Raw genomic sequence first — 144179 nt, forward strand, 5'->3', positions numbered from 1 at the left:
CAGTGTGGTGTTTAGATGCTGCACCTAGCTAAAGGGGCAATTCTTTTTCTAGCAGACAGTTCACAAAGGAGTCAGTGTCCAATGTTCTGGTCTAGCATCTGTACATGGGGTCAAAGCTCTCCTAAGTCCATGCTTTCATAGCACTTTTGCACTAATGGCTTTCCTTAGAGCAGGCATCCAATTTCTTTTAAATCCTTTTAGGTCCAGTTGACCCAGGAGAAGGAATTTTTAGCAGGAATTTTCCATTCTGCCTGCATCCAACTATTGTACAAACAAAAGTGAAGAACTCGGCCCCTATGAGTAAATTACTGTGTTTGGTATAAAAGTCTTCAGACTTCAGCAACTGCAAGATGTACAGCCAGACTTGTTTTAATTCTTCCCTCCCCTCTCCCAGGAAGTTGCTCAGAAAAGAGTTTCTGGGATGAGTTTTGACTAGCTGTTATTAGAGTTTTCCATCTTTACATATACTCTTTTTCATATGTGCTTGCTGGCATATTTGTCATATTCACTGGGTGACTGTTGTTCTGTACCGCACGGAGACCAGGATCTGCCACTGAAGCAACTGCAGTTCCTGTACTGAATGTAGAAGCTCCTTTTTGAAGGCTGCCAGAAATCTCCTGTTCTTGCAAAAGGTAATGGATTTCGAAGCCGTAAGGAAATATGTCAGTGGCATCAGGCTGAATATTGCCCTAAGGCACATAGATAATTTCTAATGTCTTTTTTTTTATTTTAAGTAGTTTAATATAGAATAAAGCTTCTCAAGATTTGGAACGTTAGGAATATCCTCAAAGTGGATTTGCTGGCAGAGGCTGGTGCACAGGATCAAAAATGCATAATAGGTTCATTACCGCATGGACCAGCCTCAAAGAACTGAAAGTCATATCATGATGCAGAAGGCAATGGTGATTTTTTGATTTGTTGTGTAATCTGTTTTGAATGCCTGTCAGAGCTCTGCTGTGACTGATTTTGTTGAGCAGTGCTTGATGCATAGTTGTCTGGTGTATCGTAAAGTTGAAAGTATATATTCTACGTCTGGGTTATTTTGAATCGAAAGTCCATTTCAGCATGTAGTTAGCTTCCTACACTTTCTTGGTTGCAGTAGAGGACAGAATTTGAAAATATGTGCTTTTTAGGTGGAAAAAGAGAATTTGTGTGTGTTTGACAGGAATTCTTTTTACTTCTTTGAAGAGTGTACTGAGTATGATAGTGTTATTGGACTGAAACTAAGCATGAAGAAGGAATTAGGGTTTTGCGGTGACCTGTTGTAAAGCTGACAGCTGACTTGTTTTGGGACTTCGCTTCCTTTCACTGTTTCTGATGTTGGGGAAACAGACCTCAGTTCCCCCAGGTTTGTGTTTGGCGTGCAAGCACACAGCAACATGTTGAAAGGCAGCTGCAATCCAAGCACTTGACAGGGTAAACCAGAACAGAGACTGTACAACCTGAAGAGCTGACACAGAGAAATGGGGGTGTGCGTGTGAGAAAATGGATGGGATAGAGGAATTGGAGGGAAATGACTCCTATGTGGTCCTCATTACCACGCACTTCTGCCTTTTTTATGTTTTTAATGGGTTTCTCTTGCTCCTGGTTGAGCCTGCTGTATTGGCTTCTGTGCTTTTGCTTTTCTGGCATGCTCAGATACTTGCTGAAACAAGGTTAAGAACATGAGAGATGGGGAAAATGTGTTCATATTGTTTGGTAGTGGGTGAATACCTGAACCAACTCCAGGTGAACCACCTTCTAGACTCATCAGCTTGCTGCCACACCTGAGCCTCATGGTTTTTTAATTAGCCTCATGGAGATATTTTTATTTACTGTGAGGAAGTCCCTAGAAGTTGTGCTCTCTGTGTAAGAAGAAGAGTTTAAGTCATTTGAGTAAGTCCTTTCTCATACCCTTTTGCTGTCAGAATTATGGTCATCTTTCTTCTCTGTGTAATATTGAGAGCAAACTGATAATTGTAGCTTTTGTAAACTGTTGGTACAATCACTTTTTCTAGGTTAAATGATTTATGATGTTTTGCCACAGCCTTATAAACAGGAAAAGCCAGCCTAAAGACAGAAGAGAGATACTAATTAGAGAATGATAGAAATACAAATTTAAAGCAGCCACAGTAGGGCAGAGAATTTAAACAAAACAGCATCCCTTTTATTACAACCTAAGCCTTAATTATATATCCTAAGTCTTCTATTGCATCCTAAGTTTAATTGCAGAAAACAGGGGATGGGAAAACTAAGCCTTCGCAGCCGTATTTGGCAGAAGCTCCAGAGTGAGACTGCCATTAGAGGAGAAAGTCGGAAGCGAGCCCTCCTCAGGACCACCTGCGAGAGATCAGGATGCTCTAACTTGGCCAAGGGGAGACGAGGAGAACATGGAGCTTCTGCCACCAAGGAACGGGACAGAAGTAAGTTGGTGAGTGCAGGCCAGAGCTGGATGCCCCCTGAAGTAGCCAAAGGGGGAAGCTGGTGGTGAAGTATGTTCTGGTGATATGTTATGCTGTTTTATCATTTAAAAAAATGTTTAACTCTACGTTGGTGGTGTGTATTTGTAACAGGATGGCTTAACAGGCTCCCACATCATCTGTAAGCCACCATGAGCAGTGTTTTCTTCAGTGTATGTTCAAAGAAATATCTTTTCAGGAGATTGGTAGCATCAGGTGCTGATCTTTGAGAAGGAACATTTTTAGTAGATGACGAAAGGTTACAGAATACAACTCCTTGATGCCTCTCAGTATTCTTAAATAATAGTGAGATTTCTCTCATATGTGTGAGGACTCCCTCTGGCACACTGCTCCCCCCTGCAAGCTGTCTCCTCCAGACAGCAGCTTTTTTTGCTTTGTTTTTGTTTCTCCCCAAGCTGGTCACTGAGGAGGGCCATGTCCTGCCTCAGCTAGTGTACAGGGCTGTGATCAGTCCTGTAAGTTGGTTTTAATTCCAGGGCATCCTGGATTTCATCTGTTGTCCTAGTTTATTTTTCTTTGTCTCCAAATACACTGGATTGCCTAGCTAGTCTGTTCTTCTGAATATGTTTATTAAGTCTGAATATTGAAAGCGTCCCTTTTCTGTCTCAGCTTAGTACAAACAATAAAAAGAAAAACATAACCTAGATAATCATGAGGGCTTAAGCCCCCACAGTTCATTAACTGAAAGATTCCTCAAAGTTTCAAGGGTTAGGGTGTTTTTTTCTGGGTTTGCATTTGTGTGTGTGTGTGTGGTGCGTGGATTTTTTTCCTCACAAAGAAAAAGACACTTATCTAACCATCTTTGGTTTATATTTTTAATTCTTACTTCAAATCATGGAAATCTATAGAATTTCTGATTAAAATCATGAAGTATTTTTGCATAACAATATCTGCTAATTACATTCTTTAAAAGCCTTGGCTGTTTTACCTGAAGCTAAACACCCCCCAAAAAATGGATTCTAATGGGCACTCTATGTTAAATTTTTAATATGTCTTTATAGTATCTTAATATTTCAATGCTTAATATTATCCCCCCGTATTATCTCTATAGGTAGAAAATTGTCCCCTATTTTCCCTTTTCTACAGATGAAGTGACACACTGAGACAATTAGACTTACCTCTTCAAACCTCTTCTAAAAAGCATCAGGGCCCAAGGTCATGTGGGAATGATATCGTGGTGCCAGGAGCTAAACTGCACTTATAGTGATAGACAGAACCACATTCCCCTTCCCTCAGCTGAAGTGCCTCCAAAGGGGATTTGGAAAACTTCATTCCACAAGCAAAGGCTTCCTGTGGATGCTTTCCCTCTGCTGATTCCGATGCAATTTTGGTAAAGGTTGTTTACGGTCTCCTTTGGTAGCAGCTTGTATGAAGCCTGGAAGCTCTCAAGGAGAGAGCAGGTAGTGAAAGGGTCGCAAAGCCAGTGCATGTGGAAATGGGAGAAGATGGATACCTCCATTGTAAGTGCTGTGGATTGTCATGGGCTCCATTCCCAGCTGACAGGCACTAGATGAGTCTCCACACAACTCCATTCCCAACTAAGCTAATGGGGCTGAAGGTTTGCTATCTTTATTCCCAGCTGCCGACCAAGAAAACAGTTTGTCTCCATTGCTGCCGTCTACTCGGGGACATTCAGAGAGCACAGCTGGATTCTTTACCCATACAGCACTAAAGCTAGAACTTTGGTTTATTGTAAAGAAAATGATAAATTCTTCTGTGTTTATATTATACAATTTTCACATCTGTAGTATAAAATGTATCTGCAGCTGTGGCACTGCAAAACCTGGGCTATTGTCTTGTATTCAGAGGCTTCTGTGTGTTGTTTTGGTTTTTGTTTGTTTTTTTTTAATCCATAATTTTGCCCTCAGTACTGAATCTCTTTGCCAAAAATACTGGGGGGAAGAGCCACCCAGCCCTCACCTTGTGGAAGAGGTTTAGAGTGAGCTGCTGCTGTGTCCCCCAGTCCAGGGGGACACAAAGCAGAGTCTGGCTGACACCTTTGAGAAACAGGAGTGTGTTTCCACATCTCTATCTCCTCTGCATAATCTGTGATATCTGAATTAAGTTTCATGACATATTAACACTTTGAAGCTGAGTTAACATACTGTGTTGTATAATACATTATGTATGACTTGAGCATCAATTGTGCTGGAGCATCAGCAGCCACAGACTTGGAAATGTCTCTTTCAGTGACAGAAATCCTAAATAATGCTGAAACCAAATTCTGCTGGCATAATTTCATTTTGTATTCCTTGTCCCATTACAACATCTCTTACTCACAAAACCACTCATGTTCAAGCCATCTAGCTTCCTCTTCTCTCCTCCACGTACTTGTCACAAAGTCCCCGTTCCACATCTTTCGTATTACAGATATTCCCATGGTGCTGCATGGTAATTTTAGTTTGTAACATCAGAAGTGTTAGGATTATGTTAGCTTTGCTGAGCCCAGGCACTACGATGTGAAAAAGAACAATGATGAGCATTAACATTTATAATAAGTATGTGCTACAAAGAAGAGTAAGAAACAAAAAGAAAACAAACCTCACTGTGTTTTTTTTCTTCTGGTACATTTATATTTCATGCTTCCAAACACAGCTAAGATATAGCTTGTTGTATCAGAAGTTGTCTTGTCAATTATACATTGGTCTGACATTGGATACAGTGTGTGTATATATATGCGTGTGTATATATATAGGCAAATATGCAGTCAGAGGTTTATTGGTCTTAATATAACTCATCTTAAGCCTGATTACTTTGTTTCAAAATTAGACTCTTAGAACATATTAATTATGGACATATCCCCAGACAACATGGCTCTCCATGGGGGATTTCTGCCCTTAACTCTGATTAGTGTTAATAGGAGCTATCCATGTAAACTCCTAGAGGACCAAAAAGAGAAATAATTTTCTGCTGGCTATATTTTTCTTTTAGGGTATAAAACAATACTGAGGTGTTCTGGGACCGAATTGTAGAGTGCTTGATAGTGCTAGTCTGAAACCTTTCCTCTCTCTGGTGGATTCTGGATCTGATGAAAGCACACTACAATAGTATGCACAACATTGCATATGTTTAAGTTTTATATATAAAGTGGTATGTCTTTTTGGTTTTTTTTTATTATTATTATTTTATTTTATTTTCTAAGCTAAATTAGACTTTAAGGAGTATTATTTTCTTCTTTTTTTTGCTGGAAGTACTGGACTAAGGAATGTTAGAATTATATAAATATGTCTACGTGACCTGTTGTTGAATGCACTAATTATCCATTTGTCATGATTCTCCCACCCTGGATTACTCAGGGAAAAATATCATCTAATTTGGAATTAGCAACAGGAACAATTTTCAGACAGAGGAGGTGGCTTGTGCTAGAAGCTAGATAAAGATTATTGGGCCTGTGTTGACTGTAAACTAAGCACACAATAATTAAAATAGTTTCTTAGTGATGGAGAATTTACTGCATCTTTTGACGATTCATCTCAGTAGCTAATTATACTTAAAATGTGCTTTTTATCTCCAGATTGAACTTGCAAATATTGGATTCTGTTGTGTGTCTGCCCACTAATTTAGAATCCTCTGAAAAATCTTCTTCTTGTCTAGTCCCTTAAAGATTATAATCTTCTCTTTGAAGGAAAACACATTTAGTTCAGTGTCTCTTTGGAAGTGGCCTTTTTTTTTTTCCTTTTTTTTTTTCTCCCAGACCTAAATCATTCTTGTTGCTCTTCTCTGCACTCTTTCCAAGTTTATTCATTTTTATTTATTTATTTAAATTAAAGGTATTGTCATTTCCCAGGGGCTTGCCTGCCTTTTTCACAGAGTTGTTATGGTTTGCTTGGCTTCATTCCTGTTCACATCTGTCCCTAGCTAAGGAATGGTACAGATCTTCATGCCTGCCCTCACGGAGAGGGGTCTGATGCCCTTGATGAACTGATAGCAAGACCAGGCAGGTGTTATCCAGAATCCAGCCTAAAGGTTTTATTGTCTAACACCATTCAGAAACTGTACCCAGAAATAAAGTGCGATCTATTCCAAATGATCGTGTCTATTCTTAGCAACAGCTAAACCTTGTGATCATCATGGTAGACCCCATGTGACAGGAGGGCTGTGTTCCAGGGGTGAGGTGATAAGGCATGCATAATGCATGCCTTATCATGGGGGGGCACCTCAAGGAGGAGAAATCGTGGCTTTCTGGATATAGAAAGTAATAAGGTGTAACATTCTTACAGTTGGGCCAGCTGCTTTGCAGTTGTAGGAGGGCAACAGTGCTGTTGCCCAAAATAGTATCAACACAAGAAAAGTAATGTCATTTTCTGTCAGGCTGCTCTCTGCAAAGAATGCAAATCAAACTCTAGGATTAGATGAATGATGATGCTTTCAAAGGAGTGCCCTGAAGGTGGTGGGCAAAAAAATACATCCAAATAAAAAAAATCATGGGCTTCTCACAAGGAAGCTCAGGAGCTGGCCATCCTCACCCAATCGCTTCTGAGTCCTGCCAACCCAGCTCCACACAAGGGGGTGGTTTGAAATCACTTGACTTGATTTATTTTTTTCCCTCCTGTCTTTCTAGACTGGTTTAAAATTTCCTTTTTTGTATCCTTCTGTTAACAAAGAGGAAGGAAAGCTGGGTGTGGTGGAGGTGGGGGTGTCTCCCCCATCATATAGAAGAAAAAAAAAGGAAGAGAAAAAAGCTGACCACAGAGGCATGAAGAGAAGTTCATGTTGAAAAGATGGTAGTGATGGAAAATAGGAAGAGTGTAGCTGTGATCCCTCTGTGGATGATTTCTTTCAACAGACTGTGACAAATACTTGCAGTATCTGAAGACAAAGAAAATACACTTCCAAGTATTTGTTTTGTTTTAGTTGCACATGAAGAATCATTCAGGAAATCTTTCCTTTCTTAATCTTCATTGCCACTCCATATCGTTATGACAGCACCGACACAATGGGGCATCACCAGGATCTTCCAGTACCTTTCTGTTACTAGGTTTCATTACAGTAAATGCATATGTGCATCTTCAGCTTTTACTTCTGCTACAGGAATGAATTAAGCATCTTCTTATGTGGCCCCTCTCTTGAGGTTTTCATTTGGTCCTTGTTTAGGTAGGTTTCTGTTCCCAAGCAAAGCTTTATTTTAGTAAAGGCTAACAAAGGGTTGAGCCACAAATGGATCTGGGCCTTGAATATCTTCCCTACAAATTTGCTGTGCTGTCCGTGTTAGCGTACGTTATGGTGAAATAACACAGGAGCCAAGCACTGACACTGCTCCAAAGGAAAATCAGCAGCAAAAAGCTGCACAATTTTAAGAAAGTGTCATGGGTTTTTTTGGGGTATGGCTTTTCAGTGTGAGTGGGCTGACACTTCCTACTATTTTTTTTTTTTTTTTTTGGTCTGATTTGTTAAATAAGGATGAATGTTTGCTGCAGGCTGAATTACTGTGGGTATCATTTCAAGAAGTGATCTCTGCAAAGACAGGCGCCAGAATAATGCCCGATTTCTGTAATTAGCTCTGGCTATTACAACTGGGTTGCTCAGAAGAGCGCGCACAACAAATACCTGCAGTATTCAGAGGTGTATAATGTCTAACTTTTTTTGGGGTACTTTTTAATAGTTAACATAATCCTATCAAGCTGGGTGGTAGGCTTTATATTTTTGGGAGAAGGTGGTGGCAAAAAAAACCCTTGCACCATGCTTTAAAGCTTCATTAAGAAAGAACTTTACTCAAGGAGGAGATGTTAATAAGTAATGAAACAAAGGCTCTGTTCTGGAGATTAAATGTGCGTGTGTCCAAGTACAAAGTTCGTGTTGCAAAGTGCAGCTGTTTCCCTGCTCAACACCCCGCGGCAGCCCCAGAGCCCCGGGTTCAAAGTCTGTCCGCTTTCCTGCCCGAGCGCCGAGTGGGGCAAGGTCTGCCCCAAGTTCAGAGTTCAGTGTCTGGGGGCTCGCTGGCTCGGTCGTTCGGGATAAGCAATAGTTGGTTTAAGATTATAAGTACAAACAACAAAAACTTCCCGTTCTCTTCTGATGTGTCAGATTTCATTACAGAAGGAATGGTTTTTCGGAAGGAGCTGATGAACTGTTTAGAAAGAACGTGGGGTGTAACAGAGCGACCTAACCAAATCCCACCAAAGGAGCGCAGCAGTAAAGTGATGCAGGAAATAGCGCCTGTTTGCATTCTCCTTCCTCCTGGGATTTATTTAAATGAGGAAAAATGAAGTGAAAGAACTAATTCTCTATATACAAAGGGATTAAATTGAACTCTTTATTAAAAAAACATAAAAGGAGAGGGAAAAAAAAAAGGGGGGGGGGGGGGGGGGAAACCAGTCCATGTGCTTCCTTTGTGTCACGATAAGTGTTCCACACCATGGGGGTGAAGAGAACTTAATACATCTGGATATCCTGCTTTCAAATCTCCCTTTTTCTCCTCCCTCAAAGGCTTTTTATGAAGCTAACCCCAACTTTCTTATTCAGAAGGGCTGCAAAGCCCACCTGTGCAGCTTTTTTGATTAGCTGTGGTCATATCAAAGGCTGCTGTACCCAAGCACGGACCCTGAGTGAGAATAGAGACCGATGGCTGAGAGCAAAGGCTGGTACAAACCCCCTTGGAGGAATTTATATTTCAGGCAAAGCTGTAGCTGTGTTACAGAGAGAGGAAAGTTTCCTATCTGTTGCCACATCCTTTCTGAAGGAAAGGACGGTAAACCATGGGTGGTAAACCAAGTCATCAGTGATCAGTGCCCACAGCACACCGCAGGTCTGAGCAGACTGCCGTCATCTCGCTTCATTGAAAGGAACAAGGATGTTCAGAAAACTTTCTCAGACATCAGAGGTCTGCCCCATTTGTATCACAGCTGCTACTTCCCTGGGTTCAGTACATTTAATCATTGAGAGCCACAATCAAAAACAGGATGCAAGGAAGGACTGTAGTAGCCAAAACCATGAGCTCTGCACCAAAAATATGTGTGTTTAGATATGATAATTTTTTTCCCTTCCTACAAACACTCATGAGTCTATCAAACACCAGAGGAGAGGAGCCTCCCTCTGATGAATTAGTCCTATGCTTTGGTTTTTACCCCAGGTCTAACCTTCCATTTCTGAGCAATATACTCGAAAAGCTAACAGAGACCCTACGGTGAATATTCCAGACCATGGCTTGTAAGGGTTCAGATGGGCACATGGATTTATTGGTGCGCAGAAGAAGGAGGGTGGGGGAAGAAAAAAAAAAAAAAGAGGCAGCCAAGGTCCAAAGATCCAAAATAATGTGCTGTAATGGCTGAGCCCTTCCTGGGAGGATGTGGAGAAGGAGAAATAACAGGAACTGCACCTGTGATATTCCATTCCTGTCTGGGAATGTGGAAACCAGGAGTATTCAGGCTTTTTCCTGTTACTCTTTGCTGTCTCTGTGCAACCGCTGTAGTGAAGAGATCAAGTCACTGAGACTGGTAGTAATTAGTTAACTTGGTCTGCACTGATGCCAATCCCTGACATAGCAGCACCTGTGAGTAACAATTTCTGCTGCTCCCACTGCGGGAGGTCCACACAAGTCTCTGGCATCATTCTGAGAGACTGATCATACCTGGCCATGAAATCTCTCTTTCCTAAGAAACTCTGGCTAGTGCCATTGCTCTCCCTAACACTGTAGGCTACTGAGAACATACAAAAGGTGAGGAGAAGATGATGGAATCAACACGTACATTGCTTACTGCACTGATAAAAGTCCTTCAGACGATCCAGCTCTGCTGAGTAGTAACCACAGATTTGAGCCTTGGCTTGCCTCTTCAAACAAGATGGCACTGTCAGGCTAATACCTACTGTGTGGAATGGGTTTCTTTCATTCTTTTCTCTTAGCATTGACCACATATTAATAGTCATATATTTGTAGAGGAGATATAATGGGAGGAAGGGGAAGAGTCCCTGTAGCCCTGTGGTCACTACGGTTGCATGGGCGAGGATGGTAGGCTGATGTAGTCCAAATCGAGCAAAGCAGGAACTTAGACTAGCTTGCAAAGTAGCAACTATTCTGGTGGTTGACTGCTGAAGCAAATAGGTGAACACTTGTACCTCTCCCTCTTGCCTTTGTCTCCCCCCATTTTCATGACAGTCTTCTGTGTCCATGTCACCTGGCTTTAGTCAAAAATAGAAGAATAACATGAAAATTACTTGCAGGTCAATCTTGTTTTCTTTTTTCTTTTCTCCTTTTTTATTCCTGTCCTTTTTTTCCTTTTTCTGGATGTCTCTGCTTTTATTTAAAATCACTTGTTTTCTTTCTCAGCGGATAGTTTGAGAATCGTGTACCTGAACTAAGAACCAGATTCTGGAGTAGGACTGTGCTGGTACTGGTTGGCTGCAGATCTACTGTGATCCTAGTATTGAGAGAGACCTAACAGGTATGTAAAGATCAGTTTGCTCAAGGGGCTGAGGGTCTTAGAAGAGAAGAGTACTACTGCTATCTGCTCCTCTCTGAAAAAAAATGGCAGGAAAAGGGTGTGTGCATGCACATAACGCAGGATTTTTTTATCTTGGAACCAGTATCTTTCCACTAAGAATCTGTGCCTGTGAATTGTTTTCTTCTTGGTTTACACACTCACCAGCCCCTGTTTTCAAACCCCTTCAGGTAAGGCTATCAAAAAAGCCCTCCTTCCGCCTAGCCTCCATTTTCTCATTCAAGATCAGATGTCTTAGAAAGTAGTGAGGAATTTCCTTTGGCAGGAATACTGGAAGAAAACAAAGAGGAATAGTTCAAAATAGGACTGGCACAGCTGCCCTTGGGCTGGGGATTTTATTGGTTTCTGATTCTTTTTTTTGTTTTGCTCTCCACTTCAGAATTTTTCTTTTCTGCATGTCTTCTGCATTCAGTCTTGTCCACACTGAAGTAGTAGAGTAAGAAGGCTTGTCTGCACCTGAAGTTTTGCAGCTTTACTCTGCTGATGTAATTAAGGCAAACCCCCCGCCACCCCTTGCTTCTTCCTAATGCAGGCTGTGTTATATCAGCAAGAAGTTGCTTGTACAGACAATGTACTTACAGTGCTCTGTAAAGCAAATCGACATCTATTATTTGGTGTCGTATTTATGCAGTAAAACTGTTTATGCACTAAGGCTTTTGGTGATATAATTGCTTCATTTAAAAAATCGTATTTCAAATAAAACAAAAATGTATACTGGTAAATGGTAAAAGCAGAAGAGATCTCTGGGTAGCTCGCTACTTTATACATTGGTAATAATGAAATTAATACACCTTAGACTAGTGGCACATGTTACAAAATTATAAAAGGACAGAATGAATTAAAATGAAAGGTTTTTTATAGGTATACATACATTTGCTATGTAAGGACTTTGACAAACTTCCTCAAAAGAGTTGTTCAAACAGGAATGGTTTTTTCCTTCCATCGAGGTTAAATGTTTCACTGGCAAGAACTTCAGACTTTTGCACTTCAGTCCTGTAGCATGGCCTACCCTATGTAAAATAATGATTTAAAGTCTGCTTTTCTAAGAAAAAAATGAGTAAACTCATCAAATTTGCCTAAAACTATTAATTATGGCATAATATTGATGAAAGGTTTGAGTATTATGGCAGGACCTTGTTCCTTTTGGTCTTTGTCTGACAAGTTTTCATATGAAAACACAGATGTGCATTGCTTCTACGTTAAGTGCAAGGTTCTGCATGATCTCATCTGTTGTCTGGATCTTCTGGGCTCTGCTTTGCTATAGTTAAGGATGGAACTCTGTGGTTTATTGTGGAGATGCTGGTTTTAAATTCAGAATTCAGACTGTGCTAGAAGCTTTTGGTTTACTGGGATTTCAAGTCTCAAAAAACCCTCCGTAAACTGCTACTTAAGGTAGGAGTGATTTAAATACTGAATGATATTTTGTTTGGAAAATGAATGGACATAGAGGGATCTTTAAGAGTTAACACAGAATTTATTTCGTGCCAGTGTTGCTTTTAGTTTATTCTTCCTTGCTGTAAGTCACTCTCGTACTCTGCGGTTGATCCTTTGTTCCTGCTCTTGTTCCCCAAAGTGCTCCCTGCCTGACTATCAGTATGGACATGCAGTTTTCATCTGTGGAGAGTTTTCTAACTTTTTTTTAGTCATAACTGAAAATTTATGTGCTAAGTTCAACTCAGTGAATTACATGACAAATCTGCAGCAATGCAGACGCCATCGGGGAGACAGAGAGACTGGCCGTCTGTCTTGCCAAGTATCTCAGCAATCCTAGCGCAGAACAAGCTTTCTAATGCGCGGCGTATGTGACAATGAGATGTGCTGACTTTTTGATATATACGTGTGCAAAGTCCTTATTAAAGATTTGGTTTCCAAAGGAGGGTTTGACACAGCTGGGTGTATACCGTGCTTTTGGAGAGAGAAGGGAAAACGTTAGGGCATTTCAGTACATTGTCAGCTGTGCTGGTGGGCAGTGTGAGGATGAAAAAGGAGCCAGTGTACTCCTCACAGCTTTTAAGGTGTGTGCCTGCATGTGTAGGGTATGTTCAATAATGCGGCTTAACTGATCACTAATTAGCTTTTGCTTATTTACATGAATTGAACTTAGACCTATATACTATTTTGATATATTTAGTCATAATTTTAAACTTCTGTGCTTTTTGTTATACTGAGTATGTAACATAACTGTGCTTTTATTTCCTGTGTTCATAAGCAAACCCGTTTCCTTGTGAGAAGCTGAATTGTTTAATTTTGAGATGAAATAAGAACTTACTCTTTCAAAATACATTATAGCATGATCTGGTCTGACTGAGAGACTGGTAGGTACACATTACACAAACAAGAGGTGTTCAAATTTATTGCTACAGCTAAAATAGCATTTGCTGCAACATGTAGATAAGAATCTCTGAGAATGCATGAAAAATTTAAAAATGTGTCCAAAATTTTTATTCATATCCCATTTAGATAGCTCATCTTTAACTAACAGTGAAATTGTTTTGGTTTATTTGGTTTCAGTTATTATTGGCTGAAAAAGTGGAGACAAGAAAACATAACTGGTTACCTTCAGTTACATGTTAAGGTGTATTTTTTTCTTTTTCGAGAAAAAGATCCTTGAATTAAATATAAGCCAATTGATTTGTCACGGATTTCATCTGAGGCACAAGCTTTAGGTCAATGAAACTTTGATTTCTCTTTCAAAATACCAAATCAATTTATGTGAAGGATAGAGCGTAAGTTTTACTTTTAGTCTCAGTTTTCTATCCTTAATATTTTTCTGAATGGACTCTTGGAGTCTGGAATATTAGTGTTGAAGTGCTTGCTTAATTTGTCCAGCACCAGTAGTCAGTCACTGGTCGTGCGTGTCTGTCATAGTGAAACGGAGCAGGCTGGGGGGAGGGCACACCCATGGAAGGGACAAAAAAGCCTGGAACAGCAACTTACAAAATTCGCCAGCCATATTCCTTGTAATAAAATGATGCTGGCAAAAATACTTTAATTCCTGTGTTTCTTCATGTCTCTGTCTTCTGTGGAATTCAGCAGGTGCCCCTGGGTATATTCAGCAGTATACTCAGTGGGTGCCACTCCTGGAACGTGGTGTTGATGTTTTCACAAAATTGAGCAGACCCTGAAACACTACCTGTGTGCAAAAGGGATATATGTATTCTATTTCATTCCTTCCCTTTGCGTGTAATAATGGTGGTTTTCACATAAGAAGGGTAAAAAAAGTGTTGCAGTTTAAGCATCTTGTCTCTAATCGTCATTAGATTTTACTTTTCTGTGTTTATGCACCTGTTTTTCCCCCTACTTTGCCACTGACTTTTCTGGACCAAATGTAAAGAAGGTGGTTCTGAAAAACCCATCCTGTATTTCTTTAGCATCAGCTCAGTGAATCTTCCTTTGAGCTGCAAAGCCATCCCAATATTCAGGATTTTAGCCAAGCCAACAGGGCAAAACTCTACTGTTGCGCAAAAAAAAAAAAAAAAAAAAAAGCCAAGGGACTTTTAATGATCAAGCAGAGATGATAGGACCTTGGCATGTGAAAAACCCTGATGTAGTAAATCAAAGCAGGCTGTCTTGAGCGTAGTAATATTTTTATGCTAATAAATTAGTGTCATAAGCGATTTGTCAATAAGATGTAGAATACGCTATGAAGGAAGTCAGACAGTATTTTTCTTTCACGTAGAAAAAGAGGGTGAGTTCATAGCAAAATTCTCAACATAATTTTTTCTAAGAAAGGTGTTGATGGTCTGACCCACTGCACAATTATTTGCATATTTAAATTCTTATGTGCCTAAGACATTTTACATACCTAAGCTGGATTTAACCATTTAGAAGATTTTGATGAGAACTGTTATGGTAAGGAGCTGGCTGTACTGCTCTACTGGAGAACACTGCAGTCTGGAGATGTGCAGCACTTCTGAAGCAGTGGCTCCAAAACTTGCTTGAGCAGAGCTGTACATGTGGGTGGTGAGAAGCTCGTGGCCCATTCCACCTTTCTTCTCATAGAGATGTACCTCACAGCTGCTGTTTTCAAGAAGTAACTGCAAGCCCAGGTAGCAGAGACAGTAACTTCTGTCCATCACCATTCCTTCACACACATACCAAACCATGCCTGTGTATCTCACCAACACAAACTCTCCAAACTCTCATGCTGTTGTAGTGCAGACAAGAACTCTTGGCCCACAGCCATGCACAAACCAGACGTGCTGCACCAGTCCCCAGGAACCAGAGCAGGAAGGAGCCTGAACCCATGCCTATGGCTGTATCAGGACCAGTATGGTTAAATATCTTCATTGGTAACAGAGACAGTGGGATTGAGTGTCCCCTCAGCACGTTAGCAGATGACACCAAGCTCAGTGGTGTAGTTGACACGCCTAAGAAATGGGATGCCATCTGGATGGACCTGGAAAAGCTCGAGAAGTGGGCCCTTGTGAACCTCATGAGGTTCAACAAGGCCAAGTGCAAGGTCCTGCAGGTGGGTCAGAGCAAACCCCAGTACTAACAGGCTGTGATGTGACTGGGAGCAGCCCTGCTGAGGAGGACTTCAGGGTACTGGTGGATGAAAAAATGGACGTGACCCAGCAATGTGCAGTCACAGCCCAGAAAGCCAGCAGTATCCTGGGCTGCATCAAAAGATACGTGGCCAGCAGGTTGAAGGAGGTGATTCTGTCCCTCTGCTCTGGTGAGACCCCACCTGGAGTACTGCACCCAAACCCAGAGCCCCTGGCACAGGAAAGACATGGACCTGTTGGAGCAGGCCAGAGGAAGGCCACAGAAACTATCAGAGGGATGTAACACTTTCGTGAAGACACACTGAGAGTGTTGGGGTTGTTCAACCTTGAGAAGAAAAGGCTCCCAGGACAACTTATTGCAGCCTTTCAGTACTTTAAAGGAACTCATAAGAAAGATGGGGGAAAACTTTTTAGTAGGGCCTGTTGCGATAGGACAAGGGGTAATAGTTTTAAAATGAAAGAGGGTAATTTTAGACTAGATATAAGGAAGACATTTTTTACAATGAGGGTGGTTAAACACTAGAAGAGGTTGCCCAGAGAGGTGAGAGATGCCCCATCCCTGGAAACATTCAAGGTCAGGTTGGACGGGGCTCTGAGCAACCTGATCTAGTTGAACACATCCCTGCTTGTTGTGGGGTGGAGGGGTGTTGGCGATGGACTAGAAGACCTTTAAAAGTCCCTTCCAACCCAAATTATTCTGTGATGGTGCACTAAAGGGCTCAGGCCAGTCCTGTGTGACTCTGCTGCTAGGCTGGTTGCTCCTGGCAGTGAAGGGCTACTGCACCCCTCAGCCTCATTTGTGTACCCAGGCAGTAGTCACAGTCCTTCATGCTGGTCACTATGCCAGCCCTCAAAAAAGCCAGCCTTCAGGGTACAGAGTCACCTATTCTCCTGCAGACCAACCCCTCCAACTCCAGTTGCAGCCTTAGATTTACTTTTTCATCTGCAGTCGGTTTACTTGCATTCTTCAACTGTCTGAATCTAGAAAACAGATGAAGCAGCTGTCCTTCCCCTGGACCTGGTGCAGTCCAAAGCACCAAATACACATTTCTTTTTCAGACTGCTCTTACATTCCAAATCCATTTTGTTCCACAAAGAATCTGCTGCTTTCCCTGAGACAACTGCACTCATAAGGACCGGTGGGAGTTACTGTGTCCCTGAGCGTGCAGGGCCTTCATTTCTCCTAGCCCTTGCACAAACTGCAGGGATGGAGAGCTGCCCTCTCTTGCGTGCTAGCAGTCCAGCAGAGTAAAGGCCTCTGACTTTGCAGTCTGAAGGTATCCGTCCAAGGTAAAGAAAAGTTTTTTAGGGGAAAATCAGGGAAATCCAAGGGGCCAGGATTTATTCATTATCTTTTGATTTGATTTTTCATGCCAGGTCCTATTGCATACAACCTCCCTCCAACTGCTGCCTCATGCATACAAAATCACAGTTGGAAGTCCAGTCTGACCATTTGGCACTGCTTTTTTCAGTGATACTAAGAAAAAGCCTTTGGAAGGTCAAAGGCTTATCAAAACTCTAAAGATTCATACTAGTGCAACTTCGATCTGTTTGTTTTAATTCATTCTTGCTTTTAACAGATTTGGACGTTGCATGTTAGTACCCAATTTAAAAGTGGTATGTAGAGGTAATGCCTCTGGAACTTGCTGGGGCAGCAGCAGCAGCAATGGTAGCCTTCTATTAACCTAGCTAACAGGTATGATATCGAGAAAAGAGTTTCCATGTCTCTCAACACCCGGTTTGGAAGGGTAGAAGGCTGGCTTATGTATAGATATGTAGGTATGTGAATATTAATATTAATCTTTCTTATGCCAAGACGTCTTTAAGCATTTCCCCCTCACTTTCAGGTCCTCATACCTCTTCTCCAAATCACAAGTGTCAAAGAACAACACGTTTAACCCAGAATCTGTTGTAAGACTAATTGCAGTCATAATGCAGAAATTGAGGTTTTTTATACGCACTCACCCTCCACAAAAATATGCCTGCTATAGCTGGCTGCTGGCTTTCTGAGAAACGAGGGGGAATTCTCTCTGCTAGTAAGCATGCCTCTTGCTGGTGCAGACCATGTTTCTGCCAGCACTGGCCTCGTAGATGGCTGTCCCAATTGCAGCATGATGAAAGCAAATACATACTGCATGTACCATTCACACAGATAGACCAACTGCCTTATCTTCACATTATCCTCTGTATTGCTAATCTGGGAGAAGACCTTCTTCTGTAGCAGTAAATGGTGTTCCCTGCAGTTTGGACCCGTTTTTAAGGGGTTAGCCAGAGCACATCAGCCAGTGACTCAGAAGCAGGTCTCTGAGGTGGAACCCCAGAGCATCCCTTCACATGCTGCACTGTACGCTTCCAGGGGCACTCCTGCACTGTGCCCTGCGATTGTAATTTCTTCTTGTGGGTTTCTGGTTTCAGCTCGTGATTCCTGGGCAGATGCTTATTCCTATCTCTGGCTGCTGACCCTTGGTTTGACTTTCTGGTTCCTGATTTTTGGCCATGAATATTTGGCTCCTTTCCCAGTTCTGGATGCGGGCCCTAACCTTTGGGCTGAATAGCCCGTGCTCTAGTCTGTAATCCTAGAAGGCCACCAGGTCATCAGTAGTAGACTGTACTCTAATTTATTCAATAACAAATGAAATCTAGAAGATAAGTTATTTTTTTATGACAACTGCAGCTATTTATTTGTAACCTGGTCTTCTATTAGTATTTTGCTAGGCTGCTAGATGCAAACTTCTCCTTTCTGTTAGTCATCATATTGTGATGGCCATTAATGGCCATTCTTCCTTTGGGGAAAATATAATCATACCTCAGCCAGTGCAGCAGGTAAACAGACCTGTTAGCATATATACAAATTTTAAATTGGTGACTACAAGTCCAATAAATTACACCAGAAAAGGCAATAGTGTCAGATAAAAATGAAATGGAAGTTCATAATAATATGAAACATTATAAACATTATTGATATACTGCATACATGGTCTGCTTTTTCTTTTGGGAGTTCGTAATGCCATTCCATCACACATGACAGAAGAGTGTAAACATACGCTCAAATGTAGTCACTCAGACCTTTTACAATCTCGTGACTGAAACTCGATGAAAATATGTGTTATAAAGTTGACAAAGTATGAATGAAAAATTCCAAATGAAAGAGGAAGGACTGAAGTCTGTAATGTGTGTTAATGATCAGGTGGAAGAAGGGTCAGGTTGCTTTGGCAGGAGAATTAATGGAGAGTGAATATAAAGCTGAGTTGTAAAACTGAACTTAAAACTGAAGTTAATACTTAATCAGCTACAAGTAATACAAAATCAGCAGCAATGTGGATTTGAGTGAAAATAAAACTGCTTTAATATATACTATGTATGTCACATTGTTTATACACAATTGTGTAACAGACACACATATACATGGTCAAGAGAAAATAAAAAACACAAGATCTGGATGGATTGTATTTAATTTTGTTCATCAGTAATTTGGAAATAAAAAGCTCCATGTTGATGCAATGTTTTTGCTTTGTAATATTTTGATGGAGTTAGGTATCTAGACTCAAAGAAACGTATGATCCATCTGTCCTCCTATGTTGAAATGTGACAGTTGTCAGTCTAGGAAAAGTGCACTTGTTAGTTTGCTTTAGCCTAAAAGCAGGTTACATTATAGTCTGCTGTTCATTGATGCTTCATAGAAATGTGACAATTCCTTAATTTTAGAGCTTAAATCGAGACCTATCAATATGGAGACACTTAGATTACATTTTTAAAATTATACGAACGTTTGCTAAACCCACCTCCTTCTCCCTTTCACCAAGAAGGGATGTCCTTTACTGGAGTAATTTTCATGGAAACACACATTTATTTATTTTTCCTGAAGCAGGCTAACTCAAAGAAGGGATAGCGGGATGTTTGTGGAGTTCAGCTAAGGGTGAATTGAGACTCTCCTTTGCTTAGTATAAGTGAAGAGGATGATGGAAGAAGCAAGTTTGGTGTATTGCTTTGGGGTGTTTCTTCCAAATCGGTCATGTACATATTAGTATGATTTTACATACTTTTGTTAAACTGTCAGATCAGAGGAAGAAATCTGGTGAAATAAGACAAGTGACTTCTTCAATTTGTTGGTCAGTTAAAATCTGTTAGTATAAAAAGCTAGAGCAGAACAGCAGGGCATAGCTTTTATCTAAACTGAGAATTTTTGCTTGGTGTAAAGCTCTTTAATGGAACTGCCCGTGAACTCATGTGACATTCACCATGTGTAATGACATCTTTTTTTTTTCCTTTTTCCCCCAAAATGAATTAAAAATGGAAAATATTTCCGGTAGTACTTGGTAAGTACCAAGAAGTCAGATCCCTTGGTACCACTGAGGTCCTTTCGTCATTAGAGGCAGGTAGTTTCCATTATTCATATTGGATCGCATTTCATTTAAAGTCTCACCATTACTTAAGAAGCAAGATATTAATGAGAGGTGTTAACTGAAGTGCTGTCTTTTAATTTGATATTGTTCGATCCAGCTGTTTTAAAATTTCAAAGAATAAAGCTTCCATTACCTTACATCAGAGAAGAATTTTATGGGCAAGAACACCTAATTCTTGCCTAGTTTCTCTTGTCAGCCAATTACCTTTCTTAACTCTCCACCATTTAGTTCTAGGTTAATCCTCTTGCTTCACTTTAAATAGTTTCTCTGATTCCTTGATATTCATACACTGCAGTTAGTTATATAGAGATATTTTTCATACTACCCCCATCCACTTAGCTGGTGAGTAGCCAAGTAATACATACTTAGCACTTTTAATTTTATCTCATAAATCAATCACTGTAGCTCTAAAATCAGTTAGATTTTTTTTTCTTAAACGATCGTTCAATACAAAAAGTCCATTATGCATTCCTGTGAATAATATATTAATTGTGTGGTTTAATTTCATAAACAATATTACACAATTAACTTCATAAAATTGCTCACTTTGAAAATTGTACAACTACAATTTCTATAAAAGTAGTTACAAGATGACATAATTAATCCAAGCACTGTCGCTCCGAATTGCCACTGGTAAAGCAGAGGCCTCTTAAATGTGCGATTATGATAGAGAGAAAGTGTATTCCTTTTTACAGATTTATTCCTTTTTGCCATGCACTAATGATGTAAGGCAAGATTACTTCAGTGAATGGCTTTATTAATATAAAGAAATACTACTAAAGGTATTTTTTTAAAAAAAACAGATTTTTTTAAAAATCTCTTTTTCACTATGCTGTATTCTCTATCAGGTTGTTAAAAAAAAAAAGAAAAAAGATAAAAATTACTTCCTTACTGATTTTACTCTTTTGCTTTTGGCAAACACCATTTTTTTTCTCTTGGGATGGAGACAGAGACGGTATGAATAACAGAATCTACAAAAGAGAATACAAATCAAAACTGAAAGGAAACATGTTTATATGTTGATAATTATTTGTTCCCAGTTAGAAGAGTGAACTGAGATCCAGATTCCACAGGCTAGACAGAGTGCTGATGCCTCTAATGGAATATTCCTGCTGTATTACAGGGTGCTTAGATAAGGCAGGGAAGGAGTTGGAAAAGGCGCTACCCCGTGTCCCAATCTGCAAACCTGAGGTGCAAAGAGACGAAGCAATTTGTTCAGTATTACAGAAATCCATAGGAGAATCGGGAGTGTAAGCTCCCGCCTCCCAGATGAACTGATCTACAACACTGTATTTATACTATAATCTGTTTTTATGCTCTTATCTATTTAATCTTCCCCTCATACCAATTTTTATAAGTATGTCTCCACAGAGAACTCCAGCATAAGAGATGTTTCTGCAGATGAACCCTGAGGTTTTATAGTAACGCTGTATAATCATTACGTGGGAGGTACTCGGAGTTAAAATGGTACAAATTACCATTAGAAGTGAATCACTTCAGCACAGCCAAGTAAGGTTAGCGATCTGCTGGCTGCCGCCTTACCGTCATTCACCAGCGACAGCAGCCGCTTCTACGGCCTTACGTAAGGTTACATATGTGTCGCCAGATTGCCCACAGAATTCTGGTGGGGGTGGGGGGACACCCCCAACCAACTCACACCCCCTCCTGCTGTGACGGGGAGGAGAATCCCGAGGAATCCCGCCTGGGATTTTCCTGTATCTTTTTCTGGGCATGGGAAACTTCGGCCCTGTGCCCCCGTGCGTGTACCTATGCACTGGTGGGCAAACCTGGGGAGGGAGGAGATGCTGGTACCCGCCACCTCCCTTCCCACGGCCGCGCAGGGGACCGCTGCCTGTGCCTCCCTTTCCTCTCAGTGATGCTGCTAAGGAAAGGCTGTAGAACAGCTCCTTCCTTAGCTTGCTCCGTGCTTCTCCTGTCCGTTTCTCCCTGTTATTCCTCGCCGAATAAAGGGGGTGGGTCAGCACTGCCCTCCCGTCACCTGGATATCCACACACGAGGGCTGTGTGGTCAAAGCCAGCGCCATACAGCCATCCTTAACCTTTGCTGTGTAAAAATAACCCGGGGGGACGTTATCCCATAGCTTAGAGCTACGGTATAGAAATACACTAAAATGAAAGCATGGAATTAATGGATTTGGTACCCTGCTACTCAAAAGTAAAGCACAGCCACTAATAGCACAGTGTGCCAGTTATTTCACAGGTTATTTGTTTAAACTGAAGATTCCACCACTGCTTAATTGTACTGTATGTGAAACTCCAAATCTGCTACGGTTCCAGATTTAAAAAAGAGCATTATATAGAATATAGGCCTATTAATTTTACAGTCTAATTTCTGATTAGATTTTACAGCACCTCTGACGATCCACATAGATTTTACCCATTAAAAATGATGACAATTCAGTTCTGTCATTTTAAGTGGAATTAAACCCAGTATTGCCAAGTATGATAATATCCTATGAAAAAAATGAACCAACACTTAAATAAAAAAAAATAAATAATCAGTCTCAGCATCATGTTATTTCTGTATAGGAAAAGTTAACTACAGTGGGATTGTTACCTGTTAGTGCAGCCAAAATCCTGTGGGTCTGACACCAACAGAAATTCTCCATTCAGGCTGAGCAGGTTAAGTACTGTTTCCTAGCACAGCTGTGTAACGTGTCCGTTGGTAATTAAAAGAACCTGCTAGAGCTGGTTAAGGAAAAGTTTACTTTCAACTGTTTTCTATCAGAAAATAATTTTGTTCAAAATTAAAATCCCTACCATGTCTGTGCCTTGTTTGAAAGGAAACTAAAAAAGGTGGGGTTTTTAAGAGGAAAAAAAAATCTAACACTGAAACAGTCTGTTCTTGACTTATTTTAGATGTATACTTAAATAAACACCCCCAAAACCAAAAATGGAAATGTTGTTAATATGAAAATAAAATTTCCATTTTCTTTAGTGTCGATTTTAAATTTGGGGAAGGGGCTTATTCTGACTTGAAACCAAGCCAGATTCTGAAAACAGATATAAAATGACATTCCTACTTGTGACGTGACTTTCCATTTGCATTTGTAGACACAAGGTATATTTTTTAGCTCTTATTTGCTACACTAATCCTGTTGACTTCACTTGAAAAGAATGGCATGCTTCCCACTAACTTTATTAGTGACAGGATTGGGCCTTGATGCAATACCTCATGTCACAGCAGCAAAACTTGTTGCCAATAGACTGTCTCAAGGGAGGAGATTTCCAGTAACTGCTCCCTGAGAACTATTCTAAAAATGCATCTTTTTTTCTGTCCAGCCATCGGGATAATGATATACTCGATCCCTAAAGAGAGGGGCACTGCCTGAGCTGCATTGATGGCACCAGAGGTCCCTGCTGGCTTGTTCACTAAACAGAACTGGCAACTGACTCTGAAGATAAAAGTTCTTGACATTTTTCCAAGCTGGTGGAATGGAGCTGAGTGACACTTAGAAATAAATAGAGGAGGGAATAGTATGATATTGCATGGCAGACAAGCTTTCATGAAAGACTTTCATGGGGGAGATGTGGGATGTAGTGTTCCAGGCTTGAGTCTAGGGGATTTGTTGACAGTTGGATAATGTGCGTGTTTGCTACCACTAGTACGAAATGTAGAGGAAAACAAAGGGAAAAATTCCAAATTAATTCTTTGCTCCCATTTAAATGGTTAAAACCAAAATACAATGATGTATCTCTTTCTTCCCTATAATTGACTCTCTACAAATTGCCAATCTCTTTGGAAATCTGTTAGAAGAATGTTCTCTCCTGACAAGGAAATGTACTTCATGCAAAACATTTGTCATTTGTCTGTTATTATAATTCACGATCTTATCCTTCATTCTCTCACTTGTTTAAGCAAACAGTAATAGTACTTTTAACCTGAGTCTTCAAAGGTAAAAATATTGTGAAGAGGTCCCCATTCTTTTTCTTCTTGTCTCTGATCTCAGACAAAGCCTTTGAACATCAAAGTGGCTCAAAATTTGGGGCGAGTTCTTAAGGATCAGGTTACTAGAAAGAAATTCATTGAATGTCCATGTTCATATTCAACATAGACCAGAACAAATATTAATATTCAAGAAGAGTTTAATTTAATCACAACAATTAAAGCAAGTTGCTGCTTAATCTTTTCTGCCCAGTACAACGAAGCTCACTCGTTCCATTGTATTGCCATGAAAAATCCTTGACTTCTGTCAGTCAGAAATTGCTTGAAAAAAATTCTAACCTAGGAACTATAAAGCAATTAGAAATGTAAAATAAATTCCTTAAACAAAGAATGTTGCCATTTTAATTATAGTATCATACTGTCATGTAAAAGGTTAAAACTTAAAAAAATGAATCTTGTACCCTCAATCTATTACCTCTAACCAATTCTTATTTTCACATTAATTTTTGCAGGTTGTCATTTAAATTAAATACTTTTCAACTCTGTCAGTTTATCTCTATGTGTATTCTCACTACAGCAGTCACTAGAGCAGAAGTAGTTTAATCTTTGGTATAATCCCTGTAGGACCATATTCTTAGCTACAACTTTAGGGGTTCTACAGATGATCTTTTTCTTTTAAACAGCGGCACTCCTTTGTGGGGCAACTCTTGCCCTTGTAAGGACTGTCTATAAACAAGATAGTTTTACAGTCTGTTCTGAAATCTCCTTCATTGTCAGTGGCTAGGTAGTCATAAATCCTCCCTTTCTCTGTTACCTTCTAATTTCTGTGTTCTCAGGAAAGGTTCTAATAACATTATTCTGATAGGTTTAATTTCTAGTTGTTTAAAAGCCAGATCCTGGGGACAAAACTCTTATAATTTTCTTTTTTTTTTTTTTTTTTCCTTTTTCTTGTCACTGATAAGAATGTATCTAACATAAATGATAAAACATGTTGCTCCTAAAGCTAGATCCCTCCTCAGATCATCGCAAGCATGCATGATACATTCTGAGTGTGCAAACAAACCTGAGTGACCACAAGAATCAGTAATAAACTGTCCAGCAGAAACACATGCCATCAGTAAGGCCAATAAGGTGGGCTAATGACTCTGCCACATGACTACTTCTGACTTAGGTTATGGTTATGTTTGGTTATGGAGAATTTTCACTGACTTCAGTAGTATCAGAGAATTGCAGAATCATTTAGGTTGGAGAAGACCTTTAAGATCATCGACTCCAACCACAGAATCATAGAATTATTTAGGTTGGAAAAGACCTTTAAGATCATCAAGTCCAATGATAGAATCATTAGCACCACTCAAGAAGTAAGGTACTTGTATGAGTAAGGTTGCCTGAAAAAAAACAGGCTGCTGCTGTTTGTTTGCCAGAGTGGGCTTTGGGTTTTTTATTTACTTATTTATTAGCTAATAGTAAAGAGTGCTTAGTCCAAGTTCTTAAAAATGACTACAAGAACCATGATAAAATTAAACAGTTCCTTAATCCATGGAGCTGACAGACAAAACACCTTCACTAGCCAGAACTCCTCAGAAAACAATGCAAATCTGGTGCAGCTTGTGGCATACTCAGACCATGGCCAGGAACAGCAGCCCAGGCTGCCTGGCCAGCCCCAGTCCTCTGACCAACCTGATGGAAGGGTGATCCTGCATGAGGATTTCCTTCAGAAGAAAATCAGAGCTGGCAAAGAAATAGTGCCTATACCTAGGTTTCATTTCAATACGTAGGATACAACCATAGTGCACAAGCACCTGGATTCAGGAGCTGAAAAGCACTTCTGAATCTGCCGGTCGAGATACACCAACTCTATCTGAAAAAAAATACAGGGTATGAGCAGAAAGCCATTACCCAGTGTCCACGCAATAGCTTTAAGAACACCAGTAGAGGCTACATGGGTTTACAGCTTATTTTTTTTGAAGTCAGTGATAAAGCCTCCATTAACTTAACTTGGTAGGATCAGCCCCCTGGCAAATATCTCTCAATAATAAGTCAAAGTTCATCAAAAAACTTCGTAGGGCAAGAGCAGCAATAGCTTAAACAGATTTTGTGGTGTATTAGTACCCACTGTGAAAGAACAGCAGGTATGAAACATGCATTAGTCTGTACAATATCTTCCCCTGGAAACAGAACTTGCTATACAAGATGAAATTTGATAATTGGTCTCATTGGCGGATCAACAAGCTGGGCATTAAAATAATCTAGTCTAGGGAACATAAAAGCATGAATGAGCAATAAGCAAAGCACATTTATTTCAGCTAATAATAGGAAGCCTTAATCTTTTGACTGCAATTCTGAAAGAAGAGCTTGCAATCAAAAACCACATAAGGTTTTTAACCAATGAACCTGGGTTGAATTTTAAAGATGGGTTAGAAGTTCAAGTGGGTTTGGGTTGATGGCAAGAGCCATCCATGAACAGCTCCATTTTGTCTGATTTTAACTGAAGAAAATTGATGCTCGTAGAGGCTTTTATAGTCACCAGCTCGTCAATATGGTAATAGCATAGTTTGAAATTGCTGGTTTGGTTGACAAATAGATCTGTGCTTGTCGGCATAGAAATGAAACCCAGCATCATGCCAATGAACAACCCTGTGCACAGGCAGCTACGGACTGCTGAGTAAGAGCGGGGCCAAAATGGAACCCTACAGAGCACAAGAAATAAATGCTTAGGAGAAGGACACAAATTACCCTTGAAAATATAATGCAGGTAACTATTGGATAAATACGATTTAAGCCAATTTAGAACTGTGCCAAACAGGAAGATAAAGTTCCTCAGGCGTTCAAGAAGAACATTAAGATCTAGCAAAATGAGAGTAGCTGGGAATGAGAACCTGTCTTTAGGAGAAGGTTATGTCTCATTGCTGTCTTGGTGAAAATTTTAAATAGTAAAAACCCCACTCAAAATACAGAATTTGATTCCGTACTCACTGAAGCCAGTGTCAAATTTTTATGTATTTTGGAGATGCTGGATTATGGGGGTGTAAAATAAGACAGTAATTCACAGAGGGGTTTTATGCTTTGTGTTGTGTATCAACATGGCTCTCTTGTCAATATAATAAACAGAATTTATGCATGGTGTTGCACTTCTTGCTTTCTTCTGGATTCCAGCGACTAAATAATGTTTATTGTTACTTTTTTTTATTTAACCCCAGAAGAGACAAGAAAAAGACAATTCATCATAATAATTGGGTGAAGCATTCTGAAAATCTGATTTTTATCCATTTTTAAGAATTTGAGAAAACATCAACAGGTTACTTTTTATCTTCTGGTTTATGGATTTTCTTTCTACCAGAAGCATTCTAGCAGGATCAGAAAATGTTGATGAAAACATTCACTGATATTTCAACTCTCAGTAAAGACACAGGGGAAAGAAGGAATGAAACCCTGTAAGCAAGAGAGCAGCTGTATAATAGGAGGAAAGGTTCAATGTCCTCCTCTTTCGCATGCTCCAGACCATGCAATTTACCCCCCATTTTTTAAAACAAGGAAATTTACTTTTTTTTTTTTTTTATGTGAAGGTGGGAACTGAGAAAAAGCTGATGAGTCATAGAAAGCAGAATTACATGTCTTGATGTCATGATTTACACTGTGTTTTACTCAGAAATCCAAGTACAGCTTATGACTGGAATTGCAGTAGATCTCTGATACTGGGAAAGAGAATTTCAGTAGACAATGGTTATTCATAACACAGTAAATTGTTTCTGCCTTTTTTTTTTTTATTTATAGAAAGGAAATGAACAAAGTCTATTTACAATTAAAGAAATCTCTCTGGAAAACACATGGAACTATTTTTTTCAAAAAGCCAAGAGTTCATCTGAACTGTTGCTTCATTTATTGGCTTTCCTTAAGCATCCATATGAGGAACATCAATCAGATATCATGAGTAGAAAATAACAAGTAACTAGTACATACAGTGGCTTGGGAGAGGTGAAGAAATGTTTATGGATTTAACTAATTTATATTGTGTTGACCTGGGAAATTTAACTGCTTATTAATTATTTGTTAATTAATTGTGAATAGTGATCACCTTTTCAAGAGCTTAAATCTGCTCTAGACAAACACACAGACAATTTTTTTTCAAATACATTTTTTCAAGTAACATTTTTTGTACATTTCTGTAGGTAGACAATACTCCTGGCCAGTAAAATATTTAAGTCATTAGGGATAGTTGTGTGAGTCCTTACCCTTCTATTAAGAGAGTTGGTAATAGTGAGGAAGAACTGACGTAGCAACAGTTTTAGCATCATTTACATTAAAGAAGGGATTTTAGGGAATGGAACAGTTTTAAATAGAGTTTGTCAGAAAAACATGGATCCATTTATATTTTGTATGAGATGAGAGCATTCTGCTTAACCAAAATAACAAAACTCGACAAAAAAGTAGGCACAGCATCAGGTTAGACACAATTCAATATGAAAACATTTGAAATATTTATTTTCCCTGCTGCTTGACCATCTGATTCCTCAGATGGGGGAGGAAGCGAGAAGCAGGAATCCCTAGGAGTACAAACTTCTCCGCCCTCTGTAAGAGGGGCTTCCAAGTTCAGGCTTCTTGAAGTATTTTATTAATACAACAACATTAAGGTCCTGGCTTTCCAAATGAATTAATACAATGAGCAATAATGATAATAATATTGGAGGGCTTAAAATGTTGCTTCTCAGCCCAAATAAACATGAAACAAAACTTTCAAGCTATTCACAAAATGTAATTATTTTTCTCCACTCAAGCATTTACTTTAAAAAAGTTGTTTCAGGCATTGTAATGCAGAAAAATGGATACTGTTCAAGTGATGTAAGCCAGAGATTCTCCGTGCTAAGTCATCAAAACGCAGAATGAATTTTCTTCTCCACAGAAAACACTTTCATTCTTTTTTTATTATACTAGACAAGAAAAAAAGGACACAATTATTTTAAAGAAACAGATTATACTATCTGCTGTTTGGATATGGAAGTATCTCCACATTCTTAATCCTTGCTTTTCAAAGCAAGAGTAATCTTGGCTAGGCAGTTCTCTAAAATTCATGTAAAAAGTGGCAAGAAATTTCCCAGCTCTACGAGAGGATGTAGCTGATGTGAACTTAACCGTTGCTATCTGGTTTATGGTGAGCTGAATCGCTCCTATGCCTCTGCCAGCTTTATGTCACGGGTAAAATACTGGCATGGTGATCAACAGCATCAGAGCTGGATCTGTTGTATATCTAACATTTAGCGAAGCTAATGTCTCCTAATAAACCCTAGATATTTCTATGCTAATAAAAATATGCAAAGATATATAGGTGGATCCGTTATAAAAGCACAGCTAGTACGATTCTGGTTAACTAAATACAATCAAGCAGAAACTTATCTAAGCTTACATGGCCAAGTGATTTGAGTTGCTTAAGTTTTTTTGATACACAGTTTAAGTGGAATTTGCCATTAGGCATCTGTAGGTAAACAGAAGCAGTAATCACTTGTGACTAGATCTGTGATGTTAGGTAAGTAAGCACCGATTTTTTTTGAGAATATTAAATCCTCAGAACTGGGACCAAGTTTTCCAGTCACCTTTTAGGCACCCAGCCATAGCTGCCAGATTTTTTTTCAGAATTTCTCAGTTGATACTTTTCTGAGGGCTTTCATGAGTGGTGTTAGGGAATGGTGAATAGTAGTTCATGTCCTTTCTCTTTCCATCATGTTTTTGTGCATTTTTGAAAATTGTTAAGTGTAGTATTTTTCAAAATAGTATTTTTTCTTTTCATTATAAAACAAGAAAATCATAAAGATCTTCAGTACTTTTGAATTGCAGTAATCTTCAGAGGTTGACCTCTTTCCTTCACCTCTCCTTTCAACTCTCACAATGAAAAAAATAAAGAAAACAATCAGCAACTTAGACAAAAAAACCCACATTATAGACAAATAGAAAATATGTTACTCTGGCTTTTAAAATACTGATATTGTATTATTTCATCAACAAAACATTCATTCTTCTGAGGCATGAGGTATGAGGACTGAGTTGGCTAAAGTAAGGTACCTCCATGCCATATTAGAGATTTGATATTTACACTCTGGTGTAACTGAAATCAGATAAAATAAATCGGGACTTGTTTTTTTTTCCTTTTATTTGTTGTTAAATAAAATATTGTATTATTTATTAATTTTCTTATAAAAGGAGAAAAAGAATAAAGACATGAAAACTTTGACTTAATGTAACTCAAGTAACTGTTCCAAGTTAGTGGATGGATAGAACCATAGCTTAAGTGTATTAAAATAACTTGTATTTTATATTACTGGTTTTCCATCAAAGGTTGTCTTCATAAGCTGGTATGTGGGGAGGTAAATATATTTAACAAAAATACGTGAGATACACAGTTCAGCTTAACGCAGCAGTTTCATTTACTTGAGTAAGAGCACTTAAAAGCATTTGTACTGATGAATATTATTGCAATTTTCATATGTAATTAAAGTGTTTGAATATTTTAAAACATTTGCCCAGTACCTCTATTATTTTGAAGGGCAAACACCAGTTGCTTTAGCTTTGTTTTTTTAGCCGCTTCCCATCGGTCCTTTCCAGAACTTAATTCATTTGCAGTTTGGTATGGGCTGCCAGATCACCATATGCATAATTTGTACATACTGTTCATTTTATTTTAGAGCATACCATTTCAACAACATGGCTTGTGTCTTCATGAGATCCACGACAAAGGGTTATCCAGTTTCCATGTTAGCCAGCCAGAAAAACGGGGCTGTGAAACAATAGTTACTGAGAGTAACTTCTGAACTCAAGAGTGTGAGAGAGGGCACAATTCTTCAGTCCTTGTTCAATCTGTTATTGCTTATACAGGAAACATCTTTGTCAAAGAAAAGAGGAAAATACAAAGTCTGAAAGGAATATGCATGTTCTGAACAGTTTCAACTACGTGCGTACAACCTTCTCAAATGCTGTCTTTTCATCGCTGTTGACCCACAAGTGGCAACAGTGTTTTCACAGTGTTTTACCTGCTCTACCAGTACTTTCTCATGTCAATTTGCAAGTAGTGACTCCAGGCTCATTATTTTCTGGACATGCCTTCACACTACCAGGAACGTGACTCATCAGAGCAATGTTTGCAGAAGTACATTTTTCATGTTTGTTTGTGTGAGTGGGATGAAACTGCACAAAATTCACAAGTACAGGATGTGTTCTTGTGACTGAAAACACCAGTATTTTATTCTGGTAAAATAATTAATGTGTTCCTATTGACTTAGCATACACCCCTTTGATTCTTCCATGAAAGGTGTTACAGGGGCTGAAAGTAATGTTCATTTCCTGCCACCAAATGTAAGACTCAAAGTGTTACTTCCTGTCGATGGTCAAAAAATGCGCACCCCCACCCCAGAGATGCATATGGGAAAGTGAGCCTCACCCTAGCTCATGCCTCAGAACAGATACAGTGTGCTAGAGGCATGGGCAAAACTCACCAGATGCTGCAAGCATATGATTCCTCCATGAGAGTTTATATGGTACAGCTGTCTTTAAATGTTTTTGTAATTGAAAAGACTGTAGCATCTGGTCCTTCGCTTATTACTCTTAGATCAAATACTCACAATCTGAAGCCTACTTTTAAATAATGCAGGAAAAAAAAAAACCAAAAACCAAAACAAAAACTTGAGGCGCTAAGGGTACATTTCTTTCCGATGACCTGCTTCAAAATGCTTGTACAAATATAAGTAAACTGTGTAATACAAAAAAAAAAAAAAAAAAAAAAAAAAAAAAAGGCAGCAGAAATCAGCTCCGGTGGGGAATGTGTTATGTAAGCATAAAAATACCTTTATCATTTTATATGTAGGTGGATAAAGTAACAAGCGGTATGTACTCTTGATACCTTTCAGTTATATAAAAAGTATATTAACCTTCCCTTTACATGTGACTGAGTAATTCAGCTCCACCTCCAACAGTTGCAGACTTGCTACTGTCATGAACAAACCAGGATACGCTCTATGGCACACCCCGCAGAAACGCTTGCCCTGGACCTGTTTTCCCTCTGATAACACTTGCAGTGTTCCCATTGATTTCAGTTAGTCCTAGATGCTGCTCCTGAAGAAAGGCAGACTTTTCCACTTTCCTACTTCAGATTTATGGAAGAACACCGTTACATGATTATCATTTATTTAGGCAAACCTCCTTTGAAGTCAATTATTGAATAAATAATATCGATTCTTTTTTTAATGTTATTATTTATTTTGTGTGCCTACATAAATTTTGGGATACTAGGTGATTTAATCCTCTGTGAGGGCACCTTCGAAATAGTAGGTAATCTGACATATTACATGAATTGAACTAGGCTGAGTCAAGGATGGAATTTCATTAGTTGTCTATGTAAGGCTGACAAACTCTTTTAGCAGAAGATTTAGTCTGGAAATGAATTTCTGTAAAGCTAGCTAGCTTCTTGACCACATCCTAAGCCTTTCATACCATGACTGGATGCCATAAAGCAAGGCCTTAATTATTTTGATTGAAAAAGGTGGTTTCAGAGCTGTTAGTTTTTTGAGAGGCTGAGACAGCCTTAAAGGAAAATCAAAACATGAGCAACTGTTGTTCTCCCAAGCTCTTCAAAGCACTTTATGTGTAGCATTAAAAAGGGGAATCGTGTAATATAATTTTCATTATCTTTTTGAAAATAATACGTGTCTTGTTACCACATGGCACAGACCTACATGTTTTTACTTCAGCAAGACAAAGACAGAGTTTGTCACTGGAACTGTAGCTTTGTTCATAATTTTTAAATGCATTATTGTAATCATCACAGTGGTCAAAGAAAAAGCTGGGGTACATCAACCATTATTTAACCTTTTTTGGAATGGTCACACAGATTAATTCTGTACTTCAAGAATGTCAGAACCACAATTATATTTTGATTTTGATAGAATTCCTACTAGGTCAAACCCATACTTTTCTGTTGAGATTTCCAGTCAGCAGTTTAGAAGAACATGCGCATGTGTATTAATATGTTTTTTTATGAGTACAAAAACAAATGGTTCATCGATATTACCAAAGTACGGTACCAACAGCTCTCCACTAAACGCTTGCAATTCTGGGAATGACTTCTCTACAAATGTGGTTTTTCTCTTCCAAGACTGATCCAAAGGCAGATTATGTTTTCCTGTCATAACTGGCCTTCCATTTACAGGCACCTTATAGCGATGAACTCCCCTTGACGAAAAAAAAATGAAAAAAGCTCCCCTTTTGCAACGTCTATAACTAAGTGCAGGTACGGGTACCACCCACAGCTGGTCGGTTGACAGGTACATTGGTAGAGGCTCATCTTTTATGTTTGGAGAGTGAGAGCATGTTCAGGTTTGGTTGCAGACTGCATGGGAAGAACCAGCAAATACACATCAATACTTTCATGGTTCTTGAGAGACTGATTTCACTGTATGCTGGATTTTTTCCTTTACTTGTACAAAGCATTTTGAATATTGTTTGAATTCTTATAGTTTAAGTACATATGAGCAAATGGCACAATTCAGTGAGTATTAAGCATTGGAAATGACCTGCTAAATCCATACATTATATTATTTAATACAGTCTCAGTTGATTGTATCATACTGAAACTTGTGTCCTCAGGCAACTATGTGTTACCTAACAACAATCGTTTCAACAAATATTCCAAACATGCATTTCTTCTGTTGCTTGTCCAAGACTCCTCATTTTGTAGGTCTCTCATCTACACAATATACTCCCTAAGGTTAAGCATGAAAGAGGTCTCTACTACAGACACCCTTGATTGAAATAGCAGCTAAATTGCTGCAGTAATGAGAAAATTTCCTTTTCCCTAGATAATTCATCTGCGTGGCATTGAGAAATTTTTGAGATAAAGATTCTTCATGAAATAAAAAATTTAAAGATAATTTCTTTACAATCAGAATTTGCTAATGAGCCTACTAAGGAAATGAAAAGCAAGACTTGCTGTTTTAATGGATATATGATCATGCTATATTATGAGATTTACGCTTTCAAAAGAAGAGACGGTTGCCTAAACACTGTGACACGCAGTAGCTTTAGAGAATGCTGCTGTGTTTCTGGAAGAAAGTGGTTAAAAACACACGATGATGAAGTTAACCTACATCTTTCATTGGCTTAAAAAAATAGGTCAAGTAATACATTACTAGCGCTGCTGTAAGCCTGTACACAATCTGTACATTCCAAAGTGAAAGCGGTTTTGCTTAACATTCCTACATCTACTTTCATTCATGGTATCTCCAGGTTAAAATATCTGGCTTTTCACAAATGTGACTCCCTTTTGGTTTTTTTTAAGTGGAAATGCCTGCATTCTTTAATGCTATTAGTCTTTTACCAAAAAAAGGTGCTTGAATACACCATTCATAATTATTTTACCTGAATTTTAGAACTAAAATGTTGGCCTATATTAATACAGATACTATCACGCCATTTAGAAGGGCCTTGGAAACACATTTGCTTCGCTTTTCTCAGTCTTTTAACTTCTGGAAGTCTCACGAAGCGTTCCGTGTGGCATTTGGCAAACACCAAATGCCGAGATAATTTGTTGGCACAGGGGCACACAGAAGATGTGACCAAGGTCACACAGGGCCCGGGCAGCCTGGCCTGCGCGGCCGCGCTCGGGCCTGGCCGCGGGTGCTCTGCCTCGGCGGGATGAGGGCTGAGCGACGGCTGGGCGCGTCAGGCGGCTCCTGCGAGCAGGGGCGCCACCGACCAAAAATGGAGGGCTGGCTCTTCTTGGGAGCCCTACCCAAGGCTGGGGTTTCTCCCAAATAGGATTTATTACCCCGTGGGCAAGCAGCATGGCTTTGGGGAGCTGTTTTGCCCTCACTCTCGAACTGCTTCCGCGGAAAGGGGGGGGGGCAGATCGTGATCCTGGGGTCTCTCCCCCCCACAAGGGTCCGTCCCCTCCCCGCGCCGCCCGACCGGGGGGCTGAGGCCGCGGGGTGGCGAGATGCCGGCAGCCGTGAGGACAGGGCCGGGGGGGGGGGTGTTGGCAGGGGCCGCCCGGCCCCCCGGGAGCAGCCGCAGGTGCCGGGGCGGCCGCTACCCTCCCCCGGCGGCGCCGCCGTACGCTGTCGGCCGCCGCTGCTCGGCTCTTCCAAAAAATACCAACAACAAAAAAAAAGTTTCCAGCGCGTGTTTTGCGGGGAAAAGGCTGAAAATACAAGCTCTGAAGCGACGAGAAATGGTAACCACTGGAGGAGCCCCCCCCCGCTATTCTGAGAGCGAACAGAAGGAAGAAGGGAGAAAAAAAAAAGGTGTTATTTTTAAGCCACCGCTGTTTTCATTAAATACGGGTCCTCCGGTGCTATCGCTCGTAAGTTTGTTTCCCGGGGGCTCTGCGCCTTCAGTTAGATTAATTAGAGAGGGCAGGAGGCGACGCGAGTTGCGTACGTGCGACGCGTTTAGCGGCAGCCCGGCCCGCAGGCTGCTCCCCCGGGCGGGGTGCGGGGGGTGCGGGGCTGCCCTCCCCCCGCCCGCCCCTCCGCCCGCCCGGGGTTAGAAAAGGGTTAAGAAACTTGGCTGGAGAGATGAATGGCGCGGTGCGGGGAGGGGCCGGGCTGCGCCGCGGCGGGCGAGGTGGAAGGCGGGGAGGATCGCGGCTGCGGGTTAGGCTTTGAAAGTCAGCCTCACAGGCATTGCAGCAGAGCCCCGAGCCGCGGAGGGGCGCGGAGAGGAGCGCAGCGGAGCTCGCCGTGTATGTGCGCGGGGACGGGCGGATGGGCGCGGGGATGGGAGGGGGGCGGGGGCGGCGCGTCCTGCCCTCCAGCCGGGGCACCCGCCCGCCCAGCTCGGCGTGAGGAGCCGCCGCTGCCCGGACCTGCGCGTCGGGACCGGCCGCCGGAGCCCTCGCCGCTGGGCCGGGGCGGCACGCGTGGCCGCCCGCTGCCTGCGCGGGGGCCGCCGCCGGAGCCTCTCCCGGAGGCGAGGCCGGCCGGCGGGCACCAGGCAGCCCGCCCGGGAGGAGCCGCCGCCGCGGCGGGGGGGGGTGCGCGGGCCCGCTGCGGGGTGAGTGCGGCGCTCGCCCGCCGGCGGCCGCGCTGGCTGGCGGGGGAAATGGCCGAGCGGGGCGGGCCGGGGCCGCGCTGCCGGGCGGGGAGGCGGCGGCGGGGAACAATGCCGGGGTGAGCCCGGCGCGAGGGTGGCCGCGGCGGCGGGGGCCGTTTCCGGTGGCGGCCGCCCCTCCGGCACCCCCCGCCCCCGGTGCCAGCCGAAAGTTTGTCTGGCCGGGGTGGGTTTGGGGGAGCTGGAGGGACGGAAAAGTTACTCGTCGCTACCCCCAAGACCCGCCACTGTTCTCCCCAGCGCTGGCCGCGAGCCTCGGAGCCCGTTTCGGAGGGACACCCTCCTCCTCCTCCCGGTGTGTGCGCCCGTGAATTATTTAAAGCGCCGCAAGCTCGGTGCGCAGCGGCTGCGGCGGCCGGGGAGGCGCCGGGGGTGCGGGGAGACCCGGCCCCGCCGGCCGCGGCCTCGCTCGCCTCCCGCCGCCCGGCCGCCTCCACAGCAGCTGCGGGCAAGGCCACGCTTCCCTCGCCTCCCCCCCCGCCGCCCGCCGCGCCCGCCCCACCTCCACCTGCCCGCCGGCAGCCGCCTGCCTCCCCGTTGCCTCTCGGCGGTAGCGCGCCGCTCGGCTCCCTGCTTCCCCCAAAGATGCCTTCTCATCGCTTCGGGTTCCTCAGGGACGTCGCTGTTGCCTTTCTAGACTAAAGGTTACTTTTCCAGACGTGTTTTTGTGTCCCTGAAGCCCGTTAAAGGTGATCCCCCACCCTTTCTCCCTGCGGAGCGTGCTGATGGTGGCTGTGCTTTGTAAGGGGCAGCTGGCGATGAAGTTGGAAGGCAGCGAGACCCAAAGAAACGGCGTGTGGGCAAAATGAGGGGCAGCCTGGTGTAACATGCGAGCAGCCTTGCGCCACCGCTGCCCCCTTCTCTTCCCTCCGTGTTGTGGATCCTGGCGGTCGGTTAGGTTTTTAATTTCAGGAAGAATTCGGCTGAAATGCTTGACACGTGTTGAAGATGTTGAAAAAAATGGTGGGATTTCTGGCTCTGGGATTCTGGTGGTGTTAGGAAAGCTGAAGTGGAAGTTGTCCCCTTCTGCCTCATCTCTCTGGAATCTGGAGACTGTATTATTCCTTGTTTTATTTTGAGGGGACCTGCCTGCAGTGTCTAACAGCTCACAGGCTGATTAGAATTTAACTGAGTCATGGCACTATAAATGTTCAGAGATACTGTAAAGCTTTATTTAACAAAGAGTGCGAATCCAGCCTACGAAGACCCGTGGGGAAGAAGCAGTCGCTTGTGGAAAGGGGGTGGTGTATCCCTGAGCGAGCGGTAGAAAACATCTTTCTTTCATATCGAAACGCGATTTACTGCTTCTAGGGCTGACTGAACACACTAAAAAGTGACATGGCAAGATGCCGTGTGACAAAAGCTTTCTGAGCTGAGCATATCTTGTGGTTAAAAGTCTGATTTAATGGCATCTGCGTAATTGTCGCTATACGGGCAGCAAAAGTTGACATCTCGGAGGGCAAAAGTTATCGTCTGGAGTGATGTTCAGGCAGTTTTGGGGCTTCTGCTGTCTGGGACAACTGTCCTCACAAACTTGTGGTCGAGAAGTTGGACTTATGTTATCGATGGTCTCTCAAGATAGCGTTGACGTTGACTCCAAAGCAAGACAGTGAGTTTGTCATGAGTGAAATGAGTACGTAAGGGCATGCGTTTCCCGTGGAGTGGGATGGGAGAGGTAAGGAGTAGTGATTGCGTGTTTCAGGTAGGGGTGAAATCTGACCTCCTGTTGGACCTGCCTACGGTTCTGAGCTACCCAGTGAGCAAGAGCTGTCAGTCGTTTTCAGGTTTCCATAGACCGTGCATGCACAGAATACAGGATGCTGTGAAATGCCAAACTGGACTGGATGGATTTTTATTTTTTTTCTCCCCTCTGTTAGTCTTGTGGTAGAAAATTGCCAGATGAAAACTTGCCCTTCCTCTCTGCTGCCTGTGCTTGTTTCTTTTTCGAAAGTGAAAGACATGCTAACCAAAATTTATTATACCCATAAAAACTATGTTGATGAAGAAGTAAAAGTGAACTAATATTTTTATATTGTAAACTTAAATGGGTGACTTCAGCACTGGCTGTATCACCAGCAGTGTTTGATAGCTGTGTTTGGGGCGAATCTGTTCTGTAAAAGGCGTCAAGGAGAATTTTTTTTCTCTTTTTTTCTTTTTTTCTGAAGTGATTCACTAAAGGTTATAAAACTCAAACATGAATTAACTTTACGGTGATCATATTTGCCTGTAGGTTTTACTTAATGTGGGATTGGTTTAAAAGAATTGACAAAGGTTTGCTTGCTTAAAGCTTATTTTGTCTTTTCAGGGCTAACTTTATTTTTCTGGCTTTGAACATTGGCAGAAGGTTTCTGTAATACCAACTGTATTATTGTTAGCAGTAAGAGCACTGTTAATTTTACCAGTGACAGTGTGGGACATAACTATATTAAAAGATCAACTATGTTTTGCGTTGTGCCGAGCACATGTATAAACTTGCCCAAGGCAAAGCCAGGGAGTTGCATTTCCCACAGTCAGCTGTCTTGCTCAAGGGTTGTGCTTGAAACCTCCTTGCAGGGCTATCGGAGAAGGCACAAGGGCTGTAAAATTTTGTTAATTTTTAGAACAGCTTTTCAGGATTTGCCTGAACCTCAAAACCCAGATGGTTTGCGTTTTTTTTCCTGTATGTGAAGGTATGGGGAGTGGAGGGGGTCCAGAAGGGGGACTGGGGAGAGCGTGGGGTTTCCAGAAGGGGGACTGGGGAGAGCGTGGGGTTTCCAGCTGGGCACCTGGCAGGGGGGGCACAAGCCCCTTTGCTAGTGGGGCTTTGGTGGCCGAGCTGCCACGTGTGGGGGGTCCTTGAGGCAGGGGGGCCTGAGCTCAGCCTGGCTGATCTTCCACCTGCTGGGTGACACGTGCTGAGCGATGGGCTGGGTGACAGAGCAATAGGTGGGATAAATAGGATACCTATCCTACGGATTAAAAAAGGATAAATACCCTTTTGGGACAAGAAGTGCAAATCTTGAAGTATAAATCATTACTGCTCAGCGGGGGTTTAATGACAAGCAAGTGGAAAGATAATGTAGGTAGGGAATGAAGCCTGAGCAGAAGGAAAAGGTATGAAAGAGTATGCGCAAATGTACAAAAAAGATTTAAAAAAAAGCCTGTAAACTTGAAAGTCTGCCTAAGCAGCCTGAAACTAAAGACAAAAAGGTTAATGGTAACAGCACTTGTGGTTTGCTCTTTCTTCCTGCCAGCAGGCCAAAACGATAAGAACAGTCACCGTCTGCGCTGTGCTGGCCGGCCTGTGGCAGGCCTGGGGAAAGTTACGGGGAGAGTATTTAAAAGGCTTTTGGCATTGCTTTTGGATATTGCGGCCTTAGGGATTTACTAGTTGCATTTGAAAATACCGGATCAGTAAATAGCGCGCTGTGGTGGGCAGGCAGGACTTCGGGTGGACAGCTGTGATCGCGTAAAAACTTCCTGGGAGTTCTCCGTTGGGAAGATCTGCCTCAGAAGAAGCAGGCAGAGGGATTCTTTCAGTAAAGATGAATGCCTGTGCTTTAGTGTTTCTGGATTATTTATTTCAAATACTTAGAAGTGTTAACGGACCTATTTAGCACTTGAAAGAATTAATTTGGTAATTTATTTGGCTGTCTGTTGCAGGTCACTTGGCTTGATGGTTGAAGAAGGAGAATAGGAACTAAGACTCATGTAAATAAATATTCATGTGCAGAAAGGGGAAGGAGCAGTTGCTAGCCATCTTACGTTGGGTCAGACCCCTCCTGGCACAGTCTTCTCTTACTGAAATTGTTACTGGAGCTCACTGCTCCTGTTTAATTGCCTGTCTTGAGAGAAACTCTCTTTTCATACCACTTATTTCTAAATAGCAGGTCTTTAGCAGAGGAAAACCGATTTTGCTTATAGACAAAATCAGATTAAAAGCAGACGCTACAGACCTTCTATTAGTCACTGGTTTAAGAGGTTGAATTTGGTGTAGGAAAGAATCTCAGTGTTGGGGAAGACTTCTGATGGACTGCTCTTCCCCCTTGCGAAAAAGTAAGTTGAGGGAGTCATCATGAGAGGTCAGGCACTAGATGTAACATGTTCCAGTCTTGACCTAAACTATTACTTGAAAACAAACAAGGGAGTATTTGATTTGCCCCAAGAAGCACTTTAATGAATTTCTGTGTAGAAACGTGCCTAAGCAGTACGTCTCGCTCGCAGAACAGTATTTTTGTTCTTCGTGGTGCTAGGCTGATTATGCTGCTCCAGTGCTGACTTTTTCACAGCAAACTAAAAGTCGTGGCTACGAGTTTTCTCCTTCTCTGTGCCGCACCCCACTATGAAAATGGAGTGGGGAAGGAAATTGGAAAGGCTTTTTCAGTGATACAGAAGGCAGGGCTTACCTCAGAGGTAGAAAGAAATGATCGTTCTTGGCCCAGGAGATTGGTCTGTTGGTATTGTTCATGGCATCACCTATCCCACTTTCAGCAATTTATAATACGAAACAAATCAACATTTAGAAAAAAATCTATAAGGTGTGCAAAACAAGTGATCCAGATCTGATGTTTCTGGGAATAAAGTAGTATTCTGGAAAAGCTTTTAAAAATTCTTCTATTATTTTTGAAACATCATTGAAGAAATACGGCATTTCCCCCAAAAATAACAAATTCTTTTGTTCTCTTTTCTCTGAACTGTTACAAGCCTTTTGTAGTCACTTGGAACAATGCAAAAAAGACTGTTTAATGGTGACCTAAAGGAAATCTTGCCTATACAGTGAACCTTGATAGGAATACAATGTGGGGTGGTGGTGTTTGGTGTGTCCATTCCCTCTCCTTGTGCCCCCCCACCCCCCTGGTAGAAAGTGTTTTGTCTGCATCTATTATATAGAACAGAAATACTGAAATCAATTTTTTCTCAAATTAGGGTGGATTGAAAAGGTGTATATATATATATTTTTTTTTTTTTTTCCTGAGTGCTACTTCCTTCTGCAGGAAGGGGGGTCCTCTTGTCCCATTTCTCCTTTGGTCACAAAAGATTCCACATCCAGCTTATTTGCCCTTTCAGTGAAACAGGGTTGGGAAGGCTTTGAACTATGTTTATTACCACCTTTGTCACTGTACCCATCATTTCTCATTATTTTGACCGCAGTGATAGCTTTGGATTTATCCCCAGCCTGGAATCCAAATGTTGAGGATTGGCTACTGTTCTGTGATGCAAACTGATTATTTTTTTTTTTTCTTCCTTCCCCGACGAATGTAGGGGAAGGATTTGAAATTGTATATGCAGGTAGTATTTCAGGGTATTTACTTACTTTTCAACTTAATTGGATACATTACTTTTGTTGGGGTTTTATGCTGGCAGTAGTCCAGCATGATTCTGTTATTTCATGTACCTGACAGCTTTGAATAGGTCTTTTTTTGGATGATGACCTGTCTGTTGACACCTGTATTGGTTTTTTTCTTTTCTTTTTTTTCTTCTTTTTTTCCCCAGGGAGCACACTGCAGAGTTAGATGTTTTCTCTAAGCTGGCTTTAACCCAAGTGGTTTTGCAGAAGGGGGAACTGCTGAGAGCCCCCACTGCCCCTCTCCCCTTTGCATACTCTCTTTGGGGTCCTCTCTGCTAGAGAAATTCTGTGTTTAAAAAGCTTTTGTATGTCGTGGGTTTTGTGAGAACAAGCTTAAAGGTGTGGAAAAGAAAGGAGCTCTTCCTCTGCCAGGTAAGGGGAGGGGAAAGTTCAGCCAGACAGGGGAGAAAGTCTGTGTTGTGAGTGTGTGTTTTGTTTGTTTGTTTTTTAGTATTTTATTGTTATGTTTGACTCTTTATGCGTGATAAACTTGCTGCTTGGGTGGTAACTGACTGACAGAAAATTTAATATAATCTTTAATAATGACGCTAGTCACAAGAACAAGGCTGAAATAATACAAATCATGGTGATCTAGGCTAGCTGTAAGTTTGCATCTTTTAGCAAAAGTTGATTTAGGAATAACAGAGAAGTGCTGAGTAGAATTTTTATGGTGATGCTTGTGGTGGGTAACGTACTCTAACTATAGTATTATATACTATTTAATCCCTAAATATCTTAAGAGCAAATATTATAATTTCTACTGGTTTAGTTTTTTCTAACTAATTTTGTGGTGTTCAGCATTACATTCACCAGTTATACTATGCTCTCTTACTTGTGTGTTTATATATTTAAATTAATAGGGGCTCTTTACAAAATAAGATTTTGACATTCATTAAGTGGAAGTATCAGTAATTTCTAAATAGGAAGGAAGGCTTTTGTATGACAGCTGTTTTTTGAATGATAGGAAGCAAAAGAAGACTATGGCTTTGAATCAGTTGAACATGGATTTTGTTCTTGCAGAAATACTGTCCACTTAGTACAAGTCTAGACAACACAATTTGCTTTCTGCTTGTTTTACTGATGGTTCTGTTCAGAAGCTTTTGATTTCTGAAGTTGAGAGTTAGATCTTTCATCTGAAATAAAAATGTTGTTTGCAGATCTTGCTAGCTAAAACAAAGTCTTGCTTTACAACAGCAATTAAGAGAGTAGGTAGAGAGACAATGGATAGGAAAAATTGGTACGTGGACTTTCATAGGGCGATTTCTGCTGTTCTTTTCAGATCAAACATGGAATTGTTGAGGAAGAAAATTAATGCATCCTTGGACTCCTGAAGGAAGAGCTTTCCTGATGGGACCACTTTCAAGGTAAATAATTTGTTGGGGTTATTTACCTTGTCTGTTTGGTTTGGGGTTTCTTCTTCATATTGCCAAATCTGTCAGACAACTGTCTGCTATGTGTAAGTCTTCTAGGATTGTAATATGGTTTAAGTGATAAATTTTCAAGTTAATCCCTCTATTTTGCTGTAAGACTTTTCTTTATTTATTTAGTGTATGCTGATTAAAGAGAAATAATTATTTCAGTAGCGTTTGAACTTTTTGTATGGAATTCACTGGTAAGTCATGAAGATTTAGCCTACTTGTTTGGGAGGTGGCTGCTAAATAGAGAAGAACTTGATTTACATGTAATTTCAGAGTGAAAGAGAAGATTAAATAAAACTTACTGTTACCATTTCTCTCTTTTTTTTTTTTTTTTTTTTTTTTTTTTTAAATAAAACAGATCCAAATTGAGCTTCTGTGGCAAGGGACTGTCACAGTGAAATCATTACTAGATATTACATTACAATGGCTTGTAGACATTTAGCACCGCTGTCATTTTGTTTGGATCTGCTCCCTTGGTTCCCATTTCCTAAATCCTATTTTTCTTTGATACTGGGGAATAATTCCCTGAGTGTTGTCCAGTGATTGCTTATGTATATGCACTTTGCTTTGTGAGTAATTTCATTCACTTGAGTAGCCCCACTGTACTCGGTGGGCCTAGATGCATGCCTAAGAACTTGAGAATGCTGATGAGCATAAAGAATACAATTTGGGCGTGTAATGGTTGACAAGCAGTTGTTGTTTTGTTTCTGGTCTCTCTTAGGACTCATTTGCATTGCCTCCAGTGGCAACGTTTGAGCATTAGTAGGGAAGGTCCAGAAGCTGTAAGCAGTCATACCAAATCCCAGCCTGCAAAACTTCTCACATATTAGTTCTAATGACACAGATTGCAGATGCAAGGATGTATTTTTCTTTTTTTTTATTAATCCATGTGTTGCTTGACTGCATGTGGCTGTAGCATTGGTCTGTGTACTGCTGTTTGAGCATCTCTGGTACAGTAGAATATGGCAAAGTAAAATCATTAGGAAATACATGCACTTTTTAAATTGAGGAGCTTTGCATTTATCCAATCAGTGTTTTGGAAGCAAAGGGAAATCAAGATGAGGGATTCATTCCTCGGGTCCCTCCTAATGTTTCCTATTTGAGTCCTCAGAAAAAGATGGCATTGCTGTAGTGCTGCTTAGTTGTCTGAGCAATTGTATTTACAGGAAGATTAATTGTATTACTTGCTGGTCTCAGAATCAGTAAGATATACACTTTGGAATTAAAACATTATTAATTAATCAGCTATTTAAAACTTGAGAATTGTGCTCAGGAGCAGATGGTCACTTATACAGCCTTAACTGAACTTCATAGGCATTTGCTTTTGTGGCAGTCAGGGTTTTTTAAGTCCTTCACATCTTCAAAAATAAAGTGATTCAAAGCTTTGTTTTAAGATTGTCACCTCTGTTTAAAAGCAGTTCTACTTAGAGTTGCGGAAGTGTAAACTGTAAATAAGGGTCTTACACCAGACATTGAGCTGGTCAGTTAGGTGGTTAAGCTAAAGATTTGAGAAAATTTGTTTGTCTATACGTGGTTGGCAACCCTGACACAGTTTGCATAGGTTTTTCCGTTGCTAACCAACATTATAGAGCAGTTACGTGCTATGTCTTGATTTTTTTTGTCGGGGAGGGAACAGATTTGTTTATTGGTTGTAAGAACTAATTGTAAATACCTGTGTTGGTATACACATTTGCTTTGCATACCACTGTGAATAGCTTTAGGGTGAAGTGCAGTAGAGTTCTGTCTTGATCAGAGGTTTGGTTTTGTCACTGGAATTAGATTTCTTGTTTTAAGTCGCACTTCTGGACCATTAAGATGGTCTTTATCTAAAAGAGTACTGCTTTGCAAATAACTGTTGATCTTGATCATACTGTGTAACCTTTGTAAAGTAAGAGACACAAGAGGGGAAGGCAGTCATGCCAAGTTGAGCTTCCATCAAGGGAAAAGTCTGTAGCAGTAAGATAAAATTGATAAATTATGCTCTCTTCACTGTTCAGGTCTGAGAAACTTCAAAAGATGCAACTCATGAGAAGATACACTTACTATTAGTTTTTAATTCTCAGCTGCGATTGTCTTGTCAAAGAACAAGGTTGTGACTCAGCGTGAGCCAGGTTGGCTGAGGCAGCCTTTAATTGAGGAGGAATTGGACACTGTAAACCAATTATGCCTTATTTTTAATGATAGGTTTGAGAGAACAGCAAATGACTGTTGTATGATCTTGGCTGATAATACGTGCTTTTCTTGTTGGATAAAAACCTGAAAGCCTGAGGATATGAAGTTGCAAACTGAAGTTTCACTCCCTTCTCCCCCCTTCCCCATCCCTTCTTTTCTCCTCTGAAGAGGGAAAAGTAGGCTATGCAAGTGGAAGAAACCCCACTTTTTTTTTTTTTTTTTTTTTCCCCCTGTGAAACTGCTTGGCTTTTGGATGTATTTTGTCTTTGGGGACCAACTTAGTGCTTCCATTTTGTTAGCCTAAGAAGCTTGGTAAAGAGATTGCAGTGTAGAGAAATGTCCCTCATTCTTTCTGTAGCTTGGCATTTAATATTTTACAGCAAACTTAAGTTTAACATATTTGAACTTGTACTAGATAGGGTTAATAGGCTAGAACAAAAGGTCAAAGCATAAGGCATTAGGCTTAATTAAGGGAGAGCAGGAGTGGCGGGAGTATGTGACAGTTAAATGGGTTTCCCACAGACTAATGTCTGTTACAGTGCAACCATGCCTCAACTTAAGTGGGTTATTTTGTGCAAAGGGCAGCAGTGATTAGCAGTTTGACATGCCAGACATTTCTGGCCAATCCCATCTGTTTTGGAGGTTAAAAAGCATACCTTTATGAGCTGATAGATTGATTTGTGTGCCCGTCTTGTACAGATTAGAAGTCCAAGGCCGATGCTGTAAATGCCAGTTACAGAATATTGTACTTTCTTAGTTGCTCTTTGTTTAAACTGTCAGCTGTGTTGTAATGGGGCTAACAGCTATAAAAGTGACCGTGCAACATGAAGAACGTGGCAGGGCTGCTGCGGCAAGTGTTTTGAACCAGAAAGGTCTGGGAGGAACACTTCCTCCTTCATCAGGTTTGTTTTGAACTTGAGCCTGTAGGCTTTGGTCATTTTGCAGTGCTTTGCTTGGAAAGGGAATCTAGCTTAATGTGCTCCTGCGTAAGGCTCTTGCCTCTTCTTTACAGCAGTTGCTGTTCATGTGCTTGTCTGGAGGTTACCTGCCTTGGCACGAGCAGTTTTCCAGTTTGGGGCATGGTTGGCTAAAGGAGAATGTCAGTATTTCAAAGGTTTCCGTATTTATCTTGACTTCATTACGCTCTCTGCGTTGTTCCCGCTCCGCTGCTGAACTGAGATGATACCTATGCGTTTTGTTGGTTTTTTCCTTGGTAGCTGTTACTCTCTGGATAGTTTTTCTGATTGTATCATGAGGTTGCCTTATAAGTCTAAAATAAAATAGGTAGCACAATTAAGTCTTGACTGTGTTTCTCGTCATCTTTATGACTTTGTAAAGTCAAAGCTACATTACTATTAATATAAGACTATTAATAAATCGTTGATGCAATAAAACTGTTTTTGATAATGTTCAAGGTTCATACATAGTTGAAGGTGATTATCCTATTTTAAAATCAAGTAGAGGTCAGACTGTATTGTAAGATAACTGACTGTGGCCCAAATGATATGTGATAGCTTCAAGACCAATGAAGGTCTTCCTTGCTTTTTAAATACATACATGATTTTGAGTTAAATTGTTAACTATAAATGTACTTTGTGGTAACATACAGATTACTTCCTTTTGTATTTCCTGAAAAGCAGTGAGATATGTGCTCACTTAAAAGTAACGCTTAAAGCTCTCATTTTTGAAAGACATTAAGTTTTCCCTGTGTTCCCTCTCTCCTCCATTCAAGCAGTGACACTTGTAGCTAAATATAACTGAGAAATAAAATGGCATGAAATTAACATTCGGCGCCTTGCATTTAACATTCCTACCTTAACTTTTTAAATTACTTATGTCTAAAATTTCTTGGTTTTTCTCCTTGCAAACATGATTATCTTTTCCTTGCTCTGTTTAAAAGAAAATAAAAATAAAAACTGAAGATAGTAATGAATTGATATTCATACTATAAAGTCTGTTCCATGTACCTTAGCTGTACTTCTGCTCTAACGGCTGTGGCCTGTTCCTGAAGAGATTTACTAATTTGTGATTTGAGTAAATTCTCTTCACCTTATCTAGCTCTGTAAGAGCCACCTTAGTTTTTTCTTTTGTTCTTGTGAAAGTCTCTTCCTTTTACTTCTGTTTGAAATGCTTAGAAATATTTTCGGTGTCCTTTAGGATGAGCAAGGCAACATCATTATCTTGCAGTTTATTTAGTAACATGGAGCTGAAATGGGCATATGCAGCATCATGTTCTCTATGGAATAATATCTATTTAAATGATTTGGATCTAATACATATTTACATGAAAAAACATCTTGCCCTTCTCTGTGGGGAGAGAAGGTGAACAAGCATAAATTTTATAATACTCATTGCTTCTGTTGCACTAAATCATACTTAAATTGCAGGAGGCTGTTGGCTTGAGAGTTGTGGAAAAAGTGCTTGGCTAGTAAAGTGAGGGTGCGGGGAGATTTATCTAGTTTAATACTAAGAAAATGTTGTCAGCTGTAGTGCATTGATGTGGGATTGCCTAAGTCCAAAAGCTGTACTTTAGATTTTTGTATATGCATATCTGTAATATTTTTGTGGTTATAATACACAAAATATAATCCTGAAACGATCCATTAGTGCAGTGTGCATGCATGCTTTATTTTGGCTAATTTGATTACTATTGATCATACCTGAGCCATTATCTAATATCTTGGGAATGGGATGGACACTGCGTCTGCTTTTCTGCTGTTTCAGGGCAGAACGTACTTAATGAAGCCTCTTGCAACAGTCATTGTCAACATCTTTGTAATTGCTGCTTGAGCGTAACTAGCATTTCCTGCTCCGAGCATGGCACAGACAATGGCATAATGAAGGTTTTCAGGTAGCATGATGAAGATTGTACTTGGGACTAAACGCAGGATGTTTTCTCCTCTTATCTTAAGGATATAGTCTAGTCTTGTTGATGACAGTGGAAGTCTGGGCAGTGACTTTTTTATTAGGCTTGGGCTTCTCTCCTAGTCTGCGCAATTCATGAAGTACAGCGCTGTAGAGTCAGTATGGTGGTTTCTCTTCTACTGTTCCACTTTCCTCATTGGATAAATCTTAGCAAAACTCTGCAGTTCAGTATTACTGAATGTAACAGCACTGTACCAAATATTCTGTAGTTGTCAGTGTTATCGGCTGCATTTTTAAAACGTATCTCTCCTTTTGTATTGTGCCTTTCAGTCAGAATATAAAATGTTTGCATAGGATATTCATACAGCTTGATTGGCCATTAGGCATTAAAACCCATTCTAAAGTGTCCAATGTTTTCAACTTTGAGTAGCCTTCAGAAAAAGAAAGGATGCAGTTGGTCTTCGGTGTTCCATGTAAATGATGAAAAGGTGAGCAGTGGGCTGGTGTACCTGACCCTTTGTAAACTGGGTAGAAAGGATGCCTCATCATGCTTCTGTGAACGGGCCGACTATGGATTTCTCCTTATTTTAGATTTCCATACTCTCTGACCTTGTAGTTGTTGACTTTGGTCTGGAACAATTTCAAAGTCATGTAAATGAATGTAATTAAGGTATTGCTTATCATCTTGGAGAGTTCACAGAGATGCTTATTGGCTAGAAAGGTTTGTTTACTTAATATGGAAGGTTAATATAAGGTTAAATTTTACTGTGTAAAATGGCTTCATAATGTTTTTATTTAGCAGCTGAAGAAAATAGTGTTTGAAAAGGCAAATAATAGTTTTATTTGACCTCCATGTGTTTCCTGTAGCTTGCATTATTGGGAAACTGTATCTTCATTGCATAGTCTTATTACAGTTTTCCTTTCTCTCCTTTCTAGGAAGGGAACCTCTCAGAACTATTTGTAGGCCTTTGTGAAGGAAAGGAGCTACATTAAGGAAGGAAGTGCAGAAATAATTAACAGTAATTGCTATAAGTAGTCCATCCACTTCCACTTAAGTCTTTTGTTCTCTCTCCCTCTTTTTGCCAGAATGGGATTCATGCTTTGTTCTTTGGTGTTTCTTTTGTCTTTATGCCCACTGCTGCCGAAATAAGGTGAAAAAGCAGCCTGAAACAGGGAAGAGCATCAAGCTACTGGCTTCTGCCTTCATTTCTCAGGCAGTAGAAAGAACAGGGCCAAGCCTACCATTTTCTAGTCTGTAGCCCTCAGCTTTGTTGGAATATAGTTACTTATGGAAAAAATTGCTTGCCTGAGTGTTGGGTTTTTTTCCGTTCACTCTGGAGATTTTGTAGTCATCAAAAAGGTGAGTACATGAGAAGCATCATGCAAAAAATGAAAGCAAACCAACCAACTTATTTCTTACACCTTTTTCATCTCCTGCTTGTGGCCATTTTTCTAGAAATGCAGCTCCCAGCCGGAGAAGCAGACATCCCCGGTGGGTGATGGTGTCCAATTCTGCCAGTCTTGTACTGGGCTGAGTTTGGTGGGGAAGAACAAAGCTATGTGAAAATTGGAAACAACTCCTAATGCACAGCACTTTCTGGAATCATTTGGGCAACAAGAGCTGCTGGCTGTGTTGGCGTTGGTTTGCAGAGTACTTGCTTCTGCCATTTTTCTTCATGTAACAAGTGGTACATGGATGGGCTCCTCACTGTTCGAGGTAGCTAACTTCTTTCTGCTTACTATAATTTTATGTGCTAAATTAAGCAACAATGAGAATATCCTTTAAAGGCTGAGTAATTGAATGAATAGCCTTATCTGAATATTTCTAGCTTGTGGAGATACCCAAGAGCAGGGGTCCTCAAACTTTTTAACCAGGGGGCCAGCGCGCGGGTGAAGTGGCAGGCAGTCATCTGCGGCTGCTTGGTTTCCCCCCCAGCCCCTGGCGGCGGGGGGGCGGGGGGGGGTTTCTGTAAATACCGGCGGCTGGATTGAGGACCCTGGGGGGCTGTATCCAGCCCGCGGGGCGTAGTTTGAGGACCCCTGCCCAAGAGCATCATTCCCTCCCATTTTTGGAAGAACTGAAGGCTTCAGGTTCTAGTCTCTGCTTCCTAAATGTGCAGCTAGGGCAATAGCTTGATATTTTTTTTTTTTTTTTCCTTGAATTCATAACAATCATTACTTGAAGTAATCTAAAGGTGCTTCTAGATGAGAGATAAACAAAATCTCTCATGGATGAGATATGAGAAGGAATGTAAGAAGCTAAACTTCAAAACTAGAATGTAATGATCTAAAAGTGGTGGGGAGGAGGAATGCCACAGCTAAGTGTGAAATCTTTCACCTTTGAAATTGGAAGAAATGGTGCTGTTGACTTCAGTAAAGCCAATAATTTCATCTGAACTCCAAGATGCTATGTTGAAGTCTGTGAAATTCACTCCCTGATAATGGAGATGTTGTGTATGGTTATGGGGTGGAAAGGCAAAACGAGCTGAACAGTGTTCTTTATCTGTTACTTCAGGCTGTAATTATGGGAAAAAAGGGAAGAATCTATGCACTTCTGCCATTTACTTTTTCTTTGCTAACATACTAAGAGCAAGTCTGCTTCAGACTGCTCAACAGTGGCCCCATAAAAGTGCAAAATTTCTTGAAGAAAAATTTCCTCTTGCTGCTGGAGGTCAAGATGATATCTCAAGAATCAGTCCTGATCCTCTCAACTTACTGGTGTTTAATTCTCTGCTACCTTAAGTTTTATCCCATTTCAAAACAAATGCAAAAGGAACATTTAATAAACCGTGCTGATAGCATTTTGTAACCTCTTTGCACTCCTCCACGTTGGTTTAACTGTCAAGATGAAAAGATAACAAGGTTGTGCAGAACCGCATATACTGTTTACTGAACTCTGGCTTGTCTTTGGAGTGCAGCACCAAACATGAAAGTTTGATCGTTCCTTTTGGATACAGCTCTTCAACAGAGCGGTCTTGAGTGCTTGCTCACAAGTGTGGTTTTTTTTTTTTTTGTTAAAGCTAGTTTTTCATATGCCTATGGCTATCTCAGCACGAATATAGCCAAACTGGTTTTTGATCTGAAATGCATAAAAGGCCGTTTTCCCAAACTTTATCTTTTGGACCTCAAATATTATCATTAGTCATTTTCTAGTATGAATCCCCTAAATGGGAAAAGGGTCTGTTCAGTGTGTCCTTCAGGCTTTCCAGGCAATTTGACTTTTGCATTATCCTGCTTTGGTTTTGTTTTCAAAGTATTCTAATGCGCAGTAGGAGAGATGAACAGTATTTGGACACAACTTTTGGGGTAATGCTGGGTATTTTGGGTTACAGTGCTCTACGGTTCCTCTAGCTCTGGTCTTCAGAGCCTCATCTATGCAAATGCCAGTTGTGTTTTGTTTCTGCAAAACTGAACTTTAGCAATAAAGCAAGTCTTAAAATATTTGTGCTGATGATCACGCTATTTCTGTGTCTCTTACCTTCTGACTTTGTTGTTATTTTTTGAGGAAAACTGCACATGCTTCACAAGATACCAGGAGCACAGGAAACAATCAAATTTCCACTCTTGCAGCCTTTTGGGGATAACGTAGGCCATTGCTGTTCTGCTACTTAAGTACATTTGGAGTCTTCAGAGATCAGTTACTCTTTTGGATAACAGATTGTATGAATTTAACATATAAACATGCTCGTCTCCTTTTCCTGTCCTCCTTAAAGGTCACTGTACAGGAGGGAAAGTTGAGTCATGGGCTATAAACACATGTAGATCTGCTATCTCGTCTAATTCTTGTTAGCTTATTGCTTGGTGCTGTGGCAGGTGCACTTTGTCAGGTTTGTCCGTGGTGGTGCTACTGTCTCTCGTGACCTGCTCCGTTCCTCTGCAGAAAGTCCCTTCCCTGTAGCGGGATGGCGTAAGTCAGGGTGCGTTGTCTCCTCACCTGCTGCCCTTCCTTGCTGAGTAAAGAAAGTTGCTTGGAAATGCATCTGTTCCATGTGTATCATACAGCTTATTTCTGTGGAAAACCTACTTTATTTAAACTTGCCCATGTCACGTGGAGATCATCTGCAGGATTCAGAGAACACTGACAAGATGCCCTGGACTGTAGAAATAGCAATGATTGTTTAAATAATTCAGAAAAGTAATATAGTATACTGAAATCCTCCTGAATATTGCAGTTACTGTGCTTCAGTATCAAAACTGTATGTAGGAGAAAGACTATTGGAAAGGTGTGTGACAGCGGGTATATTGGAGCTGGTGATACTGGGAACATCAGATACTCTTAAAACTGGGACGGATCTAATGGAGGTGTCCATTTTTCAGTTCCTGAACACATGTCATGCTGTCCTGGGGATTAAACACGTAATGTGGGGGTGGCTTGTTGGGTGTTGGGGGTTTGGGGGTTGTGGGTTTTTCTGGTTGGTTGTTTTTTTTTTTTTTTTTAAATCCTAATTTAGATTATGTATTTTAGACCTCTATCAAAAGACCTCATACATTCTTGTGTGGAAGAATTAGGGCAGAGGGCCACCTTATGACATAATTGAAATTATAGTGATGAAATGCACTTGTAGAAACTAAAAAAAAAAAAAAAAAGAAGGAAAAAAAAAAGGAGTAGTGATAGAAGTCCTGGGGAGGGTAGGCTGTGATTATTTGATGTGCTTTCGTATCTTTCAGATGACCGAGGGCCTTACTCCTGGGTAGTACAGGTCTCACTCACATGGATCAAATGTGAAATTTCTAAATGTGTCACTTCTAAAAACCATTTCTGCAAAAATGATGCTTAGAGGCTTCTCATTGAAGACTACAAATAATGCAATGCTCTTCAGCTATATTAAATAAAAATGAGATGGAGAAACAAACACATGCTTACTTTTCAGCCTGCATAAACAGTCTTGCTAATTAAGATAAGGGCAAATATCCCTATGATTTTCTCTTGATTTAATCAGTAGACTAACTAAAAAAAAAAAAAAGTGTAAATATAAACATAATTCATAAACTCACTTTTCTGAGTTTTTCACTCCCTCATACGTGCACTAGTGACTAATGGTGTGTTCCAGCATTATTTCTGTATTTGTTATTTACAAGTGAGTCGCTTAAGATTGTGGAAATAACTGGTGATTATTAAAATGAGATCACAGAGGAGAAGGAGAAGGTATATTATCTTCTGTATGCTTTTATTAGCTCTCTTTCATTACCTTGAGTGTGCTATTTAAATAGTTTTTGAATATTGTTCATGTGTAATGTGTGCATAAAACATTTCCTTCTGGAAATGCATAAGTTGTTTATGTTTGAGTTGTTTGGTGACCATTGTACAACCAGGAGCCCATGGATTTGACCAGCACTGAATATTTTGATACTCTGTGGGCATAGCTTCCTCTCAGTTTACAAGTACTGTTTGCCATGCCTTGGGACTACATGTGTAAGTGATATAAGTCTGAACTAACGTCAGCTACATTTTTGAAGTTAGTTGAGGACCGTGGTTTAAAATTGACATCTTCTATTTAAATATTTTTGTCTTGGAGGCTCCAAGTATACTGGAAAGCATTTTTTTACTAAAAAACAAGTAATAAAATCAGTATTTCTGTGCCCGAGTGATAATACCCATGCCCCCTGCCCTCCATGTGTGAGATAAATTTGGTAATATATGTTTTAATATATTCCATGGCAATCATTGCATTCAATGGCGTTGTCTGTGGGCATGCTCATGGAACTAACTGGTGAGAAGCAAATCTATGAAGAGAATTTTGGCCTGTAGAGGAGAAGATACCTAAGCTGTCCTAGTCCAAAGGCAGAGCCCAGTATTTTTATCTGAGTGCAAAAGGAGAGTGTGGATGGATACGCTGGAGAATGAATGAGTTTGGTCTAGCAGTGGGCATTCTTTAGAGGTTTGGTTTTTGTTTTTGTGTGTTTGTTGGTTTTTTGTTTGGTTGTTTTTTGTTTTTTGTTTTTTTTTTTTTTAAAGATAGCATCCTTAGTTTCTGGAAAAGCCTGGTAAGGTGATACACGTAAGAATACAATAGAGATGTAAAGACTTACTAGTCCTAAATACTTGGAAATTGGAAGACATTATTACTTGTGTGACTGGAAATACCACTAGTTGAATTGAAGATATTGCCACAATTTGGCAGCTTAAATTCTGTGTGACTTGTTTGATTCTCTGTCTCTGTGGGTGAGAGGGGTAAGTCTTAATGAAAAAAATCTGTTACTTAAGGATGTGCAGATGATGGAAAACTTGAATAATCCCTTTGGGCTAGGTTGAGTATCCTTTAATTTTACTTCTTGTTTAAACAGTGTAGAGGGAAGAGCAACCATGTGGAGGGGAAGAGCGATAGCAGAGGGCAACTTGCTGCATGAAGCACACTATCAGTGGGAGTGTGTGCAAGGCTTCAGGGGCACCTGGAGGCTGATTCGGGGGGAAGAAGAGGAGCAGGCAGGAGCACTGTAGCTTATGAATCCTGTCAGTGCCCTTCTGAACATGGGGTTTGCTCTGATTCCTGAGACTACAGACTGCTAGAAACCAGTGGGAAAGTGTGCCGCTCTGTGCATCTGAGAGCACCGCTGGGAGAAAGTTGTTTAACTCTGGTGTAGTGGAGAAGGTAAAAAATAGGGTGTTCCAGCTTGCTATATGCACTGACATCGTTACGTAGGACTTGCAGAGTCTGTTCTGCACGGACACAACACCCACACTCCCCCGTTCTTGGTACTTTGTTGATAAGATCATTGCCTTAATAGCTTTAAAGCATGTTTTTATAAAATATGTTTTATATTGTGTGGGAACTGCTCTGAGCCTGGCAGCGAGTCTAGGGCATGAATTCTCACAAGTGGAAAAGGAGCAAAATGTGATGTCGAACAAAAATTTATATGTAGTAGTTCTAGGCAGCAAAAGGAAGAAATGGTTCCATGCTCTATCTCCCAGCTCTGGGGAAAGGCTTTAATGTCCATCAGTGGCCTCTTAAGTTTTGGTCCACAGATACTGCTGATGTAAAGTAGCTCGCTAAATCCCCACACACCCACCCTTTAATCACGGTTACAGGTTTGTTGGTGGTGGGTTGTGGGTTTTTTTTTTTTCTGTTTGCAAGTGGAATGTGAAGAGCTGGCCTAGTCTAAAGCAACTTACTCCTTAAATACTTCCCAGTGTCACCACTGGCTGGCTGAAGTCTTTCTTTCCTTTAAAAAGACATGTGTGCTATATAGAGACCCTTCTAAACAGAACTATATAAACAGCTTTGGTTAGAATTGGCACATTTGTGGGCTGTATCAAGGGTAGCTAAAGCTATAGAAGTTGAATTTTATCTAGCTAATAAAAAACTGGCAGAAGGTTTAGTTAGGTATTTATACTATAAAGGCTGTGGTGGGTTTATTCTGTTACAGAGATACTGGCTACTTTATGAATGAAGGCAGGTTTGCTTATTTGTATATATTTTTGTTTTTTTTCTGTAGAAGTTTGGGAACAGTGCTGTTTTTCTTCTTTTAAGCCTTGCAGCATTTAATTACATGGCTTTGGCACCTGCTGTAACAGAAGGTACATACACATACAGCATGCATGCTGTAGGAGGTTATGGGTCTTGGCCTGTAAGTGCTGTGCCTTGTTCCTGGGTGACTCCTTCCCGTTCTGTTTTTTCAGCTCTTAGTGGGGAAAGGGTGGGATGCAAAACTGTGGCGGGCTGACTTCCATGTCCTTGCTGCCTCTGGTGGTGGAACAGACAGGCTCAACAGGGATGTCTGGGCAGAGAGAGGGTAAAAAGTGTCCAGGCTCAAGTTTAAAAATTAATCTAGGAAGGACATTCTAAAAATAGATTAGACCGTGTGAACATATACCTGTGCAAAAGAGAAAGTAAAAGGTTTTGGTCCTAAAAGAGGCTTTTTAAAGGGGTAGCTGTAGGCATCTCTTGCAACACATCACATTGCATATTCGTGATTCTTAAAAATATTTATTACTGTTACGAGGGAAACCTGTCTCTGCTTTCATTGCTTCTTGCTCTTGTAAGCTTTGAGACTGAGTGTAAGAGCATCAGACTGAAGTGGAACACACCCAAATTCAGGGTAAATAGCCCTACTGCCAGCGGAAAGTGAGCTCTATATTTAGAGGTAAAGGCTGAATTTTTGACCAAACACTTGGTTTAATATGCTAACTAACATTTATTTTAGTTGTTCCTGTTAATATCTGTATTGCGGTAAATGTGCCTTTTCCAAGGAGGAGAGTCAGTCCCGTAACCATACTGTGCCCCAATTCCCAGGGGAGCTCAGCATGAAAATGGGTGAAACTGTAAGTTCTCCTGCAAGTTGGTGGTTTGGTTATTGTAGTTTCCTTTTGCTGGAATGTGTAGATTATACATATCAAAGGAAAAAGTGTCTTTTTTTTTTTTTTTCCCGCCCTGCCCCAGTCTGTGCTTTTTGTTTCGTATGCTAATGATTGTTTTGTAATACAGGAACATAGAAATTGTAGGTGGAAGTAGCACTCCACTGTGTTTTGGAGCATAAAAACACGTGCAGGCACTGAAACAGAGTAAGAATGGGGCTGCTAAAATTTTACAGGTGTGGGACTAAAATGTAGGGACTTACATGGGACTGAGCATCCAGAAGTGGCATCTGTGGCAAAAGTATACTCCATCCAGAGCCCTGTAGGCTTATGCCAGCGTTCCCGGCTGGATGTTCGGTCTAGTGCTGACAGAACACCTGGTTGTAGTTGCATGGAAGCATTATTTAACAGTAGAATATAATAGAATATAAGAAAAGACACTTGCATAAAACTAGCAAGAACGGCAGCATCTTGATGGCAGTGCACTCAGTTGAGGACAAAACTAAGACCAGGTAAGACAACAGATAACCCTCTCACCAGACATAGTCTTCATTCAGAAACAAATAGAGTAAGTATCCTGATTTTGTTTTTTCTCTTTTTTTCTGTTCTTTTGCTAAACTTGGAGATTAGAAGGCAACAGGAACCTGCCCAGTGCTTTAGTCTGAGGAATTGAAGTACTCCTCTTGCTTGACCTTGTAATGCAGAGGCAAATACTCTGTTACCTATGTGGCTAATGCAGCTGGGATTCAACATTGTTATCAGTGAGGGTTGTCTAGCCTCTGCTAATCAATTTTCATTTTAAACCTGTGTCAAATAATGTGAGATTTTGCTTGCACAGAAGGATGATGTTGTGTATGTGATGGAAAGCTTGGGCATATTCACTTAATTAGCTATGGAAGTGCCAGCGAATCCTTATCTGTAAAGACCAAGTGCTCAGATGGATGTTACAGCTCAGTTTCACTGAGCAGGGAAGTCCTACCCCTGGCCCATCAGTCCTGCCACTTCACTGGAACAGGCATAGACAGCAGTATTACCCTGGTGGGGGCATTTTAAGGAGGTGCACCTATTTGTCCTGTTACGAATACAAATGTCTGAGCTGTCTTCGTTACCTGAGCCAGCTTACTGTGCGATCAGGAAATAGAGTGCTGTCACTAATCAAAGAGTTGGGGCAGGGGGAGGATATGTAGGGAAAGGCTTGCACCAGGGCACAAGTGAAAGTAAAGGAAAGTGGGGTACTGGAAGTGATGATTTCTTTTATTTTTTTTCTTTTATTGCTTGCCCCACCTCCCCCGCCCCACCCCACCCCCAGTGGGCTCACCTGAGCCTATAGGCAAACAATGAAGAACAGCAGCAAGAGATAGATAAATAAAATGTGAATTACATATATTAGGTGAATCTCTGAACAAGACAAAAGAGTGTTTCCTTCCAAGAGACTATCAGTGTTGGAAGCGTTCTGTTTTTTTGTCATGTTGTTCCCCACCCTCACCTTTATTTTGTCCTTATTTTCCAATTTTATTTATTTTTAACACTTCTCCAAAGTAAAGAAAAAAAAGAGATAAATTCAAGTACAGGTGTTTTTGAGTCAGGCTTATGAGGTGTTAACTTCTAGTTTTGCTAAAGGAAATTTTATTAAATGAGAAGTCTGACTCATATGTGTTAACGTTTTTTCATTACAACATGTAGCTCTGTACTATGGTTAGTAAGTGACTGTTCCAGCCTGGTATTATATGAAATGGCACATATTACCACAGTAACTTTTGAATGCATTGGATAGTCTAAACAACAAGAACAAACACCACAAAAATTACCAAAAAAAAATAAAATTGGATTTATGAAGACCACTCATTTCATGTAAGTTTTGTAACAGCAGGTGAAGAGGCCAGGCCTTAAATTACTTAGACGTTTGTTTACAGGATAAAGTGGAACAAACTTCTGAAATTCCAATTCCAACTAACAAGTCAGTCTGTAATCCAGAAGTACTCTGCAGGCAGAACTAGTAGCCATCCATGAAAACGTTAGTATAATTTAGATAAGAAACATCTAATTCCGTAAGCTCGGGTTCATGAGACATTCCTGACTTGGAAACAAGGAAAAACGTTCTTAGTGAGTAAACAAAATGGAAATACACTTTTTAGTTTACCACTTTATAGGTTTTGTCTTTAAAAGACGGTAACTTTTTTTCTAATATTAGTGTTAAAGTATTAAAATTTATTTAATAGCTTAGAAAACATACACTGTTTTAACTAAAGTAATACTCTTGGGGAGGTGGGGCAAAAGCAAGCAGTGTCTGTTTTTCAGTTAATAAAGTGTTCTATATAGGAATTAATTCTGTACTTCTTACATTTGTCTAGAAATGCTGATGGCACGTTCATTGAAAAGAGCTTTGAAAGACCAGCTTCTCTGCTGCTGAAAAACAAGCATTTTGTTTTTTAATACCCTAACGTTTTATTAACAACTCATTGTAACTCTTCTGAATCAAAATGAGATGAATATCCCTTAAATGCTCTCCTCCTGTTTTGTGTATGTGTACGCTGTAGAATTGTCACTAGCAGCAGTAGGAGAGAGATGAGGGTCGAGGGCTCTAGGGTGCCGTTGCACTGAACTGATAAATCTGTGAGCAGGAATGGGCGCGTCCAGAGAGGTGTGTCGCAAAGGGACGTAGATGTGGGGTTGCGTAGCTGCGGTTTCAGCATCACATTGAAGAGCCCCTTTCCGCCTTTCTCCTTTTTAGCCATCTGAAGGACCCCTGGACAGTCCTGGTGTCAGGGTTCTCTGCTTGATGCAGACGGGCAGTTCCAGGCTGTGCAAAAGCAGAGTGAAACCTTGGCCTGTTCCCCTATAGACAGTTGGAGTGTAGCTGGCAGCAACATGGAACGGGACTGAGCAAAGAACACTGCAAAGATCTGCAGTTCTGCGGGCTTTTTTCCTTTAAGACAGGAATTGGACTTGCTGAGTGGTATTCTTGGTTCCTGCCATCAATCTTTTATCCGTGCAGCTGTTGTCTGCACTAGGAATTTGTGTACGTGCTACCTGTTCGATATGCAGTGTTCCAGAGCTTTGCTCGGGAGGCTGTAGGAGACCTATCACAAAGTATTGATGTCCTTGTACGAATGAAAGAGCAGAAAAGGCACAATTGCTTATTTCCAAATTAAAAAAAGCCTCTTGAAGAACATTAATAGGTTATCAACACTGTTGACTGCAAATGTGGATGTAAAATCGTAGAATATCTTGAGCTGGAAGGGACAAATAAAGCTCATTCAGTCCAACTCTGCTCCTCACAGAACTACCTAAAACTAAACTGTATGACTAACAGTGTTGTCCAGATGCTCCTTGTGACAGGCTCGCTGCTGGGACCGCTTCCCTGGAGAGCCAGTTCCAGTGGCTGACCACCCTCTCAGTGAAGAGCCAAAGTCTGGTGTCAAAGAAAAACCTTTTCTTAATGTCTTGATGGGTAAGGGAAAGATGTGCTCTAGTTCATAAGCCCTGGGGGATTCATCCGGGTTTCTCCCACTGATACAGGCAGATTGTGGTGATTGATTCCTCTTGGCCTATGTTGAGAAATACCATGTACTACTTACTACAAATACTTTCAGGGTTAGTTTTGGCTGTTGCTGTATTTGAACGTTTTATGCCTTACCTGGGTCTGCAACAGTATGCACTGTATAGAACAGAAAAACAAAATTAAGGCATTCTTTTTTAGAGTTTTGTTTGGGCTTTTTTGGATGGATGAGGGGGTCGTGTTTTTGTGGGGTTTGGTTTGGGGTTTTTTCCGGTTTGCACAGCGTTGGTTTTCGGTGTTTCTGGTTATTTTTTTTGTTTGGGTTTTTTTTTTTTTTTTTTTTTTTTAAGGCACTGGCTAGCTTTTTAGAAGATCCTTGACACAATTTTGCATTTGGTCCAGGATTGTTATTCAGAACATTTGGACAAAGTGTTAGGTATCTTTATGGGCTAAAGAGCTTGTGTTTTTTTGGGGGAAAGTCTTTTTGTGTTCTCATTGGGCAAACCAAGCTGTCAGTGGTCCAGAGTACTGCATATGCTGTTAATTGCCAAACAGTTGACCGATAAATTACTTCTTCCAAATATTGTTCCTGCTTTGAAAGTCTATTTGGACACCTGTATTACTAAATTTTTGAATAAAATAATACAAATATTGTTGGAATTGCTATAGACTTTTGGTTTTCCAGCTGTGTTTGGGTCTACATAGCTATCAGTTTGTATGCTAAATACCAGCTTAGGGTCTGTTGCTTGAGCTATTCTATTGCAGCACTGTAAAGAAGTTTTATAACAGTACGAATGGGCACTTAACTTATATTTGGTTTGCAAGGAACTTAAAAAAGTACAGTCAGACTCTAATATAGCTATCTATAATAAAATTATTTTTTCTGGCACTTGGACATTTAAAAAGCATTAAGATTCAGCAGTGCTTAAATGCAAAGGAAAATATTGATTACAATTTGGAAACCTGCTACGAGTTATGGAGTACAACTATATATTTTCATCTTTTACTCTTTAAAAATTAATCTGTTCCTTTTATGTCAGTTGTATAAAAGGCCATGTTATTTAAGTTCTGTGGATAAGTAAGGTGAGCCACTGGTTGTTTTCAGTTTCAGCTGTAGCTTTGGAAATACATGGATTGCAAGCGCTTGTGGAGTTGCCTCTTCTTTACATGAACTCTATGTACCTTAACATTTTCTTCATCTACTGTAAGAAATACTTTGTAAATAATTGGAAAAATATGTAGAAGGAGATACCCTTCACCATGAGCAGTGGTTCCAGAATCTGACCTTTGCATCGGCCATGATGGTAACTCCAGGACTGAAGATGTGTATTTGAATGCTCTCTCTCTCTCGTTTGCATTAGTAAGGTGCATTCTCAAAATTACTACTGATCCTAATCAATCATCTTCCCCTAAAAAAATAAATAAATAAATTGTGGGAGGTTGTTGGTATCAGGTGAATATTTGAGGTTTTGAAATCCTTTAGTCTGGTCTTTGCCTCATCAACAGTCATCGCTTTGACTACTTTGTTACTGTGTGGTGTGTGTCTGTCCATCCCCTCCCAAAAACTCGTAGATGTTTCTTTGTGACTCTTCCTGGAGTGCTGATCCATCTTGCTACCACTTTCGCTGTCTCCAGATTCTTCTTCAGCACCGTTACCTACTTTGCCTTCAAAAAAAAAAAAAATCACTGTTCAGTCACTTTCATTTCATATGGTAGTCCAACAGAATTTTTTTTTAATTTTCTGTCTTTTGTAAACAGAAAATTCAAAAGTGCCATCCTTTTCTTTGGGAGTGTTTTTCTTGTTTGGTAGTCTGTTTCTTGTTTTTTTGGTGGGTGTTTTTTGTGGTGGTGGTGTGGGTTGGTTTTTTTTTTTTTTTTTGGTTTGTTTTTTTTAAATTTTAAATTCTGTTTTCAGCCAACACTTTCACACGTGGTGGTGTACAGCACTTGTTGGCTTCTCTGGATAACTGAGAATCACCCCAGTCTTGTGCTCTCGCCAATAAGAAAACAACTCAGTTTTCCAGATCCTCTTTCCTTTCCTGTTGGACATTGCACATGCTTTGCCTTCAGAGTATGTAGACATAAAAGTGGCAGGAAACAGAGGTAAAGCACTAAAGGCAGGTGGCATGAGTTTGCTAGTAATTGAAGTGTTTCATCTGTCCCTTTATATAAGCGTGTTGTAATTTGCTGGTTTTTCTGAGGTGATGTATAGGGAGCAGCCTCCCAGCCTTCTGCACCAGGACGCAGAAGAGCGTACCTAGGGGGGTTCCGTGTCACGCAGGCAGTCGCTGCCATTGCGACCTCCCCGCGAGGCTGCAGGCTAGCCGGCTCTTGAGGCTGCGCTTGGTCGGTGCTGTGAAGCTGCAGTTTGAGAAGTAGGCAGCTCCCTACGCAGAGAGGGCATGGGTGGTAAGAACATGCTTGGGCAGTTCTTCAACAGCTGTGTTGGCTTCCTTTTGGCTTCTGGGTACGATTCAAGGTTTCTGCCTTGATTGCTTTTCAGTCTAATGTGACTTGAGCTCTGGCTGAGAGGTTGCCTCCTTTTTTTGATCCAACATAGCAATTAATGTCAACGGGGATACTTGACCTAGATCATCCTGGGTTTTAATGTCAAGTAGCCATTGGCAGGAAGTTCTTTGAGAAGGACTTTTGACTGTGGAATGCACTCCCAACCTGGTCTGGTGGGGCTGGCTTGCTGAGTGGGCTTAGTGCCAGGCGTATCCCATTTCTTTGCCTGTGGAGATGAGGAATTGTTTGGTGCTTCTGTTCTCCTTCGCCCCTGAAGAAAGACAGGTTAATGTGGGTTTATAATCACTACACTAAGATTTTCCATTTGAGCCGTATGGGAAGGCAAGTGAAGTGTGTTTCAGAGAAAAAACAGCATACATGCCTTTATACATAAAAGGGCTTTTTCCCTGAGAGAATTTAATTGAACATTTTGCATGAAATGAAAGCAAAAGACGTTTCCTCACACAGACCAGTTTGAAAGTACAGCAAGTTAAATTTAGGTAAGTGCTATTTTCTTTCAGCTTTGTGGAAGACTCTGCAGTTCACTGCCAGACACAGAAGGCTTCCTTCTTGCTGGAAAGGAGATCTGTCAAACCATTAAACCCATCACCAAGTTCTTCAAGCTTAAAGTACCCTCCCCAAGCCTCACAGCTGAATAGACTGTGATAAGGCTTGCTCTAACCCTCCAAAAGGTGTTTGATGCTTTTTTCCTAGCCATGCCATTTGTCATGAGGTTGGTCGGTTCCGTGAAGAAAGATGTTCAGGAGCAAAACGAACTTTTGAGAAGGAAGGCTTTTGTCTGGAGTGCTACGTGACAACTGCCCACTGAAGCTGGAGCGAACTGTCGGAATATAAATACAGTCATAGCTTTGGCCTGGAAAAACTCTGTGCTCTAGCAGCTACTGTGAGATGTCTGAACGCTTACTGGCAAATGCCCAACAGCTAACCAAGACAACTGTGGCTGTAGAAGGATACGAAGGAGGAAGAGGGGGGATAAATTTGATCTAAACCCCAAAACTTTAGTTCAGGGAGATGGGACCCATTTCTAACGATACAGCTACATCATGCCTCTTCTTGCTTAGTTGAGAGACTGCCTGGTCCTACAGCTTGCATGTCTGCTTTGGGCAGGGTAGAGAAAGTCTAACCACCTCCCTTTCCTGAACATGTTTTAGCACTTTTCCAGTCAGTCTGGCTTCTGGAGAGCTTTGGGACCACAGTTTAAGAGACGAAAGGAGAGAAATTAAAGAGGCTAGAAAAAAGGAAAAAAAGTTGCTTGTTTCTGGAAAAGGTTAGGGATAAAACAGAAGTAGAATTAAGGAACTTAAGAATATTCATAATTTTAGTTCTTTACTATCTAATAAAAATAGGGACTCTGTAAGGAAAAATAAGAGGTAACATGATAAACCTGATCAGGTGGCTTGATTCAAAGTCAACTGAAGAGTCCCTGGTTTCAGCGGATTTTGGGTCATGCTTTTTTTTTTTTCTTTAAGTGCAGAACAAAAGAAAAAAGGCTTAAGAAATGAAAACTTAAAGGAAATAAACTAGAAGAAAATATATGGGTCACACCTGAAGGGAAGGATCTTTTGGTAAGTGTTTTTTGAAGACTGGTAGCGAAGAGAGGAAGTTTCTATGCTAATGAGAAAAGTTACTACCTGGAGTGAGGCAATTCTTGTGACATCTGAGGGGAAAAGTACTGAAGGAGTAAGTGGAAGCTGCTGAGCTGAGTATGTTGAAGTAAACATGCTAACTGGTGTTTGTAACTAAAAGCAGTGATGTGGAGCACTGGTGTTACCCACTAGCAGGCATCCACTTTGCTGAGTGGGAAACTCTTGAACTTACATGATTGGTATGAACTTACATGGATGGAGGATGAAGATGGTGCTAGGACAGACATAGCATGGGATCTATCTCATCTGAGGTATTGATGTCTACCTTTTGAAAGTGGGGGGGAAGAGCCTGTATATATTCAGCAAAGAGATATAGGAACCCTGTAGAACTCTTAGCAGGCAGGGTATAGACACAAACGCTTTTAGGGTGTGATTCATTTGACCTCCTTTAGACATGTGCTATAGGATGAGTTCAGTAGAGGAGTGTAGTAGTTCTTACGGGCTCTAAAGGGAGACTAACATGACTTGTTCAGATACAGACACCTATACTGTAAAACATCTTTATTTGATCAAGTGAATTCTGGCTTAGCGTCCCCATCTAAGAATGGAAAGATAAGGGCACTCTGTTACTATGGCTTATGGTTAAGTGTTAGATTCCCCCCATCCTAGTTGAGTAAAGACACAACACCTTTTTGAAATGGAAGGTGGCATTCCAGGGCCTCCTGAGATCTGCCCAGACAGGGCTAACAATTCATGCTGAAGCGTTGCAAAGGCATCGCCCTAGTGCCATCTGTTTATGGGCAGCAGAAGCAAACCTGTTGTGACTCCTTGATCCTCTTATGTCAGTGTACATGGATGCCAATGGTGGAATTTTGTACAAGGCTCCTGGATCCTGCAGCATCACTGGCAAGATGTGAGCACGTGTGTGGTTTACCCAGCTCTGAAGCAGGAAGCACCTTCAAAGAGCTGGAAGTAGTAGCCTGTTGAATTGCCTCTGTCGAGCAGTGATTGATTTACAGGTGAGCGTGCATAGATGTGACAAGTGGTCAGATGGTGAGCTCCACAGGGACACTATTACTGGAGAGCAGAGGGTACGTTCTGGTGACAGGCTTGGTGCTTACCTGTAAATCACCTAGCACGTGTTTGGTGGGCCATGGAAAGTAAATGATTTATTGAAGCTGGTTCCTGGGTGAAACTGGAGTGTGGTGCTGTATTATTAAATAGGGCCACATAAACCATAAGAACTTACGTTTTGTTATTACCAAAAGTCAGTAATCTTAATCTGTTGTTTGGACTATAAGTAATGTGCAGAAGTCACGATTCTTTCACTTGTTTCTATCACATCCATACAAATCTGTTTTTATTACTTCAGGGCTTTGAGATTTTTGTTTATGCTGCAGAACTCCTAAATAAATAAATAAGTATGTGTATCTTTATTTGCAAACTCCATTGAAATTTTTTCCTGCGCTTTATTTGGAATACCAGCATGTTATGTGGTGGCTGCAGTATTCTTTCCTTGGGTATGCAGTATAATTGATATCTCTGGAACTGAAGTTAAAAAAACCCAAACAAACAAAAAAACCAAAACCCGAAGAACTTCAGTATTCTGTTATTGTGAAATGTGTTCAATGTAAATTTTTCAGGAATTTTTGATATGAAAGTCAAAAAAATCCAGTTTTGATTTAAGTTTTATTAAAATTGAAGGCACTGGACTAATCCTTTCTTAAGAAGAGGAGAGGTGACAAATTTAGTGTTATGACTATTACGAAATACTGTATTAAAGGAGTTTTAAAAGGTAGCCTTGTTGAGTGTCTTTATTGCAAAAAAACCCAAAACCCAAGAAACAGATCATTCTCATTATTACACCTATTTTCTTAAAGTACTCATTGTCTCTGTGCAGGCTTATTTTATAATGTATGCATCTGGTAATGAAAATAATAATTAAATTCTTTCACAATGAAACTGTGATTGGGGGGAGGGTGGGGGCGGAGGAAGCTCAAATAATACTAGCAGCTGGATTCATACCCAGTAAAGATAGCTAATTGACTAGTAAGGCTGATTCTTCACGTAACGTATTTTGAAGCGGTGTTCTCTTTTTCTAATTGGCACTCTGTATTTGGAAATGCACCACTTCTTTCTCCCCCAATTATTCTTCCCTTAATTTTCTTTTTCCCCCTTTCCTGCTTTCCCCCCTTGCCCCTGGCCTGTCTTCTCTCCATCCTCATATACGCGCTCTGACCTTCATCCATTGAGGAATTGCTCTTGTACTGGGGCTGTGAGTGACGCAGGCACTGACTTGGAAGTGTTGGAAGAAGATGCTATTGAGGAGGTTGGAGGGGTCTGAGGGAAGGTGCCTTTGTTGGCCCAGAACATGCCTGGAGTGATGAGCCATGCTGTGTGACCAAGCCCAAATAAAGTCTCTCAATCCTGGGAAAGACAAGGATGTAATCTAGAGCTGAGTAGCAAAACCAGACTGATGGACTGATGTGGATTAAAATACAGCTATTTGGGTGTCCGCATGCTGATTGAAATGCAGGCAATGATGCAACAGTTGTGTTGCAACATGGTGACTAAAAGTATTGGGATTAAATCTGATTTACCTTTTTAGTTTTTAATCTCCTTGCTTTTAATTTTGTTATTGCTTATTTTATTTGGGATGTTGTGCTTTCTTCGTGTGTTTTGTCGGATTTTTCTGAAACCTCGTCTTTTCTTTTAAATATTTTTTTTTTTTGGCCTTCGTTTATACTACTTGGCCCAACAGTGTCCCTAAGCGCTGTCTACGCTCCTGCATATCCTCTGCATCTCGTCCAAGGTATATTCAAACAGGTCTACTCTTGAGTAAGGTCTTGAATATTACAGGAACAGCATCAAATGTTTTGAGAGCTTAGGACAAACTTCTGACAGTGCCCAGGCTCAGCACAGCCCTGGAGATCTCTACTCATGTCGCCTTGCAGGCACAGATTAAAGCTGAAATATTCTCACAGCCTTGGACTGTGTAATGATTCCCTGTGTGCAACAGAGGGAAGGAAGATGAGGTGGGAAAGACATCAGACCTGGCTGGGTACACGGGTTTCAGCTTGGGGCAGCTGTAGCATCTTTTCAGGATGCCTTTCAGTCATATCTGAAGCTTGGGGTTCCCTGAGTCCATATAAAAAGTGATTTTCGGGAAGGCTGGTCCAATTCATACATGAGTGCTGCACATTTGGTATGGTGTCAGTTTTCCCTTTTTGAGATTAATCATTGTAGCATTTTAATAAAATGGATGTACAGCCTACTTTTTTAATGAAGGCAAATGGCGTACAATATTAAAGACCTAAAAGATGCACTAAAATGATGGCATGTAATATTACAAGACTTACCTTGCATGAACAAAAGGCAAAGTGACTGTTTTTGAAGTTGCTGTTCCATCATTAACTTGGAAAGCAATTTTGGGCTTTCTGGAACTCATTTAAACTTTCTGCTTCAGTCACCACCTGTAGTAGTTTATGCCACCACCCTTAGCATTAAGTACTTGCTGCAGGACCTATCTATTTACTTGTATTTTCAATCGGTTGCTTTATGTAATGTTGAAAACCTCTGAGTCACCCCAAAATATTTTCTTTCCTGATGAGAAATCAACCTGATCCTTTAACCTCTTCATTACAAATGTCTGAGGCAGTTTATCACTTTCTTCTTTTGTAATCGACATCTCTATCCTTATTTGGATCAAAAATGAGAATCAACAATGTTTCTTTTCTTTGCCTGCAACAGCTGTATCCTTCACATTTTTATTACTTTTTTTTTTTTTTAGTGTAGATTATTTAAAATATACTCCCTCTCATACCTTCTCCCAGAGCAAACTTTTCCAGAAACTGGGGGGGCGACAGGGATGGAGCGGGAGACATGGAACTTGGTGATGAAAAGCCAAGTGTGGTGTGGCAAAATTGGAGTTTCATCAGAGGATTTGCAACTATGTATGCCCATTGCAAAAGCTTTGTTGGGCAAGATAGAATGTGATGGAAAACAAACTCTGGAGTTTGGTTTCTGCTTTTCTCTTTGGCTGTTCCAGGAGAAGAGGGTTACAAAAGCAGAAACCAGGTGCTCAGCTGTGCTGGTAGCTGCTCTGGAGGGGTGGACCAGCAGACCTCATGTCTGACCTCTTGCCTGCCAGCCTCTGTGGGAAGCAGCTTCCATCATCTGGCGTAGCTTCCCTCGCCAGGGAACAACCCCTCCCTTCTCCAGGGAACAGCGGTGTTCAGCCTCCTGCCCTCCCTGGCTCTGTCACAGACATCACACAGGGCAACAGGAGTGCTCTGGCTGAAGGACGTCACTGTTAGAAATAACTAAAAACTTCTGCATCTTTCTCCATGTAAAGCCATCATACATGCATCAAGCTTTGCACTGCTGAGAACTTTTTTTCTTAAAATGAGTCTTATTTTGAGAGTGTGCAGTAGGAGACTGCCTGCTTAGTGGTTTTCTGTACATGCACGAAACTAACGGTTATGATGTGTTACATCTGACTAAAGGAAAAAAATCTCTTATGGGGACATGATCAAGTTCAGTATTGTTAAAACTTCTGAACTGTTTAAAGAGAGCATGGGGATGCTTTGTCCTATCTACTTTTTTTTTTTTGGCAACAAATAGGAGAGCGTAAATGCCATGGGCAGCTTGTAAAAGAGCTCACCCATTTCTGCCATGTGGTGATAGACCCAGAAACCAGAGCTCAAACCCATGTCCAGGTTTGTATTGTGCTTTTAGTGAACTTCTGAAAACTACTACTTAGAAACTGAAGCCTTAACTGCTATGATGGAGAAGCTCAACCCTAAGTACAGAAGGAAACTAGTCAGAGGTTTTGGCCCTTTCCTGCCATTTTTCTTGTATGTGGTCTATATAACGTGTGTAACATAACCGGTGTTTCTGTGTTGGTAAATGACAGTGTGACATGTATAAGTCATGTTAGTGGTTGTAAGAAAGTGTGACTTTAGAAGCCATTTAAATTGAAAGCATTTTATTAGATTTAGTTCCTGTTTCAAACAGCTCAGAAGTGGAAAGTTGTTTTTGGATTAAACAATTTTTTATGTGTTGTTTACCATTATGAAAGACTAGTAAATCCTGTTTCCATGTGGGATGGTAAATTTTTGAGTAATCATTCAAGTTAATTTTAAGTATACCTTTTGGTTGGGTGTTTAGGGGGTTTATTTTTTTGTTTTGTTTTGTTTCCCCTACACCACTGATACTCAGCTTTCTAGAATGAATTATGTTCTTGTGGGATATCTCATACAGTTCATCCCAAAAAAACCCTATTGGAAAGGGGTTGTTTTATTTTTTTAAAATAACAGAATACATTCTAGTAGCTTTGTTGCAAAACCATATACCAGTGTGCCTTCATGGTTCTTGAAACAATGCTTTTTCTCATTCATTTGCATTCCTTGATTTTACTATCTACCTAAGAAATGGGAAGTTCTTTGTATTTCTGAGGATGGTTGGCTGGTGTCTGTGAAATGTATTTTTTTTTTTTTTCACTTTTGTTGGTCGTCATCATTCATCTGCTCTTGAGTTTGTGGACTCAGTTTTGCAAGTTTTGTGTTTGTACTGTCATCCATCTGTCATACACACACATCTCATGACTAATAGTCCTGTGATTAGATTTCTTCTGCTTAGGTTCAATCACTATTGTCCTTGTACTTACCAATCTACGTGCTTGTTTATAAGGTTCAGGAAAATAGAGAGTATGATTCCATAGGCAAAATGATTTTCCTTATATTTATTTTTGGAACCTCCTGCTGATAAATGGAAAAAGCTGTGCCTAGAAGCTTACCTGATTGTTACTAGAAATTCTAACCCTTACATTTCAGAAAAGTTTGTTAATAAGGCACAGAATAACTCAGTCCTGTTACTCGTATTTGATGACAAAGAAACATCTGCTTGAAGAGCTTACAGTGACCCAGTTTAAATAGTCTGGACTGTCTAAAACCAGTTCTATGGTATCAGGGTGGATTTTTTTTTCCTTTCTCGTTTTGAAAGAATCAAAGATAAATGTCTCTCACATTAAGGAGATGAGCTATAATAAAACATGTATGGATAATGTGGCAGCAGTCCAAGAGCATTAGTATGCATGCCCTGATCGAGTTGTGGTGGCAGCTAGCAATCACTCTCAATTTACAGTTAAATGTTACTCGGTGAGCATGGAGAACCTTCCTCAGTGAACTGTGCATGTTTTGGAAGGAAGAAACTCATCCCGGTTTCAAGGCATTTGTTGCCTGGATTGGTGTGAAACCTGTTGATTTGGAGAACTAGTGCCCAACCTCTCCAGGAGAGGGTCTGGGCTGCAGAAGACTGGGGATGCAGCATGTATGTGTTGTAACAGGAACATATGGGTAATATGCAGTCTTGCTGACACAGGACTAGTCATACTACAGACACGGAGCAAAATTTCTGTCTGTTAACACGCGTATGACAGTTATGTGAGCACCATCACTCCTGGATAATTTTGGTTTTTTGATAGAGAGGAGGCTGCAGGTTTTTATGAAACATAGCGATGGGAAATCAGGTGTGAGAGAATTCCCCTGGCCCTTGCCAGCTTCCTTCCTATATCTAATTAGTTATTGGGGAGGACAGCAAGGAGTGGGGGGCTGGGCAGGTAAATCATTACAGTGGATTGGATATGGCCAGCAAGTTGCAGCTGGGGCATTATGGTTTGGATTGCCCAAAAAAAAAAAAAAAAAAAAAAAAGAAGAAAAGTTTTATATGAGTTCCTGACTCTGCTTGCCTTGAAAGACACGTAAATGAGGCGTTGGTGGTTATGTTTAAAGACCAGGTTCTTTTTCTGTTCTTGAGTAGAGGCTTTTGGAGGATCTTAGTAGTTTCTTTTCCATTATTATCTATTTATTCCCTTTGCTTAGGGCGGGAGTAATCTTTACTGCTTCTCTGCATTATTACATGCTGCTTGCAAGTGTTCAGGCTTTTACTTTATTATCCTTCGGAGACTCTTTCACGGAGAAATGAACCTTGATGTTGGGTGGTAGTGAGCATGAATATTCCAGAGCCAAACTGCGCCTGCTGTGGAAAACCTCATACATAAGAAGAGAATTAAGGGAAGGAAATTTTCCACAAGGTTCTTTGCACAGGTATTTCTCATCTGTTCTTTACATTCTGATGGTGAATGCAACAGAGCAGAGAAGGCTGCTTCATGGGCATGGGAGATCCTTTCGATAATGTTGGGATACACGACGTGGAACCATCTGTGTAGGTCAACTCTGCGTACAGTTGTGTGATCTGTCAGTTATCTTACACTTTTGGGTGGGTGCTATAATGTTAATTTTGCTCTTGTGACCAAATAAATTGGGTCCTTTTATTTTTTTCAGTGGTCAATGCTTTGTTGATTGGTGATGCTTTAATTGATGCTTGTTAATGATCATATGCAGAACACTGGGAGGAGGAAGGGTTTAAGGTTTTATGTCATTTCTCTCCCTAATATGGCGGATACATTATGCACTGAAAGTTGAAACACCTGTAGAAGGACATCTGATATTTATGTATACAACTTTTATAAAGGATGTAAATTATATTTAGAGTAGCAACCAAAACATTCCACCTCCTTTATCTTTTTGAAATTGCTACTCGGTTTGCTTTTTCCCAATATTGCATTTCTGCTTATCTGCGCTTTCTCAGTAGTCGTTCACTTGTACAGCAGGGAAGGTGAAATAATGGAATAATGTTATTTTTCATGATTATGGATGTTATATACATTTCTAGTAGCTGAAATCATTTTTTGTGATGTTAATGTAAGTTTGGAAAGCTGAAGAAGTTAATTGTAAGTTGCTTTTTGGTTTTGTTTGAGGAAAATAATGGTTCTCAAGGTATTTTAATTTAGCAAATCTGTGGTTTTATGTAGATTTATGCCTTCTGAAGAATGCATTTCATGTCTGTGTTTGGCGCACACACACATGCTGTTAGTCATCCATAAATGAAAGTAAGTGAAAAGTGCAAAGGTTTTGTAAATGTTTTGAAATCTTAGGATGCATTTATAAAACTTGTGAAAGCTTCATATTTCTGATTCTCTAAATCAATCAACCTGAAGAGTGGTGGTGGGGATATTTGTACTACTGCTAAATCACCAAGAATTAGACAAACTTGAACGGACCGTTTCACACTTTGAGAAACTGGAGTTATGTTTTGTGGTGTGCACTAATTACAAACTTAATGTGTCTTCTGAAAAAGCAGAACAATTTTAGTGTGCTCCATATTTTCCTAACCCAGGAGTTTGGCAAAATCTGCTGTAGCTTAAAAAATGGTTATGGGTATGGAGGTGTTGTACATTCATTTTATAAAAGCAGTGTGTTTGGGCTGAGAGTTTGTTTACTACAAGAGAAATGAGAGGCTTTGTTTCTAAAAGGGTCTATCTAACCTTTCATAGAAAGGGAAGAGAATGGTTCAGGATAATTGCTTAAGAACTTTTATTTCCCTTGAGGTTTTTTTGTTTTTTTTTTTTTTTTTTTTTTTTAATTTAAAAGCATTGCTTCTTCTGATGACTTGGCCCATACCTAGGCTTACGGCCCTGGCTTTGACTAGGAACAGGATAAATCTCATTTGCTCTTACTAAAGTTTCTGTTGACTTTAATGGAGATGTAATACCGCTTCCGAGTTACATGGTAGGAGATATGAGGTCTAAAACTTCCAAAGGTACTAGAGATTCGTAAACATTTGGATTTCTAAGGTTGAAAAAAGAAAGGGGAGCCTAATATGTTGCAAACTAGGATATACAGCAGTAAAGTGGAAATCCCTGGCTTGAGTATAAGGCAAAGCACCTGCAATCCTAAAGAATGCTGTGAAGTGAAATAACAAAACAGTAAGAGAATGCATGTGGTAGGTGGGTTTCTGACACTCTTGCTGGCTGAAGAACAGGAGGGGTTTGAGTCACTGTATGATCTAGCAATTAGTATCACTGAAGATAAACCAAAGCGTGTTTGGGAGGAGGAAATGCAGTTGGCAACTGAGGACCCAAACAGCCTTGATAACCGGGAATCACTGCTGACTACTGTTGGCTGCAGCTATTTTGTTGGACACATGGCAAGGCTATTACAGTGTGATCATTGCTGGAACCGTGCAAATGTAATTCATGCTTCTTTTGGGCATATCTGGTTGTCAGCTTCTTACTCTCTTCTCAAAATGGCCTGGGGTACCAGGATAAGGTATGCATGTCTAACACAAGTGCACACGTGGAAATAAAGTGCATGTATACAAAAGATGCTTGCCTGCTAGACACTTCCAGTTTTTCACTTTCCATAACTAGCTATATTTTCTGTAATCAGTATTGCTGTGTAATGATACCTGAGATTTCCAAAGACAATAGAAAGTACTCTTTTAAGTACTCTAAACAAGAGTATTTGAAGGTGAATATTGGCAAAGTAATATTTCTGTGATGATACAGAGACCAATGTATTTGTTTAAAAAAAACCAAAAAAGTGTTGATTTTTTGTTTTGCCCAGGCTTGTGATATTTCTTCAGCAATCAAATGCTGACAAAATATTATTAATAATTAATACAGCACAATAAAAGGTGTAAAATCAGTGCTTACTTTTGCCTCCTCAATCCCACATCCTTAATTACAAGGATTAAGTGATACAGAAGCCTAAGGAGGTTGGTTGGGGTAATAAAAGAGAGGAATACGGAATCTTCTTTAACTTTACAAAACATAATATAAACCAACTTGTGGATTTTTTTTTAATATTGCAAATTATTGTTGAATGTAATTAGCTCCCCACCACACCCCCCTTTTAAGTACAAATGTGGAAAAGATTGTGTCTGGCAGAGCAGGGGAAGGAGCTCAAGGACCTGACTATGCTGGATGTCTTCAAAGGCTAAGAGTGCGAGCTGTGGCTTAGACTTGGAGATTGCTGGAGTTGAAACTGATTTTTATTTTTGTTACATCATGTTTATACCTTCCAGATATGGGTAGCTGCAGAGATTGAAGGCTAAATTAGAGCCATGGTAATAAAGGTAACCATGTAGAATTATTAAGAGACAACTGATTAAGGCAGCTTTAAAGGATGTTTTTCACCATGTAAAGATGTTTCCAGACATTACTTCGCTCTGAAATGCACTTTAAAAAATTCTCTCTTCTGCAGACAGCCAAAAAGCTGTGCTTGTGAATGTTAAAAATGACCTTGAGCAGAAGAACTCAAAGGTTGTTGGTGGCTTTGTACTGAATAAAATAAACTGGCACAGCAATGAGAAAAACCTGCAGTAAGGTTCAGGGCCCTGATTCAGCAAAACACACTTAATCTTAAACCTGGATACAGCCCTTTTTCTTCTGCGAATGCTCATGTAATTTGTGATCAGGACACAAGTTAAATAGTAGAATAAACTGTACTCATGAGTGTATGTAATATGAAGTGTTGATAATGTCCTTAGATGGGTATCTTAGATGCCTGAAGCAGGAAATGACCCCCTCTCCCCCCAAAAAAAAAGAAGAGTGCTGCTATCTGTGCAAGTAGTCAGCCTTGCTTTTTGGAGGTGCATCTTGTGGAGAGGTGTCCCCAGCTTTGGAAGTTACCCCTTTCGACAAAATATTTGCAGAGGATTGTTGCTGTGAGTGTTCAAGAGTTGTTGGGAGACCTAAATTAAACATCTGGTTTTACTAGCGAAGTGTAGAAGATGCCTGGGTATTAACTGAGATCTCGGTAGAATAAGGTTATTTCCTTTCTAACTGTAAAAACACTGATAATCTGTTAAGCCTTCTTCTTGCCCCTCTCCCCCATGGAGAAGAAACACTGTATTTGATCATTTACCTACATTATTCACTACTTCTTGCCCTTTAACTGTTACTATTAAGCAGCAATTATAATACACTACTTATATTAGTATAAGAAACCAGTATTTCATACTAGTATAAGTAGTATATTACATGCTAGTATAAGACCGCTAGCTATATTAAGTATACTTGCTACTATAATAATAAGGCCTCTCTGCCTTTTCTTTACTTCTAATTTCTGTGACTTTAGTTTAGATGGGTAGAATTCGTACAGACAATTAAGCAGATGCACCTAATGTTTCATAATAGTATTTTCATTTTGGTGTGGTTTTCTGTATAACCATTCTAAGATTTATCTGTGCTAATGCTTTAGCTGTTATTTCAGTACTTAGTTTGTATCTGGTGATGCTTTCTTTTTCATGAAAACACGCTTTTACTATATTAGTGCTAATACATTCGTCTGTTAGCACTATGAAGAGCAATTTATCAAATTTTCTCTTTAGTCAAGTACCCCCCTTACCTAATTTGCACTTAAAAAAATTGTCGTTGCTTTACGCTATAGCTAGCTCATAAATAGTGTAACAGAACTTAATAATAATGAGAAGCATAATTTACAGCTCATCTCTGTAGGAAAGTCCCATGTGTGGTTCTAGACCAAGGGCTGCTTTGGATGCTGCTGGGAAGTAAGGTCAGCAACACTGGGTGATGTGGGCACGGGACAGTTTTTCAGCTGTTCCTCGTTAGTACCAGTACTGATGGGAGTATCCATGTTTACTCCCAAGAGAATGTTTAGTCAATAGTGTTTTTGCTTTAACAGGTACGGTTTTATTTAATAATGGGGTCTAGGTGGGAAGAGAATACATTAAATTCCACCATCTCGCTCCTCTTTTTTTTTTTTTTTATTTCCCTGTGCAGAAGTGCGCTGTGTATGAAATAACTGCTTTATGCTTAAAGAACATTAACATTGTATGGTCAGAATCAGCAGTAAGAAAATGGCAGAAATAAGGTTGTGCAGACAGACAGTCTGTGCTTGTGTTGTAAAATGCTGGTCCTGTCTTACAGGGCTCACACGTGCTTGCGTGAGCACGTCTTTGCAGGGAGCCAAGTGGGAGCACTGCTTCTGTGCGCTTGCTGGCCATGAGAAATGGTAGCTGCAAAGACCGTTTCTATCAGATGGTTAGAAATGAATGACTGGCTGATGTAACAGATGTGACACAGTGGCTGTATTTTGAGCGTATGGGACGCAGGTTGCTGCTCTAGGTTCCAAGTCATGGCTAGGTGCTGCAGAACTGCCCTCCCTGCTTCTGCCTGACATTCTTAGGACAGCCTGATTTGGAAAGTTTTCGCTGGACTGTTGTGACTCTGGAAGAAAGCTGCTAATTTGTGTTTTTGGCTTTTGGCTTCTACTTTTGGCAGGCCCACGCGATGTGTCCCATACTTGGCAGCAATGACTACCTGGCTTGAAAGCTTTTGTTGTGTCTTTAAATCTCCCTGCTCAGCTGCAACATTGCAATATGAGTTCTTTGTTTTTGTTTTTGGAGTTTTCACAACACTTGATGTTTGGAAAACCCACAGTATATTTTTGTCACATTAGATGTTGGATAAACTTAAGAAACCGCGGATGTGGCATCATGGTCAGCTGTGCATACTGTGAAAATACTTCTCAGTATTTTCTGCTAGGCTAACATGTTACAATGTGAACTTCTTAAACTGGTCTCTCCTAATCCCTCTTCCTGGTAACTCTGGGGTGAACTCAGAGTGTTTTCTAGGAAACACAGTGTAGGACCCAGTACTGCAAAATTGTGTAATAGGCTAAATGACCAAACTTTTTTTTATTTAAACCACAGTTGGCGGCCTATGTGGTGTCCTGTCATTCAAAGGCCACAAAAAGGCCACATTTATGCAGAGATCAATGAACTCACATGTGTGGATCTGCTCAATCTCCATTTGCCAGAGGCCCTGAGGTGGTGGTGATGGCACACGAGGTTGTGCCACCTCCAGCCTCCCACTGCCCTACAGCTGCAGAGCAGAGGCCAGCCAGGTCCCTAGGGCAGAGCAAGCCTTGAGACCTCTCTGAGTAACCCCAGGGATTGTTCTGACATCCCGGTGCTGCAGGAATGCTGTGGCCCTCTGTCCAAGCATAACAAATATTTTGTAAACCTTGGTGAGTCTGTGGAAAAGCAGCTCTGTGGTGTGAGTTCCTCCTCTGCTAATACAGAAGGCACCATCAGTATTACTGAAAACTTAACAAAATTGTTAAAGCCTCCTAAGAAGGAGGGTATTTTGGGAGAAGAGCCATGGTTCTTGGGAGTGAGGAGTGAATCTGTTGTAGTCGGAGGTGAAGGGTAGTGTTATAGCAATTGTGACATAACTGCCAAAGCCGTGTCCTTCTCCAGTAAACTTAAATGTGTGCTGTTCGTGTCTAATAGACTATAGTACTTAAAAAAATGACTGCACAAAACCAGACTAAACAAGCCCTCAGTGCTCAACCAGAGAAGAATCACAACACCCTCTGCTGGTATGAGTGGCTGCTTCTTCCCCTTCTCCTCAAGGACTTGCCTGGCGGATATCCTAGAAATAGTAAAGACAGTTCCGAAGTGCAATGCTGGCTGCTGTTGATTAAGCTAAGGTTATTTTAACCCATTTGGTGGTATTTTTTTTTTTTCTGGAATTCTGGTAGTTTAATCGGACCAGTAACATGACCACTAAAACCGATAAGGAGATGGTGGCGATGGTTTTTCTCCACTCTCACGCGTGGGAATCCATGATACTTTCTAACTGAGTGTACCGAAGGCTGCTCCTGGCTGGCAAACTTAGTGGAGCTGGAGGTTCTGTGCACAAATAAGTTTCTGAAGAAAGTGGCCGTCCCTTTGATGCACTGATAGTTGCATTCTATTAATGCTGCCAAATCCATTGGGTAAACTTGTGGTTTCATAGAGTAACCATGTGTTCTAGGGCCTTTCCTAGAGGTTGTCTCTACGTGCTTGCTCAAGTTTTTAGAAAGCCTCTGTGCCACTTGTCAGATGATGAGCAGTCAAAAGCAGCCAGGCTGGGCGATGAATTTATTTATTTGTTTTTCGCCAGTGCGTACAGTCATGCTCTCAAACTCTTTGGTAGGCCTGTTGCATATTAATATCCCTTCCTCTACTTCCTTCTTGGCTCAGGATGACTGAGAAGGAAATCACAGGTTAAGACGAGGAGTGGACACTTTTTAATTTCTTCTCATAAAACGTGCCCGATGCCTGCCAGAGCAGCCCTGTGCATGTTCCTGACCTTCCTCCTCCTCTTACCTGTCTTGGCTTCACACACAACATGCCGTGGTAGGTGCTACCGCTTTCACTCGGAAAAATGATCTTCACCCGGGGTATCTGTGGAGGGTCTGGGAGCATGGGGCGCCGCCAGGCACCCCTCTGTCCCACCGCAGCCCTGCGGGCGCAGGGGTGTCACTGCAGTGCTCACAGCCAGCCGGACACCACCTGGGTGCAGGACAGGGATGGGGATGGCGGCGTGGAGAGCTGGCTGAGTGTTCGGTATTAATAACAGCACCGTTCCTGGTAGATGATCGCTTACATAATTGCGTTATGAAAGAATGAACCGTGCTCCTCTCTGTGGCTTATTAAAGTATCCCCTGAGCGCTGCGATGCACTGCCTCCTGCATGGGAAGGGTTAAGAGGAGACAACATCCTGTCAAAGACCTTGTTTTTAATTTTGCCTCTCACACTGGCACAGATCCGGCTAAGAGCAGCCCAGATTAGTTCGGAAAACCTTTGAAGAGATTTAAGATGTCCTTCAGCCAGTTTGAAGGTTTTTGTCTTGCAAATCCAGTACAAGGGCGCCTGCAGGCATCTCGACCCTTGCTGTGCTGCTGATGCAGCTCAAGGTCACGCTAACCCGCCCTGTGACATTCAACAACACACACACACAAAAATTATGCGGTGAAACTGCTTCAGCATTCAGCCAACCAACAACTTCCTCAGCTCCTCACTAAAGGAAGAAGTGTATTTTTTTCTTTTCGTCGTGGTTTTTTTTTTTTTTTTTTTTTTTTTTTTGGCTTCGTAGATTTTTGCTGCAGGAAATAATCCAGGATTTCTGGTGTGTGTGATGACAAGGTCATTTCTTAATTAGAACACATGTAAAGAACAAAGCTAAATGGCTTCAAAACAGCTTTGTAGTTGATGGAGAGGATTTAAATTATTTAAAGAGATAGTCACCCAAGTATGATGGAAACTGAATTCTAAACACATTAACTCTTTCAGTACTCTACGGTTTCCATATGCTACTCCAAAGAAAATATCAAACTTGATGAGCATTATTGCAACTGCTGTTAAATGAACATTTTAATGTCTGTTTATAGTTAGGGTTGTATTATGCTTTCCCTTATCAGAGTTATGAAACCAAGAGTATTACTATTTCTTTTTTTTTGAACAGTGAAATATTCTGCGCTGGCTAGAGATCAAGACATAGCCACAGGAAATTGCTTCTTGGAGATCAGTGACTGAATTTCCACCACATTTCATATTTTGGTGACTGTATTAGCATAAATATGTGTGTATGTGTGAGTACATGTATGAATTACGGTGCAAGTATAGAGGTACTATTTCAGAACTGCTGCTGGGAGAAATCTGGACAACTGTCCTCAGTACTCAATGTGGTTGCAAGGCATAAATAAGAATATAAAGAAGGTGGATTTCAGATTAGGGAATGGGGAACAAAAGGAGAGAATTGACAAGATAAATGGCAACTTTGCTTAGTTTGAAATGATTGCGAGCTGGCTGGAAAGAGGAGATGGTGTCTTGGAATGTGAATTTATTCCTCAGATTTGTTTGTTTCTTAGACTCAGAGCACCTAAATATTAAAGGCATTGGTGCATCTCTTACCCGTGGTCTGAGGTGGTTGTATGTTAATTATCCATCCTTTTAATCTTATCCTTTTTTTTGGTGTTTGTTTTGGCTTTTTTTTCCTCCTTACTTGGTTTTCTAGACTCCTTGGTCTGTAAATGCCTGGGGGCTGGTGAGGTGCCTCACCCTTGGGCTTTGGTCACTCCTGCTGTGGGGTCCAGCCTGGCCTGCTGGAGAAGCCAGATTTACCGGGATCTGTGGGATGTGCCCTGTGATTCCAGCACACAGTAACTTTCCAGGTTGGATGCTTAAGAAAATAGTGAGGAGCAAAAAAATATTTGGAAATTGTTTACCAAGGGGAAAAAAGGCCAAAAATAGCGCACTGAACAGAAACTTTACTGGCAAACTTAGGGCTCTGTATGCCCGGAGATAGTACTGCATGATGCATCAGAGAACTGAAATGCGGAGAATTAAGCCTTCCCCCTCTAATCAAAAGTCTAGCACTTACATGGGATTTAAGTTTTCAAGTGTAAATGACGTAAAATTTACTGAGAGTTTATCACATTGTTGTTTTTGCTCTTGTTTTGTTCGTTGGTTTTTTGTTTTTTTTTTTTCCTGGGGTAAATCTTGTTCAGCTGGAACATGAGGCCAGCAAATGTCAAATGTCAGGCTGAAATGGAGTATGCTAACTAAGAGGGAGATTGTGCTGGCCCGGAGGACTCCTTCTAAGAAGGAAACTGCATTTGCCAGCATAAAGAGGGAAGATCATGCGCTACAACTTCTTTCTTCTTTGGGTTGCTGCTTTTCCTTTCCCTGCACTATCTGGCTTGGATGAGGCTTGTGAGAAGAAAACGGTGGAGTGAAACAGGCTCCATGCAAGAAAGATGGATAGGATGAAACTGATGTGCTCTGTGAAATCTGTATGTTCCTGCCCTTGCCTGGGGTGTGCTGTGCCCTTAATATTATGGGAGACCTAAGCTCACCTGCTAGTAATTTCTAATTTACTGTCCTAATTCATCGATTTGTTATCACTAATTGTACTTCATTTACTTCTGTGTAGTTTCCAGTACCTAAAGGGTTGAAAGGTTGCTGTAATTGGCACCCGCAGCTGCTCTTTCTTTTGACAGGGGATAATTTTGCAGCCTATGCTTTGTGTGACAGCTGCCTAATTGGGCATTCTCCCCTTGTAGCAAGCCTGCCTCCTCCAGCCTCCCTGCTGACAAATGGTGGTGGATTATAGATGAGGACACGCTGACCCGTTCGACCTTGCTGAGACAGCGGGGAGGGGCCTCCTGCTACTTGAGGGAAGCTTTGGGTCATTTAAAGGACAAGGTCATGAGCCAGGTGGGGAAATGACATGATATCACATGACAATAGCCCGATGACACGGTCAGTATGTCAAGGACAAACTCATCAGTATTGATTAATGCTGCTTTTTCCTGGTGTCTGTGCAAAGCCACTGGTATTTCAAAAATATTTTGCTAATTTATTCTAAGTAAAGTGCCAAACGTTATTTTTGGGGTTATTTTGGGGAGAATTTGTACAGTGTTTTCTTCTCGGTACAGATCACGTGCAAAAGCGGTGGTGTTAAAACCCCACCGATGATAATTTATAGGGTTCATCTCGATGTTTTTGGAAAATGTAAATCTGCATGTACTGTAAGGAAAATGCCATGAAGGTGCATGACAGAGCAGAACTTAAGGAGGAGGAAAAATCCCTGCTTTTCAAATTCAGAATTTCACAATTCATTCCTACTTGAAATGCACGTGTGTGAACCCTTATGAAAACACATGTATCCACATGTGTGCGGCTGCCTGGAATGTGGGAAAAGTGCTTAAATAAAGACAACTGAGAAGAAAAGTTGAATCTAAATTGAATGTTTAAAGAAAAAGTCTTGTATTAGCTCAAGGGCAATACAGTTAAGATAATGCCATGCCTATTTCAAGAACTAATACAGTATCCAGCGATGCCAGGCAATAAAAACCTGCTAAGTGGGTTTTTGAAAATGTTTTGAATACAAGTGACAATATTTTGAGAGCATCTTCATGTTGCATTTCTATGCTAATAAACTTCAAGGTAAATGAACAGCTTGTTTGACATTTGCTATGTTAGACAATAATAAAATGCTTTCTTCTGTAATTAGACTTGATAGATTGATTATGTTAAGAGGTAAAGATAAATGTAATCAAAAAGAAAACTCTTTCAAAGGGAGTTATTGCCTGTTTTTGAACTTTAATGCTGTCGTTCCTGTTTAGTCGATGCCTAATGGTGCATCTTGCACGCGTGCATGTGTGCGTATGTGTGCAGGTACACACATGTGTGTACAGACACATGCACACCCCTACAGACACACGCCGAGTTTCTGAAACAGCCTGTGAAGCCGGGAGAGGAGTGTTCACCTAGGAGCACGGTTCCCATTTCTGTGAGATCTGATTTGTTGTTGGAAGCTGTTGTGTCTGAACATCGTCAGTTCACCAGGATATAATTTTACTCCCCTGAGGTAAAAAACCGTCAGTGGGAAAGTGTGATAAATTAGTTCACTCAAGTAGATGCGCGTGCGTGTGTACGTGTTTAATTCTGACCTTGCTGTGCATGTGTTTAGCTGCTCTCAGTGCCCGAGTCAAGCCTGGTGGAGGTTTAATCCTGTGCCCTTGTACACATATACTTGATTAGTAGTTGTGGTTATCTCAGCAGAAGACATTCTGCCCTCCTCCTTGTATTGGTCGGGACCTGGGCATTGGGGAGTCAAGTCGAAGGAGAAAGAAAAGAGATTTTGCATTAGTATTCTATGAAAGCCTTACTGTCTGCAGAACAAATTGATTGCTACAGTGTACCTGTGCTTGGCACCACTGCTGTGAAAGAAAGGTATGGTTGTAATCTGTTTTATTGTATTACATATTGTGACACTCCAAGAATGTTTTAACATTCGGCTCTTCTATGGCACATGCTAGAAGTCTATAAAGAAAAATGTGTGAATGAATGAAAAGTATGCGAGGCTGCCGTATCGGCAGCTTTGTTTACTACAACGAACTAAGTAGCCCCTGCTAATGAGACAAATTTATGTGCCAATGGCAACGTAAGGAGATGGATAACTGAATTCTCTGTATTGTATTCACTTGCTCCCATCTGTGTCAGTAGTTGTTAAGTACCTACACAGATAAAATTCTAATTAACGTTTTAAAGGGGGGTTTGTTTAGCTTTTAGCAAGATGATAAATGTGAAATATACTTGAACATGGATGTGTTTGCCTTTTTAAATGGAAGTGTGGTTTTTTCCCCTAAATCTGCTGCACTGGGTTCTGCATGAATGGGGAGGGGGGAGGGGGGGGATGTATGAAAATATGAAAATCTTACATGTGGTGCTATGGTAAACAGAACAAGAACAAAGCTGAGGAAAAAGCCTTACAGGATTTGAGCCTTCATCTTTCCCCCCAAATAATGTGTAAATATGCACCCGTATTTTCATGAGGAAGCTGGTGCTCTTCATTTCCTTAACTCAGTTGCAGACTTTACACAGTTGATTCTCTGGTTTTATAGGTGCTCCGCTAATGCGAGCTGTGTGTTTGGGAAGTATGAAGCACTCCATTAATAAAACTCGGGCTGTTTCACAGAGAGCTGTGCTTAGTGCTTCGTTCTTGGCATCACTGAAGTTGTGTTGGTGATTATTTGGATGTTTGCTTGTGGTCAGTCTAAAACATCTGAAGTATCTGCTCTTGTCATGCAGACATTCCTGACTAATTAAGTTTAGGACAGGTGGCAGACTCCTCCTGGGCATTTAAACCTGCATGTAAACCTAATCTAATAACTTGATGAGAAAATGAAAATCCATCTTTCCTGGTGTGTTATCACCATGCGCAAGCCACAGAGGTATTTGTGAAATCCTCTCTCTACTCTTTGTCGTGGCAGGTGACAAGGGAGTGAGTTGCTTTAAGGAAATGGGGGACTTGGAAAATGCTGAGGAGCAGTCATGCACTATAATAGTTACTTCTGTCATATGGCCTTGCCGACTTAAGATTAACACTTTATAGATGTGCAGTATATTTATATGAGTGTACCCTTGAGCTTACATTTTACACCTTGCAAAGAGTGTGAATGCAGCCTTATGCATGCAAGTCGCTGATCTTCGAGATCCTGTGACAGTTAAGAAAATTTCGAAGAACCTTGGATAGGGAAGCTCTGTGATGTGACTACTCAAATATTGATTAATTACAACTAAGGAGTCAAAACTTAATTATTCAAAGGAATTATTTTGTGAGTGAGCTCTTCTTACCCTGGATATATATATTTATTTTTTTTTAAATAGAAACAAGTGTTGTAATGATAAGAGTCGGTAAAAACAGTTGTACAGTTTACACAGCAGATCACAAGATGAAGGGAATTCACAGTGTTTAACAAGATTTTGGAAGTTAACTGCAGTAATATGGCAGAAATGGTTAAATGTTATCTTAGATTCTGTACTGACTTCTTGTAGATTTTAACCGGTTAGTGGCAGGCAGTTAGAGTTCTGAAGAAGGTGTTAGGTAAATACAGGGCAATACTGCATTTCAATGCAATTAACTTTTGTTCATAAATAATTCAACCTATGACTTTAAATAAATGCTTAGAGGAAAAGAAAATGACATGATTAAATCCAAGTCCTTGAAAACATTTTACCAGTCAAGATTGCTGTGACTGCTTTGAGACTTTCTATAATTCCTCTTTTGAGTAGAGCAAGTTCTGGGAGTTGTGGGGGGGTTCGTTTGTTTCTTTGTTTGTTTTTTTTGTCAATTATTAGTGTCTCAGTACAGAAACGAGGTAGACTCTTTAGAGTGTAGTTAAAAGAGGAGTGATGAGTATGTTTTCTTTGATATCTCCATTTTCCTAGTGCCATGGAATATATCAGCTTGGGTAGCATGTGATTTTTCTCTTTGGTTTTGTTTTGTTTTTTAATGAGCAATAGAAGAATGTTTTGCAGAATTGAAACTTTTACTGCCACCTTATTGAATGAGCATGCCTGATAACACTAAAATCTTGATGAGAATTTTGGAATATAACTTGGCCTGAAGTGGACTGATATATTGGAGTGGTGGGTGGGGTGGGGAGGGGAACAAAACCAAAAGCCCAATGAAATCAAATTGATCAGGTTTTAAAAAACATTTTGACTTCACGCTGAAGGTATGCAGTTGATTCCAGCATTGGTTAACTGTATAACATTGCCTTTTCTCTGGAAATAATTAAGTTTTAAGTAAGCATTGGTGCTTGAGCGTATCATAAGTTTGGGCAGATTTTAGAGGCAAATTCCAGCTTAGGTCCGTTTTTGAAAGATAGCTGTGCCCTGCTTGAGACTGTGAAATGCCTGTTCGCCATCGCCACCCCCATTCCTGCTGTTCCCATGCTTTACCATAGTAAAGAAAAGAGGAAGCTGAGGTGTTGCGTAATTTCTTCTAAGTAAATAGATTTTCCGTGCAGATACTGAAGGTAGCCTTAACTCTGCCAGTGCTGTAGCTACCAGATTCCCGCTAATGCTAACGGCACTTTTGTAATTAATGGCCTTGTGTACTGAACTGAGACTGCTTCGAAACCTCTGGAGGGAATTATTTGGCTATTGTGTTGGTAAACTTTCCCTGGAAATTAGAAGTGTTGCTGATAACTCTGTTGGGGTGATGGGGGAGGATTTTACAAGGCCTTGATGAAATAATACTTGGCATCTTTTTCTTGATCACTGGACAAAGCATCTGCAGCAGCAGTGTGGGATTGAATGATTGAAATGAAGCTGTTAGTAAAAATGTGATCAATCTTACTTGAGGGGGTGAGCGTGGTAGGATAAGAAAGTGGAAATCTGCATCTAAGGTTTTGTGTGTTTTTAAGATGTAAAACTGTAGAAAGAATTGGGACCTGGTCTTGGTTCTAGCGTGATTGCCTATTGCCATTGTGGTAAATGACCTAGAGTAGACAAGATGAATACATCTTTGTCTAATCTTTTCTCTGGAAGCCATTTGAAAAACCTGGGGCATGTTAAAAGTTCCAAACACCTTTTTTTCCTTTACGTGGATCTTCGCTTCTGGAACTTCAACAAGAAGTGTCACTGACTATTAGCAGTTGGAAAGTTTGTGATACTTCCCCTCCTCGCAGACTTAGATGTTTTGTAAAGCCAGTGGCAGCCACTTTGATCTGTTTTCTCTCACTTTGACAAAGGGCATGTGGGGCAGGTATCTGCAGGTGCTACAAGTGGACAAGTATAGGGAGTAGATTATTTATTGAGGTTGGTCAATTTGGAAACTTGCAGTTTCTGAAGTTGGAATTTGAGTTTGTGGGAACTGAACAGGGAAAATGCTAATGCTGGTTATTAAGGGATGAATATTCTTCCTATGCTTTTTGGCTCTGTTTAAATGGGAGGCAACCTTGTTTCTGTAGTCTTTAGTTCTAGTTACTGGTGCAACTTGCAGAGGATGCTCAGTCAGGCTTGCTGTAATTTGGCATTCCAGAGCCTGGGCATCATGGAGCAGTTCAGCACATGCAGACGAAGCTGCCCGTCTGAATTCACTTGCTGCTGAAGCTTCAGCCACCTTTCCTTCATCACTCTGCTTCTGGGATGGACCTCTGGAGTGTTTATACATTGGTGTGCGTATGGATGAACACAGCCCCTGTTCTAGCCCACCTGAGTGATCCAGTGCTGTGAATGTATTGCAGCTGAATCGGACTAGTAAAAAGCAGATTTTGACAGCTTTCTAAAGCAAGGAAATAAAAATGGACCTGTTTGAGAAGGAAGTGCTTAGACATGTATACACGCTTATGTGTACTTCACTATGAAAGATCCTTGCTTCAGGATAAAAAGGACTTTATTGTTCTTGGTTAGGAAAGGTGCTGAAAGTGGTCAGTGGATTGGAAGACCTGCTGCTACAAAACTACCTGCTAATGATGTGCAATGGTCCTTCCAGTCACCTACATAGGGCTTGCCTGGCTCGTGAGGACTGTTTTAGCATGTCAGATCTCTGAGAAATAGGAAAAGTTGGTGGAATTACGGTTTTGATCATTCATCTTTTCAGCTCAGTACTGATACGGTGATTTTCTTGGAGAGAAAGTTGTTTGAGCAGGTGTAGGGGAAAACCTACATTGACTGTACTTGACTGACACACATTTCCTCTTAAGCGTGATGGCAGTGCTGGTAATTTTTCTTATTTTGGAAAATAAAGGCATTTACTGTGGTGTCCTATTCCTTCAGTAAGTCCCATTGTTTCCTCAAGTTTGGTGTACTCAACTGTTGCTCTGCTTCACTAGTAGAAACAAACAAACAAGCCACCAAACAACAACAGAACCCCCCCACCCCCAAACTGTAGAGACAGAATGTCTTGTAATTAAAGGGCCAAAATGAGAGTCAGAAAATCTTTCTTCCTTGGCTGTGAAAATGGACTTTATGTGACTGTGGGCAACTTGCTTAATCTTCCCCTGTGCTTGCTGTTCTTCATGTGTAAAGTGGGAGTATTCCAAAGGACTGCTGTGATAACGTTCACTGATGTTTGTAAAGCATTCTGTTTTGTTCAGAGGTGGAATAACTTTTTTTTTTTTGTGGTGCCTGGTAGCCTCCAATGTGGTTTAGATCCGCACAGCGCATGTAATGAGAGGTCCTGGTGAACAACAAAGGAGTGAAATTACTGTGATCAGTCTGTAAAGAGCAGCAACCATCTAACACCAGATATTTAGATGTCAGATTGAAATAGGTCTTTGGTAACTGAAATGCCTTTTACTTGTCATTAGTTTGTGAGTGGGGGCTTTTATGGTATTGAATTCTCTAGTTCACTCAAATCCAAAATAGTTTGGGATTTTCTTTTCTAGATTCCTGTAGAAGATGGATAGTCTATGAAAATCCCTTCTATAGTTAGTAGTGTTGCCTACTGTCTGCTGCTTGGTTGTGGAGTATATCACTTTTTTTTTTAATTACGGAGTTTTTAAATGATGGTTGTATATTGCATTGAAAAAAAATTGGATGCTTGGTCAACATCAGACAATTTCATCTTCTCAGCTTCTCTATCTGTGACTATCACTTTAACAAAGAAAATAATTTCATGGAAGGGTAGTTCAGATACATGTTTGGTGTAATTTGCAAGTGTGGACTCTTGCACATAGTTACAGCTGACAGAGTACAGTCAACGGAGGAAAAAGTCTCTTATCAACAGTTCCCTGCTCCTGAGAGCATTTCTTCTGTTCTCCATGATTTATGAGGTCACAATGTCAAGGGTTTTTTGTAGCATTTAGCTGGTCATGATGGAGTGCAAACCAATCTGAAATTAAAAATGGCTGGATGAGCTTTACTATGCAAAAATTAAACTAGTAATCAAATTTGCCAATCGAACAAAGAGGCTGTTTAACAAGAGGGGTTTTAGTGATAGTACCTAGAGTGGCAAAGGTTTTTGCTTAGGTATCCCTATCAAATAGTCTGGGGTTTTTGGATGTGCATTAGGAAAACTGTCATAAATACTATCACCTTTCTCATGATTGATATCTGTGAGGAACGTGGATCATGCTTGCTCTGGGAAAATACCCATTTGCTTTAAAATAAAGTAATTAAAGGTGAATACAAGAATTTATGGAAAACACGAGAAAGGTGCTTTCAGTAATATGTTCAGATGTATTAGCAAAAAGGAGGCTGTTACTCCATGTGCTTTAGTCAGTCATGTCTTACTGGGTAGCTGACAAAAATAATTTACATTCAGTGCACACTTTGCTTCTTATATGTAGAAGTGAATTACAGGAATAGTTTCATCTACTAATTTTCATTTTGGAATCTTACTCCCATCCCCAATAGAAGTGGAGCTTTTAGTCTGAATGGTGCATAGGGAGTAAGTTAGGATTTTCCTCCCTCCCTCCCTTCCTCCCTCCCTCCCACCCCTTTCTCAACAACAGATTACAGAGTCAAGATGTTTTAGATCTTTCAGTCCTCCCTCTTGTTTCGTTGGTCAAGATCACAGTAAAAATAATGTAACCCTCTGAAGATTCTGACTTGCCATCCATATGCATTGTAACATGATGTTTATTGCAGTTCAGTGGAAATACTTCCTACAGTGGTAGAGAAACACAGCTGATGTTTTAGGAACCATGCTGCCTAGAATTTCATCTCTGGCTTTGTATGTGAACGAAGCAAATTGCTTTTGTATCCTTCTACAGTGTGCAGTATCCTACATCACCTTGTTTGTGCCCTTCTTTTTCTTACTCTTTGGGACTTCACACTTGTGAGACAGTGTCCCAGGCAGCTTGTATAGCTTCACTGTCTTCACCTGCTATTGATGCTTTTCTTCCTTACGCTGACTTTTATCCTACAGCCCTTCCTTTCTGCTTAGTTATCCCTGTATCTTTATTGTAGTTTGTAAGCACTTTGGGGTTGTAGTCTGAATTTACGGGAATATAAAATATTTTACAATACTAATTATGCCATGCAGTGTTTCCCTGCAAATGTCAAGCTCAGACAGACTTTCTGTCATAAACCTGGCAGCATATAAAGAAGACAAGTGGAATTTGCATCCCAGTAGGTTATTCTTGGTAAGCCAAACTGTTCACCTTCAGAAGTGCTACAAGCAAGCTCTGGGTTGCATGATTTACTAGAGAGGTACCAAAGGGGCTGTGGGAGGAAGGGTTAAGTTTGACTTGCAATAAAACTGAAATCAGAGGTAGACACAGTAAATCAAATCCCTCTGATTTGAGGAGTAGGAGGAGAAATTATGTTCAAAAAAAAGTGAAGAACTTGCAGAATTAAGCCTGCTGTTTGGACGCAGAAGGTTATTTTGTTGTGACAGCTGAGGCACAGAAAGCTTCCTTTGTTCCGTTGAAGGAGGTTTGGGTTTATGTTTAACCAGTCCCTCAGACAGGTACTTTCTCTGCCTTCACCTTCCTTCTCAAAAGCTTCCTTGCTCGTGTCATCTTTGGCACTGTTTGCTGTCATGATTATAAATAAATAAATACAATGTTGTCACTGAAAAGAAGTTTCCCTAGGAGCAGTATTTCCTTTCCTTCTCTGGTCTTTCTTCCATCTGTGCCTTCTGAAGTGAAAATGGATTGCATTGGGGTAGGGATGTTGTTATTGTTCCAGCCAGGGAAGGGAAAGAGCCATCACTAGATTTTTAATTGCAGCAGCTCAGGATTCGGGGAGTCCTTTGATGCAGTATTTTAGCCCTTCTACATTATATTTTGGCCCTTCCTGTACCCTTTTTTCCATATAATTAGTCTTTGTGTTCTGCTAATCTTTTAGTCTGTATCACTCTTTCCTTCCCCTCCAGTCATATGTACTAAAAGAAAGGTGTCAGGTGAAAACTATTGTTACAGCAACATGTATCATTACATTGCAAAAACAATAAATGCCTTTTTTTTTTTTTTTTTTTTTTCTTTTGTAAGAGAGGAAAACATACATATTCTGGAGGCCAGTGTTGCTTTGGGGCTTCATTTAGTTGTTGTCCAGTTGAACTTGTATTACGTATGTACTCAGCATCTCACAGGTGCTTTATATAGTTCATATAGACCGTGATGAGGGAAAGGGAACAAACAGTACAGTGTGAATCGGGGAGGAAAGGCAGGCAGCATACATCACTTGTGTTTTGGCTTGTGGTTTTGCAGGAGGTATTTTGGTGGATTTGGATTAATTTTTGCTATGGTGATTTACTGTTGGTGGAGAGGAAGAAATAGCCTCCAGAGTGTAGATGATCTTCGCCTGGGGAGCAGTGCAGGAGCATAATGGAATTTCCTGTGTGTGAGGTGCCCGAGTATTACAATAAAAATGAGTGTTTGTGGAAACAAAAGGGTAAGGAAGAAGGACACAATAAGTGGTTAGGCTATGTGGGTAGAAATGAAAGAGTTATTAATGACTGTAGAACTCAGATGAGAAATTTTAAACTTAATCTAGAGCAAGCAAAAAACAATTGAAAACTTGAAGTAAAGGGTTATATGGTTAGAGTGTCTTGAGGGGAAGGATTACAGCTGTGTTTTGTGTAGTGTGGAAGGGTCGTTGGATGTTGGTAATGTTACAGAAGTGTGGGTTGTAGGCAGGGAACTGAAAGTCTAAGTGAGAGTAACTTAAGGATAAGAGTGGGAAAAGATGAATACGGTTTTAGAAAAGCAGGATGCAGTGTCAAGTGTTTGTTGTTCATTTTGTTTTGCTTAGTTTTTTGAAGTTATCATGGGTAAATGGGTAGCAGGGGTGTCAGAATAAAGATAATCCCCTGATGACAACTTTATCTTTTTTTGTTTGTTTTTTTGTTTGACAAAGCTGATAGTATTAACTGGGCAAGGAGAACTATACCCTCTCTGGTGTCATACCTTTGCCAGCTTGCATAGCTTGGTTTCACTGTAACAAGCTGACCCACAAGTATAACCAATTGAGGGAAAACTCTTCTAGTCTGTTGATACCTTGTTAAAAAGCAAGACGGGCTCCTTTTCATGAGCTATTACTTAATTAACAATGACTTTCCTGTTACAGTAGGAATAAAATTGTTTTCCACCGTAAGTTTCTGCATCCTGATTATAATGTATTTATTTTTGACAGGGTGAAGTGAAAATCAGATTCACAAAGATCCAGCACTGACACTTGAAAGGTACGAGTTTCTGCCCCTGAATTTGGGAAGAAGTTTATTAACCTGTATTTTTTCTAACCCCAGGCATGGAGTGGTAACTTTATCTAATTTACACTAACTTTGGTCCTTATCCTTAAGAATTCTGAGTTGGAGGGTGGCTTGTTTTACATCCCCAGATAGTTTTTGATCTCTTTCTCCTGAGATGGGTAACTAGGGTGCCAAGCTAACAATCTGCTAAAAGTTTCCTGGGAAGCTGGAGACGTGATCACCTGCCCACCAGAGCTTCTGGCCTTTTCTCAACAAATGGATTTTAAACTGTGCTTTAGAGCATAAAGTCGTTTTGAGAGGACTGGATTTTGGTGGTGGGGTTTTTTTTTAGTTTGTTTGTTTGCTTGGTTTTTGTTTTGGTTTGGTTTGATTTTTTCCCTGCCTGGTGTTTCTTTGCTGCCCTTTTTTAGCTTGTACCTCCCTATCAAGTATGATTGGCTTCTGCATTAATTTGGTATTTGTGAGTCATCTTGTGGTTTTGTAAGATTCTACAGGTACGTATGAGCCTGAATTGCTGTTGAATGAAACCACATTAATGTAGTATTCAGTGAACTTCTTTTGGTATCACTCACTGATGAAATTTAGCAACAGGGGTTGAACAAAACCCACCTTCTTCAGCTTTATGACAGGATTCTTACGAAGACATTAAAAAACAAACAAAAATTTATTTTTTTAAAATAGAATACAGGCAGTTGATGAAACTTATCTTCAGGTCGTTGACAATGCCTTACTATATAATGATTCAGAAAATGCTGGAGTAAGTTATTGATGGCATATTGAGCTGGGAAATGACTCTTCCAGATATATCAAGGAAAGAAGGCTTTATATAACACAAAGGACATGAGTTGTGACCTGTCAGCCATGCTGAGATCTCTACCATGGCAGATAGGCTAGGTATTACTTCCAGCTTAATCAGCTGAGTTGATAGAGTTGTGGTTATGGATAAGACCTATTAAATAATAACTTTATAATATGTGATACATGGCTTAAACACATGAAACTTCATGAAGGTAGCTTATTTACTGGATTCATAACTTTTAGGTCTTTTGTTTTATGGCAGTTACCCAACTCTCTCTATATATATACTTTATCAGTAGACATGAAGTGAACAGATTAAAACTGTTATTACAACTTTGAGATACATCCAGGGAGTTTTCACCTCCCTTAAAGCTGAGGCAAGATACACAAAGGCAAATTCACCACCTACCTCCCACTGCCTTTCATTGTTACCACCATCTGATTTTGTTCACTGATGAATTGGTGTCAGACTTCCAGCGCATGAGAAACCAGATCGCCTGCTATGGTTGGTGTGTGTCGGAACAACTTGAGGAATGGGAAAGCTGGAATGACTGATCTTGCACATCTTGTTTGGGAAAGGGAATCCTGTGCTGTGTCCTGAATAGTAGAAAAATATTCAAATTGTAATGTGAACCAGTTTTCATAGTTATGATGCTTAAACTGGTGATGTATTACTGGTTTTCAGTATGGTAGATGCCCATCTATCATGTGCATAATTCTGCAGCCTTAATACATGTTGCATCAATTAGACACCTGTCATGCACGAATTTGCACGTATGCATAATCTTGCCATTATTTTGTTGTCCTGTTGTTGATCCATAGATCTACTTACGTTAGGAAAAATAAGTTAAAGTATAAAGTTAAAGGACTTACTATTAAACTATTCATGCATGTGATATTTTAACACTTTTAAAAACTTTGTTTGCCATTTCACACATGTAAATACAACCACAAAACTATATTTTTTTCCTTTAAAATAAATAAATAGTACCTTTACAGAATTGGGCATTGGCAGCCATCCAGTGCTTCAGGATAATCCATCGTTGTGTGCTACTTGACTACTAAATTGACCAGAAGTGCTCTCTTCTTTGTGTTAGCTGTCATATTCATTTTTGTTGCTACATTGGCAGTTTGTCACTGCTTCCTTTTAAAAGACAGTGCACTTGAAGTGGTGTACGTTAGGGTCTCTGTGAGGAAAGCTTCGGCTCAGCCTGTTTGAGCTCTCCGAAGAGGAACAGAGTACGGTTGGGTTTCAGACATTTCCTCCATGGTGTCACAGTAAGAAAGAGATCAAAACTGCCACTGGCTGCTGATAGCAGCCTGTCATATCCCTGCCACTTGAAAAATGGGGAATTCAGTCCAAAATGTAGAACTAACAGAACCCCCTTGCTTCTGCAGGTTATGTGTGTAAAGAGTGTGAACTTGTATTTAACCAGGAAAAAACAAAAAACAGCCCAGACAAAAAATAAAAAAAACCACTGCTGCTGACTTTTTATTAAAGGTTTGATTGTGATGATTAAATAAAGTTGGGATGTTCTTGGGGTTTTTTTAGCGTAAGCGTGAGAGAAGACCTAACATCACAGTGAATGAACAGTTATTCACTCTAGTATAGCTCAATTAAAGTAAAAGCTGTTTCACACATTTGAATTTTCATATGTTAGTAAACTTAAATAAGCTATATGACTCCAAATACACTTGCTTTAGAGTTTGAAGTGTTGGATAGCTATACTGCTAATAAACTAATGTGTTTCCTAGAATGTTGTTTGTTGTGAAATGTCTTATATACACATTTTAATGTGTTCTTGGCTCTCAAAGCAGATTGCTGATTTGTTTGTGGATGTTGAATGAACCTCTTTGGGTTTTTTTCTTTTTTTTTTTTTTTCCTATTTTGAATCACAGTCATTGTCGCTTTTTTTTTTAAATTTTTATTTTTATTTTATTCCTTCCTAATACTTCAGTGTAGTGAGAAGCTTTGTCACAAAGTAGGGAAGATGGAAATTCCATTGGGGGGTGGGAGAGCAGGGCTACAACATCAGGAAAACACCAAACCTCCCGTTTTCTCCTGTTTTTCTGAAAGGGTTTAGGAAAGGAGGCACTGAGGAAGGGCAGAATTGTATTGCCCTGAGGTCTACAACTTAACTCAATTTGATCTTAAACCAGTGACTGTTTTAAGATCTGATGAATCACTGTCAGGGCTAAAAACACCTATACCTGTTGTGCTAGAAGCTCGCATCACAGGCTTCCAGAGTGATTTGTATCTGGCTGTAGTACCTCAGGCAATCCTATAGCTTAAAAGGGTGACAATCTAATTCTTGTGAAGGATGCTTTCAAAAAGGAGACAACTTTCTAAAACCTCCCTTTGTTGTTTTTTTGGGGTTTTGGTTTTGGTTTTTTTTTTTTTCATTTAAGGCCTTTTCATTAGTAGCTGAGCCAACTCAGTCGCACAGGTAGAGTGCTGGAAATGTAATACCTATTAAAAATTAAGTGGGAAACAGTAAACAAATGTTGAAGTGCAGCTGAAACAAGATGCAGGAGGGTGTGTGATGGCATGAAGGTTTTACTGGCAAAGTCTGAGGTGCCCAGCATACAAGTGGGTTACGCAGGTCACCCCAAATGAGCACCAATAAAAGCTTGCATACTAGCGCTAACGGTCCTATTTATAGACATAACTCTCTATCTAAATATAAACAGCTCCCAGTCATGTCTAGTCTCACATCAGAACTGTGCTGATGTTGAAAGTGGGGATTCAGAAGTAAAAGTACAAAGCACACTATTCATTAAATTACTACTTACTACAATGAGCATCTAAACTTTGTGGCAGTGGTACACCTTTGAACATCATATGACGTTGTATCACCCCAAACACCTTTTCTTCCTCTTATTTAAGTGTCAAAAGGTATGTCTGGTGACCTGTAAGCTAAATATTCCTTAGCATGTGTTTAAAGCTTAGAAAATATATCGGTGGGTGGGTGGGTGGATGGATGGGTAGATCAGTAAATGACTTTCGTTGCTAACTATTTTCAGCAGCTGAGTTTTAATGAGACTTTCAACTGTTGCTACTGTGTTTAATCTGCTCACTTACTCAGCATTCAGCATTAAAGAAGCTTTATAGGAGGTAAATTTTGTCCTCATTACAGAAGAGGCTAGTTTGATTGTGTTCTGTACAGACCTTGTGTTGAGGGGGTTTTTTTGGTTGTGTTTTTGTTTTGTTTTTTTTTTTTTTTTAATTGAGAAATATATGCTGTGTGCACAGATAATTAGGATAGATAAGTGAGTGTTGTGCTTGGAAGTGCACATCCAAATATACAATTGCTATATTAAGATGAGTAACTTGGACTGCATGAAGTTAAAAACTGAAGTCCTGATTCTTTAGCAGTGGTCTTACTGTCATGTCCTGTAGTGAGTGGGTTCTGCTTTCGGGTTTGTGATTTAATAGGTATCAGCACACAGCTGAATAGAGAGAAAAGGATGGTGAAAAGTGTTTTCCATTTCCGTTTAATATAAGGCCTCTTCCTTAGTTTACTTGATATGCTGCCTGACATCTCTTGTCAAATTAAGTACAGGGCAGCTGTTCGTAAAGGTAGGGGATACTTAAAACATGTAAAGTACCAACGTGAAGAAAATGTAGTGTAGTGGTATTTCTGGTAAGTGTACTAAAAAAAAAATAATATCCAGGAGCTTTGATCAAATGCCAGCTCTTACATCAGTCCCCTTTGTAATCTTTCTTGCTGATCTGTGACCTTGACCTTGTGTTTCTGTTTGTATGTCAGATCTATTTTAGGGATGGACAAACTACATTCAGTTTAATAGGATTTATACTGCAGCTTCACAGGATGCTTCAGTAAAATATAAAAATAAAAATACTTGTATCTGTTACTTCCAGTCATCTTTTCAGATTTCAGAGGGCTTGAATACATTGACAGTTTTTCGGTTTTATTTTTAAATTCTGTTTAGGAGATGTTTCTTAAAAAGGCATCTTTATCTCACCGATGAACTCTTCTAAATTCAGCACAGGCGTTCTGCCTGGAGGTGGGGTTCCCTCTTTGAGAATCTCACTGGTGGCACTGCTTTCATTTGGCGTAAGTGTAGTTCGGCACTGAAAGGAGTAGGAGTAGTCCTAGGTCTTTGTCCTTCCTCATTCCACGCCTGTAGTCACATGTTCCCACCTGGAGAACTGAAACAACCACTGGACAGTATCTTTAGGATTTCTTTTGAGGGCAATGAGGTCCTTAGTCTGACTTGCCTTGTAGGAGCTTTCTGAAGGAGTGCTTGTGTCAGTGCCAGGAAGGTGTTTGTGTATGTGTTTGCATGTATGTGCATGTGAGCACCTAGTTTAAAGCTAGTGTTCTGTGTTACGCTTCACCCTCTTTGGCAAAATCAAGAATAGCATAAATGTTAAGGTTTATGTATTTGAAGTGGTGGTACAAGCACAAGCAACTGCATATTCATAGACCAAGACAAGGCTACACATTTTGGCAGCAGATTCACACTTAAATCAGACAAAAAATCATGTGGAACCATGTTTTCGTATACATTTAAATGTGCAGCTTCTGAACTAGTTTATTTATTACAAGCATCGTTCTTCACGGCAACTGAGATGGGCTTTTTTTTTTTTTTTTTTTTCTTCTAGAAATATAGATGGAGCTCACTAGCAGCCCGTTGGGCTCTGATGCGCGGGTGCTGCGGGTGTTCAGCAAGACTCTTCAGCACAGGCTTAATTTTAGACATATGCTAACATGGCAGTGAAGTCGGTCAGTGTAACTGACACTTTGGGCATATGGCTTTATAAAGCCAGCTTAGTGAGGTTGTTGGTTTGACGGGAAAGATGGTCCCAAATTAGCTAATAGTTACGTGTGAGTATGGAGTAATAGATTTATTTTTAATAGCCTTTTTTTGGAGGGGGTAATTTGTTATAGGTGTAAAATCACCCGCTTTCTTCAGAAATCAGTCGTACATCTGTTGTTCTGCTTTAGACAGTTTTTAAATGGGTATGAACACCTGTTGCAACTTTCTTGACATTAATGGAACAAGCAGTAACATGTCTTTTTTTGCTGTTTTGCCATTAATTCCTTCATGCAGCATTCATGAAGGACAGATATAAAACATATTAGTAAGAGCTCTTTTCCACAGCTTTGTGATGGGGTATTATCTTTCTTCTTAAAATGCTTGTTATGTTTTATCAATATAAAATTTGAGAAATTACTTCAAAGCGTATACCCTTATATTGAGGGGTAGTTAAACACTTCCCCTTGCCATCCATCCGCTGTTCTGGATACAGTTTTCATTGGTTTTGAGCTACGTCAGTATTTTAATTGTTCAGATTTGACTTATGGCAGAGGTTGAGTTGCAGCCTGGTTCCTAATGTTTGAAAGTATTATTAACCAACCGATCATCTTGGTATACCTCTGTGTGACTTGAAAGGCTTTTAGTATTTTACTTAGGAATTTGTTATGAATGTTTTCAGGCTAGGTCTGGCATAGTGGTAAGATGAGGACATGGTGACATTCTTTCCACGATGTTGTTAGCTTCTTCTCCCCAGGTTTTGCTGAAGTTTGTTCTTATGTTGATGTTGTACCTTTAATTTCACTTGGGTTTATTGCTGCTTTTGGGAAGCAAAAAAAATATCATTTTTTTTTATTATTATTATCGTAAATGAGCTAGTAGAGACCTTGTTGCTAATGCAGATTTTTACTTTCTCACTTAACTGAAATTATATGGGCCTTTCCTTTGCCCGTAACCTTTAGAAACATCATCTACAATAAGCTGAAATATCCCATCAGAACAGAAACAACATTGTCCTTCCACTCACTTAAAAAACACCACCAAATCATCTGGGCCTTTAACATGGATTTAGGGGTTTTACATATGATTGAATACTGTGCAACTGTGATCTTATACTTCACTTTGCTGTGGAAAAACTGTGTATTTATGTTTGGTTAGCTGAAACCTATTCCGTTAAAAAGTCTAGAAAGTGGCTCTCATTCATAACTAACCATGAGACGCTCGGTCCCAAGCGGAACACAACTACTGCTGTCAGTAAAAGCTGTGCATTACTTTTTAGTGCTAGCAGTTTGGCCTCTGTGAAACCAGTTCTTGGTTAAAATAACGTAAAGTGATTTATTGTCTTGACAAATCACCTAACATGTACAGTTATTCCAACAAATCCTAGAAATACACAATTGTATTTAGTGCTGTAGATACAGGCATTTATCTTTAGATCCCTCCAACAAGCAGAAGGTCAGAGTTGTGTGGAAAAGCATTATCTGCATGCATTGATCATAACTCAAAAGCATGATTGTCCAGAAGGGGACATTGATTTCTTCACTGTATATTAATCAGGTTTCATTCTTGGGGAGTTGATGTAGAGCTAAAATGCACAATCAGTGATTTGGTTTTGTAGGTGTTGGAGGGAATGGGAATGTTTTGTTTTTAATTGCTTATTTATAGGCAGGTGGCTTACAAAGATTGAAAAGATGCATCCTCTGTTCTGTTGTACCTACAGTATATATCTGCTTCTTTATCCTGGAAACAGCTCTTGGTATACATTTTTGAGCCTGTTTGCTCTTGGTGTTTTTGAATAAGAAGACTCAACTACCAAAAGCCTTTCTGCTCACTGTACTTCTGAGCTTTGAACCACACACTACCCAAGTTAGTGGAGATTTAGTGATATGTGCTATTTCTGAATCCCTGTCCTTACTGGAATAGGATAGGACTTTTCTGCTTTATCATTTAGTTTCTGCTCTTTTTTGTTTTCAGTTTTAGGATGTCAAATACTCCATTCCTTCACAGGTGGCACTTGTAGGTTGAATGTCTATTCCTCTTCATGCTGCAGCTAGCAAAGGGTTGGAGGAGAGCGTCTTCAGAGTTCACATCTGAGTGTTAGCAGATCCCGATCAAGAAATTAACTTGGAGATGCCCTTTACATGCCTATTACAGAACAAAATAGAAATACTCCTCCAGTAGTATTTCTAAGAATAAATGTATGTGACAGACATTTTAGTCAATTCCTTAGCAATCACTCAGTTACAGGGGTAAATTGTTAGTTACATGAACAGGGTGGGGTTTTCCGTATCTAAGAGTGCTTACTTTTGTGATGTTCAATTCTTTTACTTGTTAGATGAAAAAATATTAATTTAAGGTAGGCTGGCATTAGCTATTGTTTGAAGAGTGCCAAAAGCATGAAAAATGGCCATGTGTGATTAGTCTCTGAACTTAGTAGAACTTTGTAGCGGTGTATTTTGACATGCAGGCCAGATTTGGATTAAGCGGTGTACAGTGCTTCAGTGTACTTGTAAACCTTGAGAGCTGCTACTAAGGCTTTCATAAACTCAGTGTTCATGGCCCTTGTGTCTATCCCTCATTCCCCCCCGCCCCCCCCCCCCCCCCTTCAGCTGTTTTGGAGGTTTGGTTGGGTTTGGGGTGGTGTTGGGTGAGTGGTTTTTTTGTTTTGTTGTTTGATTGTGGCTTTTTTCCCAGTTTTTCCCCTCCTTCCCGGTAGGTTTGTGAAGTAAGCTTAGAAAACGTGAGTCACGTGTAACTTCAGCAGAAATGTCTGCCTGCAGCCTTGCCTAAGCTGTGCGCTGCCTTCTGGAAGAGGTAGCTGAGGTGGACTGAGCACCAGTGTTGGGCGAGTCATGGCAGACAGCGCTGTTTTGAAATACCCTGCTTCTCAGGGCAGGCTGACCTCCGTGGGCTCCCTTGCTGCTGGGCTGGGCTTACCCTGGCACCCGCGGGCTCTTGGCTCTCACCAATACACGTCAGCCTGCAATGCAGACATAAATCTTTCTGCGAGCATCGCAGCTCTCGGGTTGCTGTCGTTCACGCTCGTGCTGTCCCCTCTCAGGACAGAGGTGTGTGTCAAAGCTAGATGGGTGTTTCTTTGCAGTGTGCTTCCCCAGGGCTGGGTAAAAGCTGTGATGTAGCCAGTCCTGCTCAGGCTTTTGGTCTTTCACGGGAAAATGCTTTGCCACCTAGTTTTAAGGCGTTCAGACTCTCTCCTCGCATGGGCACAAGCGTGCACAGTCTGCCTCGCCGCCTCCCCAGAAGGCTCTCCGCAGAAATATGAAAATCTCTCTGACATTTCCACACCTCATCTAAGCAGACGGTGGAAATACTATATTCCCCGTTGATATATATTACTTATCGCAAAGCTCCTCATTGCTGTGAGGTGGTATTGCATGGTCTGGGTGAGTCACAGATTCCCGGACTGTGGAGAATCCCATGTGAAATCTGAGGAGCAGAGGGACACTGAGATGAGGTGTCTGAATCCCCCTTTCCGCACCCCAGTGGGAATATATAGGAACAGCCTCCCCTTCCTTATGTGCCTCTGGGACCACGATTAACAGTAATTAGCATTTACGTTTTAGCAGTCTTTTTAAAAGCCAGAGCAAATCTAGTTGCTACCACCAGAACATTTGGGTTTTTTCTTCCCCGCTCAGTTGTTGGTTCGCTAACATTTCAGTGCAGTGGTCTGTCAGATCTTTTTTCTCACAGGGAAAACCATTTCTGATGTCTGCTGTGTTGCTGGTTCTGTGTTCGTGACAGTTTTATGTGACTTGGGACTTCTGCATTACTCAGGGTTTGTGTGCTTTCGTAAAATGGGAGATCTTGCATCTCGTTGAGCTGTCGCATCAACTTAAGGAATCTGTTTTCTGCAGCATTTTTCAAAATCCTACCATTTAAGCTGGCAAGATCATCGGAAGGTTTTGGTTGGTCTGGGTTGGGTCTGTTCCCTTCCCACTCACCCCTTTTTCCTCCTGTAATACTAAAAAAACCCAAACCCAAACATCCCTTTCTGTTGTCAAAAACTTCCCTTAAGAAAAGAAAGTAGGGTCAGGATGGTGTTCGGCAGTACACAGCTTAACAAAACACCAGGGGAAAGGCGTTTCCATTTCATATACTTGTGCAGGATTTAGCCATGATGCCGTGGCTGTTGCTAACCCTGCCGTTCTCCAAAGAGGATATTTTGTAGAGTGAGCGATGCTGCCGGGTGCTGCAGGAGGTGCAGCAGGACTGCGCCAGCCCAGAGGGAACACCCCTGCCCGGGATGGGGGATGCCATCTGGGTGGCTGGTGGGCTCGGGACCCCCTCCAGAGATCCTGGCAGCAGCAGGGGTGTCCTGCTGCTGCTGCAACATGATTCCCCGTGTGCCCTCTCCTGACCGAGCTGTTTAAAAGTGATAGGCTATCCTTTCCATGTTTAAAATGTCTTTTGGAGTCAGTCAGTAGGCCTAACGAAGGAGTGAGTAACATGCCAAGCTCCTGGGAAGAAGCCCATTTTTGCTTTCTCAAAGTTATATCCCACGATTGTAGGAAAGGAGCCTGATTTTTTTTAATTATTTAACTTTTTTTTTATTATTATTTTAATAAGGCCATTGTAAAAAAGGCTTATGGATTCCCAACTTCTTTTGAGTGCAGCCGTGGAAGAATTCACCATGTATTGCTGAATTTTGCTTCACCATCTGATCACATTTGCTTTTTTGGGGGTCTTTTTCTAAATTACATTTGCAAAGGGAGCCTTCGAAATGTCTTGACAGCCTGAATCAAAACTGTGAAGAGATCTCAGCTGCTCCATTCATCTCAATAGATTTCTGACATAAAATGGGGATTTAGCAAAGCACTTAAATACTTGAGTCTCTTAAAGCGCATGCTTAAGTGCGGCTGAAGTACCTGCATGTTTGTGCAGCTCCGTGGATTTGATACCATGGGTTGTTGAATCAGGCCTGTTTCACTGCTTATAACCTTAGCAAAGAGAGTCAACTGAAGTGCTTACACTACCACTCTGAATACATCCTTCCTGCCTGCTAAAATCCAAGTAGCACAAATTGAGCTTAATAACAAAGCAATTCTGGGACAGCTAGTCTTATTTTCCCCACTCACGTTTAGTTCACTGCAAGATTCTGCTGGCAGTTTCCAGTGCATCTAGGAATTTTTCTGGATGCCTTAATTTCATTGCGCTCCGCAGCACTTCACTGTAGGCAGCTAGAACACTGAGGAATCACTTAAACTCCTACGTTTTAAGGTACTTAGTGGTATTCCTGGAGCTGTTGAGCAACACGCAGCCTTCAATACCTTTATCCTCAATTATCTTTCTGAAGTTTGCATCTATTATTACTCCATCTGGGAAAACAGGGTACAAAAAAGCAAAAGCAGAAGTCAGACAGGCTGTCTGCAGCACAGTGAATAATTGGAGCCCCGGATCCCAAGCTGCTGCTGTAATCGCTGTACTGCATTCTTCACATCTGAAATAATTAAAATGACTGTGTGAGCCATTGGTTGATGTGGTGGGCTGTAGCCTTTACACTTGGGCATGTGAGAATGGGAAGTCAGTGAGCTGATGAGAGAACGACTTCTGGCTTTTCCCGGTAGTTTCTAACCGTTACAACACTACATTTATTAATAACTAAAGATTTTAATGTCAGAGGCTAGTTTGATTTCAGCTCTATGAATTCATGTTTCTAACTCATCTCAGCTTAAAAGTGGAACATAAAATTACTACAGGAATTCATTAAAGAACTCCAAAGCGCAGTTAATAAAAATATTTTCTCTCTGTGTGTATATATATACATGCACACCCCTCTCGTCTTCTGTTATTCATTCTAACAACGTGCATGAGTTTGGATAATCTCTCTTTTATTAAGTATTCATGTGGGCCATCTGCTAGCCATTGCCGATTTCCTAAATGAATACTTTAGTTGTTTCTATAAGATTTTTTTATAAGATCTTTAATTAAGACTACAGAAGGCGGCACCTTGACAATACCAAGTTTTATGAGTTATCTCCATTAGATTTGTGTAGCCCTTCTTATCAAGTAATACTAGTCTAGTGGCGTTAATTTACTTTGGCACTCTTCATTTAGCAAAGGGGTTTAACTATAAGTACTAGGCTGCAATAGTGGAAAAATGCCTTTTGGATGTTGTTTTGCTAGTTTAGTGAACTGTTCTTTATTTTTTAAATGGCAGCAGCTGGATAACTTGGGTTAACTAGGAGGCTGCTGTTTGTTTAGAGTCTCCAATTAGGTTTTACACTTGAGGTGTTTGTTAACTCAAAGAGTTCTTCAAAAATAAATAAGTATTATTCAGGAGTAAAAAGTCATTGGCTCAGATGTTGTGGTTTAACCTATTAGAAGATGTGTTCTGAAATTTCATTATTTTCTGCAACAGTAATACTTTAGGGTGAGTGAAGGCTCTTGAAGTTTATTATTATCATTCTTTTTAAATCTTTGCGATGGCTATGTATATCTGTAGTTTGCAGACAAAGAACAACTCCCAACTGCAAAAAGTAAAATTAATATTCTGCACATATACAGTTCAGTGTACATTTTAATATTCTCTTACCTTCCCTGTTCTGCCCAGAGTTTCTCCCTGGGCCCGTTTATCAAGGCTGTAGGACTGGTTTCCCATGGTATGCTCCGCTTGGGAAGCGTCTCTCCAGGATACAGCATTTGTCTGTGAACCCTGCTGCTGCTTTAGGCCTGTCTAGGTAAACATGGCTTAATCAGCAGTGATTGGTGTGTGCTCTCAGAGGTTCTGAAAACAGTCGCTGGGAAACAAGTGTTTTATTTGTTTGTTAGCATACAGGAGTCTAAGACAAGGTAGTTGAAGCAACGGAGAAGAGCGTATATACAGTAGTTACATGGTCAAGAAAGCACATCAGCTTTATCAAATTATTTTGTCTCATCAGTTAAATATAATTTTTAGGTCTAGAGATTCATAGATACTAAAGGTCGATGTTAAAGGCTAACTGCGATAATTTTACTTCAGCCTTTACTAGGAAATACAAGATCTATTGCTGTTTGGCTTTTCCTTTCGCCTTATTTCTTCATGTTCTTTTTTTTTTTTTTTTTCTTTCCTCAGTTCTGGTAATATCTGGAAGAGTGTTTTAACAGTGATAAAAATTGCTAACGTTTCAGTGGGTCCAGGAAATTCTTTGGTACAGTCTAATATGTTTTTTAAAAGGTCGCTGAATGGTTGCCTCAGTGTCCAGCTAAACATTAATTTCTGAAGCTGGTTTGGTTGCCACTTGACCACACTTGATTCAGTGGAAGGAAAGCATACTCTGTTCAAAACTCAGTGGAAAAGCTTAGTTACGAGATTGCCTTCAAACCTTCAAAGTTACTACCTGGTTTTCCATCACAAATAAGGCGTAGGTTTAGAGACTTTTTTTTTTAATGTAATTTCAGTTCTTGACAGATGACTTCATCACATTGTGTCTTGTACATTAGGTCATGTAAGGTTTTATAACACTGATACCTGTTGCAGCACTAGGTCAGAACAGGCTCATTACAAGGATTGCTGATGTCCCATTCCTTATGTGTTAAGTACTTTTCAGATTTCATTCTCTTTAATGAAGGTTTCTTTGTATCAACCTGATTGCTATAAAATTATCAATATTTCCTTAGTATTGCCTAATTAAAAAAAAAGGAGGGGGGGGGGAGCAAAATACTTCTTTAGAGTAGTTATTGTATGCAAACTGTACTGGCTACAAGTGTCATTTTCTGCAACGGGCATTTTCAGTACCCAAGGGATTTGCATAAAAGCATTGTCTTTTTTAATTACCCAGAGCTGGAATGAGTAAAGTTCTACTGAAGGTTGGCTTCATGGTACATTTGTTTGGGACTTTATCTTAAAGGTGACCTGCAAGGCTAGTTTTTATCAGATAGTAAGAAATTTTGAGAAAATATCAATTTTATTCTCTTAAACACAAAACATGGGGTATCACATGCTGTTCAGTCTTTTTAAGAACAGCATGCTGTCAGCTTAATTCCCTTATGAACTATGAAGACATGGCTGCAGATAAACAGTTTATTTTTGGAAGCTGGAAAACTGCATTTTCCGGATAAAGTCCATTCCCAAATATTTGAGGAAGTAAGGCTAGCTGTATTGATGTTGCAGTTGCTGGGTACTTGATATTCATTGGAAACCTTGGGTTTTTTCATGGATTTGTTATTTCTGGGTTTAGTCTGTTTTGGATTAAACTCCGTGAAAGCCCGCCCGGCAGTTTCACAGCTTTTTGAAGGAACAGTAAGGTGCTCAGTATGTTTTAATTGTATGAAGCCACATTTAAGTTGTAGTTATATATTTGAACAAACACTGTATCTTCTACAGGTTATCATGTAAATGCTGATAATGTAGACATGTATTTGAGAGAAGTACTGAGGCCCCAGTAATAGCTAGCAACTTTTCATTTGATATTTGGATACAAATTTACACTACAGTACGTTGCTGGTATTGGAATTCTGGTTTGGTGGAATTTTTGGGTTAGCTCAGAGTTTCTCTACAAGGCTTAAATCTAGTAAGGGAGTATTTGCACAGAGGGATATATGGCTGTTAACATTATGGCTATTTAGTTGTTCTTACGATTCTCTGCTCTTTTATGATCAGATATTTTTTTGACTTCTAGTTGCCTGTAGCTTTTGAATTAAAAAATAGCCTCTGGGAAATATAAAATATTCATTTCCTTTAAGGAGGCAGGGATTTCATCTCCGTACAGCTTTTTAAACTTGTAAATACAAGTTTTCAATGGGTCTTTATTCTGTGAAAACAGCTTACAGAGTTAGATGGGTGGAAAGACACTTAGCTTTGCTCACGTTGAATATTTATGCCAGTTTAGAAATGAATGGGTGATGGTATAGCCATGTGAGTTGTAATGATCTCGGTATTGAACTGTGGTGACTGCGCTGTTCATGCTATTCTTGACCAGTAATACAACTAAAACTGAAGGATGCATCTAGCATAAACACCATTGTTGCGCTTTTTAAAGTGGCTTTTTACAGAATAATAACCTCATCCAAGAAAGTACTGAGTAGAAATGTTCTAAACTTTTTGGAAATAAGAAGACTTCCAGGAAGACTAGGGCATTTGTGGGGTTTTTACTGTTACACGTTTAATACATGGGAAGAATGTGAAGGTAAAAATCCTCCAGCGGGGGGAGGATTTTGACATCAGGATTTATGTTGTATGAGGAACATAAGCACCCTTTTCACGACTCCTATCACATGATTCTTCTAATGATTTGTGGTATTTGGGAGTTGTGAGAACAACAGATTTCTGCCCTGTTGAGCGGAAATCTGATTTGCATACTAGATTTTGCATTGCTGGATAGTCCTGGGCAGCAATGACTACTTGGTTTCTACTTCTAATGATATAATCTACCTCCCAAATATATACTCATATATATGATATTACCTGTTCTGTTACTTGAAAACAGATTCAACATGAACCAAAACATTTAATTTAGGTATGCGTGCCTTTTTTCCCCATTAATTCTTTTAGAGTGATAGTCTGCATGTTGTGTGTATTTACATAATAAGAAGAAAGGTTGATGCAACTCTGAAGTAAAATCCAATGTAATTCTTTTAAAAAAATATAGAGTGATTTAAGATTTTCCTTTCATGTTTGCTATTCCTTATTTTGAGCTGTATGATAGAGAAATTAGATGGTAGCTGTGCTTACGATAGTTAAGGTTAATTTTTGTATAAAATTTTCTGCCTCAATTGGTTTCACAAAGTTCTTTAAACTAGTTAACATGGACATTGATTTTTAATTTCTTTTGGAATGTGGTTATTGCTTATATATCCTGAATCTCTAAGACAAATGTGTTTTGGTTTTGTTCTGTTTTTTGTTTTCGTTTTTTTTTGTTGGTTATTTTTTTAAACGAAAGAAGTCTTTTGCAATTAGATCTTATTCTAAATCTTGTCTTTTCTGTTTTTTGTTTTGTTTGGTTTTTTTCACTTAGGAATTTTATGTTTGCTGGAGATGGAAAAAGATGAAAAACAAGCTGGCTTCCTGGAGAAAGAAGGTGGCAGATACTTAATGGAACTTTCTTACTGTGGAACCATGTTTTGAGTACTCCTCTTAGATGTCTTTCATAAATGTTCTAGATATCAGCAGATTGATATGATTGGAAACCTGGCTCATCGAACAGTATACGCTGGAAGAAGCCTGCTTGGAATATGACATTTTGTATTGTTTCTGAAAGTCTGTGAGAAAACACTACAGACATCTTCCTATTATTTCTTAACTCTGCATCTTGATTCAGCTACAGCAAAACTAGTCTTTGAAGTGAATAGAACCAGAGCCCTTTTGGAAACTTCTATTGAACATGACTCATGGAGAAGAGCTTGGCTCTGAGATGCACCAGGATTCTGTTGTTCTAACTTACCTAGAGGGATTACTAATGCATCAAGCAGCAGGAGGCTCAGGTACTGCAGTTGACAAAAAGTCTACTGGGCATAGTGGAGGGGATCAAAACTTTAAGATTTCTGGAAATATATTTCCTAGCTGTCAAAGTAATGGTCCAGTTCTTAACACAAATACATATCAGGGATCTGGCATGCTGCACCTCAAAAAAGCAAGACTGTTGCAGTCTTCTGAAGACTGGAATGCAGCAAAGAGAAGGCGGTTGTCTGATTCCATTGTGGATTTAGATGGAAAAAAGGAAGCTTTGTTAGCTGGCATGGTTGAAAATGTGCCTAAAGGCAAACAGGATAGCACATTACTTGCCTCTCTGCTTCAGTCATTCAGCTCTAGGCTGCAGAGTGTTGCTCTGTCACAGCAGATTAGGCAGAGCCTTAAGGAGCAAGGGTATTCCCTTAGCCATGATTCTTTACAAGTGGAGAAGGACTTAAGGTGCTATGGCGTTGCATCCAGTCACCTGAAGACTCTGCTGAAGAAGAGCAAAGCAAAAGATCAGAAGCTGGACAACAGCCTGCCTGATATAACGAAGAACCTGCCCAAAGAGAGGTTTATAGAATCTCCTCATGCGGTGCAGAGTGGACCTAAAGTGATAAATGAGCCACTGTCATGCGCTGCAAGATTACAAGCTGTTGCAAGCATGGTAGAGAAACGATCTAGTCCTGCTGCTTCACCGAAGCCCAGCGTAGCATGCAGCCAGCTAGCTTTACTCCTTTCAAGTGAAGCTCACTTGCAGCAGTACTCCAGGGAACATGCTTTAAAAGCACAAAATGCAAATCAAATAGCAAGTGAGAGACTTGCAGCTATGGCCAGATTACAAGAAAGTGCTCAGAAAGATATTGGCCAGTTCGGTTTAGCAAAAGGAATGACAAGCCATCTTAATGGTCAGACAGGATCATCAACCAAAACAGCGTCTAGCAAAAGCAATATGGCACCGTTTCAGAGTTCAGTAGGAATCATGCATTCACCTCCCAAAACTGTGGGATACAAAAGTACTTCAGAAAGGAGTAACCTGAAAACCTCTCCCAGCAACAGTTTGCTCTTGCATCTACTGAAAAGCCAGAATACCACCAAACATGTAAAAGGGCGTGAACAGAGTGAGAGAGCCAGCATTTTTGAAGACAGCAGCACACCGACAACTATTGATGAGTATTCAGACAACAATCCTAGTTTTACAGAAGACAGCAGTGATGATGAAAGCTCCCATTCTAACTGTCTTCCTATAGACCTATCCTTTAAACAGAGGACAGATAAATCAGATGCGGGTCCACCTGCATCATTGGATAACCTGACTCAGTCCTTGCTTCATAACTGGGATCCAAAGGTTTCCTGTCCAGAAAACAAGGAAGACAAAGACACTCCGAAAGCTTCTAAACTGAATCCTCATCAGAAAGTAACGCTACTTCAGCTGTTACTTGGGCATAAGAGTGAAGAAAAGGTAGACAAGAGTAATGACCCTCAGGGACCACACAGTGCGGCTGATGTGGCAAAATTCACTGTACAGACTGGTAAAAGGACTCCTGTTACCAACAGTCCCAGTGCAAATCGAATGACTCCGTTAAGCACTCCACCTTTGCTGGCTTCTACAAAAGCAGACTCTCCTATAAATCTCTCGCACCAGTCGCTAGCCATCAAGCATGGCTCGCCACCGTATGCCTGCAGCATCCAGCCAGACAGACTGGTGAATCCCGCATCTAAACATTTGATAGACCTTTCTAAAAGCAAAGAAGTTCAAGGAGGCAAGCTGAGCAGGAACGATAGTCCCCAGAACTCTTCGGCATTCAGTGCCAGCAAGCTGCTGCAGAACCTCGCTCAGTGCGGCATGCAGACTTCCGTGTCAAGTGAAGAACAAAGGGCTAGCAAACAGCTGCTAGCAGGGAACGCAGATAAACCTGTTGGCTTGATTGATAGATTGAACAGCCCTCTGCTCACGAATAAATTGAGTACGCATGAAGAAAATAACAAAATATTCAGTTGTCAGCCTGCACCCGCTGAACAAGGACTTCCAGGTTCGGAAATAGAAAATCTCCTTGAAAGGCGCACTGTCCTTCAGCTGCTTTTGGGAACTCCGAATAAATGTAAAAGTGAAAAGAAAGAAAGGATGCTTTTAAGAGATGAAAGTTCTCAAGAACAGACAGATAAGGCTTTGAATGAGCAAATATTGACGGTGAAAATAAAAACTGAACCATGTGAAGAATCAAATGTTCCTTATAATTCAAATGCACAACAAGTTAGAGAGTGCAAGGGTAACAAATTTCAAGGATTTGTTCATTCACTGCAGAGAAACACAGCTGCTTCTCCAGCATCCGAGGAGTTGAAATCTGAGCCTCTTTCACCTCAAGATTTCTCTTTTTCCAAAAACGGCCTGCTAAGTAGGTTGCTGAGACAGAATCAGGATGGTTACCCTGCAGATGAGCTGGAGAGAAGTCACCGAAACAATGAACTGACACACCTTGAATCAAAGAGTCTTTGCACAGTGCCGAAGAAGAGGAAGCTTCATGCTGAGCCTTTGGAAAGTCCATTAAAAAAGATGAAAAGTAATGTGTCTGATGCTGCAAACAATCACACTTCTCCTACTGTGGCGCTGTATGGGCCTTTGCTTAACCAGCAAGAACTGAAATTCAGCAGAAGTGATGCTGAATTTAAATATGCTGCGAGTCATGGTTCAAATAATGAAAGTGAAAATAGGAGTTGGTCTAGAGATAGTAAAGGCTTCAATGTGTTGAAACAGCTGCTTCTCTCAGAAAACTGTGAGAGAGATCTGTCACAACATAGGAGTAACATACTAACAGAGGGCAAGAAAAAAGGAAACAAAACCAGTGCAACAATTAATAAACCTGAATTTAGCATTTCTTCAGTAAATGCATTAATGGGAAGCCCTGCGCAACAGAACAATTGTGCAGATCATAGAACATTTCAGTATCCTGTAGCAGTAAAAAGTCCTGCCAGTTCCCCCTTCCCTGAACACTTGGGGAGCACAGTGTCTAGGCTTGAGTCTGACCAGTTTAGCATGTGTCCCATGCCCAGTGAAAAAGGGCCCATCAGATGGGTGATCACAGGTATGGACAAGAATGATTATGAGAAAGACTCTCCGAGACTGACCAAAACCAATCCAATATTGTACTACATGTTACAGAAAGGTGGCAACTCTGTTAGTAGCCAAGAAGCACATGACAAAGAAATTTGGAATGAACCTTCATTTACTGATAATTCAACTCCAGTTACAATCAAAGAGGAGTTGACATCTGATGCAGAGCTTAAAACTCCTTTTAGTAACTTAAGAAGCCCTTACAACAGCCATATGGGGAGTGAGACCTCTCATCAACATGGTATGAATGGAGAAGTGCATGGACTTCTGGAAAAAGTGCGAACAATCAAAAAAGAGCCAGAATAAACTACAGCCTCCTCAGTGAGTTTACAATCAGTGGTTTTGAATCTTTGTTTAAAAAAAAAAAAAAAAAAAAGGAAAATAAAAATGAGTACGAACTTGACTACTGTATAAATTGAGCATGATTTTAGAAAAGCATGGTCTAATTGAAACATGTTTTCATTTGATAAACTTTTTATTTTTCTGGTGATGTTATTTAAAATACATGTAGATAAAATTTGCTTTACAATAGATTGTCACAAGGAAACTAGAAAGGTTGTAATTTGTACAAGACATTTCTGTATGTGTCAGATTAAGTTATGAGTACTCTTTGATCAGAGTCTTACTTGGATCTGCAAGTTTTTGGTATAACATAAAGTGTAAGCGTACAGCCTAGGTGGTGGTAATGCTGCGTTTCCTCCCTCCCTGTAAAATAATCCTTATTTTTTGGAAGCCTGAGCCTAGAGACAGTGTACTTTTCTTTTCTTTTCTTTTTTTTTTTTTTTTTTTTAATGTTTAGTATGTTTTGTGAAATTTTAAGATTAACTTTTAAGAAATGGAGCAGTTTGTCCAAGGTATTAGCTTGTCATATTGGAAAACCTGTGTCAGTGTTAATAATTGAAATGCACTGAAATGTATTTTTTAGTGCTTCCAAAATTTTTATTGTTATTTTTAAATCTTGTTTGTGGTCCTGCCAGAATAGTGGTGTAAAAATCTATTTTTCTTCCTTGCCCTGCTCTTGACAAATGCCTTCCTCAGAATCCTTAGCCATAGTTACGAGTTACTAATTGCGATTAAGGGTTTTTTCTAGGTTTTTATACAAAAGGCAGATTTTCATAGGCCATGCAAGTACTGCATGAGTTCTTTCATCGGCACATTCCTGTCACTTTCCTGCTTAAAAGGGGAAAGCCAAAATGCCTCTTGGAGTAGGGAGATTAAGAAAGTGTAGTTACATGCATTTGGTGAGGAAAATGGTGCAAAGTTTGTGAAGCAGATGAGCGCTACTGGCTGTGTAGCCAACATCCTGCTTCCCCTGCAGACGAATACCAACTGTGCAAAAGCAGCACATCACACTTCCACTCAAAGATGGAATAGGATTTTAATGAAAAATATGTTGGCCTCTTCCTACAACCAGGGAAAAGAATCCATATTCTGCCAATATTTATTACTCTCTGAACAGCTGATGCATGGTTTAATGCACTACCCTTTCACTGCAGAAAACTTGGTTTTAGAATAATTTTTCAGGTTGCACTGAGGATAAAATTGTGGTTTCGTCGTGTTCTGTAATGGATAGTGGGACGTGTCTGAGAAATCCTCCTCTGCCCTTTTCCTCAATCCCCACCTGTGCTGTGATTTGTAACATCTGGCAAGATCAGCCTGAAATGGGAGTAACTGAAAATTGCGGTCAAAGCCGAGACACCTTAAAAGAATTGCTGGCTGGGGAAGAGCCGTGCGGTTCTGCTTTCCTGTTAACACTGTCAGTGTTAACTCCATTTGCAGCTTTTATTTCTCATGTGGGAGGAGGAGGACAAAATCCAGTTCCTCTAAATGATATGCATTATTGGCAACCATAAGTTTTGCTGAACTTTTTACTCCCCTGAAAAAAAATGTTCTCCATAGCTTCTAATTTCACTGATGATCCCCTGTGCTATCAGCAGACAGCTCTGGTTGGCTTGCACAGACAATGAAAGCTACGCTCTGTTTTAATTTTGACTGTTCTCACCACTGAGAGCCAGTGACATGACAAAACTGCTGTTCTGTCTGTCTCACGCTTGCATAGCAGAGGTGAGTGATGGGGCATTTTGCTCTTTTCCTTTCTGGTTTGGTTTCAAAGATCTTTTTCCAAAACTGCTGGCTTACTAAGACAGAGCAAGATGTTGTCCCCCTCTCATCCCCTGCTCCCTGCTTGGGATCAGTTTCCCCTTTTTCCAGTGCAGTCCCTACTGAAAGGGACTTTTCTTGTCTGCCAGCTGGAAAATACACCACTATTCTGTTTTGCTCCCCTCCCCCCACCCCCACCCCCCCGGGGATACCTTCTTTTAGGGAACACAAGTATTTGGCAGTATCTGATATAAAACATTCCCCCTGGTTTATATGAGAAATAACAGAGTGATTTAAAGATATATTTTTATGTTATTTGGGTGAAGCGTAATATATTAATGGGCTGTACAAAGAAGATTTATATTTTAAAACCTTCACACAAATCTAATATCATTTTAAATGTCATTGTCTGAAGTATAATATAAAAATAAAATTTTGTTTGTCTTTAATATTGCATTTATAAGTGGCCCAGTGACAATTCAGATGTCTCATAGAATATTCATTAACAAGATAAAAGTATATTTTGGATTGACAGTGGAACTGAATTCTTTTTATATAAGTCAACCCAGCAGAAATATTAAAAAGATGGTATTTGTTCCATCCATTAAATGTCTCTTAAAGTCTTAATTGATTATTTTTCTTGAAACAACATGTATATAGCTAGGAAATATATACAATATAGAATAATAGATGGTCCCCGGAGTAAATACAGGGCTATAATTTACTTGAAGGGCTCCACAGAAAAATGCAGCTTCAATGGATGTGAAATAATCTGGCAGGAAATACTTCATCAAAACAAAGTTGAGGTGAAAAGTAGGGAGGAGAGTTTAACCCTAACAAAGTAATATTGGAGTCTAGGAGTGTGCTTACCTATGTATTTATTCTATGGTAGTCTATTGTTATAATATATACTTTTGAACATTTAGTTTTTAAAGTTTTATAAAACATTTAAGTTAAAATGTTAACAGTTTGACCAGTTAATGATTTAGCTTTCTTTTTAGGTGATGTTAATGAAAGGATATTACCATTCTCACAGACGTCAGTAAACTATAATACACAAGCATTTAAGTTTAGGACACGCTGTTCATGGAAGAATCTTACCTCTTGTAGACTTTGCAATCTTAAGCAGCACGTAACGTAACAATGAGGCCCTTGAGAGAGGGTAGGGCATGCCAACTGGATGCTCTTCAGTCAGCTGCTAAGAGAGCAAGAGTCTCCTGTATGAAATTCTCCAGTACCACTGATGTTACCCCTCCCTAGGGAAGAGAGTCTTCTTTAAAATCTACCCCATCCACATTTACAACCTTTTAAACCTGAGGACCAAAGACTCTTTTCATCATTTATCTTGTAGCGTGGGTCAGTAAAAAGGAGTCACCATAATTTTCCTTGGGGACTTTTCCATCAGAAAAGGGAGGTGCAGAAGCCCGAGATTGCTGTACCAGCAGAAGGACGGGTAGAGCTGGCCATGTTTTCCCAAGAAAGTCAAAGATCCTTGATTTCCACCAGTCCCTGTAGATGAGTGACAAACCAAGGTCATCTGTTGAGTAACACTTTGCTGACTCCTGGCTCCTTGGTTCAGTAGATGTTTACGGCTAGGGCATGCGTTTCCGCTGTCCCCAGTATGCTTCCTCGGTCTGTGGGCGTGGAAGCTTCAAAGATAGCTCTGCAAAGTCAGGAGGCTGAACTTCCAGCTACGCCTTTACATTATAGACCTGAAGAACAACGGGGCCTTGTCAGGTACTGGTGGCAGTAGCTCTGTAGGCAAAGAGGTGTAGGATTGATGGGTGCTGCTGTGTGCCCTCACCATCAAAGGAGCAGGGAGGGAAGAGGGAACACAGCCCAGCTGCAGCTGGGTGACACTGCTGCGGGAAAGCTGCCACCACCTCCTGAAGCAGTGAAGAAGTGAGCTGGGGATGTGGCAGTGCCACACTTGGAAGTTGTAATTGCAACCTGTTGGGACTTAATGCCTGAATTAACTTTAACCTTGCTTAACTGGGAGTAGTTGCAGCAGCAGCAGCAGTTGGGTTGCCAAGTGCCTGCCTGGCGCCTTGCTCGAGGGGGCAGCTACAGGCCCCTCGGCGGTGGCGTAGCACTCGGGCTAGCTAGATTCGGGGATTGGCTTGTAACTGCCACGCAGGTATGCCTTTTCTTTCCAGAGGAAAGCATACGGGACTGAGATAAACACATTTCTCGTGTCTCCTCTGCTAAAGTTTGAGGAAACGATGGGGGGTAACACATGACCGCAGAATCAAAGGTGTTTTGCTGGAGGGCTTCTCTGCTGGTGCCGCGTAACCGGGCGGCTTGGTTCGAGAAGTTTATAAACGTTATGAGATCAAAAGGGAATTCAGCCATAACTTTCACTTTTCTTAGCCATTTGCTCTTAGTAATGTTTTTAAATTTTTAATTTACCAATGTTTTTAAAAGAAAGAAATGAATGGTTTAAATTTTCCCTGTTAAATGTTGGTGAAAGTATTACAGCTCTCATTGACGTCAGTGACATGATATTACCAGTTTGTTCTCTGCCACATCTTACAGAGGAGTAAACTGGTAAGTATATATTATATATATATTTATATATAATGTAAATATATTGACTTGTTACACCTATAATATGTTGAAATTGGTTTTTAAAAGGTGATGTAAATAGTGGTTTCCTTAATGAAAAATACATATTTTGTATTGTTCTAATGCAAAGGAAAAAACAAAAACCCTTTTAATCTTTTTTGTTATGTATATTCCATGTATAAGTGTAAATATGATCACATAGGTTTAAAAACTTTTGCATGTATGTATACAGTTGCAAGTCTGGAAGAATGTATAGAAAAATACTTTTATTTAAAGTTGTGATTACCTGCTGCATGAAAAGTGCATGGGGGACCCTGTGCATCTGTGCGTTGGCAAAAAAAAAAAAAAAAAAAAAAAAAAGTCTTAAGTCAGGTCAGTTCAAAACACAACAGTATTCCACTTCTGGACATGACTTCTGCTGTGGTATTTTAGCTTTGTGAAAGAATGTGCTTCAAATCAAAAGGGTCTGGGGGGAAAAAAAAAAAAAAGCAAAACTGCTTTTAAAACATGAAGTGCTCATACAACTATAACCAGTCGTGTAAGTTCAGGACTCCATTTTGCATAATTGAAATATTGTACCAGGACTATTCCGTCCCTGTAAAACAAAAGAATATTGATTTTCATTGCCATACATAAGAATTCGGGATTTTACCACAACCGGTTTTATTGTGATGTGTCTTCAGTAATTTATCTAACTGGTCTCATTTTTTTATTAGAAATTAATTTCCTCATGTGATGTCACAAAACTGTACATACTGCAGTGTGAAGTTTTTTTAAATCTTTCAGTGTTTACTTCCTGCAGAAGATTTGAATAAATGAGAAAAATGCATTGTCTTGATGGTTTTTAAATCTGCTTTATTTCATGTGTACTTTCTGTTATTGGAGTGTTAGTGGGCTCTTTGCATCAGTACTGTTAACGTAAATTTCTGAAAACAAAAATATCTCAAGTAACTTTGAGACACATAGCCTTCAACAAGGCTACTGACTGGAAATGGAGAGTCGTGGAGCTGGAAATCAAATTATCTAAATCAGATTAGCAGCTTTACTTTACAAAGCACTGTATTATGTTTTGTTCAAATATCCTTCTGCTTGTTAACTTGAAATCAGTGACCATAAACTGGAAACCTCTAAATGGGAATTCTAATGTGAAATTCATTTTAAGCAGATGTTGAAACATGTTTCGGGTCCCCTGTGGAGGGCAGGAAAGTTGTGTTTTCCCACTAAAAACTGCTTTCGTCCATATCACGAAGAGGACTTTTTAGTTGTATTCAGTTAAGTTCTTCAGCAAATGTGTTCAGGTTTCTACACATTTACCTATGAGGACTATACAAATACAAAGATTTAGCAATGCGCTTGCATCATTCTGCAGCTTTCAAGTTAGCTTATGATTAGTGCAAATGGTGGATTGCAACACTGGAGAAACAGCACTTGCACTAGAGAATTTTTCTTCCAGGATACATAGGCACACTATATCTGGAGTCATACAGTTGCAAGCAAGCACTTGGGTCATGACTGTCTCGGGTAACCATAACAGCTATTTTCATGAATCATCCTATATTTTCTGATCTCTTTGCAATAAATATGCATGCATAAGATTCTTTGGAAGCTTTCTGGAAAGCATAAACTGTAATACATAAAGTTAATTTTAAAACGATAAATCCAGCTCCCTAGATCTCATCTTCAGCTATGGCTTCATGAAGTATGTAGCTGAGCATTGTGTTGTTCGGTATCCTAAGTGGAACAGGATTGGGATACTGTCTGTCTTTGGATATGTCATCTTAAAGTACTTACGTAATGCCACCAGTGATACTGAAGCTGTGCTTCAGAGGGAGAAGACCTTTCACCCAGCTTCTGGGTAGACTCTCAAGGTAGGCTTGCCCCTGATTTGCAGGATGAATGGCTAAGCCAAAAGACAGGCACGTGAAAAAGCAACGTACCTGAGCAGCCAATCTACTCCTCTGGTAGCAGTGCAGCTTGGAAATAATGTCTGAAATACATGCTTCCCCACTGACTTGGTGGGTAGAATCAAAACCAAAGGAACCAAGCAAAACCAACGATACGCCTGTGTTTCTCAAGTGATGGTGCCTTAGCGCAGTGCCTTGGAGCACATGAATATCACTGATTTTTGTTTTATTACTCAGAGGAGCTTCAGGCTCTTGTAACGTCACTATATTTATTCAATTTATTGTGCTATAGCACCAAGTAAAACTTGCTTTGTGTCTACCAGAACAAACAGGCCTGCAGAGCTGAGCGTATGGTATGCTAAACAGCCTGTGGAGCGACAAGGATGTCAAACGGGTGTAAATATTCTAAGAAACGTTTCACTCTGAGTGAACGTTAACAGCATTTGCTTAGTGATTCATAACGAACTCACTCAGAAATGCCTCAAACCCCCAGCGAACTCCTTACACAGACCTGTGGTCATGTGGAATCTTCTTGATCTTCAGTTTGTTCCTCGCAAAATGAAAGATGCCTGTGATGTTGATGATTTTTCACAAAACAGCCGCTGGATAAAGAAATGAATTTCTGCTTCGGAGATTTCAAAATGTGGGGGGAAAAAATTAGCAATTGTCTTCATGGGACTTGGCAGCCCAATCTGATGCTCCTCAGTGAAATTAACTTGAACATTGTGGGCATCAAGGACAGATGTGGACTCTGATAGGTCATGTGCAGGCCCGTGCATTGCAGAAGCCTGTGTCAGAGTGAAAAAACTTGTTGCAGTAATGCAAACATGCCTACACGTAAGAAAAGTAAAGCAAATTATTCTTCATTGACTGTAAACTTTGTCAAGAAGAATGTCATTTTGAAACTGAAGAATATAATGACAATATTTTTCTGTATGACACAGTGTGGCACGTTAGGGATGTGTAATGCACCCATGGGAATGTCTGTAGGGACTTGATAGGAGCCTTGAGCAGTAGCTGGGACACGCAGGTAATAATTGTTGATAATATTTTTGTTTCCTTTTGATTGTCAGAGTGACTCAAAGGGAGCATGGCACAAACTCAGGGCATGAAAACCCTGTCTGCTGGTAAATGTCGCTGCCGCTAATAAAAGCATATGATGATCTGAGCTCACAGCAACCCACTTTGATTTGGCTTTTTAAGGACTGCTTGTCCTTAATGAATAAAGAGATTTGTCATTATTTCCAGATTATTTTTCTGATTAAACTACTCAGAATTTAACTGAATGCAAAATGAGTATTACTGACTTGTGACTGTGCCAGTTAGATAAGCATGATGCCTGCCTCCACGATTAAACTCAGCATGTGCCTTCAGTGCATCTTGGTGTGTTGGGGAGAGATGGAGAAATGACCGTGTCCCCCTTCACAGCATTAGATGATTTTAATTCTCTTTGCCCAGTCTAGTTTGGGGAGTTGGGGATATTTTCTCATTAGATGGGAGGCAAGCTGAGCTATCCTGTAAGTTAGTGGGGGCTCTCTGGCCTCAGTCTTTACTGAAGCTGGCGTTGACTTTTAAGGTCACCACCCTTGGCATGCTCAGAAATTCTTTCAAACGTTTCATTACGGACCTCAAAGGTGGCTTCTGCAAATGTTTGTGCGTAGCCACTGGGACATAGATACATCCAATCTGTTGCTGTTAACCTCTTTGTATTTGCCTGTCTGCACCTTTGCAACTCTAGCAAAATGTCATTGTTTTGCCTGATTAGCACCGATGCCCAAATCTCATCACTGGTACTGAGGGAGAAGAGATGAAATGCAAGCGTGTTTTGGAGTTGGATGCCCTGACACTCAGTCTCTTCTATGCCGTGACTTGGTAAAAGCTTTACTAGGGGTTCTGTGGAAGACAGAAGGAAGTTCCTCTAATACCTCTGTTAGCTGCTAAATTGTGCAATTTTTTTTCAGATGTGTTGTTCACATTTGACTCTGAATGAAACCCTTGGGTGACTCACATGCCGTACGAAGGGCTCAGCATGTGATTCTCCTTTGGTCGTGCTGGAAGCATGTTGTGTTCCTTCTGTTCCTACACGCTGTCCCCGTGCTCGTATGTATCTGTATCCCTGTCCTTTGTTTTTGCTGTGGCAAACCAGTGACTTGGGGATGTTACCTCCTGGGCCACAATTAATTTAAGGGGAAGAGGAAGAAAGAGAGGGAAGGAGAATCTCAGGGTAGCAAGCTACAAAGATGTTCTTCTTTTACTTTCTAATCTCACCTCATTTTCCTCTTTTGAGCATGGTCATGGGGAGAAAGTCTTCAATAATATTTGCAGCAACAGTTAGATACATCCAGGAAATAAATAAAAAAACCCTCATGCAACTATTCCTCTCACAGATACTGAACTATATTTTGTTAGTATATTACCACTGCTTAAATCTCAAGAGTGCTACTGATGCAAGTTTACTTGCTTCCTTACCCAAAATCAAAAGAAGCCTTACATTTCACTATGCAGAAGTATACCAGTAGCTGGTTGGTCAGCCTGTAAATATGCTTGGAAATCTGAAGGGAATTATTTAGCTAATCCTTGCATGTAGTGATGTGTCCATCCTCTCATGTGAGCAGCTGTCCACTCTCATGCCATTTTGCTGTTTCCTCTTCCCTATTATTTTGAATCGTTTCATTTCATTTTTTAAACTACACAGGAGCCCAGTCATCACCCCTGAAGGGCAGAGGAGGCAAAAAAGAAGTATATATATTTTTAGACAAAAAAGCCTGCTTTGAAATTAGTATTTGCCTAAGGTACCGAGTTAGAACATTTCAATAAGTCAATGCATATTTGTCTCACCTACTTGAAAGTATTCACCGAAGGTATTGCGTAGTGCTTGTGTATGAGAAGAAAGGTGATCACATCTAACAGTACCTACCGCCACGATATCTTTACTTTACTTTAGCATGCTGCTTACTATGGCAGAAATTAGTATGTCACAAAGCCTTTCCCTGCGCCCCGCCCCCCCCCCCCAAAAAAAAATAATAATGCTATTTTAAGAGGTTTTTAAGCAACACAGAACAGAAGGTGCAAGTCCAAGGACAGAAAAGGAAAATTAGAGGGAAAAATTTTGTATTTTTTAAGCATCCTCAGCATGGTCCAGCTGGCAGCCTGTTGCCTGCTCCCATTCTGTTCCACCACCCATTTCCCAGAGGGAATACGCAGCAGTGGTGCAGGCAGTGGTTTCTTCCCAGGGGGGCAAATGCTGCCGTTTCCATGAGATCTGACACAGAGAGCTGGGAGCTGGTGGTGGCTGATCTCACTGCTAACAAAACAGTGGCAGCTGCTGATAGAGGAAGAGAAGGCACTGAAATCCCCCGCTGAAAATGTTAACAGCCCAAAGAATCATCCTGTGTTTTTGAATAGCATAGATTTGCAGTTAATAATTTAGAAGCGGAAGGAATAGTTGTCTAGAAACAGACAGCAGCTATTGTATTGAATACATCCCACTCTTTAAAACTTGCATAGAAGGTCCAAGGATAATAGTTACACAAAAAAGTGACTCTCATATCCAGATTTTTTTTCAGTCTTCCCACATCTGCTTAGCACTTGAAAACTTGGTTCACTTTGGAACTTCGCTATTCCAGTTTTCTTGTCATCTTTGTCTTTCTTTTTACATAAACTTTTATGTTGTGCTTACACTAGAACAATACGGCTTACTATCCCTTTTTTGATTTGATTGTAACACGGTGCAGTTCTGCCTGCAATACATTTCTTGACAGTCCCAGGAACCTCCTGCAGGAACAGAAGTCTCCTCTGACCCAGGCTAACCGTTATGCCTCACTGCTAGGATGCCCGTGGCGGTAAGTGGTAACGTTGGTGATATGAGATACCGAGCACTGAATAAATTCCTGTGTAGCTCAGTTTTTGTATCTCCCAGTTTGGATCAAGGGGGATACAGAAATTTTTGGCAGTACATAGAGCATAGGCTGCAGAAGTAGCAGCCAGTTTCCATGCATCTACTATATATTCGTGTTACCCTGCATTAATGGCACAGCTGAGCCAGTGTCACCCTTTGAGCATGTGCCCAGTTGGCCAAAAGCAAATGTGGTTACACAGGAGCTGAGGTGGTGCTGTCCGTCTTGATGTGGAACGTGGCTGCCTGTGGCGTGGGGTCCTGTGCTTTGTAGGAAAGTAGAGTTCAGCATATGACACCAAACTCCTGACAACTGTAGAAACAGCTGTAGGGAAGGGTGGTAGAGCTCCTTTTTATTGAGGAGCCATACTGGATGCTTGGAGTTTGCTCTTATTCTCTGCTTGATGCACTGTTTTGCGTGTATTTTTCTGTAGTGTGAACCAGAAAGGGAAGATGCAGATGAATGAGAATAGCACTCACTGGGTTAAATCCAGTCCCTGGAGTGAGGAACCAGATCAGAAGGCAGTGAGGCTCAGAGACCTCCGTCCAGAAAGGTATCAAGGCCAAGAGACAGTTACAGTAGCAGGTTGATGGAAGGAGTGCTTAGAAAGAGCTCTGTGTCTTTTTTTCTATCTAGTTTGCAAATTCCTGGTGTTACTCGAGACCTGGCAGGAGTTAAAAGAGGTACCAGGAAGAGGTGATATAGCCAGGAGCCTGCTGGCTGCTACTGCTGCGCAGTGGGGTGCTGGTAACATAGTGGCCAGCTGAGTAGATGGTAGCATTCTGAGCCTGGAGGGAATGGTGACTGGATTGGGCTTGCTGAAAGAGTCCAGGATAAGAAGGAGATGCAGAAAACGACCTCGGAAGTATTGTGGTGCCAGGGTGCCTTGCTTTAGCATCTGAGCAAACATGGTCAGGTTGCAGAGCCAAAATGATAAGGCTCCTGTAAAGGCAGAGGTTCCTGTTTACTGTGTTTTCTTTTTCTGTAGCAGAAGTTACAGCTGCTACATCATCACTGTCCGCTCAAGTTCAGCAACAATCACTGCAGTCTTCCTGCCATGAGCAAGGGTGGCTTTTGCACACAGCATAGCTTCTAAATGCAGCATAGATGAGAGCTGATGCCTGCAGCCTGTCATCACTGGTTGTATTTCCTACCGCCATCCTCACGAAGGGAAGAGGGATGGTCCCCTAATTACGACTGAGGAACCCCAGGTTTGCATTGTGGTTGACTGTGGGGTTTCATGGGATTTTAGGTAGGGCATATGTCAATACTGTGTGTCAGAAATTCTCTGTTAAATAGGCAAAAAAAGGTTTCTCCTTGTTTTAGGGAGACTTCAATGCTAGTGGAATATCAACTGCACATGTACCTGAGATAGACAAGAGAGTGTAATTTCTCCTATATCGAGTTTGGGTATATTAAAATACATGGCATGTGGTTTGACCTTCCCATGTGGAGCACCTAAACGGGAAGATTTCCATCAGATGGGAACATCCCTGGAGATGATGGAACTGCTGTGATCTGGTAACCTGTCTGCCAGAAGTGGCTTTGCAAGTGTTGGATCACAAAGTAGAAGGTAAACTCCACAACTCTGGTCTCTTACTTCCTGTCTGCATCAGTTATTTAAATCACACTCTAACCCTGCCCCTGCTTTGGTCATCTTGTGTGGGACCTTTGAGTAAAACTAGGTTAAAATGTACTTGCAAGAGAAACATTTTGGAAATACAACTCATTTACAGCATATTAAATGGGCAAGTTTACAAGCCAAGGAGAAGGAACAAAATGAAAGAAAGGTTTCTGAAGCCGGAGAGTAACTGAAGCAGAAGCAGGGCACCGGCTGTGATTTGTACCTGCAGCCTGTGAAAGCTGACCCCAGGCTTGCGGGTATAGCAGGTCTGACCCCTAATAGGCTTGGACAAGTAAGTAAGACCTTGCAGCAGTGAAAGTGCCTTATTCAGACTGCTTGTGGGAGCCTGATGACAGTGTTTTTTCTCAGCTGGGCTACACCTTACTGTGTTTTCCTCAACTTAAAAGATCTTTCACTTAGGCTTAGTTCCAGTTTTCAAGATATGAGTGTATTTTTAGCATGTTGTTTGTTTATCATCTGCCGTATATTTCTTATATCAACAGCAGGGCAAGTGAAACTTGGGGTCTTGTGTCTAAAATAGCTTTTCTTGAAGAGCACAAACAGTGTTTTTATGCTCACTGATTGGGTTTTTGGGATGGAAGGGGAACTTTACTAGGAAGAACAAAAAAAAAAGTGGAAAATCTTTAAAGCTGACCGTGTCTCCAGTTAATCCAAAATGTTTGGATTTATGTGCAAAATAAGGAATTTAGGTGCAGGGGATTATTTTAGCATTTCTTTCTGCAGAGAGAAATGTGAATGAGCACGTGTGTGTACCTAAACACAGGCAGAAGATTGGTACAATGACTCACGCAGACAAAAGAAAAATTACGAAAGCTGACAATGCAAGGGCTGATATTTAAAACAGTAGGCGTGTATAGTGAGCATTCTTGTAAAGCAGCCATTATTTATTAAGTAGAGACAGAGTGAGCGGAGCTATACAAAAATATAATGAGACATGCTTCAAGGAATTTGCAGCCTATTACAAACTCAGAAAAAAACACTGCAGGCACATAAAGTACATTAAGTGCTGGTACAAGTTAGCAGTAGTGAAGGAATCTGGCTGAGGACACTGTTGAAAAGTATTGCGAAAGGAATAAGTCTGGAGGAGGAGCGGGGGGGGGTGGGGTGGGGGAAGTCATCTGAGGTAAAATTCTTTGGAAGACTTAAGTGGACCTGGCACTGGTTCCTCTGCGTGGGGTGAATTTTATCCTTGATGCTGGGGAAAGATGACTTCCCATTTGAAGAGGCTGCTGGGCGGAGAGGAGGAAAGTGAAGCAGGTTGAACTGGAGGGAAAGGTTTCATGGTAGGACTTGAAGGCAACTTTGAAGACAAGGAAGGGAAGGTGAGAGCAGGAAGGGAAAGAAGAATTTGAATATATGGAGCTATAAGATAGCAATGAGCTCGATTTGGAGCTAGTCAAGAAACACAAGTTACAGATGGTACTGAGCTGATTTTCAGGAGTTGAGTCATCCCAGAGTATTCAATATGTTATGATATTTAGAAAAGTGATAAATAAAACAGGAGTAGAAGAGAAAGATTTAATTAATAAATTCCATACATAGGCATTAGTATTCCTTATTTTGGGAGGTAGTGTGTTGTTTCTTAACTTGAAACAATAACGATTAACTATGGCCTGTATAATGGAGGTGATCAAAATAAAGAAGGGGCCTGTTGCTGTGGAGTCCCCCAGTGATCCCTTAAAAATGACCCCAAGAATAAGTGTGAGGTAAGAAAAGGAAGACCAAAAGCGGGGTGAAAAAGAGGTCACTTATTAATTGCCCAGAGAGGAAAAAAAAAAAAAAAAAGGTGCAAAAATATCTTGTTTAATACATTAAGAAATCTAAAATATGCACTGAGGTGTTTGGCTAGATGCTCTGATGGTCTTGGAAATGCTGCTGATGCCCACACTGACGGGTTTACAGCTGCTGTGGGTATGTCTGCACAGCCGCAGCAGCAGAGCCGTACCAGACTATGCAGACATGCTCTCGGGGCTTTGCAGGAGACTGGCCTTGAGATTTTAGCAGAGAAGTGAAGTGTCACCTAGGTCTGAAAAATGAGCAGTAGTGAGGTAAAAACAGGAAAAACTATATGGAGAGAGCTGACTCCAAGCCTCTGGGTGCTCACTTCGTTTATACTTAGTTGCTTTTGACTGTCACAGAGGTATAGACTGGTGTGTGGGTGGTCCCGGCGCTGCAACCCAAGGCTAGTCTTTGCTTAGTTAAAGGTTAGTGCTGACAAGACCATCTTATCACTGCAAGCTGACAAAAAAAAGTGCAATGAGACTTCCTAGTAGTGAATTTTAAGGAATTTTCCTGATTTCTGGTTGCAAGGGACAGGAAAATAACAAATTACGGCTAGTATAGCATAGCTTTTGGGAGGGTTTCAAACCAGCCATGGTATTATACAGAGTTTGATGGAGTAGATCACCTTACTTGCACTATAAATTGTAAAAGAACCTACCCACACCTTCTCTTGTTCCGTAATATTAGTGTGTGTTCATAGGGGCTGCACATATACAGGGGAGCCAAGCAGCTACAGGTAGCAGATGAACCCAGCTGGTTTTACAGCAGACCATGGAGAGAAGGGGCAGATGGTCTTTCTTGCAACTCTACAGACCATAAATTTCAGGAAGGAATTCTTCGTCCCCTTTTAAAATGACCCAAGAACATCTACTGGCCTTCAGTTAGTTAAGCTATTAATGCCTAGCCTTTGCTTTTCCACTGTGAAAGCAAAGCAGGCTTGTTTCTTCTGGGTGTGATCTTTGGCTCTCCTTTGATGTAATTTAATGAGCGTCAGTAACACCTCACCTCTGCAGACTGACCTTGCTTACCTTTCTCATGGACAACTTTGAGACTTAGACTGAACAACAGTGCATTTAGGTGTGAATCTAGGTAAACTGCATGTTGTTCCCCAGGTACCTGACTATGCATTTGGGGGGGATTTGCCATTATCTTCAGTTTCTGCGTTCCTCAGCTCCTCCATTTGGAGCAGGGGTTCTGGAATTTATGGCCTCCTGCATTTATTTCATAACAGTGCAGACACTTTTAAGTCAGTGAATTCAACCATCCTGACAAAAAAATTTGCTTTTCCCAGCTGTCTTTTCCAGGGATGCTCAAGAGTTCCTTACGGCCCTAGTAGAAACATGTCTGCTGTGGAGACACAGTCTCTAAAGATTATTCATGTAAAAGATGTAGGAATACCTGATGAAATGAAAGAAATAATTTGACACAATGTAGATTTAATTGCATACCAGATGACTTTTCACCTATTTAGCACGTTAGTTAGTGTGAATACACCTTCTGTGTGTCTCTGCAACAAAATCTGTTTAGAACAATCTGCACAGATTTGGAAACAGAAACTTGCACTTTGGGAAAAAGAAATGCATTTGTGGACTGCTGCCCCTGCCAGATTACAGGAGTTTATTACTCATAGGGGAAAGCTTAATAGCCTGTTAATTGAGAAGACAGAAGATCTTTTACACTTGGCTGCACACTATGATTAGGAACATAGCAATAAAGGGAGCAAACCTTAGCCTACATATTCAAGTAAAATTTTGCAAAATAAGTTTAACAAGATAGTGATGGATTATCCATGCTACAATGTGCATGGTTCTCCGTAGAGCACAAAAGGGCTAATAGTGGTAAAAGCACTGATAACAGACAGGGATTCTGCTGATTTTTGTTACTGCAGACAAGGTGCAGTTGCCTAAGCAAGCCACATGTTTCCCGAACACTGTGTGAGGGCCAACACTGTGAGAAGAGCTGGGGCGTTTCTGGTGCTTCTGACCTAATCCACAGGTTGCAGAGCTACAAAACTCCGTAATATCCTGGTGGTGGGTCGGGCCTAGCTTGCAGAAAATTACCGATTTTTTAAAAATCTCACCACTTTTTGAGCTCGGGAATCAGACTAGTAGATCAGAGTGAACATTGAGTTCCTTGAAGGTACAGAACAGTTTGTTCCAAGGTTTTGCTTGCTTTGTATGCAGGCACAACTGCTGCTTTTCAGAGTGTGATCTGATGGTACTGTGATTCACACATAGTAGCATTGGTACCATGACAACTCCAAACTCAGCCTCGCTTGTGAATTTCAATCTCGGCTCCTAGTGCCAGCCCCATCTTTTATAATCCCCTTGTTTGGTTTGGTTTGGTTTGGTTTGGTTTTTTAAATAGTAGTTTCACTAGGAATTGCTTCTAAGATTTTAGTGCAAGTCGTTACTGCCCCAACTCAGGCAGAGAAAAGCATGCTTAATACTAAACTTGCAAACACCTCTGGGTCTTACATTTTTATACCTAAGTAAATTATGACTCTGTAAACAAGAAATTATTTCATAAATTCTATTGTCATAGATTCTTACCGACTTAAAGGAAGTCAGGTGTGTGACCGTGCTGCCAGTATGAAGTCTATGAAATTTAGATCTCAACCACACTTGTGAGTAGCTCCTGGTGTTTGCAGGTGGCTTTACCCGGGCAGCTGGCTGAGCTCATGTCTCCATTCCAGGGAGATGCAGAGGTCTCTTGCAGATGGAACTGTGGGTGTTTTAATCTGCATATCTAAATCCGATACATTTTCAATGGATCTGCATCATATACCATTTGGGAGAAGGTTATTTTAAAGCAATGTTTAGAACATCTGCACTAGGGAATGTAGAGAGTGTGCAAGTATTGTGAAGCAGGGTTAATATTTATGTTTGTATGCCTCTTGTCACTGTGGTTTAGAGATGCTGCCGCAGGTTTTTTAAAAAGGTGTTGGGTTTTTTTAAATCCATACCCAGTGGAGTATGTTGATTTCAGTATAGATGCTTTTGTCTTGTCCTTTGGGTATCTGCTATGGGAAGAAGCTCACCCTCCAGGGGTTACACTAACACATGGGACATACACCAGTCTTTCCCCCCAAATCTGAACACAACCTGTGTTTTAGTCAGACCGTCATCTGGTTTTATAGACAGGCAACTGGTTCCAGTGCAGAAGACAGATAGCTGGAGGAAGGCACGGCACTGGGGTCTGTCTCTCTCTTCGGGGGAGAGCCCACAGCCAGCCCGCCACCCCATGCAGCCCTTTCAGGCAACCAGGGGTCTGAGGGAGCGGTGGACACATATTCATAACATACATATTTTTAAAATTTGCAGTTTACAGAAGAAGCTTCTGTTTATGCTCCTATTAAAGAAACAAAGACAAACAAACAAAAAACCCACCAAAACCCCAAAAAGCAGGGCTGTTGTGCAGGAAGAGCTTGCATCTGGCATGATGCGATAACTATGCTGTAAGGAGCTTTTGGTGGCTGACATGCTGGAGCTGACAAGGGTTTTACCAGGAGGGGGATTTTAAGTAAAGAAAACATATTACCTCCTACTTCTGCAAGCACGCGGGTGTAGCTTGCAGCCCAGGAGCCGGCTCTGTTTCTGTACTGTATTCACCTCAACCACCAGGTCACGCACCTGGGTGAGCCCTCGATAAATTTCTGGTATTTTCTTCTGTGAAGTTGCTTGTTTAGAAATAGCTATAACTGGAGCTGTTGGTGCAGCACTCACCCTGCCCAGCCCACCGCACCAGCCCCGCTGGTGCTGACACCGTGGCGGGGCTGTCGCTGCCGCTGCCTGCCATGTGCAGCCAGGCCGCCGTCGCTCCCTGCGCAGGCAGTGGGACGGGCCCGGCTGGTGAGGCCCTGCCGTGCCCTGCCGGGGTGGGTGGCCCAGGCCATGTCCCCCGCATCCCTGTGCCGTGGCATGGGCAGGGGAAAATGACGTCTGTCGAGCTCTCAGATGAGGCACTTGTCCTCGTTCGGGAGGAGCAGAGGGTGGGGGCCCAGGCAGTGTGTTTGGTGTTGGTACCTGAGGGTGCTGGAAGATCTGGAAGATGTGTGGAATTTGCATGCAAGATGTGCAGCAGTCACTGACATAGTTTTGTAAATCCCAAAGGGGGGGAGGGGGGGACCCACAAAAAAACCCACAACAACAACAACCCCAAGATGGAGAAGGATCTTTTCAAGCCTTTCTTCCAAATGCATTTTTTAAAAATGCAGCAAATCTATTGCGTCTCATGACAAGTACTGACTAGCCTGAGGTCTCCCACTTACAAATTCTGTCTGCTCTGACAAAAGGTGAGATCGTTTTGGGCTCATCTGGATCATGTCAAACCCATACACACCCTGTTATCCTGGCACCAAATGTACCAGTGTACTACTCTGGTTGGGTCGTGCTGCTGCTCTGACCAGGGCAGGTATGATGCAGACATAAAAACCAAACGGGTGCCCAGCATGGCAGCATGCTGCAGCTGGCGTTGCCTCCCAAGTCCTCCCGTTGTGGAAGCAAGAGAAGGTCTCACTGTGCCACCCCACAGGAGAGGGCTTGTGGGTGCTGGAGCTCACAGGGGCACTTGGGGACTGTTTGGAAAGGAGGTGGTAGGGCTTGAGGAGAGCAGTTCTGCTGGTGGCAACGCTTGTCCACCAATGCCTCAAAATCTCACAGCCAGCTGAATCACCACCGACACTGTGTCTTTAGCTCTTGCTAGGACAAATCAAATACTGCACCTAGTATGGTGTCTCTGCTGTGCCAGGTCTGTGAGCTACTTAAGAGTAAAAGTAGTCTAAGGAAATGTGATGACTGCTAGAGCTGCCACAGAGAAATTTGGAGTAAGACACTAGTGAAATACAGGAGACAGTGCACGAGCTAATACTGGCTTCCTGGCCAAGGGTTTCACAGCCTCTGTCTCTCCAAGGGAAAGATCTCCTGGGTGTAGAGAAATGGCGATACAGTCAGTCATCGGTGTCACCAGCTAGGGAGGATTCTCAGCCACTCTAACAAACTAAACAAGTGACAGAGACTGAAATGTGCCCAACAAAGGGAGGGGAAGTTTCTGTGTCTGAAACTGCTGTTCTTTTTTTACATTGGTGAAACTTAAGTCTGCACAACTACGTCTGCAAAGCATGAAAATTCCTCACAAGAAAAACTGGTGATAACAGTTGGTGTGCTTCACAGACCAGAGATGCCGACAGACAGTTCTCAGGAAGTGAATGGGAGCACCACACGAGAACATGAACATCTGCTCACCAGGAATGAAGCTCTGGGGGCCACATTTTCCAACAACTGAAAGGAACAGAGTTTGGGCAGCTGTCTTTGAATGCAGAGTGTTCAGATTTGCATCTCTCTTCTGCAATTTGACGGTCTAGTTGTGTAATACTCCTGGTGGCTAATACCATACACTTGGTTTCCGTCGCTGCAAACTGACTGGGTGCTCCGGTAGCCTGCCAACTGTTGGGATTTTAAGGCAACAAATGCTTTGCAATTATTCCGCTTTGCAATTATTCTGTTTTGCACATGCTTGTTTTAATATGTTCAGATGTGGAAGTACTTAACTGCATAATGCCCCAGATGTCTGAAGGCCTCTCGGGGATGAGAGTATGCATTGGTGATATTGTAGCCTGGGACAGTGCTTTTTGTGTGCAATAGGAATGACTACAATTAGTAGTGGAAATTTAGGACAGGAAACCACCGACCTAGAGAAGAGATTAACTACAGACAGAACCATACACAATAATTCTGAAAACCAAGCAATATTTAACATTCAGATAAAATAAAGTCTGAAACTCAGCAAACTCAAAAGGCAAGTTAAAGTAGGTCAGTGAGTTTAGACCCAGCACTGCAGTTTGAACAACTCACAGAAAATATCTGCATATTTTTCAAAACATAGGCACTGCCTAAAGCCATGGCTTTGCAGCAGATCCAGAAGTCGACTGAACATCCAAAAGTCTGATCTGAGACCTTCCAATGCTGCAGTAACATAGAAAATGAGACTAAATCATCATCCTTTTTTAAGAAGTGTTCAGTCAGGGAAAAAATTTAAAAGGGTTAAGCTTCAGCTGACACGTGCCCTACTTCTCATATGATCTTACTTAGGAACAGCAGTGGGAATGCATCTCTGTGAGAGCAAGCCAGGCATGAAGCTTGGTTTTGGCCTTTGAGTCGTACCGTTTTGCCCCACCACAGGGTTTGTGTGGTGCCACAGTACTTCTCTCCAGCGCAGTCCTGCCCACCACCAGCTGCTTCGTGCACAGGCAGAACCTGCAGGCAGGGCTATCAAAAACCTCCCTGCACGTGACACGGTTGATTCAGTGTTAAGAGCGTGGAAAAGAAAAGGTAGCAAGTATCCAGCTTCCCCTGGGCAGCGTAGGTTAGTGCCATGGAGGTAATGCCTGAGTTCCCGGCAGGCCACCCAGAAATGCAGCAGGCCGGGGAAGTCCTGTCAGAAACAGCTGTACTGGTTGCTGTTAGGAAAGCATGCAGCAGGATCACTGTTTCCTCATATGGGTCCAATGCTAGTAATAGAAATAAAGTTATTGTTAACTTGTTACTGGGGAAGAGCAGCAGCCTTGGCCGATTACTGAGGCTGGCAGGTGACTTCTCCCTTTACGTGTTGGAAGTTTTTCTCCCCTGAGAACACAGAAACTTCTGGTTCTGGCATGCTGTTTCTCTGCAGGTTTTCAGCCCAAAACAAGAAGGTTGGTTTAAAAAAAAAATGTAAAAAAAAGAAAGTGGAAAAAAGAAACAACAACAAAAAAAAAAAGGCAAAGAAAAAATGCAACCCAGAATAAAGTGACACCATGTAGCTGGCTAGAATCCTTAATCTTTCTTGATAGCACAGGAAAGCTTGTACAGACTTTCACAGTGAATGACTCAGGTCGGTATTTAAATTTATTTGAGAAGAAATCAACCTAAAAATATAAGTGAAGACTGATGCAGTTTTCTAGGTTAGGTCTGCCTTATTTAGTGAGCCTCATTACATGTTCAATGACATAAAACCAGGTGGCAGTTGACACACTAAACCAGTCTAAACAGGTCACAGTCTGCTCCAATGTCAATCATTTGCCTGGGGTCAGGAAGTAAAAGTAGGCCATGACTTCATTTCTAAAAACATCAGATTCGTTTTTGTTCCTTGTTAGTTTTGTTCAACTCTCATGTTGAAATACAGTGGTCGTATGCATCCTGTGTAAGCAGCTAAACCTGAGACTGTATCTTCATTAGGAAGCCACCGCACAGGTTTGCTGCTGCTCCTCACTTTGCAGTGTCCACCCCTCCCTGTTTTGGCCGCTGAAAGGGTGGTTGTTTATTAGACCTCATGCCTCAAGCAAAAATCATTTCAAATTTCACAGAACAGCTCTCTTAAACAGCTCATTCGATGTAAGCCAAAGGTATACGCAGTCATGGAACGCGCTTACAGGGATAAAAGTCTTAGCTGATAGACTGGCATCATGAGCTTTCCTTTGGTGCAGCTCTGCTGGTTGACATCAGCTGATTGATACCTCTGGTGCCTCTCTTTTCAGTTAGCAGGGTAATTATAGTAACATACCTTTTTGCTAAACTAGAGTTTTCTGAAAATGTAGTGTATACAGCAGCCAGCCAAAAGCTGATGCTGTGTGAAAAGAAAGCTTTTGTAAAACTGCAGTTTTTATGAAGCAAAGGCACATACTTATTTCACTGAACAGCACTTCATTGTACAATCTTACCGGATTCTTTCCTTGCTTTTCTATGTCCTTACTATGGAGTAATCCACAGGGAAAAAATAATACTTCTTGAAGTATCGAAACCCCAAAAACAGCATTTTATTTTCTTTTCACTCCAATCCAGCTGTAAGGCCAGGAATTAAAGAGCCGTGTTCTCCTTTTCAGTCCCATGCTAAAGTGTAGTGAAAGCAGCGGTAGGTCAGTTGAGAACTGGCCTGAGATTTTTCCACTGGGGGCATACCCCAGTCTGGGTTTCTTTAATATGCAGCACCGCTTTTGTTGTGTGATATTTCATCGTGTCAGAGATGCTTTCACCATGTATTTTGGAGGCTTTAGTAATAAAACCGTAGGCAACTGCTGAATCAAGTGAAAATTCATCACAATCCTTTTAGATAAGATGCTGCAGAACCCTTGACACAAGTCTTTGGGTGATAAATTTCTATTGTGTGTTAAATAAAATTACTTAGAATCATATTCCAATTTTTAATTCCAGGCAGCTGTGTGGATCATCAACATTCCTAAAGGATCTGAGGTAAATTTAATTACTGAGAAATGTTTCACCTGATATAGAAAAGTTGAGTGGTGTGCATTACATTATTAGATGTTTGTTTATTGATTTCTGAGGACTTATCCTATTACAGTTTTTTAATCCTGCTAAAGACCGCCTCAGGTTTTTGAAAAACACTTTGGGGCTGAACAGCCATATTGAAGGAGTGATTTATCTGGTCTTAGTGTGAGGGGATAAAAAAAATCAGCATTTTTAAATTTGTCACTAGTTGGAAACTAAGATTTAAATTTGACAAGGGTCAAATCTGGATTAAGTATTTTAGAGGTACTTCTCAGCAGAAAATAATGAAAAAGCAGAAAAATTCTGAGACAGTTCACAGATGGAAAAAATATTGCTGTGCAAATGTTAAGAGAGAAAATTTACTGGAGACTGAGGTGGTAGCTTTCCAAACTGATAGGTATTGTAGCATAAACTGGATTGTAATGGTATCTTCCAGTAACTGTTATATATATCACAATTCTGCGTGGATCAGTAAATTCAGTATAATGTAATAGGAGTTGAGCACATATATACATATACATATATATATATATATGGTACATTGGTGAGTACTGTGTGATTTGAGAGCCCCAACGGAAATGCCACAGACTCTATACTCTTGCTGTTATTAGGCAGGCATGCCTGGGTTGACTTCAGCAGGTTTGCAGCTTCTATTAGACGTGGAGATACTAACTTCTTTCCCAAAATTACCACTGTTCAGGGATGTGTGAGCTGTATCATGTATCTTGTGTCAGTGCCCAGTTGGAGCCAGCTGCTTGCTGGGGTGGGCAGCCAGAGAGAAAGGGCTCTTCAGGTCATAGGCTTCAACTACGGCTGACGGAAAGTGGCTGAGTAAGGCCTTTGAGTTACGACTGTGAGTCTGGATGAGTCCTGTGCTGCTTAGTCCTGATGCAGTTTTCATCCAAAATCACTATACACGGGCTTTCCACGGAGGATATGAGTTACTACAAGACCTCTTTTAAATAATTGCTTGTCACCTGCTGCAGAATGGGATACAAGAGTGCCATCTCCTCTTCTTCCCTGTTTCCAGCAAAAGAAGTTCATCAAACCCAATGCAACTTATTTTAGCCACCAATGTGTTCTCTTGTGGCTGGTTCCAAGTACACCTTTACACACTAGAGACCAAACAAAAATGAATTCTCCAATTCCACATGTCTGAATACAGACTTGAGACTGAGCCATAAGCAGTTAAAAACAAAACCCAAATCCTGGGACCAAAGAACTTCATGGTTCTATAAAAACATTTGGATGTTGCAAAGCAACATAGTGCTTGTCATTACCTGGTAAAATAGACAGACATGATATGTTAAAAAAAAATATGAAAAGTACTACTTACACTTTCTTGTACATGAATCTCCAAAGCATGCTAAAGCTGGTTGTGGGACTATTTGTTGGGGACTGCAAACTAAATTGAGATCGTTTTCCTAGTGGAATTGTTGATTACTCATGTTGATTACTCATTTTTCTTGTTTTCCTTCATAGGAGCGCACTCCAAGGTTATGTATTTTAGGACAATAAGTTTAATTGTATCCTCAGAGCATATCAGTTCAGTTTATGCAGAGAGCATCATGGCATGTGTCATATGAATTCACTGGTCAAATGCCATCTAGTGCTGGTCTGCTTTAGTTCAGATTATCCGTTGTTTGTAAGTGTAAGACCATGATCTTTGTTGTCAGTCGGTAGATATCTAAAGCAGAGATCATCGAACCTTTTTCTCAAAGTTATCCTGCTGTTGATGAGATAGGCTCCTTAGTGATAGAAATGAAAAGTGCTTTATTTTCTTGAGTTTGTTGACGGTCTGCAGAAATTAGTAGTGCTCTGCTTTAAGTTTCAGAATTGGAAAATAACCAGTCATCTATTTACAGAAGCACATTTTACAGAATAAAACTGAGAACTCTGCATTGTAAGCACAGCATAGCATCCAGCACTGAGAAATCAGTGGAACTTTTAATAAGGTCTTTAATGAAATTGAAAGTTTGTGTTAACAGAATGCCACAGCTTCTCAAAGTATCACAGCTGTATATATTTTCAATGTAAAGTATTATTGGCTTGAATATAATGAAAGTATAAGAAGGAAAGATGTTCTGCTGAAAAATCTATTTCTGACTTCAAAGAAACTTAAACAGAAGAGGTAGAAAGCATTAGGTCACCGATCACTTTCTCCAGAGCCCTTAGAAGTCAATGGGAATTGCTGGATGCGATCAACCACAGCAAATGTGAAAGCTTGGTATGAAAATACCCTCATAAGCAAAGAGATATTATGTCTGATGGTTGTGGATGCCAGAAAATTGCTTTCTGTGGGGATTCTTAAAAACATTATTTTTTCAACAAATAGATATAAAAAAGTATTTCATGCTGTGTTTTATAACTATTTTCTAGGGTCTGTGCTTCTAATTGCAGCCCACTGATTCAACTAAGAGCGAGGAATTCTAATGTGTTCACACATTTCTCTCAAAACTGTTAAGTCTTCACATAACTAAGAAAGTTATTAAGTTTAAGTTACTTTTATATATTCAGATAGTCTCCTGAAACTCAATATGACTGTGGGCAAGCTACTCTAACTGCTGCTGTACTGAGCCAGGTTGCTGTTTATTTCAGTTCACGTTGTGTTAGACTTTCATTTCTAGAACTGGTTCAAGTCTACATATTTTGATATAACTAGTAGTGAAATCTCCAAGTAAGGAAAGGGGCTGGAATAACGCAAGATTTACATTGATAGAGGAGTGTAGGAAAGTTTCCTGTAATACTTGGCTGTAGTGAGTTTTATTATTATTTTATTTCCTTGTTGTAGCCAGGCGGTACTGGTTATCCGCTGCACAATATAAATTCAACAGCAGCTGGTTGGCTCCCACGTTATTCTGTAGATGTCTTCAGTATAGGTATTTCAAAATTCAGTCTGGTATATCGCTTTCCATATGTTTCACACTAAATTCTCAGGAGAGGAACGTGTCTTAGTCTAGATACTTTCAGTCACACCTTCCTGGTATGGAAAGTCCTGCTTTCATACTTTAATCACAAATGTACTTTTTTTAGATCTCCACAAGCATTGGCTTCTGCTGCTGTTCTTCTAGCTGCCTGCCTTTTGTTCATGCATTATCAATATAGGTGAAAATAAAAAAATCTTTAGAGGAAAAAAAAAAAAAAGAAGATAAGGATTTGCCGCTAATTGAAAGATTCTAAGGTCATGGCAAAGTACCTTAAGTGAGCCTGACGGTAGCAGCATACAATATCCAGTAAGTATCCTGTATACTACAGGAAAATACTATCTGATTATTTTCCTAAAAACAAAGGGCGGGGGGGAATGACACAGATGGGCAGGATGGGGGATGTGGATGGGAAGAGAGATTGTTGGTGTTAACAGGTTATTCTTTTCCTGATTAGCCATAGATCTTACTAAACACATTGAAGGCACCCAGTTAAGATCTCATTTATCAGGATTACAGGTGAAAACTCAGAAAATGGAGGATTATAATTACATCAGCAGCAAAAGATCAGAAGTACCTTCATGCTTCCCAGTCAGTGGGGTAGTGAGCCATGCTGTACAGGTGGTAGGGGCAAATCCTTATGTTCCATTTGCTGTGCAGTGTCATCACACTGGTATGTGCTGCTAAGCCTACAGGTTAAGGTTTCCTGTTCAGCAGAATAGGTAGTATAGCTGTGTCCAGTATTTTCTCATGCTGTCTCATGGGGTTTTTTGTGCTTTGAAGACTTCACCCTGAAAGAGAAAGCAAATTTGTATTTGTCTATTAGGGCTTTAGCTTTCCTAACCTGATCCCTAGCTGCATGGACAATTTCTCTGTATTCCTCCTGGTCTACCTGTCCTTGCTTCCACCCTCTGTAGGCTTCCTTTTTGTGTTTGAGTTTCTCCAGGAGTTCCTTGTTCATCCATGCAGGCCTCCTGGCGGTTTTGCCTGACTACTTCTTTGTCAGGATGCATGGCTTCTGAGCTTGGAAGAGGTGATCCTTGAGTATTAACCAGCTTTCTTGGACCCCTCTTCCCTCCAGGGCTTTATCCCATGGTACTCTGCCAAGCAGATCCTTGAAGAGGCCAAAGTCTTCTCTCCTGAAGTCCAGGGTAGCAAGCCTACTTGTGTGCCCTCCTTGCTGCCCTAAGATTCACGTTCCCCACCAGCCCCTCCTTGTTGGTGAGAACAAGGTCCAACACAGCACCCCTCCTCATTGGCTCCTCTATCACTTGGAGAAGGAAGTTATCAACAGATTTCAGGAGCTGTTTGGATTGCTTGTGCCCTGTTGTATTGTCCCTCCAACAGATATGGGGGTAGTTGAAGTCCCCCATGAGTACCAGTGCTTGTGAACGTGAAGCTTCCCTTATCTGTCTACAGAGGTCCTCATCTGCTTGGTTTTCCTGGTCAGGTAGCCTGTAGCCGACCCCCAATATAATGTCACCTGTCCCTGCCCTCCCTTTAATCCTGACTGATAAGGTCTCGGTTGGCTCCTCATCCACCCCCAGGTAGAGTTCCATGCGCTCCAGCTGGTCATTGATGTAGAGGACAACACCCTCTCCTTGTCTCCCCTGCCTGTCCTTCCTAAAGAGCCTGTATCCTTCCATTGCAACACTCCAGTCACAGGAGCCATTCCACCGCATGTCCATGATGCCAATAAGATCATAGCCCAGCAGGTGTGCTCCCATCTGTAACTCCTCTTGTTTATTCCCCATGCTACTTGTGTTTGCACAGAGGCATTCAAGTTTGGCCATGATGAAGCTGACTTACTGGCTGGAGTGTCTGACATTCCTTTGTGCTGCTCTTCAGGTGCTCTCCTGCTGACCTGTGATCCCTCTCCAGGCTCTGGGAATCTATTGCTGGCACTGGCATCAAACCGGTAGGAGTGGGATGGATTGAAGCTCACCTCCCCTGGCAACTTGAGTTTAAAGCCCTCTTCACCAGCTTAGCTGGCTATGACCCAAGATGATTTGCCCCTTCCCTGAAGATGGACCCCATCTGCCCAGTAGACCAGGTGGACCTGCTTACTCTGGCAGCCTTTCATGACTCAGCAGCCTTCTTTAGGGATCTCACCGCTACCTACAGTGGGGAATAGAAAAATGCATACCATACATTGCATATTTTACCTTGTATGTATGGGAATCCAAAGCTGTGGTTGTACTCATGAAAATGAGTACAAACCTGCTACTCCAGCCTTCCTTGAAGAAACCCCAAGGACACAAAGAGGCCTTAAGTGTCCTTACATGGGACCTTCACCCATTCCGCATGGGCTTGGGAGCCCCATTCCACCTGTGGGCACCTGTACCTCTTTCCAGTCCCATTCCCAGTCCAGTCTCTGTTTGCTCCCAGCAGGACCCCCAGCTGGGTCCTGGCCCCAGCCCAGCCCCTTGCTGCTTCTGGAATAACCGGTCAGTCCTGCTGCTGCTCCTGGTTCTGCTCGCTGCATCCGGAGGCTGGAGGATGGGAGCTGATGGCATCCTGGGCTGCATTAGGAAGAGCCTTTTCAGCAGGTGGAGGGAGGTGACCTGTCCCCTCTGCTCAGCACTGGTGAGGCCACAGGTGGAGTCCTGGGTCCAGTTCTGGGCTCCCCAGTATGACAGGTGGATACACTGAAAAGAGTCCAGCAAAGGACTGCTAAGAGGATTTAGGGACTGGAGCACCTCTTCTATGAGGAAAGGCTGAGAGGGCTGGGACTCTTCAGCCTGGGGAAGAGAGGCTCAGGGGAACCTTATCCATTTATTTAAATATCTGAAGGGAGCATAAAGAGGATGAAACCAGGCTCTTTTCAGTGGTGCTCCACTGCAGGACAGTAGGCAATGGGCACAAACTGAAACACAAGAGGTTCCACCTGAACATGAGGAGAAGCTTTTTTACTGTGAGGGTGATGTAGCGCTGGCACAGGTTGCCCATAGAAGTTGTGGAATCTCCATCCTTGGAGATATTGAAAAGTCTTCTGGGCATGGCCCTGGACAGTTGGCTCTAGATGGCCTTAATATTTACAGCCCCTTTATTGTTAAACTTTAGAAGTTTGGTGTTGTTTTCATAAAACAGGTCCCTTAAAATAAAATAAAATAAATAAATACTGGCAACAAATAATTTTCCATTTCCAGAGTGGACTTTTCTGATTTTCACTTTTCTCAGTTATTAAATTAGAAGTATTATAGTTCATCTGTCTCTCAGTCTATGAAATTTCAGAAATGAAGCTTATTCAGTTGCAGAACTGTTACATCAGCAGAGACAACGGCAGCACAATAGTTCCTCTTCTTTGGCTGTAACGTGATTCCTGGGCTTGATCTGTTGCTCGCTGGAGATAAATGGAGAATGCCCACTGAGTTTATTCAGACCTGAACAGGGATATGAATTAAATGTAATGCTCAGAAAAAGATAAGATTTCATTTCTTTTATCTGCAGAACTTAAAATTCTTCTAGCAGCTTTGCCCACTGAGTCAAAGTAACTTTTCATTTAGCAGCTTTTAGATGCATAGCCTTAATAAGAATATAATTTATTTTATCATCACGGGTTTTAATTACTTAGATTATGATGCTCCTGAGTGTGAATAGGGAAAGTGTAGTTACAAACTTTCTCACAATATTTCACAGAAACTTAGCATGCATTTCAGATGTTAGAGACAACTAGGCTGAATATAAGTTTTTCCTACCTGAGTAAGTTCTGAGTAATTGGTAAGAAGAGATAAAACACTGAAGTTAGAATCTGTAAAATACCAAACCCCCAAGCTTCTCATCACAAAGAAGTTCAGCCTTCTATTTCTGATGCATGTCTAAATTCTATAATTTCTGTCTACAGATTTGGAAATGCCTAGAAGACTGTATCAGCACCTTATCAGTTTCAGTGCATCCAATATTTTGCTTAAATACATCTGCCTCAGTTAGTATACTGCCTACAGGCCAACTGAGTTTTTTACATTTGGAACAAGTTCTAAAATTTAAATCAGGAAAAGACCTCTGCTGCATTTTCTGTGAACTTTGGAAAAAATCTACAGAAGAAATGGTATAACCTAGATTCACAGTTACAAAAGGAATAATAGTAATATTTTGTATTCAAGGGGACAAGAGAGATTGGTGTTATGTAATATTTCAAAGCTGCTGAACAAAGCAACTTGATAATGGAGGTAATACGAAGTGAAATATCCAAGGTCTAAAGAAACTCTGATGGAATGATGCTGTTAAAGTCACCAGGAAGGCTGCATCTCTGGAGATAGCCTTAGCAAGGAACTAGGCCAACGAACTGAAGCTCTCAGCTTCATCTTTAATAGATAAGAAGCTCATTTTGAAAAGATCAGTGTAGCACAGTTAAATTGAGGCTCTGGTAATTATAGTAGCTAAAGTTCTTCTATTAGATATCTCTTCCATGCTTTCTTCTATTTATGCTCATGCTACCCTGCTATCCTGCCCCTCTACCATTTTCTTTCCAGCCTCCAAAACACCTGAGTTGACTGGTTAGACGTGGCATTCAAGAAAAAACAACTGATCAGCAGTCAAGCAGTAAGTGGCATTATGGCAGTATTTCAACAATAAAAGCTAACATGTACAGATAAACTACCAAGAGCAGTCTCAGAGCACAGCAGGGTTGATGCACCTCTGCAAGAGAGAAGCAATAGAACATGGAAGTATGGAAGGGCAAAAGGTCAAATAGATTTTGGTAACAGATTTACATGTAGCTTATGGTCTGGATTTTTGTGTAGTGCAGTCAAGAAGCAATAATGAAGTTTTGGAATCCACCTAAAGTATTAAAAACACTGCAGGTCCTGAAAAAAGACTGGGTGTCATAACACTTGCTGAGCCCAGAAGAACACAAAGCAGGGAATGTAGCAGAATTACAAGGAAAGATTGGTGCAAAAGCCAAAGACTGAAAATCAAAGATAGAAAATATGTGGGAAAATCCCCAGGGAAGAAATAGGCATGCTGCTGCTGTTGCTGCCGTTTCCAATAAAAAAAGGATAATAACCATTTTTTAGTTGATTTCCACCTCATGAGATGACAAAAGAGCACTTGGAATGACTATGACAAGAGCCTATATGCCCCAAACCCTTACTGATTCATATATTGATTTTTTTTTTAGAAAAAATTTCTAGCCTTTCTTATGTCTGGTAAATGTAAATCAGTGATTTGAATTATCTGCTACTTACTTTTATATGCATACAGTGATATGAAAGTCTTAACTGGAGGGATTTGCAACCTTATTACTTTTTATCTCATTTGGAAAAGTATAAATTGGGTGTTGGAACTGCACTGAACCTTATTAAATACCTTCCCTATCCCCGCTGGTTGCCTTAAGTGCACGGTAGTTCTTTCTTGTTGCTGTAAGAGGGATGAAAGATTTAGAAGCTCAAATCTACCCAAAAGGCAGCACACATATGCAGATCTGAAGAGGGTTGTTTCTCATTTGTAACAATGCCAAAATTTTATTGTGATGCCTTGGAAGAATCTCTAGGTATTGATTCTGCAGAATGATGGCACAAGGTCAGCCCTAGTGAAAGCTAGGCTTATCCAGCTTGCTTTTGAGGACTTCAGCCATCTATCAAGTGAACACAGCAGTTTTTGCAGATCCGAATGAATCATTCCTCTACAGCAAACTGTACAGGAGCGTACAGGAATGCTTAGCTTAATCTCAGAGCTACTATTCTAATAATAATTTGACAATTAGCACTTTTTTTTTTTCCCCCCTCAAAATGAATGTTCAGTGACTCTTTGCTTTGAGATTCAGTTACTGGGATTTCAAATTTAAACAACTGATCTTTATTGTCAGAGAGGCTGCTAGCCTTTCATTATTAGTCACGGGGATCGTCACGTGCTCCTTCCATTGTGCCTGTAGATCTCTTCCCTTCTCTGGCTCATGCTGTGTAACCTCCTTTCTCTCCTACGTCACAAGTGCTGCAATCCTTTTCCTTTTCTGTTACATGCACAGCAATAATCTCCTGCTAACGCACCAGCTCTGACTGAGAGAATAAGCCCTGTCACTCCCAAGCTCAAGCAGCTTCCCGAATAATACCACATGATGGGAGATTACATGCTTAAAATGTATTTCAGTCTTAGAGTTTCCTTGCTTGTTGTAATTCAAGCCCTTCCTTGCAGGTTGTGATGTTGCTCAAATCCCTCCCCAGGCCTATAACCCCATGGTCTGGTGTCTAGTATGACCTTACTCGCTATTTGGCCTTCTAACGAGTCTCCAGGTTGCTGGTGAGGCACATGCCTTCTGATGTGCCTTTAGCTCCCACAGATGGCACTTAACTCTGCCCCTTAGCTAAGACCTCGTAACAATAATGCTGTGCCCTGGCGCAGCGCTTAAGGCCCCTCAAAATTGCAAAGTCCTATGGAAAACAGGTTGCATTTTGCGATCCTGCTGTCTTAGATCTGTAGCTGATCTAATAATGCCTTCTGATTTACTTCTGTATTGTTGTAGGTATGTATGTGTTTGTACTTATCTAGCTGGGATTTTCACTAAGTTGTTAATAAACGTGGTAAATATAAAGCTTTACACAAGATTTTTGGAAAGAAAGCAAGCAGGTCAATATATCTGAATATCCTCATATACACTAAGAATGGGGTCCCTGAATAGCTCTTTTACATAAAGTCTAGGTTCATGTGCAAGTACTGGGTGCATAGGTGCTGGTTTATAAAATTTTAGTATTGAAACAACTTTAGAAATCAATTAAATGTTTCTTATCTCTTGTAATTTTTTTAGCTGTTTTTTCTTTTGGCTGGACTCTGAAGACTGGCAAACAAGTACTCCAGGTTGCAGAATTCTGTAGTAAGGCTTTGGCGCATCATGCAGTCAGAGATCTGTAAAATACTATTGTCTTCTACACAGAATCTCGTATGATTATTATTATTTTTTTTTACTGAAACAGAGTGATGTAGTAAAAGCAGAATTTTTCCAGGATGCCTGAACTCATTATGTGCTCCACTACACAACTCTGAGAGTGGTATTTTTGCTCTGTGGTATGCTAGCTGTAAAATGAGCATATTAGTCCTTGACTTCTTTAGTAAGCCTATTTGAGGTGAGATAAGTGTGAAGGAATAATTATACATTATTACTATGATAACACTTTTTTTTTAAATGTATGGTTTCATGCAATATTTCCTAACATTCTTATTGATACACTGTTGAAGCATTAATTAGCCTTTTCCCCGTTAAACTATGATTTTTAAAATTTTTTTATATTTTATTTTTATTTGCAAGACAGCATGATTTTTCTGCTGTAACTGTCTTTCTGGTTGGGGACTTTCAGCCAGTGTTGAACTTAAGGAAAGAGAATAGGCTTCTCTTTCAGCATGCTTTTCTTGGTAGGCATATGAAATGGATACAATCTGGAATTATATAGAAGAGTTTTAGGTTGGAATTAATTTTCTTTTTATTTGGTTATCTTAAAGTTTACTATCCATTTGAGGTTAATTGTGTAACTAAATATTTTCTGGTAGGTGCCTAAGTCAGCTGTCAGTCTTTCTCACAGTCTAGTTATTCTTTTTGAGTCTGCTGTAGAAACACTTTTGTTGATCCAATGTAATGCATATTTTCACACATGGAAAGAAATTTTTGTTTCTATTGCAGAGTTGTGATATTTTTAACTTGTGTGTACAATTTTCTGCATTTAAAAAGTGTAAGTGTATTTGGAGGTAGTAGAAATAATTTCTCACAAGCAGTAATGTCAGGGAGGTCAAGAGCATAGAATTCTTTCTTCTCATGATTTCAATTTGTTGCTACCAAGAATATGGCTAGCCAAGAGGCAATTATTCCTGCCCTATTGCATAGCTATAAATAACTGAAAATTCAGTTGCATTTATTCACAGAGCCGGAGAGATTGCTAGGCACAGCTTGGTTTAGATGTATTTTTACCTGAGTTTTGCTCTGGGTTAGATGCGTAATTTGTAAGGGTATCAGACAGCAGAAGGTCAAAAGGGGAGTTCTGTCCTGTTTGTCAGTGTCTCTAGACTACAACATGGCACAGTTCAGGACACCAGAGTTAAGTTGTAAAGTTACAAGGTGGAAGCTGGACTGTGGTCTCTATGCAGCTCAGAGTTTTGTTATCCTGAGCAGGACTGTATGTGAAATACCATGGTTTATTTAAGCTTGGGTGACTTCTTTGAAACATTAGTAAAGCATAGACAGAACATGCTTCTTTCAAGGTACCACCTAAGCTTGCACTTGAATTTTATGGACTCTGTTAGGTGCAGAAGCTTGATCATCTGCTCTGAAAGATGTATGGAAACTCCACAAGTCCAACATATTTTCTGCTTCATTTTAGATGGCAAAATCTGTGACACAGGAAAGGGCTGTATGGTTGAATGAATCATAGCATACAAGAAGTCTGTAACTGAGATCTATTTTTCCTGACTCCTACTCCGCAGATATGTCTTCCCTTACTCCACTTCCATGCTGTCATAACGTGCCATCTAGGCTTTGTTACTGATACAATGGCCTTATGAAAGAAACGTAATTAGAAAATTGAAATCTCCTCTAGCCCTGTTAGAAACTCATATGAAAGGTATTGAGAGACACTGTAACACCAAGAGCGTAAGTTTTTAAAAATACATTTTATTACTGGATTTATTCAGAAATGGCATTAGTAGATTTGGAGCATCAAATGAACAACTGCATAATGCAAGGCATAAGAACCTGTCAGCAAACAACATATCAGAGACAGCTAAAGCAGAGTGTTAATTGTGGTTCAGGTTTAATGTTTGGAGGGGCAAACTATAAAAGGCAGAAAAGGTAAGAAATTATAAATACTGTTTTCAGCCAGTCAGTACTTAAGATCTTGATTTGCTGGGAGAAATCTGGAATGTTACTTGAAGTTTTAAAATTAAATTGAGTACTTAGGAGCCTAAGGCCGTGGTCAGCCAATGACTGCAAACACAGCCATGCATGCTTAGGGGGCTACTGCTCGCCACACCGCCGCCCCCCAAGCTGAGTCAGAAGAGCAGATCTACCTCGGAACGGGTATGAATTCTCCTGAATTGCCTCCGTACAAAGTTAGTTGGATTTGCTTAAACTGTTGTTCAAAGCAGTTCAAGTATTAGATAATTGACAGCTGTTGTACTTATGATACTATGAGGCAAGTATGGTAAACATTTTAGTGTTTGTTTGTGAGACAGCTGAAATACATTTTAAGCACATAATTTAATAAAAGCAACAACAATAGTCATTAAACTTCTTACCAAGCATGCAGAGTGTACCAAAGACTTCAACAATTCTCAGAATTATTTTTGTGCTGTACAGCTTAAATTCTCAATCAGAATTGGCAGGAACAGTAAACTAATTGATGCTGGATTGCAATGGAATTCCTACAAACGTGTGTCTGACATCTAGACTTATAGCAAATGAG

The 144179-nt window shown here is 40.7% G+C and overlaps 1 protein-coding gene across 5 annotated transcripts; it reads left to right on the forward strand.

Annotated features, from left to right (window-relative positions):
• The first annotated feature begins 35272 nt into the window (after positions 1 to 35272).
• NRIP1 (nuclear receptor interacting protein 1) lies at positions 35273 to 115218 on the forward strand. Of its 5 annotated transcripts, XM_055701530.1 has the most exons (5): positions 35273 to 35433; positions 42407 to 42491; positions 80250 to 81924; positions 90565 to 90613; positions 106174 to 115218. In XM_055701530.1, exon 5 carries the CDS (start codon positions 106540 to 106542, stop codon positions 110023 to 110025), a length of 3486 nt encoding a protein of 1161 aa, XP_055557505.1. In that variant the 5' UTR covers positions 35273 to 35433; positions 42407 to 42491; positions 80250 to 81924; positions 90565 to 90613; positions 106174 to 106539; the 3' UTR covers positions 110026 to 115218. The 5 variants fall into 5 exon arrangements, with proteins under 5 accessions (XP_055557505.1, XP_055557503.1, XP_055557506.1 ...); XM_055701528.1 differs by lacking the exon at positions 80250 to 81924; XM_055701529.1 differs by lacking the exons at positions 35273 to 35433; positions 80250 to 81924 and adding an exon at positions 35517 to 35744.
• Positions 115219 to 144179: the final 28961 nt, after the last annotated feature.

This window comes from Falco cherrug, chromosome 2, assembly GCF_023634085.1.
Source record: "Falco cherrug isolate bFalChe1 chromosome 2, bFalChe1.pri, whole genome shotgun sequence".
Classification (NCBI taxonomy): domain Eukaryota; kingdom Metazoa; phylum Chordata; class Aves; order Falconiformes; family Falconidae; genus Falco; species Falco cherrug.

What these genes read in the sequence shown, in the direction of transcription:
- NRIP1 (XM_055701530.1), top strand. Translation starts at nt 106,540, where the DNA reads ATGACTCATGGAGAAGAGCTTGGCTCTGAGATGCACCAGGATTCTGTT.